The 144,179-nt window shown below is 39.7% G+C and overlaps 1 protein-coding gene and 1 long non-coding RNA gene across 3 annotated transcripts; both read left to right on the forward strand.

Moving 5' to 3' along the window:
- The first annotated feature begins 4,292 nt into the window (after positions 1 to 4,292).
- LOC134138892 (uncharacterized) lies at positions 4,293 to 19,801 on the forward strand. The gene is made up of 2 exons (XR_009958037.1): positions 4,293 to 4,400; positions 19,518 to 19,801. It is a non-coding gene; the product is annotated as an uncharacterized LOC134138892 (long non-coding RNA).
- A 24,667-nt stretch (positions 19,802 to 44,468) lies between these two features.
- Positions 44,469 to 96,763, forward strand: LPIN1 (lipin 1). 2 transcript variants are annotated; one of them, XM_062573085.1, is made up of 21 exons: positions 44,469 to 44,509; positions 53,523 to 53,723; positions 55,054 to 55,149; positions 56,373 to 56,707; positions 57,080 to 57,199; positions 58,556 to 58,663; positions 63,405 to 63,534; positions 66,295 to 66,604; positions 68,159 to 68,252; positions 69,658 to 69,845; positions 71,023 to 71,116; positions 72,538 to 72,607; positions 77,457 to 77,549; positions 78,948 to 79,021; positions 81,079 to 81,223; positions 82,770 to 82,918; positions 83,826 to 83,912; positions 86,877 to 87,029; positions 88,971 to 89,085; positions 92,251 to 92,354; positions 93,202 to 96,763. In XM_062573085.1, the coding sequence occupies exons 2-21, from the start codon at positions 53,532 to 53,534 to the stop codon at positions 93,359 to 93,361; spliced, it is 2,817 nt and encodes a 938-aa protein (XP_062429069.1). In that variant the 5' UTR covers positions 44,469 to 44,509; positions 53,523 to 53,531; the 3' UTR covers positions 93,362 to 96,763. The 2 variants fall into 2 exon arrangements, with proteins under 2 accessions (XP_062429069.1, XP_062429070.1); XM_062573086.1 differs by lacking the exon at positions 58,556 to 58,663.
- The last annotated feature ends 47,416 nt before the right edge of the window (positions 96,764 to 144,179 follow it).

Genomic DNA, 144,179 nt, shown 5'->3' on the forward strand with positions numbered 1-144,179 from the left:
CTGGAAGAGAGGCAGAAACTTATTGGAAATTATTTTGGATCAGAAGAGAGATCAATAAACATACTTCTCTTGTGAAAACAAAGAGAACACACACAGTTTATATGTAAGAGTTTTAGAAAACTTTTTGTACATTCTAGAAATAGTAAATGTAAATTTAGGAGCAGATTTTGTTTTATACAAGTCTTATTTATCTAACAGTTGGCACAAGATGACAGAAATTATTACAGTCTAGCAGTATACTGCTACTGATGGATCCCGTTGGGCTTTTTATGTGAAGGTATGTAAAGTATATTTCTTATATGATGAGAGCTGAGTTGGAACCTTAATTTTTGGAACAGGTGCCACACTGCATAATTTACCATTCAGGAATCTTGTGATGGGATTTTATTTATATGTCCAGTTTCCTTAGCATAAGGAAGAGAGTCAAGAAAGTAGACGTAAAAATGAGATCTGAACATTTAAGCCCGCAAGTGAAAATTTTGGGGACAAATAAAGAAACTAAATGGTGATACTGTCCTGCAAGTGGCCTACTACATCTAATACACTGGTGTTTTTGGCTGCTGATTAAATTGTTGCACTGGCTGCAAACCTCAAGCAGGGCCCATGCAGTCAAGACAGCAGTTGAGATGGTTCTGAAGCCCTCCCCAAATATGCCTTCTGGGGCTGTTTTCTTGCCACGATGCTTCAAAAAAGCAAGAAGTTGAGACTACAACTTTGAGGAATGTAGGTCGAAATCTAAAAACATGTTCTAGGAGTGCTCCGGGCAGCACAGTATTTTGTACAGTGAGCTGTTAAATGTAGAGTTTATCCCTGTTTAGGTTTATTGAAATATTCTCTGAGTTGCAAACTTGATACTTGTTTTATAGACTCAGTGTTACTTTCAGTCAGAGCTGGCCATGCTATCCAGGTGCAGGAGGCATGGTTCAAGATATTGCCAGAAGGCTTCTAATATACGGCAGGCCTTTCTGGCTGGATACACCAATGATAAGATCATATTTTATGCAGATAAGACACTGATAGGTGGCTGAAAGCATTACAATATTGGCTTTGTGATGGAAACGTGAATATGACTGTGCCAAAGAGCTGATTTAGGTTCATTTTCAGGGAAAAAGTAAGTTCAATAAGTATGAGAGACTTAGATTTCTATTTTCAGAATTACTTTGCTATAAATCAGTGTGCTTTTATAGTTCATTGTTCATGTTTCAGAGTGAGAATTCTCTTTGTTTAAGTTTTGGGAAGGAAGGAGGGAGCTGCCCTGTGTAAATAATATCACCTGTGCAGTTTTCAACAGCTGGTTAGCTAATTTAAGCTTTTTTAAAGGAATGTAACATTCATGTTTAATCCATCCTTTATAAATAAAGTTCATACTGCATGGACATCTGTGTTTTTGACATACAGCAAAGTTGAGCACACTTTGGTAGGGGAAAAAGTGTTGGATGAAAGGAGCGAGTATGATTAAGGAATGCCCTGAACAGATCGAGGGGAAATAACAGTACTGCTTAATAGCATAATGTATAGTGCAGTCTCAAAAATATAACACTGTTTAGAAGAATGCAGGATTAAAGACATAGGGATTAAATCTCCCTTTCTGTTACCAAATAGTCAAACAATTTTCACTAAGTATTTTAGCTTTATCTTTAAATATGCATTTTCTACAAGAATCATCCTATAAACTGAAAAAACACCAGATCTATTTGTTGCATTAAAAGCAAGAACTTGTTCAGTTCTGTTTTCATAAATGCTACCTTTGCACGGTGATATTTCTTTGATTGTTAGCCGTGATTTTTAGAATTTCCTTCAGTGGAAATATAGGGCAGACTTTTAGAAAAGGAAGTGGTAGAGAAAAGGAGTACTGTTCAGCATATTTGTAAATAATTTCATTATTTTCTATCAGTGTTTGTAAATATCTAGTTTGACTGCTGAGATACTAGCAAAGCAGACAGAAATAACCACAAGTCACAGGAAGCAATGTGTGTTTCCCAGCAATATTTCAAACACACCACTGTGTTGGGAAAATCAATTTGTCTTTTCAGCCTAAGCCCACGTATCTCCCCATAAACTCACTGACCAATATGTGTTACAGCACTTCTCCAGGCGGTACGCTGATAACATTTACCAGTGCGGCTACCAAGGTTCTTCCACCCTGCCTGATACTGTGTAGGCTTCCTACCACTTCATGGGGTTGCTCCACCATGCAGCCTCTTCTGTCCCAGGTATTGTAGTTGTGCTCAGCTCTACTAGCCCTGGCCAGATCTTTTGCAATGATCACAAGTTCGGAGCTTTCAGCTAAATATCTGTGAGATGAAAAAAAAAAAAAAAAAAAAAAAAAAAAAAGCATCTTCCTGTTGTTCCTTTTCTTTTTTTCTTTCCTTTTTTCTTTTTTTTTCTTTTTTTTTTTTTTTTTTGGAGAACAATTCACTGTACTTGATAGCATGGTTGCTGGTATTCAGGCAGTCTAGAGTCTACAGTTGGATGTGAGCAGATCATTTATTGTCAGAAACACAGAGGTAACTGTTAAACTATTCTGCAAGAAAATTCTGAAACTAATATATTAAAAATACTTATAAAAGGCTTTGACATGCTCAGGCAGAAGTATAATGAAAATGCAAAATACATAGCTTTAAAATTTCCTGGCTGGACACAATCACATCTTCTGGAATTAAATCATTACAAAATTTTGGAATTTCAGCAGCTAAAGAAAATGGCCTACTTAAAACATACAGTAACTTGAATTGCTCCATATACAGAACAAATGACCTGGGAAATACCTTAGAAGTAATTATAGCAAGACATATTTAGTTTATTGCTGCTATGAGGCTATACTTTAGCATTCTTAATCCAAAACTGTTCCCATGTGTCAAACCATATCACTATATTAGATGGAAACAATAAATCCTCATTTGAAGGATCACTAAAAGACATCTGCTTCAACATATTCATTATATCAGTTCACCTCTATGTTTCTCAGTTGTTATCCTAAAAATTGAGGCCAAAGAATATAATAATTTTAAAGAATAACTTTATACTTCCCTTGCTCACATAAAATTGTAGTTTTTCTGCAGAAGGTGTGTGGATGAGTTCTATAGCAATGCCTGATATTAATATGACTTTTTTTTTTAATGAATTGCTATTAAGTGATTGACAGTAGAACAACAAATATAATAAAAATGATTGCATAGTTATATTTAAGTAAACAAAGATAAGTTCATTTTTTGAGAACTGCCCTGCTTTTAAAGATACTTTAGTATTTATACGCCAACATCAGAGGCCTGGGAATTCATGAGTCTTTGTTCTGCTGCATTTTGGATGGGAGACAATATTTGCAACACAGAGGCCCTCTCGTGGTACTCATTTTGAGAGCAAACTTAATACCAGGTGTAGCTTATGCCTGGGTGCTGCTGCATACAGTCTGCTTGGCCTAGAACAGTCTGTTTGGAAGAGACTCCGAAGCCTGAGTAAGCAGCAGCCTGTGCTTAGCCTGCAGCCTCTGTGCTTCGGGAGTCTTCGGGATTCAGAGCATACAGGGCTCCCTGCTCCAGGAGCTGTATGCTTTGGGAGGGGATGATGTGGGATGTTCTTTGTCCTTTCTCTCTCTGAGATACAGTGGAAGATCACCACTTAAATTTAATGAAAAGGTAGAAAAGTTTACGAATGTTATTCTAAGAAAGACAAAGTTTATGTTAACTTTATAAAATCGAGTCCTATGCAGAAGGCCAATGCACCATTTATTTTGCAGAGATTTAAGATGTGTAGTAACAGACAGTAGATTTTAAGTATTGACCCCTGAAACTTTACAAAAATTATCTAAGAAAACTTCATGGAGTAAACACCGCAAGAAAACCCAGGGCATGGAAAAACCTCTAATTAAAGAGCATCTTTGTTCACTTTTTCAAAATACTCCCTTCTATAGCCTGTTTTCTCTGCAGCATTATCTTCTTGATTTTTCCCAGGGGAAATTCAGCTCTTTGATTCCCCTTAAGCTCTCAGTGTTTCTACTCTTTTCCCTCAAAATAAAATGAACTTTTTTTTTGCTATTTAAAAAGAATCAAAGAAGTCCTTAATCTCATTTTTCTTTCATGTAGGCTCTACCTTCTCTAATGCCTTCTGTGCTTGCTGATTTAGTCATCCACTATTATCACCTGCAGATAGTATTGTTAGCATGTTCTGTGTTGTATGTCAGAGGGTGAAGTATTTTATGATTCAGCTTCCACAAAAGACAGTATCCAAATATAGAGAAGGTCACTGGGAAGGTGACATTATTTCCCTTCTTACCATCTTCTCTACACTGTCAAGCCACTCCTCACAAGTACTTATGCCCTAATGTCTGGTGTTTGAATAGCATGGGGATTACAGATGATCTGAGCACTGCAGGATGAGAGGTATTTCATCCTTCTTCCCTCGTAAGTACCTCCTGTTGCAATAGGGAATGTACAGATCTTGGCTCTCACTCTCTATGCCTAAAAGCAGCTGCTGAACATTGATTTAGAGAGGGCTGCTTTTAACTCACAGTTATCTGCAATACTCTGGTGCATGATATGCACCCATACATAGAGAGGGACAGGTAGAAGTCAGATAAGCAGCCTGAAGGAAGGGTTGGGGGAGAGATACATAAGGTGGAAAACGGGCAGCAGAGGACGTGGGGGGCTATGAATGCAAACGGCAGCACAGGGGATGTCAGGAGGCAAGTGGGCTCCTGGCTGTGGTGGGAGATGTTTGCAGGAGCATGAGGCCCCTGGGCAGGGACTGTGCCAGTGTGACAGCATCAAGGTCCCTGGTGGGGAGGATGCAAGTGCTGGCACGAGTGCCCCACTGAACAGGTCCTACCCATCTGCTGCAGGGCCCTGGCTGCTGGCCCAGCTCTGCTGGCTGTGGGGCTGGGGACAGGGGCAGAAAGACTCCCCTCCTTCCCAGGGTCTGGGCATGGTGTTCCCCAACTGCTGCTGCGGGGCCTGCAGCTGAAATGACTGGGCTGGAGCTGTATCTCAGAGCAGTCGTGGACTGCAACAGCCTTAAAGACTGACCTCCTGCTTGCATCTGCATGCCATGCCACCGCTCGCCCAGTGAGCGCAATCGCAGGCACAGACACCCACTACAAAGCCTGTCTTCACTCTATGCACAACCCATGCTCGTTCTGCCACTCGAGTCATCCCCTCAGCAAAACACCCTCCTTCCTCCCACACTGCCCCCACACCCTGCCTGCATGGCTCTGGGGCCACTGGCACTGCCAATGCAGTAGAGAAAAGCAAAGACTTGCTCATGTGTTTAATCTTTTTATACCTCGTCTTACTAGTTCATCAACATCATTCTCACTGCTATGGTGGTTGTGCAACATTAAATGAAATCCATATTATTATTTCCTTTTTCCTACTTGCTTAAGGACCCAGCTCTTTGAAGAAAAGTAAAATTGGTCAAGTACATCCTCCTCCTGTTGACTTCCTTCCACCCCTTGTCCCTGATCTAGTTTTCACCTGAAGAAATACTCCACAGTCCTTGGTCATTTGCAAATGCTTTTATAACATTTCCAGTCCTGTTTTGGGAGGAAATAACCACATGTGGGTCTGAAGGACAGCACTCAGGGAGGTTTTACTGGCATTACGCCAGTTCCTGAGACTGCCCATTGCTGACATATTATTCAGGAACAGTGTGATGGTACATCGTTAGTCGTATCACTCAGATATGACAGTGGGACCTCTGCTCAGTGAGGAAAAACTTTGAAATCTGTTACCACAGTTTTAAGAAAAGCGTCATAAAGCTGCTTCATATGCTGATGCAGTGTTGATGAACATTCACAATGAAACTGAAACACTCGATTTAGATTTACATAATATACACCGAGGAGAATTTCTTTAAACATAAACTTTGAACACAGTGAGAGCAGCCTTCTGACAAAGTGTGTGCCTTTAAAATACAAATAAGTAAAAAAAGCTGAGGAGCTATAGAAAAGAATTGTTTTAGTGGCTTTGTTAACAATAATTTCTAGTGTTACTTTTGCTTAGAAACAACAGGACTGATATGAAAGTGGATTTTTATTTGTTAATACCTACTGGGATGCAGTAACAGTTTGGAGAACTGTTGTTGGATCAGAGGGTATTGCGATAACCATCGGGTTAATTCTGTACCATATGATGCCTGTGCAGGAGATCGTTTTGCTGGGTAATCAGTCACAGAGTTTAGAACCTCTCTTTGGTGATGGGGCCTTTTTTTTCCTATTTGAACTTAGATTATTGCTGTAAATACTGTTGGTTTATCAGCCATGTGGTTTATCAGCTGTGGCTGGGCAGGAACCACAGGTGTCAGTGCTGCCTGGCACCCTGGGTGCTATGGTGGGGCTCAGTGCAGTACCAGGGCTCTTCTGTTCTGTGCCCAAAGCCACCACGTGGAGATCAAAGGTGCCTCCTCCTGCTCCCTCTGGTGTGCAAGGTCTCTGAGCCAGAGGAATGCCATGACATCCACTGGCACATGAGAAACCTCCCTAGCTGAGGGGGATGATGGAGAGAAAACGAGTTTATCTGCTGGCTGTGCATTGTGTCTGCCATGACCAGCATCAGAAACACTGGTCTGGAGACTTTGTCAAGTGTTGCATCTACAGAGAGATGCAAGTTCTGTAGATGCAAAGCAAGGGGGTGGTTACAGCTTAGCAGCTGTTTAAGATAGATTTTATTCCTGCTTTCTTAACCTTGCCCTGTTTCATGTGCCAAGGTGCTATAAGTTGCTACGGGCATTTATGAGACAGAAACCTCTTTGAAAAGGAGACAGAGAGGTGCAGTTTTATGGGCTTTATCCACAGCAAGTCTGGTAATGTGAAAGCGCTGGTGAAAATTAAACTATTTTAAATGATTGACTCTATCTAAGTACAGTTGTCCGGTAATTGTATTTAAAAATATCTTAAATTAATGTTTAAGTTGAACAATTATTCTATTATTAATAAGAAAATATAATCTTACCAGATTAGAAAATAAAGTTCATATCAAGGCTACCAATGGTTTGATACCATTAGCTATCAAAATAGCTAATATTGCTATTTTTAAATATTCTGAGATGAGTACAAACATTTTTCTCCCTGTCATGACAGAGCACTTACAAATGTTGCTTGTAAAAAGAAATTGGCACCTATTTAGCCTCTGTCATTGTGCAATGAAATCATTAGGCATTATTTAGAACTGATATAACGATTTTTGTATACACTGCATAACTATCCTGTGAGACATATTACTACAAGATCTCACACAGGCTGAGCTGTGTAGGAGTCCAAAGAAAGGTGGTTAAGCTTATATGAACGGTAAGCCCCCTGGTTCAAATCATACTGATGATACTTAGAATATCTACTGTGAATTTTGGGTCAGCTCCAGTGTTCCACGTGCGTATTTGGTTAAAAACAGTAACTCTGGAAGTAGCAAAGGGAAGAGAGTGAGGGAAAAGCAGGTGGGATGCAAGGCTGAGAGGTAGCACTACAGGAGACTTTTGGGGGCTCTGCAGCAGGGGAGAGAGGAAGAGGAGCAGGTGGTGGGAATGGGACACCTGGGAAATGCTTAGGCCCTAATTATGAAAATTAGGGAGAAAGTTCTCTTTATATCTTTTTTTTATTCCATTCCTGGATGTCTTGATTGGAGGTTTCTGATGTTGGCCACCATTGGACACAGAGAGACACCAGACTGTCAGAGCAGTGGTCTGCGTATAGCAATTGTTGGCTTTATACATGGGGCAGCAGACATGCTCCTGGTTGGCAGGTGCTTCCTGGTGAAAGCAGAAAGGTCCCAAGGGTTGAAATGCAGAAATACAGTGTGCTGACAAAGATGTACAACCACTTCTTGAAGAAGTATATAGATAAATATTAGGTAAAGTATTAGATAAAGATGGTTTAACCTCATTTTCTGAAAGAATATTCTGCTTATCTATCACTATATGAAAGCAAATTTAACAGAAGAAATTGGATGGTACGATGGAAAATTACTCCAACAAACACTGGTTCTTATTTTTTAAGTTTAGTGAACTGAGCTTTCAGCAGAAGCAGGAATGCCACTGAAATGCAGTAGACGTATAATTTCCCTGTTCAACAGCAGAGGAGAATGGTATTGAATTTCTTTCTCTGCACTTCTTTCAGGAAGAAAGCACGATGTTTCAGAGAGCTAATAAATGGGTTTCTGTGCTTACAGTCTTAGCATTTTCGGTACAGCAAAAACAAGTAACTTGAGCATCTTCATCTGGGTAATGTAAGTGCTGTGCTGTTATCTCTTGGAAGTGTTAGCTTACAATTTTAAAGTGACTTGGCTCTTTGGCCATTGCAGAGCCTGAGTCTCTAATGTGAGAGTCTGAACAAGCAGCATTTTTCTGAGAACTTGGTCTCCTCCGTACGCCTTCCAAGTCAATACCCTGCGGTGAGTTATCCATCAGGTGGGAAGTCCAGCAGAGACTGGTATTAGTACGCCAAAGTAAAAAGACTTGAGGAGCCAGGAGCAGTGTGGAGCCGGCACCAGGAGCGTGCCTGCCCCAGCGGCTGGGGCGGAGGGAGCCGCTGCCCCCGTCCAGCTCTGCGACGGCGGCATCCGGGCGCTGCTGCTTGCAGCCCACGTGCTCTGGAACACGGGCTGACCCTTGCCATGCTAGAGATTTGTTTGCAAAATTTTATTTTCCATTGTTTAATTATTTTCCTACTTAATGTGCACATAAGTTAATGTTAAAAAGCAAGTTTAGTTGGGCATATGTGTTCATTTGATAATCATTATCAGTCAATAGCTAATGCTAGAAGCTTCCTGCAACAGCTTGCTATAAATAGCACTTTTCGTTATATAACTCAGTGGAAAGATTAAGCAGGCTTTGCCTGAAGCAGCAGATGTATCAGCAGGGTTCACTTTTTCTGATCACAATTTTATTTCACCAGGCTACTGTACCTGGATGCCTCACATGCAGAGAAATTAATAAAATTCAAGCCAGCCGGGTATCTCGCTTGCATAGCAAAGCATAACACAGCTGAGACTCACTGCTCAGTTCAACAGCGGAGCCTCCTCTGGGCCTGCACTGGGACACAAAACTGTCATTCATTTCAGTTGCTAGAAGTGATTTTGAAACCCTAAATTCTGCAGTCCCCCTTTAGAGAAGCAGAAGTCTCTCAGGTAGCAGCAACAAGTTTGTCTGAAGTTACATAGGATGAGATTTATAATAATTTTATTCTACCTTCTGCTACATAATTATAAGGAAACGCAAGGCCAAAAGAAACAAACAAAAGAGGAAACAGCCTTCTTTTGGGCTCTTTGCTGTAAGAGCAGAAAAGGGGTGCCGCCTTCGCGCACACAGTCCTGTGGCTGTGCAGAAAGGCAGGATTAGATTGTGGCATTAAGAACCTCTCTGAAAACAAAACAAACACATTAAAATCCATGCTTAATATGATTAGTGACAGTAATAAAATGTTGACAGAGTGAAAATTCCTTAAATTCTGTTCATAGTACTTGTAGCTAGGCAAATTGTCTGACCATAAAATCTCCTATGAAATTAAGAAGGAAACCAACTGCTTGGAAGTTAATTTGTGTTTGTCAAGCTCTAATTTTTCACTGAAGCTTATGACTTAGTGAGGATACTTGAGGAGTCAGTTGCAAGGAAAGTGTGCGCTGCTTTACTGAGCTCATGTTTCTTGCTCCAACTGTAGTTCCAAGAATTTCAGCAGGTAAAATTAGCAGGCAAACACGATCACTGGCAAATTATATTCTCTGGAGCTTTGTTGTCAACAGCTAAAACCCAAAGGCAGCATTTTTGTATATGGCCCAAGCCAAGACTGATTTTAACAGCATATGCAAAAAATGGGGGAAAATGATCAACTGAGGATGTCATCTGAGGATGAAGAACAGCCAGACACCCCTAGTGACTCCCCCTGGTCATGGGTAAGATCGCTGAGGTTGCATAAATAACATTTTAAAACTCTAGAAGAAAATAACAAGCTGTGCTGTATGATCCTAGGTAGAACTGAGTATAAACAGCTTTATAAATTCTCCTGTTGTTGTTTGCATTTTTCAATTCTATTTTTAGCTACAGACATTAAAAAAATGAATGGGGAAAACCTTCTATTGCTTCTACTCCATACATTAAGTGTTGCAGGAAAAGCATGGCTGGGTCTTTACTCTTTGCTTTGCTGTCTTACTGGCTGTGTAAAACAACATTGTTGAAAGATACCTTTTAGTTATAATGGAAGGAAAATGATTTAAACAATAGTGTAAAAGTATACTACAAAGACCTGCCTTTAGAAAGGAGCCAGTGAGACCCCCCCCAATATAAATACAGAAATGTCATAATTTTTTACTGAGACAGCCTTGATGAAAGTTGCTCAGCATCGATGGTCCACAACAGTAGGTCTCTGATCTGGTGTTTTGAGATCTGGGCTGGATTCCTAATGCTGCTAGAGGATGTGGGTGAGTATGGTTGTCTGTAATGAATGCTTTCATTCCAAGAGGGCTTCAAACAGGAATAGGAACAGTGATAATAAATTTTCTGGAAATTCTGTAAGTTTGAGAAAAATAGCCAGAGGTAGAGCCACCAGCTTCCAATAACTTTTAAAAAACATTAAAATATTAAAATAATTGCATATCTTGTTATCTGTATCCATGGTTTCACAAGAAACCTTAAATTTCTTTATCTTTTTATAAATGTCACATCTATGATCTGTCTGAAAACATCAGTGTTTGAAATGTTGAAACATTAACAGCAATGTAGTCTCTAAGTATTTGTGGGCATGGACATGTGTGTAAGTATGGAACTGGTATTTCCAGCAGGTACCCAAGCAGCTGTCAGAAACAGCTTTTTGAAGGCAAATGGCATAGAATATGTTGTTCTAGATGATGAAAGGGTTTAATATAACCTCCTCTGGAGGAATGTGCGTGGAGGATGAAAAGAAATGCCAGTTGTTCTCACTATCAGTGTACAGGATTTGTGATGAGCCAGGATTTGTGTGTTGGTAAAGATCTATTTTTGATGGGTTGGAAGACATTTTATGGATGTTTGCTTCTTAATAATTCTTATTACTTAAGTAAGTGCAAATTTTCCATTTTCAGTGAAAATCTATTACAAACTGAGCAGAATGGAGGCTGGGTGTGAAAAGGTAGTTACTGACAGTCAGTACAAAAGTAGTTAGTCAGAGCACTGAGGAACATCTCCACTATTTTCAATATAAACCAAACTCTGTGTATAAACAAAGAAGGTAGGGATGGTTTTTAAACTTTATACTTCAATGTATTTCTTACAGAAAACAACTTTATTGGTAGTACAGGACTGGGACTGGGAATCCCCTTTGAGCAAAGGCTGTGTGGTCACAGCCAGGCAGATGTCCTGTTGTGTCCCCCCACCCCAATGTGCGTGGGCAGCATGGAGGGTACTGGCCAAGGACTGCTGCGTCGACTGTCCAGGAGGCTGCTATCCCCAGCCAGCGCTGCTGAGGCTTCACCCGGAAACTGCTTTGAGGATTCGTGCAAAATGTACCGTGCTCCTCCGCCCAAAGTATGAGGAAATGGTGAAATCTCTGCAGGGAACTGATATCATGCCGCACAGTGTGCTGGTGACCATGGTGTGCTGGTGACAGCTGCTCCCTGAGCTGCTGCCTCCCTGCAGGGCCAAAGAGGTGCAAGCCAAGCCCAAGGTGGCACCATCTGGGGAAGCTCAGCTGGTAATGACTCCTCAGGGCTGGTGGCAAAGTTGGGGCATTTCCCTTCACCCAGTCCCTTTAGGGGTTGGGTGCCTGATGCCGCCTCAAAACTTTGCTATTCCCTGGCCCTGGTGGGTTGACTCCGTGTCGTGTTGCCACGCATGTGCGGCTCTGCTGGGATGATCCAACAAGATGGTGGAGCTGGTATCTCATGCCCACATAACACCAAAAATTCAAGTCAGGCCATCTAGAACAATTGCAGAACAATTGTTCTAGTGAGCAAGAAGGATGCATGCTGCACAAGGAAGCTTCATTTCTGACTTTTTGAGCAGGATGTTGGGTATGTGGTGGAGTCTAGGCTTCTATCATTTGCTCTTGTTGGCAGCAAGTCTTGAGGGTGAAGTGCAAGGCAGAGGCCTGACCTGAAGGAAGGCCCTTTATTCTGGTGATTGATTTGTTTGAATTCCAGCTTTTTTATTGTATGGCCAGTTCAGCTGAATGTTATTTATTTTGTTTTCAAGAATGTGCTTGAGACTGCTGTGTTCCAGAGCAGGCAGCTGTCCTGTCACGTGAAGGATGGCATGCAACTATTTTGGGTAAGAAATGTCAGGGATGTACTGCTGCTCACCTTCTAGCGAAAGCCACTCTAGAAACCAGGCCACCAGCCTGGGTAGATGAGTCCCAGAGTGGCTGAGGAGCTTTTCTTCCAACCAACTATTACCCTACAGGGCCATAGCTGGGCCATGTGTGGAGAATACTTCTGCTGCTCTGCCTTCAGGGAGAAAGAGGATCACATCTGGACTGGTGATGGGACAGAGATTGAATGCAGAAATGGTGCCTGGCCCTGGCATGCCTTAGCCGCCACGTCCCCAGGCATTGCTGCCCCTCCTGCCAGTTCCTCTGGTTGCCCTGGTGAGGGCTGCACCAGGCTGTGCCAAGATGAGCCCCGCTTGCCGAGTGACACTGCCTGCCTTGCCCAGTTAAGCCAGTGAAAAACTAGCCTATTAGAAAAAGAAAAAAAAAAGTTACAACTCTCTGCAAGGTTAACTGAGCTGAATCAGGAGACAAAACTGGCTGGGAAGAGGAGTGGGGGAACAGAGGGGATGGAGCAGGCCGACCACCCGCTTGGCAGCCATGAGCTGCCAGAGTGACTCAGCTGCTCAGCTAATTGCATTCTTAATGCAGCCAAAACTGCCAGTGTAATGGATTGAGTCCTGTGCTGTGTGTTTGTCTTTTTTTGCTGAAGTTTCTCAAGAAATAAATACAGGCTGTGATTTTTGGAGTTACATTTTGCAGTTTGGCATTGAAAGCCAGCAATATTTGGCAAAAAAAAAAAAAAAAAAAAAAAAAAGTAGTAGAGACGATTATTAAAATGTCCCTAGGCTCTGCTTGGTCTTGTTTCTTTCAATTTGATTTTATAAAGATTTTTTGTTTCCTGATAGTTAATTAAATAGTGCAGGGTATACATTAGCTAACAGATGCTATCACTGCTCTTCAGATTTAATTATGGAAATATCTGAGAGGGACACTGAAAGTACTCACCTACCTTCATTACCATTGAATTTTAGAGCAGGACTGGGCCTGTTAAAGCACACAAGACACAAGGAGATCTGTGCAAATTCTCAGATCAAATACAAAATTCCCATACAACCCTAAGCAAATGTTGGGTTTTATTTTTCAGTATTTCCTCTTATTGTAGGTAGTTCTGTCTGAGATCCCAGCTTGAGACCTTAATGTTCAGATTTTCTAAAAACTTCAACTTAACTGCAGACACTGAGCATCTGTGAAAACCCACTCTGTCATTACTGAGCACCCAAAATAAACGGGCCCATTTGAAAATGGTGACCTTAATTTCCCTGTGTCACTTCCTCCTACCACTTTTTTTTTTTAACTTGATGCTTGTAATGTATTTTGAGATCCTCTGGGAGAACTTTTCTAGAAATGCAAAGCATTTATGCAATTAAATTGCCATCTGCTACAAATGCAACAGCTGTAGTTGGTCCTGCCTTGGGAAAGGGTCTGTCTGACTTCTCAAGGGCAAGTTTCTCTGACTGTCTTACTACTACCCCCACACCAAGCTCCTGAGTCACTGATAAAATGCCCTCATTTCTCTAGGGCTGTCAGCACTCCTGGATGCACCAAATTCCAAGGAGGTAAAAATTCAATTATTACAGGTTCTCTTGGAAAACAAAAACATCTGTGTCTCTCACTGTGAGACTTTTAGGGCAAAAAAACTGTTAAGTCTCCATAAGTGAGAAGGAGTGGGCTAATGCTGGAGGCTACCCTCATTCCACTGTGCCACCTCAGAGCCCAAGACACTTGGAGGCGATGATGTCCCCCAGTGCTGTCCAAATGCACAGTCTTGCTCCTGGCTTCCGAGCAAGGCTGGGTGTGGAATGGTGACAGGATTTATCAGAGAGAAACAGCAATGGGAAAAGGAGAGCCTGCAAATAAGGAAATTTATTTGCTTTTCAGTATGCTAACTCCATTGCTTTTCCTGCATTGGAGCTATAGGAGATTTACTGCTTCCAAACTGCAGGGCCCTGAGTAGACCTCAGGCCCTTCAGAAGCAGGGCAATCTCTCCTCCAGGCTGTCCTTGCCCCATCCTGCCAGGCAGCTCCGCCACGGCTGCAGCCCCTTGCTCCCATCTCAGCAACGGGTGCACCCTGTGCTCCTGCTGACCTCGCAGGCCTATAGGCCTGGGGAGGATCTATTTTTGCAAGGGTAGATGAATCTCAAATGTATTCACTGCAGAGATGCTTTCTATCAGCATCAAGCACATCTGCTGTCTTCCACCAACTGAAAATCAGATGGTAAATTGAATCCAGACAGCGACACCCTTCTCTGTGGTTCATCCTGAGCTCCCAGAGCTCCTCTCTGGGAAGCTGCCTGAAGACTAAGCCCTTCTATGTTTTCTTTTGAGCTGCTTGCTAGAGGTCAGTGATCCATCTGTATCTGGAGATCAGGTCTCAGTAGACTCTGCCCTGTCTTAATATAGATTTGAAAGTTCAGCTTGATCTATCAGGAGCAAAGGATGTGAAGTAACTGGTGGGCGAATAGTATCAAGGCCATCAGCTGCCTTGCCTTCCAGTTCCTGTCACCTACACAGCGATCAGGCTTCTTTCGTTACATCATGAGTAATGTTTTAATAATATTTCTTTATCTTATATTACCATAAATGCAAATGCAGCATTAACCTCTCTGTTTCTGATTCTCCTGCTCCTTGTGCTGGTCTATGACAGGTGAATTTCACCTGGAGTCAGGAATTTATATCACGGCAAGGCCATGGCCTGAGGACCTGTCAGCCCAAGGCCAAATGTCTGTAGATGTGATAAAACACTAGAGCAAAACTTACATTGATGTCTGGATTGCAAGTACAAAACACTTCTAAAAGTGGAGCACATGAGAAAAACCCAATCCAAAGAGACAGAAATCACAAGCAAGTCTTCAAGACCCATGGCTGCCTTAAAATTGGAGATTTTTGAAAAAGCAGTGACCCATCCTTGGTTCTTATCACTGAATTTCAGACTGCTGCATTTAAGAATTGATAAGTTTTTACCACTCATAGTGAAGCCTAATACTTTTTCCATGTAAAATCACCTGTCTCTGGGAGATAAAGATTTAAGGAAAAAAAATCCTGAAAAAACCCAGTAGTTTAGCTCCTGCACTGCAGAGTCCCGAAGCGTTTCTACTCTAAATCACTGTGAAGATAAGGGTGAGCTGTCATCAGCTCAACATTTTCCATCACCACTCATCCAGGAAAGCACAAAGGAGGCATCGTGATGGGACACGTGGGGAAAAGGCCTGTCTTGTTTGCGTCACTGGAGCATGCCGGCCCTGGTTTCAGAGGCAGAAGTGGGGGAAATATCTGAGAAGGGCACTCAGGGCAAAATGGCTCAGGAAACGCAGAGCTGTCTTTTACATTGCTCTGAAGGAGACATGTATGTGTGTTTATGTGTGTGGGTGCACACATAAGGAAATGGGAGCAAATGGTCTTGCGGGTGTCAAAGCTTTTACAGAGCTACAAATAACTCAGAAATTGCAAATGGTTTGACAGAGCTGTGGAAGTGAGACTGGAGCAGAAAGCAAACCTGTGATTGCCTCTGGAAGAAAGTAGCAGAGAGAGCAGAAGGAAACGTTTTCCCACCAGGGCCTGGGAAGGTCCATCCAGAGAGGGACACTCAGTTCAAGCCCCGGCACTCTCACTATGCTCTCCAAATTCATCATCTTTTAGGGATCAGACACATCCAACCTGGGATTATAGTTCATGAAATAAGGAGGGAAGGTGACTCTCAAGCTCTCCCTCAAAATTTTTCTCTTTTTTTCCCTCTTTCTCTTCTTCTTATTTTTCTTTCACTGCCAGCCCTGACATCTGCTTGTGACTTGTGAAATTCCTGGGCTGGGAGAAGGCAAAGGCCCTGAACCTGCTGGCCTAACATTCAGAGAGTCCTGCCAATCAAAAAACAGGCAAAATGCACCATGTAGCTGAAAAACTAGCACTCAAACTAAGTGTTTCTAGGGAGAAAAGTTTATCTGGTGTCCTCTTACAAATTCATCATCTTAATTTGGACAATTTTAGAGGTAGATGGGGTCCTTTTGCAAACCAGAGTTTTAACCTGCACTATCAGCAAAATATGATCCACCTAGCCAGCTTCGGGGACAAATGAAAGGCATGAACACTCACAATATTTGATCATTTGGTTAAAAAGAGGAAACAATAAAAACTTTGATTCATCAAAGGAATTTTGGTACTAATAGCCACCCACCATAGGAAAAAAAAAACTGCTATTTTTCTGAGAAGCTATCAACATAACGTCATACATATGAGTGCAGAAAGAAGTTCCTAAAACCATTTCTCAGACATTTAGCCTGTGATCTGTAACGTTCAAATTAAAGGCAGTATCTTGCATTTCATCTTTACTGCAATCCTCAGGCTCTGTACTCCTGCACTGCCACCTGTCACTGCTGCATTTGAATGGTTTCCCTGTAAATCTAATAGTGACAGAAAACATCTGATCAACTTTGCAGTGTGTCCTTTAGGAGCTCCATACTCCCCTTTTGTGTGTGCACGCATGTGACTTTTGCTTAGATTTAGCAACTGAGTGAAAACTAAATAAGTCAAAATTTAAAAACTCTGTATTTTTTTAATGAAGCCTTTGGGGAGATGAGGTTTCAGGATCGTAAAAAATTCTACAGCACTTTCATAGCACTTAGGAGCAGAGGTCAAGAGCTTCTTTATCCTTCAACAGTGCCACTTAGAAGTTACAGCACTTTAAATCTTCAATGCAAGACAAGCTTTTTATCTTTACAGTCTCCCAGGAAGTCTATCATCAAAACCACACACCACAGCACAAAAGCACAGTCTTTTACTTGAACAGAGCAGCAGATTACAAACACTGTTACCAAGCAATAGCAATATGTCCATTCACAATAAAATCACCATCCTTCCTTCTGAGAGGCCAGGAAGAAAATGCTTGATGAAGGCATTTATTTAGTTTCTGTATTTTCTTCCCGTCTTCCTTTTTTTCCCTTTTGTCTTCTGAACTTCACTAGAAGCCTTGACCTAATCTTGGGCTCCCAGTTCTGCCCACAGGGACTTTGAGTATGCAAAAGACATAGACCCACAACTACATAAACACAATAAACCCTCCCAACCCTAAACTGGAGCTCACAGATCTGATTCACGCTGTGAATTACAGGAATCAGTATCACCATAAAAAAGGCTTTAAGAGTAAGCTATCTTCACTGCATCATTCAGACCAAATCTGAAGTCAAATCTGCTAATCATCTCAGAATGATCTCCCTCTCCCACAGGAGCAAGATTTTGCAGGATTAATCTAGTAATTAATGCAGTGCACAGCGCATTGCTACTTTACCTGTTCTTTCTTTACTTCTTTGGTGGCGACAGCCAGAAACTTGGAGCTTTTGAGATGTGTGCGATATTTGATCTGCAAATCAAGTGAACAGTTTCAGTGTTTCCTTTGTTGTTTTAAGTAGAGATCTAGTTTCATGGAATGTGCAGTAAGGGGTCTGCATAGCTACAAAGACAGAAAATACATCCTTGTTCATCCTAACCCAATCCTACAGCTACCTTTATTTATTTATGTCAGTGGCTTTCAGGCAAAATATTTGCAATGCAAATCTCTCAAATCTGGAAATCTTTTAGTGAAAGCAGCTGTTTCATGAAAGTAATTCCCTAGAAACAACACTTCCGGGCTACAAAATATCCCAAATTGAAAAATTCACTGAATTTGCAAACTTACACAAAGCAGTCAGATGCTTCTTTTTTCCTAGTTACATTTCTCCGCTTTCTTTCTGCTTACTTTCCCTGTCTACATGTTGTCTTTTACTCTTGTATTGAAGATCCTTAAATAAATGTTGAGTTAAAAAAATAAGTCCAGTTGAGCTCCTTTCTTCTTTGGCACAGGTTATATGGCTACTAAAGGTCTCCAAAGCTGAGAATTTCTAGACCAAAAGTGACCTCCAGTGGTTACACACATTATTTATGGTTGATGCCCAGTTATTTGTTTTCCTCTTGTTAGAAAAGAGGCAATGGGATCATTAACAGCCTACAATCCTGCAGCTCTGCCTCCCTGGCAAACACGGTCAATCAAACATTTCTGTACACCAGGGGACTTGCTAACTGACATGAAAGTTTTTCATTTATTTACCTCTACGTCTCAACTTTATATCTCTGGAGCAGCTTTTTGCACTTTGGGTGCATCTGCGCCAACCTCTTTTCTCACACTCTGTATGTAGCAGAAGTTTGTGCTGCTGACATTCTCCATAGAGCAACCTACCACAGGGTGAATGTGACCTTTTAGAAAGTAAATTATGAGAGATTATACTGTCAGGCATCTCGGGGTTAATTTTAGGCACTTGCACAGCAACTAGGAGTTCTGCATAGCTTTTCTAACAAAATAATATTTCCTTTTTAATCTAGAAAGCATGATGAATTTCTCTATCTTTGCATACATATTTCAGGATCCATCATTCCTTGGGTATTTGAAGGTACAGAAAAATGAGACAGAGGTATAAGTTGGGCTGGTCAAAAAGGTCTAAGTAGGATAAGGTCCTGGGTCAAACAAATCCATGGAAAAGGGAGGGGAAGATTGGAGAAAAACTCAGGAATATTAGTTAGAATTACCCACAATGTGAAGTTAAAGTGCCTTATTTTAATCTTTTTGGGGACACTGACTCTCAGAGCTTGAGTGTATAATTTGACCTGATCAGTTGGGATTGGTGCTCACTCCAGCGGCCAAAGTGCCCTGGAAATCTGTCCGTAAGTCTCTGTACATCAGTGGCAGTCACCAAAGTGAGATAATAATAATCCCCCTTCCCCCTGAGCCTCGTAGAGATGAATATGTTGAAGACTAAGCTCAGGTGATACTAGCAAGTATCTATCCCAGCAAACACCTCTGAGAAATTGCCAGAGTTCAGAGCTCTCATTTCAGTACAAATGTCTGAAGCAGCTTCACTCTGCTAGCTGTTACTAAGGTGTTTTTATCCATCAAAGACAACTGTAAGGGGGATTTTTTTATAGAGGGATGCTTAGAAAAGTCAAAATAAACATATCTTTAATAAATAAACTATAAGAAATCTTTGTCTAAGAACTATCTTGAAAAATGACAGCTTCCTTAATTTGTTTTAGCCTGGGACAAAATAAAACGGATTAAATTTGAAGGAGCATTTTCCCTTAGGAATTTCAATATGCTTCATCTTCATATTCTTAGTTTAATTGGATCCACTGACCAAGTCCCAGCAACTTTGGAAAGTCAGTAAGAATGAAACAGTCATTGCCATTTGAACTGATCTAAATAAATAAAGACATTACCTTTGGTAAAAATGTTTGGATGCTGATAAATTCCTTCCCTTGAGGGTTTTATTTTGCAGGTCAACAGAGGGAATGACTTGAATAGTCTTCATGTAAGCCTGAGAAATAAGCTGCAGCCGTGGGCCTGATCGGTACAGCGCCGGCCTGAGACAGGGGGACAAAGCTATTTTCCGTTGTGCTGATGGATGAGCTTCAACAACCCGCTGAAACTTTCCTGGTTGCTCCATCTGTTAAATGGGATTGTGCTAATAACATCTTTTGTAATATGCTTTGAGATTCATGGAGGCTGCGCTGCATATAGGCAAGGGATAATTGTTTGAATAAACAGATTATATATACTATGTATATGTATATAATAATATGTCTTTTTCCTCCTATGTAAAAGGTAGCATTATGTGAAGAGAGTTAAAAGGAGGTCAGAAGGCAGTTTGCTTTATTTTTCATATTATCTGTCCCTTCTGCTTCCTTCCAGCAGCTGTACTGGATTTGTAAAGTAGGAGCACATGGAGATGTCCAAAGAATATTTCTGCAGTGACACATATGAACATAAACTGTACCATAAAGCTCAAGTTTTATTCATAGAAAATTAAAACTCTTTCCCTCTCCCCCTTTTTTTTCCCCTAGGGTTACAGGTTGTGCATAGTCAAGCCTTAACAGTAAGGCCTAACTTAAGCAGGTTCCTGTAACTCTTGTGTATGGGACTAGGCCTCACATTTTGATATTCTTCCTGTTCTTAAGAGTGCTGCACAAATTGCAGTAGATTAGGTAATGGCATAGAAAAGAAAGCTGTGTTAGACTCAGTCCCTGGGTATCTGTGAAACACGAAGAAGGCGGTGGTAGAAGGGGAATGGCATTTTATCTTGGCATAGTCCCGCAAGAGACAGAAAGGTGGTTTATTAATAGGGGTTTGGCAGACATACTATACCAACACTTCATGACTGCAAAAACAAGGCTGAAGCAGGTTTCTAATTTCCTGCTGGTGGTTTGTGCCTAATGGGCAATAGGTTAGCGCACAGCGAGAGGGAACGGCCACATTTACCGACTCCGTTTTCTCAGCTGCTCTGGACAGCTTTGTAGGAGAGGAAGATTTTTACAACAGATGAGGTACTTTGGAAATGTTATGGACTCAAGACTAAGTATTAAGCCAGTGCTGAGTAAAGCACCTGACTGTTCAGCTTTTATTTGGGCTGGGGACTTTTCCTGCGTGTGATGTGTAGGAAAGGGCTGCTAGAGAGACGGCCGGTGGGAGAGTCCATTCAGAAGAAAGAGATGAAGAGATGGAAAGGCGAAGGCGAGCGTGGATCTGGCGCCAGTGAGGGGAGAGGGATAACAGATTTGGCGGGATGGGGCATGGGCTGGTAGGGATAGGACTTCCCTTACACACAGTACTTGCATGCCATGTACACAACGCTGGGCAGCATCCAGCCGAGGAGCGCTCTCCTTTTAAGCTTGTTTTGGCAGAAGCTGGAGAGAGTCTTAGCTCCAGAGGGCTGCCAAAAGTCAGCAGCGCCAGCCTTGCACCCAGCTCCCGCAGCGGCTCCGGGGCGGAAGAAGCCTTGCTCCCTGCTGTGAGCCCTCCCTCCGGCCTTTCCACTCACCCAGCTCAACTCCAACCGTGCCAGAGGGAGCCCGACAGGGTGCTACTGCACCCTGCGTTTGCATTCAGTGGAGAGAAAGGGATGCCCCCACAGAAGGGTTCATTTTGGCAATCTATCACGACAGTCTTGCATTGGAATAAATCACTTCCTTGAAATTGTCTGTACCTCTCGGCTGCCTACAGAGGGAACTGTAACCCAGCTTAGACTCAGGCTAAGCTAGGGAAGATGTCAACTCACGAGGAGTCTGCATGGTATTTCCATGTCTGAGAAGCAGTTTCTCATTTTAACATACTTGTGTCAGTCCATTGCTATTAAAAAACGGTGGCCCTACTTGCTTAGTAATGCTGGTGGTTTATTTTCTACCTTTTAAAGTCCTCAGATAAGTGTCACTGAAACCAGAAGCCAGCAAGTGCTGGCGTGGCCACGTCTCGTGACAGCTTCCCTGACTCACTACAGCAGGGCAGGACACTCCGTATGTTAGTGCAGGGATCAGGTGAACTTTTCAGCTTATCCTAGACTATGTACTATGAATGACTTTTTGTTCCTTATTATATTAATAAAACTGGTGACAAGCAGCAGCTAACAAACAACTGACTAGAGTCTTTTGAATGCTAATATTTGGAAATCTCCCAGTTTCTTTTTAAATTAGTGAGGGTTATATGAAAGAGAGATCCTGGGACTAACTTTTTGTTTTGTTCCTGTACAACGTGTAGCAAAGTGTCCACAATTATTGCTTCTAACTACTGCTGAATGCAAGCAAACAATCAATACAATAAATACTAAACAATAATATGAAATGTGAGCCCTAGTGCATTTCCCTTGTAAACCGTGGGATAATTTAATACTGATACAAATGAAACTAACTTTATTTTGACTAAAATTTCAACTGTTGCACTGATCTTCAGGATGCATTTGTATTCATTTTGTATTGCCCGTAAGAGATTTGCTGAAGAAAATCATGGAGCCACAACTCCTGATTGAAGGAGTATGTTTTGAGCAAGGTGCAAAAGCAGATGGATCTGTGGGGGGAAAATGATGCAAAAATATAAATAAAAAAAAGAATAGTGCGCTATTATGGGAAATGATTTTCCCAAAATAGGCCAGAGGTCACTCTATAGTAAACAGCCTGTGTTCAAGTGCTGCTGGTCATACCACCTTAAGGTAGACTTCTAAAATAGGTCATATGGATGATGCTGTAGCCATACTACTTTTTCCTGTTGAGTAGAAGGGTAATTCAGAAGTAACATCTTCTTTATGGATGGTTAAGGCAGGAGGTCTCAGGATTTGATGCCGCTCTAAGTAAGGCATCACCTTCAAGTCAGAGGAACTATTTTGTGTCTCTTTATTGACTTCTTAATCTGTGAAGCTGATTTAAGAATAGATCATATTAGCTTATTAGCATATTAGTAACAGGAGGTGTTCATTTCCCACAAAGCTCTTAATATGCTTTGATCCATCTGAGTGCAGGAGTCTCTTTAAAGTCCAAAAGATGATTTACAAAATGGAGTTTTGGATGGTCCCTTGATTTTACTTCTGGGGAAAAAACAGCCCTTTGTAGGTAGCAGAAATACCTGTCAGGATCCTCTATTAATTCTTCTTAAACTGCAAATCTTGCAAAACAGAGGGCCTAAAGCATTCCTACTGGCAGGTATTTGTTGATATTTTAATCCTATTTTAACTCAACATCAGAGCAGCAGCAGTGGCGTCTTCATGAGTGTAAACAAGGGACCTGTAATTAACCTTAGGTCCTGGTGTTTTAGTCTTGGGTCAGCCAGCCCTGCTTGGCATATCTTCTACAAGATGTACAACCAGGTCTTCTATGAAGCTTCAGTTGCACCATTGCACTGCTGGGAGAAAAATCATATGAGGCTTGACAAAATAGAGTGATAGATGCCAGCCCATTGAGACTGTCTTAGTAAAATAATGAGTGAACTAGGAGGAGAGGCAGGGAACCTCTAAAGCTCTGATTTTATCACTTGGTGGAACAATTTCAAAGCCAATCCGATTATTTTAATATTAATTAAAGCTCAGTTAAGCCCAAAGGATTATTAACATGTTTTAAAACATTTTGAAAAACGTTTAAAAGCTTTCTATATGAACAAGTACTAAACTTGTATCACAAGAGCAATATAAGCGGCAATGTTTCTGCCTAATAAGTTTAGTTAAAAACTTCCTCTTATTTTGCATGTGCTGTTTTTCTGCCGGTCGGCAAAACTGCAGTGTATTTTGATTGGGTTTTATGACCACCTCCTTCTTCCTAGAAATAGTTCTGAACAGTGCGCAGCGTCAGTGAGAAAAACAAATCACATGCAATGAAAGGCACACTTAGCTTTTCCCTCCTCCTTATTTTCTGACCTCCTGGATAAAATCCAGTAGAGAGCTGCTTCCAAGGTCTATTTATGAACATGTATTGACTCTTATATATACGTAGTCTTTACTACATGTGATCCTATGTACTGATCCAAAGAACTCGGAACATTTGTAAACATTAAGAAATACAGTTTCATAACAGTGGTTTGAAGTTAATACTATTTTTTTTCCATTTTATATTTAAAAAACAAAAGCAGATAGAGGTTAGCTGGGTAGCACTGTGAAGCACAGAAAGTCTGTGATAGTGCCAGCAGGGATGACAGTTTCCAAATTTCCTGACCTATGCCTTAACTGTGTGATTGTCTTTCATCTCCAGTTGTTTTCCCTCCAGATATCAAATCTGAGTACACAAATTCACTCCTCCCTATATTATAAACATAGCCATGTTCTAGTAAACAGCCTGAATTTACTCCCTAAAAAACTGTGTTTAGCAAACCCCTTTTAAAAACTATGAGGATTACACATAAGACAATTACACATTTTTTCTGCAGTTAGTAATGTGTATGCAAATTTTTAGGATTTGGCTCCATGAAAGGTTTGAAAGAAATCCATCCCTGGAAAGGTGATGGAACAGCTCATTATGGATGTCATCTCCAGACATATGGAGGAGAAGAAGGTGATCAGGAGTAGCCAGCATGGATTTGCCAAGGGGAAATCCTGCTTAACCAACCTGACAGCCTTCTCTGATGGCATGGCTGGCTGGGTAGATGAGGGGAGAGCAGTGGACGTTGTGCACCTTGACTTCAGCAAGGCTTTTGACACTGTCTCCAATAACAGTGTCCTAGATAAGCTCAGGAAGTGTGGGTCAGACAAGTGGACAGTGAGGTGTATTGAGAACTGGCTGAAAGGCAGAGCTCAGAGGGTTGTCATCAGTGGCATGGAGTCTAGTTGGAGGCCTGTGGCTAGTGGAGTCCCCCAGGGCTCAGTACTGGGTCCCATCCTGTTCAACTTCTTCATCAATGACCTGGATGAGGGGACAGAGTGCCTCCTCAGCAAGTTTGCTGATGATACCAAGCTGGGAGGAGTGGCTGACACACCTGAGGGCTGTGCTGCCATTCAGAGAGAGCTGGACAGGCTGGAGAGCAGGGCAGAGAGGAACCTCCTGAGGTTCAACAAGGGCAAATGCAGAGTCCTGCACCTAGGGAAAAATAACCCTAGGCACCAGTACAAGGTGGGGGCTGAGCTGCTGGAGAGCAGCTCTGCAGAGAAGGCCCTGTGAGTGCTGGTGGATGACAGGCTGACCATGAGCCAGCAATGTGCCCTTGTGGCCAAGAAAGACAATGGTCTCCTGGGGTGCATTAGGAAGAGTGTTGCCAGCAGGTCAAGGGAGGTGATCCTGCCCCTCTCCTCAGCCCTGGTGAGGCCTCATCTTGAGTACTGCGTCCGGTTCTGGGCTCCCCAGGACAAAAGAGACATGGGGCTACTGGAGAGAGTCCAGCGTAGGGCTACAAAGATGATCAGAGGGCTGGAGCATCTGCCCTATGAAGAACACCTGCGTGAGCTGGGCCTCTTTGCCTGGGGAAAAAAAGGCTGAGGGGGGATCTGATCAATGTGGACAAGTATCTGAAGGGAGGGTATCAATAGGATGGGGCTGAACTCTTTTCAGATGTGCCATGTGACAGGACAAGAGGCAATGGGCACAAACTGAAACACGGGAAGTTCTGTCTGAACTTGAGGAAAAACTTCTTCCCTGGGAGAGTGACGGAGCACTGGCACAGGTTGCCCAGAGAGGTTGTGGAATCTCCTTCTCTGGAGATCTTCAAGGCCTGCCTGGATGCAACCCTGTCTACCATGCTGTAGGTGACCCTGCTGAGCAGGGAGGTTGGACTGGATGATCTCCAGAGGTCCTTTCCAACCTTACTGATTCTATGATTCTATTATTCATAACAAACTTGGATTTTTGCCAGATGTACAGAGAAAAGTGAAAAAAAGAACAAATTAATTTTAATTGTACACTCTTTTAAACCTGTTACAAAGTCCTATCTTGAAATGTGATGTGCACATTAATCTGTTAGTATACTTACTGACTCTGTAACTTACATGTAAGTACTTACATGTAAGAACTACTGACTCTAAACCACCATCTTCTCTATCCTGTCCAGAAGAGGTTTCTCCATCCATTGCAAAATGTAGTCTGCTCTGAATAAACTGCAGTCTAATGGGACACTTACCACAAATGAATGGGCAGGGGGATGGGAAGGGTAACCTGCAGTCTAAAATAACTCTGACAGCTACTGAAAAGTTCTCTGAGTAAAAGTCTACAAGCAAGTAAAGTGAATAAACAGAATGAATAAAAAGTGCAGTCGATTTTCTAAAGATATGTCCTAGATGTGACCACCACCACCTACTTGTCTCCACAATGTTCATGCCATATTACAAAAGAAGTTGCATTAGGCAAATTGGCAAAGAGTTCAGCACATAAAATTAAAGGCTTGTTCAGCTTTTCAGTGGCACCAAGTTTTGTGCCTGACTTTTCTCTCTTCCCATATATAGCTTCAGTAAGTCCCAAAACTCATGCCCAGATTTACATGAAAAACAAATGACATCAGAGAAATGTTCCTTTTCTTACAGCCTTTCAAAAACCTCCTCACAAGCTTCTATAATGCATTTGTATGTGGTCTATGCCAAAATTTCCTAGAGTGAAAATAAAACAAAGTGTACTGTATTAGAAGCAACCTTTTATTCCTGCTTACTTCTGGGTGCTGTGGAGCCTAGAGTCAGTGTGTGTTACAAACCTAGTTTCTCAAGTTGTAAACAAGTCTTTGGGTTTAGCTCAGCTGTCTTACCAGTCGGACCAGAATACATCTGACCTAAGTTAATAGCTTAAGAACTTCTGATTTTTTTAACTGCTGAGGGTCTTATGTGTATATGACTAAACATGTATTTGGTGTCACACTACAAGAAAACAATGAGGCAGGCATAAAATTGGTCCATTTTCTATTTATCGTGTAAACGCAAAAGTTCCCAGATTCTTCCTATGTGTAAATCTCAATTCTGTGTTGATTTTCAGATCTAAATCAGAATGCTAGTGCCTTGTATTTAACAGCAAGAGCCCTGATGATTCATAGCTCACCACAAGTCTAAGACCAGAGCACACTTACATGCGAGGGCATGTATGGTGCTATCAGTTGTGCAGCTCCACCATTTGCCCTAACTGTGAGAACGGGGCAGTCATGCTTTGCTCCTGGTTACAGCCCTTCTCTGATGGAAGATATGGGCTTCCTCAGCAGTTTAGTGGTGTGCTGCACCTAGTAGCCCCATTTCCAGGTGCGAGGGTGGGGCTGTCCTGTAAATTAGAGGGTTGAGAGACTGCAGAGTCTGGAAAGACACATGGCATGAGCGAGGGTGTGACGATTGGATGATGTGGGTTAGATCTCATGAAACACTTTTCAGTAGCCTGGGGTTGTTCCTTACAGGAACACTCCTAGGTGTAGTGTTTGTAGTGATTAAAATATTGACCAAAAGCAAGCAGAAGGTGTGACAGTGGGGCCATCAGGTGAGCCAATGGTGACATGCGAGCCAATGTTTTAAAACACTCCTTAAGCAGAATGATTTGGTGAAGATGAGGAAATGGTCTTTATCATCTGTTAAGAGATGTGTCGTAAGAGTTTAGATAAACAACTGATAATTTTCTCTGCAAGTGACTAATGCAGGGTTAAGAAATGAGAAAGAGCTTGGAAGAAAGAATTCAAATCTGATGGAATACAGGAAATTCTTATTGGTGGGTATATTTCAAAGATCTGTTATTGAAATACATCGTTTTTATTCAAAGTAGGGATGTATTCAATGAGGTGCCTGGCTAAATAATTTACCTGATGTGTAGCATTCTTCTTCTAGTCCTTATTTTCACTTTTACTCAGATTCACTTTCTAATGTGGTTAGAAAACCACTATGCCTGGACTTTGCTGAATCCTCAGATGACAGCAGTCTAACAGTTCTTCCTCTCCCATTGATGCTTAGCAAGAAGATTGGAGCTCTAGGCCAGATACGTCATGATTATTCTTACTTTTTTAGTTTGAAGTGGGCTATTACAATGCATTCAGCAGAGATCTAGATTTTAAAATCATTTAGGAACTCAGTGTAGTGTAAAATGCAAGTATTCATATCTTCAGTAGTGATAGGGGCAAGAAGTACATTATACTTGTGCTGCATTAGCTGCCCTGGCTCCCACACTGCTCCAGATGCAACATAGCCCATGAGGGATAGGCAAGCAAGGATAAAAGTCCTGTGGTATCGTCCCAGCCTATCCTCATACCGCTCTGTTCATGTGATGCCTTGGGACCTGCAGCTGATGAAATGCTTGAACCCAAAGGCTCTTTTGACTTGGAAACGATAAGATAGACCAGGTTTGAGCAAGGTGACAAAATAATTTTTTTTTCTTGTTAGGCCCCCTCCACTTCATACAATAAAGTCTGACTACAACTTCCATGTTGCAAAATATTTTAATTGTGCTGAATGTGAGGGGGAATTTCTTCACCGTGAGAGTGACAGAGCACTGGCACAGGTCGCCCAGAGAGGTTGTGGAGTCTCCTTCTCTGGAGATCTTCAAGGCCCGCCTGGATGCAACCCTGTCTACCATGCTGTAGGTGACCCTGCTGAGCAGGGAGGTTGGACTGGATGATCTCCAGAGGTCCTTTCCAACCTTACTGATTCTAGGATTCTATGATTCTATATCCCCAAATGCTAGCTCCTACAGAACACTGGATATATTTTGGTAGCCTTCTTATAGAAAGGAATTCTTTGGCTTAATGGGTTGAGAAGTTATGCCATTTGAGTAGGAACTCATTATTGTAGTTCCTGAGTTTCTGACAGAACCCTCTGTAGTTACATTTCTGATATGTTTTGAAATACTAATCCATTCTTTGACATTATTTACTGATGTCCCAAGCTTCAAATGACTCTAGCTACAACACTCCAGGAAAACCTAATGCTGTCAGTCAAACTTAACTATTCCAGATACTAGGATTTTTTTTTTCAGTAGGGCATTTAGAAGGTAATTTTAGCACATGGTCATGTACTGAATTTAGAAATGTCACCTTACCTTACAAGAAGGCCTTCCTTCATCTTTGTTGCTTAAAAGATACTTTGTAGTAGAGATAGCATCCTCTTATCAAAAGGTATTGGCTCTGTATCTGTGAGAGAACAGATCACCCAACCTGCATTTTGCACCCACACTATAGAAAAAAAAATCTGTACTCCAACGTGGGTCTTATATACACACATACATACATACTTACACACATACATACATACACACATACATGCATACATACACACATACATGTATATATACAAATCTGATACCACTCAGGGTAAGAAATGTTTCTACTTGGTGCTACTAGAAAAGCAAAGAAGCATATGTACTATGTGCATTTAACTATATTAAGAAGCATTGTTTCCACAGGAATTGGATTTAAGCTACTTGAGTAATTCACAGATGAGTAAATTTGTTTACAACATCTGTTGCAATCAGCATAATGAATTAATCAATGGTCAGGTGATGTTATTCAACTGACTCCGAAATTTGAGACTGAAGAACCTCTTAGGTCATCCAGTTTGTCCAGTTTGCTAGTATGAGATGGTTCCCTAAAGCTCTTTTTTCAGTATTTTCTTAGTCAAATTCAAAACAGCTCATGTGATAGGGCTTTCACCACTGGTTTTTGAATTTGTGAGATTTTACTGATAGGAAGGGGCTCCTGAAAATGCTGCCTCATCCTACTGTTTCAAATTTCCATAGCACAAAAGAAAAAAAGACTGGAAGAGACTCAAGAGATCATCTAGCCCCCTCTTTGCCTAAGGCAAATTCAGCTATATTTAAAGCACTTCAGACAAATGTTTGTTTAGCCTGCTCTGAAAGATCTCAGAGTCTTCAGGCAATCTATTCTATATCTTCTTTACTCCTGATACTATAAATTTTCCTAATGCCTAAATGATCCCTGTTGCATTATCTGCCCAGTGTATCCCCATCTCCATCCCGAGGAGACATGAATTACAGTATGTCATCTTTCCATTTTTCTTACAGTTTTTTATGCCAGATATTTTTCACTCAAGTAAGGGTATAAAAAACAGACTGATTAACCTGTTCTCCTGCAGATACCATGTTATAGTACATGTGATCTCTGAGTCTTCTCGTATTTTACTCCATTTTCTATAAGCTATAACAAAATCTTCACCCTTTGATTCTTAAACCTGTCATATTTACCTGGGAAAAGTACAGTTTGACTTAATACTGCCACATTGCCCAAGATGGAGTTATAAAGCCTATCTTTAACTCTTAAAAAGCAAATTTTTGCTTTGTGAAACAAGTTACAATTTCCTTATGAATGTCAATCAATGTAGCCTGACAGCTGAGGAGATTAGTGTTCCTCTTAAACATAAGGAGAACTGAAAATCAGTACTTATGATATGTCTGCGCTCTTGGAAAAAAGTGCAGGTAGCTTCAGAGGAGCTTGTGGCTATATCAGCATTAGTGAATGAAACAGTGTCAGGGCCCAGCCTCTGACTTTGAAGCCACCTGGCATGATTTAGCAACCTCCATGCTGTTAAGCTCTTTCAGCCTGCAAAACAGGGCGGCCACTTTCACATTGTCTTTTGGAAAAGATCTGCACTAATTCCCAAATTCTGCTGGGAGACTGTGGGAAACTACTAGCTGGCCAGAATTGCAGCTACACCAAGTGCTGTTCTACCAGCTGAACAGTACGGATGATTGCATTCCAGTGCCTAGGCCTGTGCCTTGACTCTGTTTAGTTTGGAAGTACAGGAATAGCCCTTTGTGTCCAATTTCACTGGCTTAAGCACCAGGTCATCTTTCGCCTAAGTTAGCTTTGTTCTTTAAGGTCAATAGACTGACTACAGATACTACCATAGTTGAAGGCAAGATATGATGCATTGTATCTTCTCTAAATTAATTTTTACTCACATCATTTTTCATTTCCCAGCCTACTAAATAGGAAAGCTACATTGTGGATTTATAACAGTCACCTTGAAAAAGAGGGTGCTCAAAACAAAGAATAAAATATAATTCAATAAATACTTATTTTTCCCATTACTTGCAGGACTGAATGTGAGCTCTGTGTGATTGGTTTTCAAATGCAAGAGGGATTTGAGATTAGACACTCTAAAGATCAAATACTTAACTGCAATATTAGCTGTACTTTTAAACTGCTGGCAGGGATCCTGGAGAGCTGCATAGTTGTTACCACAGTACACAGAGAATGTTTACAAGAGCGTCTCTGGTCAGTGTTTTTCAGAGGAACTGCGTGCAAAGGCATCAGCACTATTGTACAGTTACTAACTTTATTGCAACATACTGTTGACTTCTCTGCTAATGAAACATATTGTTTTCCTGCGGCAGTTCCTATTATAGTATTCTTGATCATGGATGGGATTTATCAGGAATGTTATTTTTAAGAAATAAAGAAAGAGAGAGGGACAGAAAGAGAGAAAGAAAGGCAAAGAGAGAAAAAAAATAGAAAGACAAAAAGAAAGAACAAAAGAAAAAATACAGAAAAAGAAGGAGAAACAAAAAGGAAGGAAAAAGCAAGAAACATAAAGAAGGAAGGAAAAGAAAGAAATATAAAGGAAGGAAAAGAAAGAATAGGCAAGGAAGGAAGGAAGGAGTCAAAGGGGGAAGCGAAGGAGGGAGGACTGATCTAACCCTTCCATGAATATAGATATTTGAAAATAAATCTACTCTGCTGAACAGTGTTTTCTAGCTGAGTGGGATCCAGACTAGACTGCAAAAGTGGAGGAAGAAGGATGAATTAACAAAGAATAACCTTGATCCATGCTGCACGTCCCTGATGTTGGGAATAAGGAAAAAGGCATACTACCCACCTTCACTCCCTAGTTCCAGCACAGCCAATCATTCCAGCTCATCATCAAAGTAGCTCTTCCAGACTCAGCAGCGTACATGGGCGGCAGCTTGCTACCCCAAATATTTCTGCTTTTGCACAACTGATTTCTTTTGGGAAATCCTGAGATTACAGTCAAAATGTGGGTCAGGCATTTTCTGGGGAACGATCACAGTTGTGGTCCCCCAGACATCTAGCCTGTACTATATCTATCCTGTCCTTCTTAGGTAGCCAGGACATGGGTGGGCTGGCATCACTCCCTCGGAGATAGAAGTCTTCCTTGAAGAGTGGCAAAGTCACATGTTGAGACCCACCTTTCAGGCTGCATAAAATGGGATGAAACTTGTCCTGGCAAAATCATGGAACACACATGGAACACTAGAAATCATTAAATATATGTATAATAACTTACTGTGAATTTGATTTGATATATGATGCTCCAAATATTTAGTGCTATCACTGAGCAGTCACCTGATGTAATACTTCAAAGACATCATCTTGGTCACCAAAGAAACAAGGGGCATCTTGAACCTAAACAGACACATACAACTGGAAAATCTAATTACATTGAATCCAGCATTTGTACACAGCGCACATCTGCATTTCAATTAATAATTTAGCCTGCAAATGTATTTCTGATTATTTACTCATTGGTACAGTAATACCAGCATTTTTTGTTTTGCCCCTGAGAAGAGAAAGGTTAGTCTTGTTGTTAAAGTAATGGGCCATATGGAAAGAGATCTGTTTCTAATTCTGATGTAAACTTCCTTTGTAATCCAGAGTAAGCCATTTATTCAGGGTGTATCTCAGTTTATTCATTTGGCAAATGGAATTAATAATACTTCCTGACCCATAAGGTTGTTGAGAGAGACAGTAAATTGGTGTTTGAATAACATGGTGAAATCCTTAATGGAAGGCTCTGAGTGCAAGGTGTTATTACATACAGTGAAGGGCTACGTGTCAGACCTCTACTGTCTCCTTTGGATGGTGCCACCCCAAACTTATTTTTCCTGTCACCCACAAGAAATGGGGGTTACACTTCTTATTACATATTAATTTATTTCAGTGCATCTTACAACTGTAGCTTCTTTAGTCATCATTACTTTCATTCATTCATTACTTCAAAATTCAGTGTGTATTCAGAAAGAGGTTGTTACAGTAGCCATTTGTCATCTTAACCTTGGTGCTCTGACTCAGAAAGTATAATCACTCAATTTAGGCTTCTGTGCTGTTTGTCAGGGGAAGCCTACCTAGAGGATAAAGTCATGGATTTGCTACAGCAGTGCAGCACCTGAATCCCAAGTTGCTCCAAAGGGGTTGCCATGTGCCCTTCTTGTCCTTCATTGTGTTGGGTACTACTGATCTTCCTATACAACAAACAAATACTGGAGATAATGAAACATGTTAAGATCATTTCCCTATGTAGAAAGCCAAGCCAGGTGGAATTACAGGTCTGCCTCTGTGCTCAAAGGGATATCCTACTTCCAAGCTCTCTCCAGCAGATGTTACAGGTCCATTAAATCCTATTGTAAAACAACCCTGAAAACAGACGGTGGAAAGAGAGAGATCTGAGAACATCTCTCAGCACAGACAAAAAGTGAGGATGACACAAGGGCAGTATGGCTTACAAAAGACTCACAGGAGATGTATGCATAGTGTAGCCGGATTTCAAGGACAGTATTTGAGGACTAGATATATTAACTTCTGTGTATAGTTAATTAACTGTATTATTTCCCATTATTCTTTGTTTCTTTCAGATTCCATTGATGAAAGATCCTGGTTGGATCCGAAACGTCTGGACTTGCAATCTAAATGTAGGAAGCTAATTATTCTGTTTGTTTTTTAATTCCAGTGCCCATGGCAGGCCAGCCTTGATGCCTTGTGGGCCTCTCTAGGATAAGTAAGGCAGTGGTTAGCTCTTGTCCAACTTCCAGTACCTCAGGGCAACTTGTCCAAGTGTTGCCCTTTGGACACTGTGCTCTGTGGTCTTATCTCTCTGTAAGGTTGGAAGCCTCTGTGAAACTTGTGGCCTCCACATGTGGCTGGTAGTAACAGGATGAGGATGGAAGCAGCAAGAAAATGTGGGACTTGACATGAGCAGTAAGAAGAGAATCTGCAAAGTTGTGTGAAACATGAGATAAGAGGCATGTCCCAAGCAAGAGAAAATGTGCCCAAATGCTCTTGCTGCTATCCAGAAAGGCGTGCACATTTGTGAGGCTGTGGTCTTGAGACACATCCAAGAACTGGACAAAAGAACCACTCAGGAGAAATAATGAGAGGGAAAAATCCACTTTTCCTACCCTGGTTAGAGAACTGTCATTGCTGCAAGGTTTGTGAAGGATGGAAATGAGGCAGATCCAGGTAACAATCTGGTGATTTCCTAATGTCTCTGGACTGTATCTCTCAGCAGTAACCTAGACTCACAGTGACAGTACAGCAGAAATATTTGGAGGCAGAAATGCTTGAAATCTGCTGTAGGACCCAGCACCAAGTGATGCCACGTAGAAATATCCACCTAACTACAGTATTGGAGTCATTGTAAAGCTCTGTGTAGGTTTCACAGGAGATACATTAGGCTGGATGGAGTATCACATTGACATAGCTGTACTGCTATCTCATTTAGATCCTGCTTCGATATTTCCACACAGCCTACACTGTGCAGCGTAGGATATACTCTGTGATTTATGGTGGAAGACCCTCCTGAGCCAGGTGTCTCAGGCTGTCTCGCATGTAGCTCCTCTGTTTGCTAGCTGGTTGGTAAAATCTGGCAGCTTTTTAGTTTAGGTCTGACAACTGTAGGTCAAGATTTCCATGGAGACATGCCAATTTATACAAACTGAGAATCTAACCTATATGATGAGCTTGGTATTAGTAATGCCATGTAACCTGGACAGGTGGATAAGTCAAACAGGCAGTCTAAAATAATGGCTAAGAGGATTTGTCAAGGGTTGGTTTGGGACATTCATTTCAGTAGCTGCACTCTGTAGACATACACTAAAGTACCTGTGAATTAAAAACTCCAGTAAAATTAACAGGGAAAGAGCTCTGATTTAGCAAAGGATAGCGTAACACCTGGAAATGAGACAGGTGTACAGCAGTACTGTGGATGTGATCATTCCATGCCAAACTTGGGAAACCTTTGGATTTGCCTGCAGGTGAGATTCTGAACTTTACAACAAAATCTCCTGGGCAATAAAACTGTCACATAAATTTGTGTTGAAAGAACTGAGGTTAATGAATTCTTGAAGTAAGATCATACTTCAAGAAGTATCAACTAATGTTTTATTTGAGCAAAATTTTGAATTTATTTTTATATATCATTATTGTGCTATTTGTCCTAGATTAGTAACAAAATGTAGTGCAGAAATAACTGAGAAGGAGTAAGAATTTTGTAAGGAGAACATTCTATATTTAAAACATGCTACACAGAGGGAAGATAATGGGAAATTAGTGAACTACTAAAGATTAAAAAATCCAAAGAATATTGTAGACAAAAGATGTGTTCACACTACACTGTATCTATGTGTGCACAGAGAGGTTACCTGTTTTGCAGGCCAAAATCTGAAAGTGAGAAAACAGAATCTGCCACTAGAAACAGAATTACACAGGATGAATTGCATCTGACCTTGACAAGGTAGATAGCAAGAAGCATGATCCCATCCACACGCAAGTGGGATGCAACTCTCACACTGTGAATGAGCTGGGCAGTCACATAGGCTTGCAGGGGAGGGGCATCTGATATCACCAGGATGACTACACAGGGAGGCCTTTTTGTTTGTGCCCAATTTGCAGAGTGTGGGGGTGGTCATGGGGAAAAACAGGGTGTCTGAAGAGTTCAGCTCAGAAGCAGACATGTACCTTGACACGACTCTGAGCTACCTGTGGGTATGACTTTTTTTTATTCTATTAAATAGATTTCTTTTCTATATTTTCTGACCAGGCCTTTGTCCTCTTGTACTATGGCAGAGCTAGACACAAAGCCCTATCTGTTTATCTGTTCCTAGACTTGCTTTAATGAAAAAGTTTCACCTGCCTCAAACAACGAACAAGATCCTTTGTGTGATGTAAATCTATAGACTTCACTGATTTCAGCGAAATCGTGTTGCTTTATGTGAGCTTAGTATGTGGCCTGATTGTTTTCAGACTTTAGATTCACTGGGGTGGGAACTCTCTTTGTGCCTGATATGCTGAACACAATGTCACTAATGTGCAAATAATAATAAAACATGCTTATGTTGCTTTTGTAGGCAGAAGCTGCTAGGTTTGAGAGATTGTTCATCGTAGGTAAATTTGCAAGAGATTTTACTATAACAAACGTAGCAGGAATGGGGAAAAGTGTCTGATGAATTATCAGATTTGCATAACAGAACATGTCAAACATACAGCCTGAAGAACAATGAGTCTGTAGCCCAGAACTTGTTAGATCTAATGAACTGCATTTCACTAATTTCATTGAAGTTAATGATTTCCATGGACTTTATTCAAAACATCCGTGTGTAAGAAACACTGATGCCAAACTTACGGACCAGGGATAATTGTGGCAGTGTGGTGACTCCTGAATGCAGTCATTTTCGCAAAACAACTCTGAAATACAAATTTTAAAAAGTTCTTGTATGTATATGCAAGTACTTGTAAATTATTTTAAAATTGTCAGCTGAAGTACATGAGTTGACCTCTGCCTTTTATGTAAGAGAAGAACCTAGAGAATGATGAATAGAGCAGGCAAAGTTGACTAAAAATTCATTTACAGTATTTTAATACTGGACCAACTAAAATTGTTTCCACTTACTTAGTTCAGCATGTAACCAGATTTCCTTATAATGCATTATTGTCTCCTGAGAGCTGCTCAAATATGTCCTACTTTTGAGCCAGACTACATATCCATAATAACCCCCTGTTAAGACAGGTGTTTAATGTACCACTTGCAAAAACTTCCTGTGCATTTTAGTGGTAAAGAAATGTTTATATTTTAGACTTTTTGTTCAAATATTAATGTGAAAATACTGACATTCCTACTAGGCAAAAATTCTATTTTTTACTCAGCTTTCAGTACAATGGTAGAAATGAGAAACAGGAAACACTTTAATCCTACAGACTGTACCTCCTCCATTAAATACTGCATTTTCCAAATTCAGGTTGGTTGATCTATTTTTTGCCACAGCAAATCTAAATCTAGTTTTCCCAGTAAATATTTTCAGACTGGATGGAAACAAACTGCTTTTGAACTGCCTTTCTAAAATAACATTAATTAGCATATTCAGAGATTGTGGTGCTACAACACTTTTGGAGAGACTACACTCATTTCAACACCAAGAATATTTCGAGGGAAGGATTTACTATTGAATTATTAAGGACACTTCTCCCTTTCATAGAAATTTGAATATGAAGCTGAAATAAGAATAAAATGGTATTTTCATCATTTTGCAAAGCCAAGCACATCTATTAACTATGTAACTACTCCAGATGCAGAAATCAAAAAAAATGAATCAAGTACCTCAGTCATGCATGTCCTCACAGAGGAAATAAGAAAGATAACATGTGTAAAACTGAAATAGATTATGTTGTTCCTGCTTAAAATTTGTGACTTAGGGGCAACAGTAAGAGCTTTACCTAAGCCTTCACTCTAAATTTGGAGGGGGAATGTGCTGGACTAAACAACAGCCAGAGACCTTATTTACTGATTAATTGCTCAGAATTGATGCAAATATTTAAAGAGAATTGATTGCTGTGTGACTACATCTAAAGGATTTAGTTCTGTGCCTGAACTTGTTTCTAGGATGTCAATAAAATTTTGATCATTATCAGTAATGATGTTTTGGAAAACAAATCATCCTAGAAGCAGTAAGATTAAGTTAGTTCTGACATCAAGTAAGACTGAGAAGATTAGTTATTTAAGTCAAATATATTTTTAAGCATAATTGTGTTTCCATACAACTCAAATTTTGCCTGAAGATGTTATTATCACAAGCATTCAAAAGATGATTGTACTTTAAATCCAGAACAGGCACAGTCACTGTTACAAACTGTAATCACTAAAGTCACCAAGAATGGAATTGGAAAGGAAATGCCTCTAAGACAGGTTATCCTAAAATAACCTCACCTCTGGCTCTGAATCATCTGATACTGATTCAGAGGCTGAAGATCAGTCAGATCTATAACCTGTGCTGCCAAACAGTGCTGCCAGATTAATGCCTCCTCATAGCTCTGCAGCTGGCAATGGATGAGAAGACAGTGTGCTAAGACCTGAGGGCCAAAGGTCCTGAACAGGCTTGCATCCTAGTGAGTCTCACTGTTACAGAAAGCCTTGCGGACAGATGGCTGGGGCCCTTCAGCTGTGCAGGCTCCACACCTCCTGCACAGGTTCAGTAGGGGAAAATGAAAAAGCATCTTTTTACAATGCACAGATGTTTAAGAAAAATGCTGGATACATTCTATCTTTTCAAATATTCCAGAAGGTTCAGCCTTACCAAGAATATGAAAAACTATCAAGAAGCTGAATTACCTAACTTTTTGGGAAAAATCTGTAAGACAAGGTTGAAGAAGAGGACTCTATAAAGTCATCTTGCAGAGATCATCTGCAATCATTTCACTGGTGGGGGCGAAAGCAGCTACAATCTGTCTTTTCTCCTGAGCTGGCTCACACTGCTGGGAGTCTGCAGAAGGCCCATTGCTCTAAGTGTCTCTTCCCTGAGGGGACTAAAATCCTCTTCATCTAGTTTATATTACAGCTTTTGCTAATGACATTAGCAGAGATATTGCAGAGATTTCTGACTTTAAAGCCAAGTAAACCTGCTTCTGATAACCACAAGCAAGCAATAGGCAGAATTAAGTCCTTCTCCAGGAAGCATAAATACAGAATTAACACTTCTCTATATTGGGCTGCACAAAAGTTAAGGATTCTTCTGCCTCAGTGAGAAATATTGGTACTTTTATTACAAAACTTACTTTAGTCCTAGAGGAGTAACAGAATTAACTTCAATTTGAGGTCTCAGCACTTAATGCATAGCTTAGTATAAGAGAAGATTTTATATATTTATGTATCTCCCTTTTATCTTTAGTTGGTTATAGTTGTTATATTTTGCTAGCTACAGGAAAGAGGGACAGGTTTGCGCAGTGATGAATTAACAATACAGTGAATCATGATGTGCTGGAAAATACTTTATAGCCTCCGAGCAGTAACTTTTGAAACCTGTTAGCTAGGATAATTCAATATTGGGAGGCAGTCTGATGTACAAATTGTAGGCATGAGATCGATAAGAAAGCAATGACATTCCCAGAAGAAAGAGCTGCTTTTCAAATGTCGTTAGATCTTTAGGATTAAGATCACTATTTTAGAGTTTGCAAGAGATACAGGAATAGTAAAGAAAAGATTATACCCTGAGAAGTACTGCAGATTTGTTTACATTTCTCAAAGCATGTTTTATATTATTTCCTTTCAAATGCACACCACTGATCATCTTAACTTTGATTTGCTGTGCTTTGGAAACAATATTTGGGGTAAAAAACCTTTGCTAGTCCTGCATGGAATTATCGGATTAATGAAGAGCTAGCTTTTGGGCTGGAAAGCATTTCAGTCCAAAGCAGGATGCTTTCCATATAGGTGTGCATGATCTTGAATTTCTTAAATATGCATAGATTTAAATATCAGCATGTATTTTGTCTGAGCAGAGTGTAAGTCTGTGTTTGAACATGTCTACTCAAGAATTCTGGGCTTTGGTTGAAGAAAGAACATGCTAATGACTTCACTGCTATATCTACAATGTCATGTATTGTGATCTCTTTGACTTATCAGGACTCATTATTTTCTAAGCTTTCTAAGGTTTTAATTAGATACCTCAAGCTTGATTATTTACAGATTTGAAGCTCAGTTACTTTCTGATGAGATTCTACTGGTGGGTCTCCAACAGGGCTGCTATATTTAGCCTCTTTTCTGGTAATTTAAACATTCCTACGTTCTTCTGCTTTGGCCATGTCTGGATCACAGGAGTCAATACATCCCTCCATTTTTAGCAGCCAAATATTTTGTAGCAGAGCAAGTTGAGTTTTGGCTGTTTTGGGCTCTTAGGATATAAAGGCAGCATTAAGGATGTCATGATTTTCCGAGGCTGCATGCAGACCTAAAGGAAAAAGAAATGCTCTTTTATGGACTTTCATCTCCAAGATATGTTATATTCTGAGAAGGAAAAAACCTCTCCAGTGGTTCACTGACTAGAGATCCCCTTGTGGGGACTGTTTCTTAGTGGGCAATGGGGGAAGAAGGCAAAACTGTTACAAAACCAAGTTCAAAAGTACTCAGTACAAAACCAGGTTATGCAATACAAGCCCTGATGGTGTTGTGAGCTAATACGTGTGTTACCATCTCAGCTGTTCTGGTACATGACCAATGCCTCCTACCCGCCCCTAATTCCACCAGTAATAGCTCCTGCAAGGCTACAGTCCTGAGGTGGATCATTTGGCAAAACAAGCCTCTTTCCACTTGTCACTTCCCCACCGTGTCGATGACCTGAACTTTACAGTACTTGTGATGATGTCATAACCCCTCTGAGCATGACATCACCGCGTCACCTCTGATCAGCGGGGCTGCGGAAGGAAGAGAAGGGTGTTGTGTCACCAGGGCATTGAGTAGCACACCGGGGGCTGAAGGAGTTGGTAGCTAGCTATACTGCCAGGGAACTGGGACCATATGGCAAGTAACATCTGAAAGCTGAAGCTGGCAAAGGGCGAGGAGCTCAGACTGAGCAGACTTGACAGCTGCTACAGGCCATAAGCATCTGCTTAAATGCGACACTATCAAAACCGAGATGGTTTCATAAAGAATAACGTCACTCCTGTATTAAGAGGCTTTACTTGGGGTAAGGAGGCCATTCTTCCTTTTCTAAAGTTGTGTACTACTCAGATCTTCAAACACTGAAGACAGTGGAAACAGTCAATCCCAGGAACAGACACATAGCAAAATCAGCAGGACAGACAAAATTGGCAAAATGTTAAAAGAAAAAGGGGTCAAATGTTTTAGAAATCTGTGCAACCAAACAGCTTTTACTTCAGCTTTTTTACTTCACAGCTTACATCAAGTGAAGAACAAAAGGTATTAGACCATTCTACTTGAGGGGACAAAGAAAGGGAAATTTGACCCAGACAGAGGAATTCAGCAGATCATCAAATATACTCTATAGAAATGTTTACTGACTTGAATTAGGAGAACTATTCTTTTTTAGATGGTAGGACATGTAGTTAGGTAATTGCAAAATCAGAGCCTAATTGTTCTAAAGTTTACAGTGAAACGAAAATAGATCAACTTTTAATACCAGTTGAGCTACTCTGGGTTTCATGGGCTAACGCGAGGATATCAGCACCAAATTCTAAAGCCATCTATGCTTATGAATTCACTAGAGTCATCTTTTCTCTTTATTGAATCATTTTTATATGAGCAGTGTTCACGCATTAACAACTAAAATCATTCACAATCCAAGCACTGTGCGCCTGAGGATGAACTCCAGTTTTAGTTGGGAAAATGCCAGGCATTACTGATAATGAATTAAATAATTAACTTTTTGGTTTGAGTAGACATTTTGCTCACTGCAGAATACTTGCCAGAAAAATCTAGTGTCCTAGGTTAGAATCAAAGGGTTTCATTTTATTTTCTGTATGACTGTGTATACTGCTCTGGAGGTAGCTATGCCTGAGTTTTGATAAACTTTTCCCTTCTTTTTATTTTTTAACCTAGTTTTACTGTCAGAAAAGTACATAACTCAACTTTGTTATTACTTGCATTTTCATGATAACTATGAACCCACACCATAGACTCCACTGTACCAGAAATTGTACAAACAGAGTGAACAGGTAGACTACAAGTTCTTGGGACAAGAATCAAGAATTAGATGAGTGATAATGGTTGGGCACAAAGAGATCAGTGAATGAGTGCAAAGAAAAAAACTTTGATGACTGGATCTTTGGAAAGTTTGTGGACAGTTTTAGATTCAAACCTTAGGAAACAAGCCAGCATTGTCCAACACAATGCCTCCAGAAAGAAATCAGGCAAGGTGGGGAATATTACAGCAGCAAAACTGAACTAGTTCTGAACTTCATCATCATCGAGTGTTTTTGAGAAATGATACCACGGGCGACTGTTCTCTTGCAAAGACATGGCACACTTCATCACCACACAGTGAAGCGCTCTTAACCATCTAGTTTTGCAGGTAACTCCAAACTGTCCCTTAGGAATTGTGCCTGGCCGTGCTATCCTCCAAACTGTGCGTAGGCACTGCCGTGAGCCAAAACTGCAGCCAGGACTATGCTAAGACTTGGATGGCATGTCAGATTTTGTCCCAGTGCTTGGTACTCCAGCCAGATGTAGCTGTTGAGAGTAGTTATGAGCTAAAGCGCAGCACAGCACAGGGAATTCAGAACCCACTAGTAGAGAGATTTTTCTAAAGAAGTAATCTGAGGAGCACCACCTCTCTCTGTTGTCATCCTGTAAAAAAGAATAGAATATAAAAAAAGGATGAAAATAGTGTCCTGCTGTTAAGAGAAGCTTACAATTCTGGTGCTTGCATCTGGCATTCTTCACAGCATCTTATTTGTACTATAGCTATGCTTACGCTATAAAATACAAAAACATGATGTAGCACATGGAACCATAAAAAATGCAGTGTTATTTTGTGGTTTATTTTACGTCCAGAAGCAGATGTGTTGGACATGCTGAATAACTGAACAGAGAACTTTCTGAAGCTAAGAATCTAGTTTCTGGATTTCCTAAAGAAGCGGAGGTTAGGTGTTGTTGAGACTGTGGGAAGACAGTGGTTTTGATGAAGTTGCAGTGAGTACGTTTTTATTTAAGTATAGTAAAGACAGTAGTGGAATAGTGGATATTAGTGCAGTCCTGGACTGTTACAGCTGGAGGATTTATATGGATGCCCATTTACTAAGGGCATATAATACAGGATCTTATTCTACACTAATGCAGCAAAGCAAGCACTGGTCAGAATCCACAGCCAGTACAGGCAAAACTAACTGTATGTCAAGGTTAGCATTATTTACCAGTGCATCTCATAGCCTGGAATGACTGCCTGTTGACAAGAAATTAGATAAAATATGCCTGGGAAACGAAACTGCAAGTATTGCCAGTGATCTCTGGGCTTTGTTGCAGATTGTTTTCTCGTTGAGGTTAGGTGAACACCTTTGGTAGCTGTACCGTAGCGGAAACTATCTTCACTATTTTCTTTTTTTTTAAACTGAGATGAAATCTTTAGTGTAGCTTTGTTACTGTAAATACACGAGAAAAACAAACAGAAACTTGAGTTTGTGAAATTGCATCATGCCCAGCCAGCTAGCAGTTTTATTTTAGTTGTAAACTGTACAAAGATTAGCCCAATGCAGACACAGAGTTAACTGCAGGAAGAAAAACTGTCAGAGAAAAGAAGCTCAAAGGGTAACAGTTGGGTAAAGAAGTAGCAACTGCATAGACTTTTAAAATATAACTAAGAAGTTAACAGAAAATGGAAGAATTAATTGCTAACTACTCAGAAATGAATGCCTCTCAGGCTTCAACTGTGTGCATGTCTTGGGCACTAGCCTATGTCCCCAAAACAGCTCTGAAAACCTGTTCTTGAAGACAATCTGGCAGTCTCTAACTAATTTCTTTAACTATTTTTTCCTTATCCTCTTTTTTTCCTGCATATTCTGTCCTCTTTCTTCAGTGGCATTTTGTTTCCTGTCGATTTGTTTGGCACTTAACACAGCCCTCTTCTCCTTTCTGTAAACAGGCTTGAAGAGTGTAGGTCATTCTTCTATCAGTTTATTTTTTTCCCAGACATCCACTTCCCTAGTTAGTTGTGTAAGATACCCAGAGTAAAGGTATATTACAATATGATTTTAATGGAAGGGAAGGACTGATAGGTGGAAAACTTTTATTTCATAGCCTTTAATTACAATGATAAAACATGCAATATTCACAGTGCCTAGAGCATTATGTTTTTAACTCAGGGGCTTGACTTTAATTCTTGCCTCTTTCAAAGACTGCAAGTCCTTTAGGTAGAATGAGTCCCTCTCTCAGACTTTGATTTTCCAGTCCACAAATCCGAATAAAGATAGGTCCTTTGTTAAACGTTTCAAAATCTACTTAAAAGAGCTTGGGAGAAAGTAAAGGATATTTCTGCGATTATCATTTCAAGCTTGAAATTATGGTCTGGGTAAACCAACAAAAGATACTAGCCAAGGAACAGAAAAAAAGGGGGGGGGAGAGAAAATGTGCAACCCACCACACTGCACTTCCATTACGGAAGTTGTTTGACCCAACTGCCCTGGTTTCCCAGCCGCTGAAATACCGAAGTGAAAACCAAGACAAAGAATTGCCGCTTTCCCATTAAGGCTTTGTTTTGTGGCACGGCTAGCGCAGCTCCCTCTGATAGTTCACCCCTGAGTAACGATGCATGCGCTGCTTGTCAGGGGCTGCAGGGGCAGCGCCCGCACCAGCACCCGAGGGACGCTGGCCAAAGCGGCAGAGAAACGCTCCAGCCCTTCCTCATTTGCCCCTCCCGGTTACCCTCCCTGGGGCACGTTCCCGCTCAGGCCCCTTCCCCGCCGGCCCCAGCCCCGCCCGCTCGCGGCCGGCCCGCGACGGCGCTTCTCGCCTCAGCGCGCTGCCGCGCGGCGCTGGCCCGAGCGGCAGCCGCCTCCCCATTGGCCGCCGGGATCACCTCAGCGCGCCGCCTCCCGCGCTGAGTCACGGCGGCGGCGCCGCCCGCCCCGCCACGCGCGCCCCCTCGCGCGGGGGCTGGGGGGCACCAACGGCCGCTGCGGCGGAGCCGCCTCGTGGGGTCGGGGGGGAGGAGAGCTGCGGAGGGGAGCTCGTTTCATGGTTGCCCTCAGAGCCCCCTCCCAAGCGGAGGGAAGAGTTTCCACGCCAAGGGCTGTCTGCGGGGCGATGTGACGCAGCCCGAGTCACCCTCCCCGCCACCCCCCGCCGGGAGACGCTTCCCCGGCGGCAGCCGGCCGCGCCGCCCGGTCCCGTCCCGCGGTGGGGGCTGGGGGCTGGGGGCGAGCCCGCCTCGGCAGCGCCCCAGCCCGTCCCCGCCGCGCCGCCCCCTGGCCGCCTCCCCTGGTCCCTCCTCCGGGGCGGCCCCGGCCCGGCGGCGGGGCGCCTCGCCGTGCCCGCGGCGGGCGGCGCGCACAAAGGCGGCGGCGGCGGCGCGGCCAGAGGCGGCTTGGGCTGCGCCTGCGGCCCCAGCAGAGGTGCGTGACGGGGCCGCGGTACCGGCGGGGGTTCAGGGCTTGGGGAGGGCGACGCCGGGCTGCTTTCCGCGGCGTGCGGCAGGCCCGTCCCGCCGGGCTGTGTCAGCTGCCCGGGGCATCTTCTCGTCCTGGTGGGGCTGCGGCCTGAGCGGCTACGCCGTGCCCACCGCGCCCGCTCCCCGAGGGAGCGCGGTTTAGGAGCGAAGATCAACAGCGGCGCTGCTGGGTCCGTCTGGGGTTCGCAGCGTTTTGTTTGCCCGTGCTGCAGGGCGAGGAGGAGGGAAATCTGGTGCTTTCCTGGCTCGTATTCAGAGCGGGGCAGAGGCGCCGGGCAGCCGCGGGGAGGTGGCGGGGATGGGGTCTGCGCCCTGCTCCGCGCTCCCCTGCGCAGTCCGAGGCCCCTCTGCGGCCCGGCTGAACGCTAGCGATCGGATTTTGCCTCCCCTAGGCCGGTGACTGGTGATGCAAATTGCTGAGTTAGGACCACTTGCTCAGTAACGCGTTTCCCGAGGTGGGATAACGAAAGCAGTAATGCTCCAGAAATATTTAATGACATAGCAGATCCAGGCTGGCAGTAGTGGGATTTCTACGTGTAAAATTGGACTTCCAGATATTTTGGTCTCGTGAAATTCTCTCTCTTTTTTTTTTTTTTTTTTTTTTTTTTTTTTTTTTGGAAAACAATTGCCAGTTGTTTTATTGATTAGCCTTATCTTCTCTAAGAGATTTTTGAATTATTTTTCAGATACTTTAAGATTTTGTAGGAAGATAATTAAGACCATTTACTTTTTAAGATTTCCTGTAAAAGGCAATGTATTTTGTAGAGAGTGGGAAGGGGACAAAGCTATGCAATATTTTTGTTATCTCTGTCAAAAAGAGGAATGTATTTTATGATTGTGTAGTGGCCTCTACAAATAGTAGGATCTCAGTCATGATGATGTAGACTAACTTGCATATCATTTTTCCGTTCACATATATATTCATCAACCTCAATAGACCTGTTAACCTCTGATCTGGTTCACAGCCTGGAATGATTTTTGGGGTGGTTTGTTTGTTTTCTTGTGTAGTTTTATCTGTCATGACTGTCCCAGGAAGCAAACACTGGCAAATGTTTTGTTTGTCTAGCTAGAGTTTTGCTCTCGCTTATGTATCCAATTGGAATTCAGATGGATATGTTCCTGTTACAGTAAAATGGGCCTAATTCCCAGAAAATAACCTAAGAAAAAGGTGTGGAGAAGGTGAAAGAGATAAAATGGAAAAGAACCAATACAATTATGTTGTGATTTTAGGTGTGAAGCCCTGAAAATGGTATCTAACAGTTGTAGATACTTTGTGCTTCTCCAGTAGCTGTATTTCACGAATGCAGAGTAAAGATTACCTGATAACATCTACTTATCTGACTCAGTGTGGACTGTTCGTAAGGATGTTGGGCAAGATTTAGGCTTTGGCCCTTTTCCTATAGATAAGCGGATGTTCACATGTATGTATCTAATATCTCTGGATGAACACACATATACTCAGCAATGATAAAACCCACTCCAAATATAGTAAAAGCCTACTTTAAAATCTGAAAATGCAGAAAACATAGAGTTAAAATCTAAAGAAGAAATTTATTTTCATCTTTCTTGGATGCCAAGTCACACAGAAGTATCAGCATAGAGTTGAACTACTGTTGTGCTTCCACTCTAATTTATATTCCTTCTCTGACATCAGGACAGTAGCATAGGGCAGCACAGAACATGACCTGCAATATATTCTCCAGTTATTTCAGAAGTTCCAAGATTTCAAGCATCTTTTTTTTTTTTTTTTTTTTTTTATGTTTGTGTGGTATCAGTTCAAAGGAATGTCAGTCCTTGTATGCTTTCCCTCAAAGCACCTCTGTGAGAAGGGAAGTGGTGTACATCTGGGAAGCTCCTGAGGCACAGAGACCAAGGGAAACGTGGAAGGTCTCTCAGGAGTTCCCTGGGAAAGGAGATGAACCTTGAGATGTGATTTCATGATTGCTTGAAATGCCGAAAGAGATGTCCTTGGTCCTTCACCAACAACATTTTCTAACTGCCTCTCTTGAGTAAATACTAGCAGTTGTATGGCTAACAGTCAGATCAGCTCACTGATCCAACTGAAAACTGCTTTTTGCATGTCTGATTTTTGTGGTTTTAGTTTTCAGTTGGACCTGTGAACACTTGAAATGTGTCTGCATGAACCCAGTAGTGTTACAAGGGGATAATTTGAGATGGTTGGGAATGAATGGTTGAGAGGTTGTTATGACACCATGAACTTAGATAGACCTAAACTGACTGTGGAAGAGTACGTTTGGACTCTTCAATGCCAGTCAGATATCCTGATCATAGTACTACAGGCCAGTCTTCTCTTCTTTGAAACATAAGACTTCATTACTAGCAAGTTTTGAGTCTTCAATTTGAATCTGATTTCAGCTGCTGTCAAGAAAATATCCTTAATGAGAACTTTGTGAGGAAATGGACCAAGTAGTATTTCATGTATTTAAAAGATATTGATGGGAGCTACTGTTTTACCAGTGCTCGACTGAATTGTTACCTGAGAGTCATAGCCCATATCTGTGTGGTCTGTAAGTGAGTGTGTGAAAGGGTAAGGGAGTGTCAGTGATGAATGGGTTCTGAGAGGTATTGGCAACTTGAAAGAAAATAGGATTGACATTTGATCCATTTGATTTTCTAAAGAAGGCCAAGTTTTTGGCACTGGCCTTGGCTAAAGGGAATAGGAGTCAAATAACTCCTAACAGAATTAAGTAGTCCCAACCTAAAATATTTATGTAGGTATGCCTGGCAGGAAGCAAAATGCTTTTTTTCTTTCTTTTTTTTTTTTTTTTTTTTTTTTTTTTTTTTTCCTGGTGTTGAGCCAGCCAATGATGCATCATTGCATTCTGATTTGGGATGCAAAATGAGTTGCACTTGTTTCCCAGTTGACCAGGAGTATTTGTCAAATCACCTGCAGGAGTGTGGTCTATCTCATACCACTGTGACTATGTTGAGGTCTGGAAAAAATGTGCTTGTAACAAGGTTTGGTCTAGAGTTTGCCATTCTATTTACCAAACAGCCAGATTCACACTACTCGACACAGTGTTCTGGAGTTCTCCCCTTACAACTTCCCAAAATCGGAGACGTGGCTGTGTATGGCTGTCTTCTAGCTTATGTGTCCAGGTTTCTTTTCCCAGGAAAATAATGTACAGGCAGAATGCTTGTCATGTCTCACTCCAATGTGCTTGGCATGCTGCAGTTCAGATATAGCCAGACTGATAGAGTTCACTGGAAACCAGTAGGACTTGGGCGGTTAAACTCCCTCTATATTTAAGCTGTAGTGCCTTGACCAAGATCATGTGGAAACGCTGTAGCAACTAGGAACATAAACCAATGTCTTCTGAAGTCCTAGCGTAGTGCCTTTGTTGCTCCTCAGGAGAGAGATCAAAGGTTTGATTTTTGCTCTGGAGGTGCATGAGAACTGACTTTGGGGTTCTGATCAGGAACTCACTCAGAGAACTGTGGAGGGGGGTTCATGGCAATGACCCTGCGCTGAGCTGATCTAGGAACTAACAAACATATAAAGACTTCAGAAGTTGCTAATGATTTTTAGTGTCCAGCCTGAAAAGAATTGAAAAGTTAAGAGGTTTGAATGAGCCAGTCACACAGCATTAGTGACTTCATAAAATATTAACCACTTAATAATAAGTAGAAGTACCTCTGTTAAAAAATACAAACCAGTAATTTTTCATGAGCTTTTGTGGTTAACAAATAATCGTTACTGTAGTTGCTGTGCAGACATGCAACATTAATCTTAATTTGAAAATACCCATCTAGGGAATCTTCATCTGAAATATTTCCTTCTCTCCCCTATGTTTTTGTCATAAATCTTTCTAAAAAGTAAGCTCCAATAATGTTTTTCAAGGCAAAGAATAAGTTAATAGAAGAATGACATTAATTACTATAGAGGGAGTTGGTATTTAATAATGCAAATAAAATTGTATTTTTCTGACTCTGGGGCAATTCGTGTTTGATACATAATAAAACAGTAGCGGTAAAGTATACTCTAAGACTTTTGAAATGCCATCAGTTACTTTCTTGCGAATTAGAAATAATTCACTTGAAGGGGCCAAAATCTAATCTCCAGGTGTAGTATGGGCTCCCTCAAGCTTTGCATCTTCAAAACAGAAGCCAGGGGCAGATTTGGATACCAAATGGATCAGTTTTGTGAAATTGCTGTAGTTCCAATGTCAGCAGCAGAGCTGCAATGATTTATTATAACAGAACACTAGCCTGTCAGATTTTGGCTCTGTTCCACAATTTCACAAGTTTTATGGGAAAACTCTTATGAAAGCCTGTTTGATTTGTGCTTATGCCTGTCATTTCATGTCATGGACCAGGGTCTCATCATGATGTCAAGTATTCAAACATAATCAAAAGCCACGTCTGTACGTATTGTTTTTCTTTGTGCTAAGCATATTTGGTTTGTGTTATGTTTACCATTGCTGCAAATCTTACCCTGGTGTCCTGAAAAACTGATATAACACAGATATAACTATACAACTCTAGAAATAGGGCTGGAAGGGACATAAATCTATGTTGATAAACTAAACAGTACCAAAATTCATTCTTTGGGGCTGAGACCAGCTAGTGCAATCTGTTCACATCTATTCTTTAAAGCTCCCTAAGCCTTAAGAAGAAGGTGATTATATTCAGAGTGGCCATGGGAATTATCCCTAGCTGATCTTCACTTATGAGCTGTTCCTGGGAATTGCTTGGGAGAGTGCTAGTTGGCCTGTGCTAAAAATGCACCAGAAACAGAATTGGCAGTTTAAATAGACTCAGTATAGATGATCAGATTCTAACAGATGTATCTCTGATGTGATATGGTTTAATTCAGTGCTTTGGATATAGACAAAATGATCATCTCTGTAAGAATCACTTGTTCCTAAACTGTTCTCAACTCATGTCCTGCTCTTTGAATTTTCTGCATGTAAGATTTTACACCCTCCAGAGGAGGTCTTTTCCTGTTTTCAGTTGCCCTTGCAGTGTGGTACCTAAATCATGGCTTTTCAAAAACTGTCTGTGTTTGGAGTGTGTTGAATGAGACTTCTATCTCTAATTAACTCAGATGTTTTTTGATATCTAACCAGTTATTCATTGTATTATAGAACCTAAAAAGACACTAGGTTTTGCTGAAGCAAAAGAGGTCTTCAGCTCTCACAACTTCAGTATTTTATCATACCAAGTATAATAAATAAGGATGAAACAAGGCAGAGCTTGGATGTAAAAGGGGGCCAGGAAGAATATAATTACCAACTTTTCCAGTGGATGATGATTTAACAAGGCAATTTAAACTTATTGTGGCATGCAGTGGAGTGGGACTTCAGGAGGGACTTACAGAATTAATTGTTTGGTCAATCTAAGATATGTTAATTAATTAGATAAGTATTAAGGTAACATCTAGATATTTATATTTTTACCTGTTTTTCAACCAGATGATCAGTTCTGAAAGATGATGCTTGTCTTTAACAGTAAAAGGAGCTGCAAATTTTCAGAGCCTCCTGGCAAGGGATGCCAGTTAATCTGACATAAAAAATGATCCTAGAATATACTTCTAATTTCTTAATAGATGCATAATGCAGGGCTGTTGCCAAAACAAAATATCAGCCATTTAAGAGTTCTGACTGAAGCAGTACAGATCGTTCTCACTTGCTGTAAGCTTAGAACAAAAGGATTCTGAATTCTCTCAGCAGCAAAAAATACTCTATGCTGTGTCCAATAGGGAAGCTTGCCTCTATGGTGTGAGAAGATGACTTTTACTAAATTCAGTTTAATTAACAAACAGGTATTAGAGGTTTAACTCATTACTTAAACCCATGTTTACTGCTGAAGTTCTGCCATGTGGTCAGTAAGTGAAAGACTTCTTGGAGCAGCCAGAAAAAATGTTGCTCCAAACCACATACAATCTCTCTGAGGTTTAAGGAACATTGGTTTCCTGGAGTACTGACATAGTATGGAACTGACTCTAGGGTCAGAGTGTAAACTTAAAAACCTTAGACTCCAAACAAGCTCAGCTTTAGTTGGAATGCCCTTTCAAACTTAGGAAGAAGGGTCCACATGCATCAGAGTTCAATTTCTGAACATTCTGAATCTCTTGCTTTGTTACTACAGTGTCTTTTCTTCCTTACAGTTGAAATATAAAAACATTTTTGTCTGGTTTCCTGAGATTTTTTTTTTTTAAACCATTTCTGTGTCTGTCAGTCTGTTTTTTAATTCCCTAGTGATTTTATTCCACAGGCCAGGTTTGGCCCAATTTGAAAGAAGTGTCCATTACCAGTTGGCAGTTTGAATATGGCCTTTTCTTTTAGGACATAAGAGACTTTCACTGTATGGATGCCAGCTGTGCTGTGCCAGTTGGTCTCAGAGCTTGAGAACGATGCCTAGCCCTTTTAATTTACTAGTATGAAAGTAATCGTAGTGTCCTATGTGAAGGCGGGCAGTATGGCTAACACTTGTGAACAAGAACAGTTGTAAAATTCTGTGTTCAGGGATTTAAGAGCTCTCCTGGTATGTTGAGAGGATACATGAATCTTCATATCTGTGATCATTTTTCATCACCATCACAAACTATGGGGCGAGTGTACTGTCTTGGCAAGTCTTTCCCCTCCAAGGAAAAGAAAGTTGTTGCACCTACCAAGCATTAACTGGCGTGAACTACAATATGTAATTTTGAGACTAATTATAGCCTTTTTAAAATTTAATCTTAGCTCAGTAAGAAATTTGTTTTTTTATTATACTTTAGGTTAGAAAAATCACAAATAGAACTATTTTTCAAAACCAGAAAGATAATTTTAAAACTTTACTTGTATCTGTCACCTTTGAGGCTCATTTCTGAACTTAGTTCCATACATGTATGCTGTCTGCTTTTTAAGGAGCTCAGATAAAGACCACCAAGATAATTAGGGGCTTATAACTTAGGACTTACAAGTTATAAGGAGAGGCTGGGAGGAGAACTAGCTCTTCAATCTTAAGGGTCTTCAGCTACTGAATTGGGGGAGTGTAGCAGAAATGGAGCCAAACTCTTTCTTCCATAGAGGTGCGGTGACAGGGCAAAAGGTAATAGGCACAAGTTGCAAGAAGGGAAATTCTAGTTAGATATTAGGAAGAAAATTTTCACTGTGAGGATGGTCAAACATTAGAACAAATTCTCAGGAAATCTGAGAAATCTCTATCTTTGAAGATACTCAGAACTCAGCTAGACAAGGTCCTGGGCAAGCTGGTCTAAGTTGGCCCTGCTTTGAGCAGACTTTTGGCCAGATGGTTTATTCCAATCTAAGTTATTTTTAGGGTGATTAGGGTGTGTAATAGGTTTGAAGTGCAGTTTTCTATGAAACTATGGGGAGAGTATCATCACTTTTCAGATGCATTGTATCATAAAGTCCCCCAAAATTTAAATCATTCTTCCTTTAGAACATGAATTGTGTCTTGATGGTAGTGTACCCCAACAGAAGCAGAGAAGAAAACAATGCACTAGTCCATCCCAGAAGGTGATCGTTAATTGATTAGAAAAATTGTGCACGAAGAAGCAAGCCTTAATTATGACATTTTCTAACTTTTCAGTGTTTGGCTGCAGTGCTTTTACTGTATTCCTTTAATAGTTTTGTGTTTCTAATTATAAATCCCTGTTAAAAATTAGAGCTGTTTTTATAGTGCCTCATGGTTGCATGGTTTTGTTGTTTATGGAAGAACACAGTTGAAAAAGAGTCTGTAGTGTAGCGGATGATACTGGTTAATACATGCCGTGCAGCTTAGTGCAGTGACTGTCTCTCAGACTCTGATCTCAGTTCTGTTACCATCATCATCAAGTTTTATTATTGACTGCCCTGGGAGTATCCCTTTTACTGCTGCTGGTTTCCCATTGTCCAGGTGGTGCAGTACAGCTCAGCAGAGAGCTTTGTTTATGTAAGGGATATGCTTTACACTGAGTGAAGACAAAGAAATTCTCTGAAATGAGTGTATTAATATCTGCAAGAGGTGTGGAACAGTAATGAAAACAGTAGGTATTGAAAGTCCTTAAAATCTAGTGTTCAGTAAAGCACCCTCTTAAATACGTTCATACTTTGAGAGCACTTCAGGATTTTTTTGAATTTTAAAATATGTCTAAGTATGCATGCTGTCCTGTGTAGGGGACTAAGTGTATTAACAGAGCCTAAACAGGAAGTGTATTAACAGAAACTAAGTGTTAGAATGCTAAGTAAATCCAGGAGCAGGGGAAATAGAGCTAATCAACCAATCACTTCAACCATCAATCTCTGCCTAATTTTAAATAAACCTTCTGACACTGAAAATCTGTTTTAAAAGAATAGTAGAGTTGCATTAGGAAGCACTTCAAAGCTAGGAATTTTTGGAGTGAAGGTTGCTTGTCAAACCTTAATGCATATCTATCATACAAATGCGTTATGACAATCTTTTACCAAGAGAACTTCCTGTAAAGTAGGAGAATAGTCTTTGACTTTAATATAGTGGAAATTTAGATCTACCATTCATTTGCTTGGCCCTTAAAAGCCCTTAGAATACTATAAGAGAAGTGTTTTCAGTGTTGAGAGCACAATACGTGATAGAAGGAAAGACGTTATTTTGGAAGTAATGCTTTTCTATTCAAAGATAATTGGAAACACATTTATGAGCTGCAGAGTCTGAAAGTCTGACAATGGTTTTGAATGCAGCTAATTTTATGACCTTTTGAAACTTGTCATAATTCTCCGAGTAACAAAGTCTCTTTTGTTATTGCCTTCTAGTAGCTCTGTTCAAACATGTCAGCTGTAAATAAATTAGATGAGATATCTCAATTCTAAGTTATGTTATTAATTTGTGAAATAAGAGGATAAATGACTCCTGGAATCTAAAATGTCTTGGTCACCAGACCAAGTTTCTGGTCGAGTCTCTACAATGAGTCTCTGTGTCTGTACAATATAAAGTAGTGATCAAAAACTTGTTTGTTTTCTCTTTCTTTTCAGGTCCAAACCATGAATTACGTTGGACAGTTAGCAGGGCAAGTGTTTGTAACGGTGAAGGAGCTCTATAAGGGACTAAACCCTGCCACATTATCAGGTTGTATAGATATAATTGTTGTACGTCAGCCAGATGGAAATCTTCAGTGTTCTCCTTTCCATGTTCGTTTTGGGAAAATGGGAGTTCTGCGTTCTAGGGAGAAAGTGGTAAGAAAATCAAAACTTTTGTTTTGTTTTCTCTGTGGGTCAACTCTAACAGCATGAAAATTACTGAATATTTTGCAGTATGTTAGGGTTTTCTTTAGACACTCTTTACAAAAAGCTCAAATAGAGGCAAGGTTCAGTTAAATTGGTTACTGCTGATAATTGCATTTCAAAGCATAAATTTGTAAAACATTGACTTTATTAGCAACAAAACAAACCGTTAATTTTATAACATTTATTTTTAAGAAGAAAATTTTGAATGAGCTAATTTGCGATTATCCTAGATTTTGTTAGTGGCTAGGTACTAAGACCCGTTTGTTTAACATGTTTATTAATGGTTACAAAAAGGGAGTTAATAATGAAGTAGTATTTTCAGATAACAAATGTTTAGGTTAACTAAAGCTAGAAAAGGCAGTGAGGAACTTTAGGGAAACGTAACCAAGTTTAATGGCTTAGCAATATGTTATGAGAAGTTACCAGTGACTAATACAGGACAGATTATTTTAGGATATAATATGTAACTACACATAGTCTAGATTCTAGTGTAGCTGTAATTGTTCAGCAGAAGCACATGGGTATTATTATGGACCTTGTTCAATTCTTATCTGAATTGGAAAGGAATACCAATGTTTAGGAGGAGTTAAAGTTGAAAATATTACCATGCCTGTAGTACATCCTATAGATATGTATATCCTATAATATGCATGCAGAAATACCAGAAATATGTAGAGTTGTCTTAATCTCAAAAAAATACAGTGAAAATGGAACTGATGACAAAAATGATTAGTAGCAAAGACAGAACTCTTTATGAGAAGAAATGGAAATGGCTGAAGCTGTGTAGAGTTGAGGTAAATATGCAAAGAAATAGACATCAATTGTATAAAGACTGTAAATTAAGTTTTCTTATTTATGCTTCTCAGAGTAATAAGAGAGGTCTGTTTAATGAATTTGAAAGTCAACGTACTAAGAATTTGCATGAAGGGGTACTTTTCACACAGTGCACAATTAGGTTATGAATTAAAAGAAACCAAAGATTTATGAGGTTAATGAAGCATCTAGAATTACATTTTGAAAGATAGAGGTGTGGCTGTACCTTGCTAACTGAAGGAGCACCCAGGAATGAGCTGAACCAGTTAGGAAAACATTCTGAGAATGTGTAGGCTTGTGAGGAAGTGGGTAAATGAAAAAAAGAAAGGAGTTTGATACTTAGTGTTTGTTGTAAGGTATCTTCCTGTTTCCTGAGAAGTGTTTGGCTAGTGACAGGATAGCTGAACTGGAACTGTGTACCTAAAATAACTTTGTTTTCATTTAAGAATATATTTATTTTTTCAAGGTTGACATAGAAATTAATGGAGAAGCTGTAGATCTGCACATGAAACTAGGAGACAATGGAGAAGCCTTTTTTGTACAGGAGATGGATAATGATCAGGTAAGAACCAAAAATAATTTTAGTTTGTTAAAAATATGGTGCCTACTCTTCCAATTTAGTTTTCAATTTAGGAATTTTGTTGAAAAGTATAACTTTATCAGGTTTATAATTGCAAAAGTTTCTGGACATTTTTCTTCTATGGAAATTTGACAATTAGCAATTATTATATTTTGAGTCACTGAGATTGGAAAAAAGTCATCATAAACTCTGGTTTATTTTTTAGTTAATGTGCATGCCTGTATGTGAGCAGAGATAATATGTGCATAGTTTGCATGCTCCAGAGATGTGTACAACAGTGGCTGATATGTCCACGGACCTGTTTTTTCCAGAAATTCTTAGTCAGACATACGCACTAAGCAGATTGTGAATATAGAACTGCACATGTCCTCTAAGCATCTGTGCATACAATAATGATGGTACTCATTAAAGACATGATTTTGCAGCTATTGTTCATGTGGAATTGTAATGAAATGAGAATGCCCTTGCTGTTGAGCTGTGTGATTAAATATTGGTCAGTGTAAGTTGAGGCCACACTAATTTTGAATAGTCCACCTATTACATATCATACCAACATAAAAAACTTTTTACAGGCATTCCTTTTCAGATACCCTAATAATTTTTGTTACTGTCTAAGATGGATTGGATTTTCGAGTTCTTCTACGGAGTACCATACTATTAATTTCGGGTGAGAATTGTGCTTTTGTGCAGTTTTCATCTCTGCATTTTTGTATTTAAAATTTTTATATGGTAGCAGTTATTTGATGACTGAAAAATGCTAGAAATACTTCTGTGTGTGTCTAGAGATGTGTATATATTATTGTCTAAGAGGATGTGCGCATGACCTAGTTATAAGCAGCTAACGTACCAGAGTAGTATCTGCCATTTGACTTGCAAAGACAAATTGGATTTTACACAATTTTCAGATTATGAACTAGGATTTTGTTTCTGCTTTGTATCTAGCATCATGTGGATAGACTCAAGTCATAACCTTGCCACTACTAAAAGCTCTGAGAATCCTTTTTGGAGGGTATTTTTCCTGGCTTGTGTGAGGAGATACTGCTGTGAAAGAATTCCCGTGTGCTGTGGGATCATACTGAGCCACCAGTTCTCTAGACTATATTACTTTTCTGAGGAGCAATTGACTTGCTTGTGAGCAGCTTTAGAAACACATTTATGACTTACTGAGGAGCTAATAATGTAATGTGGTTGGATTTCTTTCTCAGGAGGTAATTCCTTATCATCTCTCTACATCCCCCATTCTGTCTGAGGGAACTTCTTTAATGGAAACTCAACTGAAAAAGAACTCGATAGACAGGATAAGAAACCTGGACTCCAGTGTATGCTCAAAAGTGTCAGCCCAAGCCCATGGATCCCAGCCTGCTGTGGAGACCTCTCTGGCCTGTAGCTCTCTGAAAAAAAGGAGGAAAAAGAGGAGGAAGTCTGCCCATAAAATGGAGAGCTTAAAACGAGAAGACAATGGAGACACATCAGAAGATGAAGATATGTTTCCTATAGAGATTAGTTCAGAAGAAGAAAAAGAGCCATTGGACAATTCAAGGTATCGCAGTGGCATAGAGATGTATTATGGAGGCCCACTACTGGGTTAGTGTTCCATTCCACATCTTCTGACAGTAAATTCTATCAAATCAGTACATGTGTTTAGGGAACATGTTTCTCTAAGTAAAAGCTAGAAAAGGCTAGAAAGCTGTCAAGAATGTTACTAACAAAAATAAGGAAAATGACACTGAAAACAAAGCAACAATCTTCGATCACTGCTGTGAACTAGAAGGTGGGAATCAAATGACACATCTGTCTGTTTAGTTCAGCTTAGACTAATTCTTATCTACATTAGTTTTTTCACTAACTGGAATATATGACAACTGGGTAATGAAATACAGTTTTTAACTTTCATATTTTTCCCTATACCTAGGATTCCTGTTCCAGAAGTGTGTATTGATGAAGTATCTGAGATAAAGACTCCTACCGTTGCTGCATTTTCCCAGTCTGCATCTTACCCTCATTCAGATGGAGAATGGTCACCTCTTCAAAGGTACTTCTTGTGGTAGTAAATTTCTAAATAATCTTTGTGTTAATTTTTTATATACAAGTGCAATATGAAGTCTTCCTTAAAGTTTTGGTATCAAGCATAGTGACTGTTAGCTACTAGGTGAATGCTTTCTATATTTGAAATCAGATAATGCACAACAATTTCAGGTTAGCTTTGCCTGTAATTCAAAGAAAGCAAGCGTACAAATACAAAATTCAAAGCATACAAATACAAATATCCAAATCCTGAAGAATATTTAGATCTATTAATGTTCGTGCATATTAATAAATACCGTAGAGAGGATGAACATTTCATTGGGGGCAGGTTTAGCTCAGCTGGTTAGAGCACGATGCTGCTAATGCCAAGCTTGTGGGTTCAGTCCCCGTATGTGCTACGCTGAGGGTTGGACTAGATGATCTCCAGAGGTCCCTTCCAACCTTACCATTCTATGATTCTATGTAAGCTGAATCTTTGCCTTAATACATACATTGTGTAAGGACTTAAATTAATTTAGACATATAAATCTTTACTATTTTGGGTATAAACTGTTTAGGAACTTGCAAGTTTGTATTTTTGTGTAAAAATAAGATTTTATTTTTTCACGACTCAAGAATATGAGCTGCTTGTGTCCATTTCCAAAGTTCATATACTGAATTGCAAAGACTGATATACATGAAATATTAAGTACAGGAAGAGAACACCTACGCTCACAATAATTTACCTGCTTTTATTTTTTTTTTTTTCTATTTGTACATTTATATGCATCTATATACCTTGATGTCAAAGCAGATAAATTTGGACCTCCTTTCTTGCTCCTGTGGAACATTAGCAAAAGGGACAATTGTTCATCTGATTGTATCGCTTTATAATTCCAATGAAGTGTGTGTGCGCGTGCACACATGTGTGTGTGACTGCCCATGAGTGCCCCTCATCTTCTGTCTATACTTTTGTGATGGGGCAGTATTTACAATACCTTATCCTAAGAATTCTAATCTCACAAGGCTGCCTCTGTATTTGGGGGAGGGAGGAAGGGACAGCAAAATGATTTCAGAGTAGGAGCTTGATTTAAATATTCAGAATTGCGTTCTGGAAGAAACTTTCTTTGCTGACTGTAGAGTCTAATGAGATTGGCTTCAGAAGTCTGGTGATAGTATGTGTGAATACCCCTTTGGTAGCTTTTTGAACTCTATATTCCATTTGTTTTTTGCAGTTACGTTTTTTTGGCAATATTTCGGATTTTGAAAACTCTAGATGGAAATTCAGAATTCATGTAGGAAATGCACAAAGAGTTTGTGTTAATAAACACTTGCAAATAATGACACCTTCTTTCTCTTTCTCCTAATGTGCTGTGCTGTCCAGTAAGCCTATAGTTTGCACAGGGCAGTCGTCTCTTCTCACTGTTCCAGCAAATGGAGGCCTGTCTAACTCTTGCCCTCATCAATCTTCTCACTTTTCTCCTCCAGACAGGTAGAACAGTTGTTCTCCCTCTTTTCTGGGCTACTTGTTAATCCTTTAACACATTAACAGTATGTGAACTTTGTTGAACTTACAGCTGCGCTTATTGCTAACCCAGACACATAAGAAGAATGTGATATTCAAAACCACTTTCTCTGCTTGTTTATTTTGTGGGCACTGCCTGCAGGTAAGTTGCCCCAAGGAATCATGCATTGAATGACCACGTCTAAAATAAAATTGGGGCAATGAAAACCTCAATTAAAACTAAAATTGATTAAGATGTTTTTTTTTTTTAAAAAAGCTAGTGAAAACATATTCCTCTGCAGACTGAAATTTCCATACATCTTTTCAGATTTAATACATATTTCAATGCATATGTGTCCCATGGTTTTCCTGAGGAGCATACTTTTGTATAGAGTGCAAAAGTGAAAACAAAGACCTCAGAGTCTTTGGAGACTGTGGAATTTATAGGAGAGTAAAATTTATAATGGGAGGAGTCCAGTGCCAAAAGCGAGCCTCTCTTTTCTTCTTCCCTGGGTAGGGGGAATGGAAGATTTAAGTTTTTATTGTAGTATAGGCTTCCTGTGACTGTGGATTCTCTTATACAGAGCTGAAAGTGAGTACAGACATTCTTTATGATAGCCTGAATTCAAGATGTCTCAATACTCTCTTGACAGGCAGATCTCCTGCAGCCAGACCCTTTCTCTCCAGTTAGTGGAGAGGAGTTGTAGCAGCTAAGTTAAATCATCTAGTGTAGATGTCTGAATATGACCTCTGTAGTTCTCCATTAATGCTTCAACAGTAGTCTAAATTGCTTGTTGCTTTTATCAGTGCAGAGGCCATACTAGATACCTAAGGCTGTATCTAAACTGAGAATCATAGGGGCTTCCCGGCTTTTAGGTCTACTTCTGAAACCTAGCCATGTTACAGCAGCAAGTCAGGATGAGGTCCTGGAGCGGTCAAGGTTGTTCCCCTCAGTGTTTTCTATGAGAAGGACAGGCAGGCACACAGTTTGGCATGAAGCTGTGATGTGATCTGGATGGCTCTAGATATTTGCTTGGGAGTGCACCTGTCCTGTAATCTAGATGTCCAGCTAAAGCACGGTAATAACTTGTCTGAATATAGTCCTCTGTGTCTCTGCAATTGTTTTTCTATGTGTTAAATAAGAAACCTTATTATGGTCACTCAGAGATGGCTCAAGGCTCTCAGCTATTGCTGTGGCATGTACATGAGATAGCTGTCTTACTTTCTGACTACGGTTCCCCCATTTATTTGGCCTCAAGGCACTCAGATGGGACTTCTGAGGTCACACTGCTGCTTACTCGAAGCTTAGCAGGAAGCACTGCCAAGATCAGTATGGTTTGCTGTTGCAGCGCTGCCAACCACAGGCCGAGTTCCTTACTCTGTAACCTCAGATTACATTCAGAGCAGTTATAGCTGCTGAAGTTAAGGAATACATAGGACCTGGACACAAATATTCAGCATTTGTGGGATGCGAATCAGATACATTAATCTGAGTGGCTGAACTGAACTTTCCCTTCATTCTTGTGCAGTGCTTGTCTTGTGTAGTCTAGTGCAGTGCAGCTCTAGTTTGATCAGCAGTATATGCAGTAATCTGTGGAAGCTGGGACAATACCAGCTGGGCTTGTTCAGTGCCAACTTCACAGAGGAATTGCGCAAAAGTGAAACATAGTTCAGCCTAGGGCACAGAGATACTGGTTGTGCAAGAAGTAAAGAACCCAGTCTGAATCTCTGATCCAAAGCTATGTTTGCAGGATACTATTGTTGAATTACAAATCCAGTACAGTCTTGGTATTAAACTCTGACCTGTGCAAGCATAAAATTAATCTAGGATTTAATTTGGCTTTATGGAGCTAAAAAAATTTTTAGAGGCAATGTGATTGTGAGCTTTATTAGTCTCCAGTCTCATTTTATTTTCGTGGCAATAGTGTGAAGCAGATAGCAATTAAAATAGTCTCAGTGCAGAAAAAGGAGAGACTGTATCTGGCATTACATAAAGAAGCAGAATTATCCAAACAGGAAGTATACAAACAGGACTGTAGCAGACATTTGCATCCATAAACTAGAGAGGTTATTTTTGCTGCTGCAGAATAATTTTATTTGGAGAGAGTAGCTACTGAGTATTCAATAACAACATGTCATATAAAGAAAAAGGAGAGGTATTTTTATGTAATGGAAGGACAAGGTGCTGCCAATCCAGTATTGATATTTGTGGCTGGCATAGAAAATTCCAGCTTATGTTACACTTGTTATAAAGAATGAGAATGCTTTAGTCTCCTTTTATACAAACAAGAAAATGATTTACCTTGTTTGCACTGGTGAGTGTTTTGACCTTTAAATTAAGATGAGATAACAGTGATAATTGTGGTCTAGCTTGAGGTTGCATTAACATTTGTATGCTAAACTATAAGGAAAAATCAACAGGAAAGAACTTAGAAGTAAAAATATACTATATCTTCAAAAACCTTACATTTTATTGTATATAAAATTGTCATTTAAAGAAACTGAGATTACAGACCTCTCCATGGTGTTTGTGTCAAGTTTAGTAGATAGTGTGTACTCTTTGTTGTACACAATCAAGTTGTACACTAGTGGATATTTCTGGGGTTAGATCCTCACCTTGTTCCTAACTTGGCATCCTTATACTTGAGCTGTATCACTCTGAACAGCTCATCTAGACTGATGTGTGAATTGTGGAGGAGCCTTTTTCAGTGAGAGCATATGCAGAGCAGAACTCTGCCTGCATTGACATGCTCTCTATTTCCAGCACTTACATGAGTGTGTCTGAGAATGTACCTCATGGTTCTTTGTGCTAGGCAATCTGGGCTTATTCTCCATACTCTTGTATGTAAAAGAAAGCAGTACTTTCAGGAAAAATTATGGGAAAGGCAAGGGTTTCTTTTTTATTTTATTTTTTCTTTGTCTGTGTTCTCACTGCAAAATGAATGAGCTTTAGCCCAAATTTAAGTTAATGCCTGCAATCTTTCATATCCTCTGCTTGGGTAAGTGAACATGGGTTGAACATACCTCAAAACCTGGATTGGAGATTTTTCTAAATAAAAAGGAAATATTTAGAAAGTTAAGATTGTGCCTAGGTTAACTGGTACAGTGATAACATTTCTTTACAGCTAGGTTTTTTGGGGGCTTAAAGTTGCATCAGAATTATTATTGCCGGCTGAGGTTTCCTCATTGCCCAAGCTCCTAATTCCCAAGGTTTCAGTGGGTTCTGGATGTATAAAAAATATTGCAAATCCTACAAACTTATCAATAAGAGGTACAGAAAATGTTGAAAATCCCACTAGACATTTCTTGAATCTTTAAGCTTGAAAATGCCTTTTATTTATTGATCCTTTCATCTGTCGAATGGTAGGTTATGTTCTAAAGACTCAAAAATATTTGAAATCCTTGGGATAAAAGTAGGATTCCACAGTGATGTCCCTTACAAACTTAGTAGTTTAATTAGATAGCTTAATTATCTTTAGCTAAAAATTCTTAATATTTGTCCATATTCAAGGTATATCTAATTGCAACACAAGATAAAACAAGCAATAATGTAGATAATTTAGCAGCTAGTTTTCAGATTCCACAGATCCACAGATTTTTAAAAGTTCCTTGTACTGATACTTGCCTATGCACAGTGAATTCCTTACTAGTGAGGTCTGCAGTACTACCTTACACTGAAAGAGTGAAGTAGGTCTGGGTATTCAGTTTATCCAGAAGAAGGTAAAGAGTAAGTACAATATGAAGAATTCAGACTAAACGTTTTCAGATTAGAAGCCTTTTTCTTTTTTGCATCAGTAAAGGTGAATCAGCCCTGAACCTTTGATCTAGAAATACCGTGGATTCTTTTCTTGCTTGTGGTTTTAAATTGTAATTTAATGAGCTTGTCAAATACATGGTATAGCTCAAACAAAAATAATGGGTTTTGTTCAGTGATTTCTGGGTGAACTCATGCGACTTGCTTTATGCAGAAAGGCAGAATGAATTTTGACCTGAAATCAATGAGTCATTTATTAATAACTGACTGTTAATAAAAACTTTTTTATTAATTTAGTTATTAAGTATGTTTATATTTCTTATATAAGAGACAAGCCATTAACTCTATTTCTACTAGGAAGGGTTAAATTCTGTGTACAGCACTCCTGCTGGTTTCCATATAAACTTCTATCCAAGGGTAGAGCTGAACAAGTCAGTAGAAGGGAGCAATCAGCTGGATTCCTTAGGTTAACTTACTACCTAATCAGGACAAAATGGCTTGTTGATGCCAGTGAATCATTACTATACTTTGCATCCATTATGACAATACTGACATCTGTTCATCTACTGCTGCTGATGCCATCTCCATTCCCCTTTTTTTTATATATATAGAAAAACAAAAATGTTCCTGAAATATTCAGTTTTACAATTTTTTTGTCACATCTCTTTCAGCTTCTCAAATCCTGCCTATGTTGTAGCAATGATCACAAAACTGTGGATGGTGTGACCTCTGAGTGCCAATTTAAGAGGATCCTAAACTGTTTAAACTGGTTTATCGTGCTTTCATACTCTCAATTGGCTGATTATTATGTAGACATTCAGTTCTTTGGATTGGTGAATATCAGTTTGGAAAGTGCTTAGTGCATTATAGTTACTTCTAAAATACAGATGAGAATGCTGTATGTCATATTCTGGGCTTCTGTCTTTGTAATATTTTTGTAATAAATACTGTTTCGTTTTGTTTGTTTTTCTCCAGCCCAGCAGGTTCACGCCCTCCTACTCCTAAAAGTGATTCAGAATTAGTTAGTAAACCTATGGATAGGGGAGGACTGAAGAATAATCCACAGATGCACTGGGCTTGGGGAGAGCTACCCCAGGCAACAAAGGTATCCGATGTAATTTGTTTAATTACTACCAACATCAGTTGTTCTTTACTGCAGCAAATGTGCTTACTCTATTGCAGACTGCTGAAAAGGGAATCAGTCTCATTTTTACATTAAAGTGTAATATTTTATATAAGAAAATTACATCAAGGTTAGGATCTGAGCGCTGGGGAAACTTGAAAAGACAGGAGAAACTAATATGTATTGCAATGAAGAACTAAGACGAGTGAAGCATTTGTGAGGGGAAGCTGATGCCAGGATGACTTAGTTCTGAAGTAGGTTGCTTGAGATGACTATCAAAGAGGAGAAACTTGTACGAACAGGAGATGAGAGGACCATGGCCTCAACAGTTAAAAATATAGGTCTCTAACAAGTCTTGTGTAATTATGGGCATGACTCTCCAGGAACAGAGGAAGAGAGGGAGATACTGAAAATGTTATGGAAGTCCTATGAAAATTTAAAGTTTTAGTTTGCTAGGGGAAAAGTTGGCACAAGGAAATATTTTTGATAAATTGAGAAGCATGTTATCAACAACTAGATGTGCTTAGTATTATTCGTATTGAATATTGATTGAAATGCTTGTGAAGTTTGTAGCCCACATTCTAAGACACAGTGAGTTATCATGGTTATTTGTCTTTTTGTCCATTAAACGAGAAAGCTAAAGTATCTTAATTTTCAAAAAACAGGCAGTGACTTCCTCAAAATCAGATCCTTTCAACTGTGGAGTCAGGCAACCCAGAGTAGTGGGAAATAACTTAATTCAAGTTATTTCATCCTGTATATTTGCTAATTAAATCTGTAAAATCTTTCTGTAAGATTAATTTTGCAAGTCTGCATTGTAGATAGGTTTGGTCACTAACGGTGCTCCTTAAGAGGTGTCGAAAGTCTGGTGTCCTGCAGATTCTCTTAGGACAGATGATATACGGTAGAAAATTCAAAAGTACTTGATACCTAGTCTTGTAAAAGTTACAAACTTAAGCAGCCTAAAATAGTCAAAATCGGTGTCCTCTGGTAAGTCATTGAAATTTGTAGAGGGCTTTAGATGGAAATCACATGCTTAGTGTTAGCAGTGTGATTCACAAAAATTAGAATTGGCTGCTTGGGTACGTAAGCATCCAGAAGCTCCTGAAGTTCTGTATCTCTGCACGCCTAGACATGCTGCTCTCTTGGCTGAGCTGACTGGCTCGGTGCCTGTCTCCTGCGTGAAGCCATTTGGCCTTTCTGGGGGCCCAGTTAGATGGCAGGATCCGTTGTGTGCCAGCAGCATTGTTGTACATGCAGTGCTGTAGCCCTGTGCAGCTGGATACATTGCAGGTCGTGTGCTGGCCAGCTCCTTTTGAGTCAAGCTTTTGAGTCAAGTGTTCATTCAGGAAAGGGGACTTAAGATGTCCACCTGCCTCAATGTGAAAGAAATGAAGTTCCAATGACATATTGTAGCTACCGGTGCAGGGATAGTGCTGCTTTTAGCCCCTTCTGTTGAAGCTTGGCTCCTCTGCAGAACTGCAGGAGTGATAGGGACAGGAACAGAATAAAAGAACAGAAGCCTGACTTTGCAGTCCAGGGAAGTGGGCTTGGAAAGAAGACTTCTGTAATCTGTTGCCAGATCTGAGGCTGTTTATATATAAATGCACTATCAGTAGCTAGTGGCTAAAGCAGGGATGGGAATACAGGTTTCTTACCTCCTTACATCTTTAGTATGTACAGGATGAACTGTCCCACATTATCCTCCTCCTCATGTATTTTAACAAGAAAATGGGAAGCCATTTTCTGTACACAGAGAACTGATTTAAGTGCAGAGGACAAGGTAGCAGTTTCAAATTGGCAAACCCAGTCTGAGATTTATGGCCTTGTGTTAGGAGATTTAGGTGTTTCATTTTTATCCCTGTCACACAGCCTGCTGTGTATTGCAAATCTTATTCCTGGATGCTTTCCCTTCTACACTCATTTTCTATATCCCTAGCCAAGCTACTCTGAGTTAATCTGATAATGCCTTAACTTGGAGTTATGCTTTGGATGTTGTTCCTGTTCTTCATAAAAGTTTGTTATGACATAAAGCTTATAGCAGCAGCTCTGAGCACAGATCCCCATGTAAGAGCACCTCATGTTCCACATTCAGAATTGTTGGCTCTAGAATTGTGCCAACAAATTGATTTAAAAGCTTAATTTGGGATATAGATGAGCCACAGTACACCACAGCCCTACTCTCTGGGAGCATCCTGATTATGTAAGGACTCTGTATTCCACTCCTTTCTCATGTGCGTAGAGGTTACCTTCCAAAGAAGGAACCAAAGTATTGGGGCAGGAAAAGAGGAGGGCAGGGAGGGAGTAGTGATGTGTTCCCGAGAAGGGCAGGGAGAGATCTGTGGTGTGCTGTGTGTGGTGTGTGTGTGTGTATGTGTGTATAGTGCATTTATATATAAACACGCTGGAACAAATCTTACCTGGACTCACGATGCAAGTGAACTGGGCATCCTGAAATATGTGTGCTGTGTGCAAAGTGGAGAGGTCTTTTGTGCACTGTAGAGTCCACTCACCTAGCTATGACTTTCTGCTGTAGTCAAGTACATTGAGAATCTGATCTCAGTGGATGGGCAAAGGAGTAATTATAAGAGCCTTAGCCAGTGCCTTGGGAAATGCTGAACGCTCTTAACTCAATGGAACTTCAAATGAAACAGGAATAGGTAGAACAGGTTAAACTATTCAGTGCTTTGCATTTTTTTTAAGAACTTTTCTTTATGCCAATCTACTTATTTTTCCTCACAGGCCAGTTCCCTGCTCAAAACAAAGGAACCCAGCATGGTAGATGTAAATCCTTCTGAAAACACTCACTTTCGGGTCATCCAGAGTGCTCCTATAGAGGAATTTAGCACTATGTCTCCTTTACCTGCCCTTGGACAAGCAGATGCAGCAACTGCTGGTGAAACTGAGCCCTTGCCAGCTGAGACAAATAAGCCAGAGATAGAGTCTCCAATAGCAGCTGTACCACCATTGCCTGGCAATGAAGAAATAAAACAAGCTGCAGCTTGCTCAGCCCAACCAGTTGGCAAGACAGATTCCCCTTCCAGAAGGAAAGGTAAAGCTGTCAATTCTGCACTTTATTATACACGTAGTTTTGCCTTTGGATTTCATAGTGATAAATCACCTCACTTTCATATAAATTAATCTGTGCCCTTAGGACATTTTCAGATGTGGAAAAGAATAAGTTTTTTAAAACAACCACCCAAACTTAAGCTGTGCAGCAAGCTCTTCATAAGAGCCGTGTAGTAAGATAGAATGTTCTCCTTGGTCTGGGATATTAGGCAGCTCTGTGCTTTTGAACAAGGCTGTATAACTTGTTCCAAATTCATCTGATTTCACAAATTCAAAGTTTTTGTTTTTTGGTACAAGCATACTGTACATCTGCAGGGTTAACTGCTCTGACTGATTTCTGAGTTGCTCTGTCTTGCTATTATTTGTGGAACCTCCATACTCCAATGCAGAATTGTAATATGCCTTTTGTACAAACAACAGATTAAACCACCTTGTTTTGTATTTTTTTAATATTTTTGTTTCACACGAGCAATTGAAATTGGGAACAGTTCTGTGTGGTACACGTATTGAATTTATGAGATATAACAAGTATCTCCGAAATATCTGTCTGCTTTTCTACTTGCTGATTTCTGGGATTTGTACCATACTGTTTTATTCTGAGTATTAGAATATTCACATGAAATTTATTCACTCACAGATGTTATATTTTAGAGTCCTAATTATTCTGTAATGACTTAAGCCTTATATGGTTTTGTTTGTGAATTTGTTCTTCATCAGCAAATATGATAATATGAACAAGTTTCTTAGCTATTGCCCATGTGTTCCATGTCTTTGTTATTCTGCTGACTTTATATATCCTTTTTCTTGTTGCTTTTCTGATGTTTCATGTTGGAAATTTAGACAATGATAAGTTGTGTATTTCTGAATGAATTCTAAGTGAGGTTTTCACATTAGAGCAGTTACTTCTCAAGATATACTAGCAGCAACAGGACAGAGATGACTGTGTTGGTAATAACCTAAGACTTAGGAAGGCTAGCTTCAGGTCCCTGCTGTCTTGCTCGTCTCTGGTAATGCTGTATGGGCTCATGCAACACATTAGTTGTGCATACTCACCAGTGAGTTGTCTCCATAATAAGGTAGTTGTATTCTATTAATGACTATAGCTTATAGTGTGTTACTGTGCTATTTCCCTTATAGAAGGGGAGACTGAAGATGAATTTTCTGGAGATTAAATGCTCTGATGACTTTAGTGCGATTTACATAGGCATTTGTAAATATTCCAGAAAGCTTTCCTTTTACTGTTTTTCTACAGTAACCACTATTTTCTAATTCCCACCAGTTTTCTTTGGAATTGTGAGGTTTCAGCATTTTGCAAAATTAGACCTCTGCTTTCTCATTTGGTGTATTCAGAATGTTAATACTGAACATCAGTGATGAGTATTGAAACTTCTGGCCTTCATGTTTTACTTAATTGCAGTTTATGCGTTGTTACAGCTTGCCTGCTTTCTTGTTCTTCTAATAAGTAGTTAAATAATAACAGCAATTCTGGCTTGTTACTCAGAAAATGTTAATTAATAGGCTTATTTGTCCCTTACAGACAAACGAAGCCGGCATCTTGGTGCTGATGGTGTCTATTTAGATGACCTCACTGACATGGATCCAGAAGTTGCTGCACTTTATTTCCCCAAAAAGTATAATTTTTTTTACTATTCAAATGACTCTTTTCTCCTTTCAGATTTAGAGCAAACTCTTCATATCAACAAGATAAAGCGTTTGTTTTATTTATTTATTTATTTATTTTTCAAATTACAAGCTGAGGTGAAGAAGGGAAAAAAATAAAACTGTGAATAGGAGTGTAAGAACTCTTGGAGAACTCTGCATTTTTGCCTAAGAAATGTGCTTGAAATCAGTTTTCCATTTTGGTTGATTAAATACTATATATTGATTGTGGATTGTTATGTAATGTACCCTGATTTTTGTGAGTGTTATTCACATGACCTGGGAGAGCCACTGGCCTTGGGAGGTACAGATATATGTATGTGTGTGTGTATGTGTATGTATGTGTATATATATGTGTGTGTATATATATATATATATATATATGTATATGTATATGAACACATACCTATGTCCTTGCTTATTACCTTGAAGAACATAGTTTACTGTTAATAGTATTAGCATGGAATTACTTCTCTGATACCATTCTACTGTAGGTAGTCACATATAAATACGTATACTGAAAGATCATTTTTGGATGAGATGCAGTAGTTGTTTATGAAAATATTGCACCCCAAACATAAAACTTCCAATTGGTTTTAATCTTTGTTAGAACCTCTGTTAACACTTACAGTCTTTCCTCACCATACCCTATAGTCATTTGATAAAAGTCACTGAACATTAACTAATTTATTTTTCTTTCTTTCTTTCTGCTTAAACTCAACTGTTGTAATATTAGCATTTCAATAAAACAGCAAAAGATTAATAGTATGTATAGACAAAGTTTAGATTACAATTCCTTTCTCAAATGCATTCGTATAAATCTAGAAATGAAGGAAGAACTTGAGTCTGCTCATTCTAGTAATGATCTTATCAGTACACAGATTTTAAGCTAGTAAAATTATTTATATAAGCATATATATTTGTAGTATATAAATATAAACACACACACAAGCATACACATCCTTTGTTCTGAGTTTAACTCTCAGTTTATATAATTAATGCAAGTCTGAGAATAAACTATTATTTTTTATTCTTTTTCCTGCATGGGAATAATTCTAGTGGTATAAACTCTGCTTATAGTAGCATTACTCTATCTACTAAATTTGTACAGTTTATTGTTTTATTTTTTCTATTTCATATGAATAAATGAAGCTATAATCCTGTCTGTCTAGTTGAGGCAAAGAATTAGAAGCAATCTAATCTTTGAGTGTACAGTGAGACCTATTCTACTCTTTTTAAATTTTATGGCAAAAATAAGTTAATTTCTTTTAGGTACTATATTATTTTTCTATGTGTGCCAGATGTAAACTCTGCTTATTGAAGGGAGAAGAAGGGAATGAAAACATGAAGTCTGAATGCCTGATTTTTATTTTCCAGTGGGGATAATGTCCAAAGTAAGAATACAAGTGACAACGGGCCACGGTCAGCCAGTCAGTCCCCTCAGTCCTTTGGGAGCTCAGGTGTTGACAGTGGTGTCGAAAGCGTCTCAGATGGACTTAGAGATTTGCCTGCCATTGCCGTTTCCCTCTGTGGAGGTCTTACTGACAACAAAGAAATAACCAAAGGTACAGAATGACCTGAATTACCGAGATGTGCTGTCAGCCAAGTTTTAGCTTCATTGACCAAGGAAACAGTGCCCTCCTGTGGCTGTATCTAGGAATTTGTTGAGAAAATAATACCAGCTCAGAAGTGAGAAATTTCCTGGAATTTCTTATACTTAAAATAGTAAACCAATATGAGATTTTGATTTTGACACACTTGAATAGCTGACGACATACTATATTTTGTGAAATTAGCTTGTTGACATTTATATTTCTTGATGGTACTAATTTTATGTTATAATAGTGTAAATGGTACTTTGCCACTTAGTATTATAGCTAGGAAATTCACAGCTGTCAATGTCAGGGATGAAAAAGGTAGTCTGTAAATGAGAACATTAGGAGTGGGAGTTAAAATATCTAAGCTGAATTCCTTTTCTACCTCTTTTTTTTTTTTTTTTTTTTTTGTATGAGTTTTTGACAAATCATTTAGCATACTCTATGCTTAATCTTCCAGCTGTGTATGTGAAGAAGAATGCATTAAGACATGCAAATTCTGTAGTAATATGGAATCATAAAACCCTGTGTGCTTGATGCTATACAGGTTGTGGTTTGGAACATAGTTATTGAAACATTTCAGAAATACTGTGATCTGACTGAGATACTTTATATTGTAGTAATTCAGTCCACTTGTAAATTATGTGTATTTTGTGGAAGGAATCACAGGTAGTGGAAACGGTGTTTGCTCACAGACTTTTATTTTACTGTAGTCCTTACAAATGCTCATTAAGTTTTTGGCTATGGGTGTGTGTATATGTTAAGCCCATCAGTTTCTGCTCCTTGTTTGGACAGAGGATCACTGGAAGGCACAACAAGGTACTTCCAGGCCTTACTTAAAACCTTGATTTTTTTTTTTAATCCTTCCTCCTCCTCCCCCCCCCCCCCCAGGTTCCATCCCCAAGCTTTCATTTAACTTCTATTGTAAAGAGGGAAGACACGCAGCAGCTTAAAAAGAAATGCTCAGGATCACCTGAGAGTCTCTGAACATGTTGCTTCCATATTATTGCTAATCTCAGCACATCAGTAATAAAGAACTGACCCTGAATATGAAGCCTAAGTGTCTGAGATGTGCTAAGAGGTTCAGATTGCTTCATCCCAAGCATTTAGAGGTGTATGTTTTACAAATGTATTTTTTCCCCAACAGAAGAGTTCTTAGAACATGCAGTAACATATCAGCAGTTCGTGGACAATCCTGCTATCATTGATGACCCTAACCTTGTGGTTAAAATTGGAAATAAGTAAGTACATTTGAAGAGAAACATACCTTACTATTGTAACAAAAACATTTATTTGGCATTTGAGTACATTAAGCCTATTTCACCATAACTGAGAAGTAAGTTTTGAATGTTCATATGTTCAATGTTCATCTAGAAGGAGTCAAATCTCCAGTGAAGTCAGCCTCTTCTAATTTGCTTCTCTAAAGTGAAAATGAAGAGCAGTTTCAGATGACTTGTCACAGCTAACCAACACAATTTGAATTTCACAAAGCTAGCATTAAATTCTAGTAATGTTCACACTCAGTTGGAAGAGTAAAAATGAAATGGAATATGAAGTTGCTAAGGTTTGCCTTGAGCCAGTTCTAGTAATTAATATTTGCAGGGACATGACAATCTACTTGCAAACGTGCTGTACCTATCAGAGTGTCTGTATATGCTGAACACCTTGCTTATGTGCCTCTGCAGAGACATCGTTTTTCAAGACTTGTCAAGCCTCACTCACTGAGTGTGAGACTTCTGTCCCTGAGAGCTAAGAAAATTTCATATGCTTATGTTTCTGGCAACAGTGCAGCACTATGGTGTATGCCAGATGCAGCTATTTAGAGGGTATTTTAACTCAACATCCCCTACACCTGGCATATTGTGTTACAGGCTACAGGACAGATCACAGCACTGTGCTGCAGTTAGAGGTTATGCTACCCATACTGGTATAGATCACTCATACGAGTTTGATGTGCCACATGTGTCCTTATGTGATAATTTTATCACATATGTGATGGCATGGGATGGCCTTGTCTTGTCTATCAGAGAAGGAGAACTCAAGAGGTGTGTAGCTGACCCTCTCAGTGGTCCTTCTGTGATGGTAGTATTTACTTGCCTTCTGATGTTTTGGGAAGACAAGAATACTTACTGAGGATCTCATTGTCATATTCCCTGGATGTCAAGTGAAATGTTAGGGAGCTTCAGGTTCCCTAGGCAGATGGCTGATACTATTATGTATTTGTTCTGCTGTCCGTAGCCAGAGTTGAGCTATGTTCAGCACACTGTAGCAGAAGCTTGACATCTCACAGATTCCAGGCTCTAACTTTTGTATTGTGCCTTGATGCAAAAAAAAAAAAAAAAAAAAAAAAAACACGCACAATGAAGCAATGAAAACAGCTTGTAAAAATGATAGCTCATGCTGTGGTAGTGAGCTAAAGTAAGGACGGGAAGAATGAATGACAAATAAAATTTTTACTTAAGGTCTTAGCTCTTCTTGCATTTCTTGAAAAGTATTTGCCAAAAATACCTGTAAAGCTACAGTGAAGTTGCTGTTGCTGATCTAGGCTAGAGTTTGGGACTAAAGGGGCTTAGTGGCTTAACCTACCAGATAATAAATACTTGGTTGTGAATTAGGACCTTGGGATTACAGAATACAGTAACTATCTCTCCTGAATGCCTAGATACTACAACTGGACAACAGCTGGTCCCCTTCTACTGGCGATGCAGGCGTTCCAGAAACCTTTGCCAAAGGTAAGATTGAACGTGACAGTTAGTCAAAGTAGGAGCTGTGACATTCTGCAGTTCATTAAGGCATATAATTCACTAAGGCAGGGAAAAGACTGTTTTACAGAGGAATTTGCACATCAGTAATATCTATCCATGAGTAATCCTGACTTATAGTAAGGACTAAATAAGCAAGACTAAATTTGTTCTATGAGGAATATTTATTCACTAGGCAAAAATCATTATGAATACTTGAAGACTTGATCTTTATCTTCTCCTTTTTTCTTTTATTAATATGGATTTTAAGCATAAATTGTGTTTACCCACATTTATGTTTGCTGTAGCTGAATACTTGATGACTGACTTCTATTTTACCTGTATACATCATATGTTATCAAATAAAAATAGAGGCCAGGAATTAACTTTAGTGAATAAACTCTAAGTACTAGATAAGAAAGGAAGCCTTTAACTTACTAGTTTTCTGTTTCTAGGCTGTTCGTTTGTAAAAAATCCATATGGGTAGTGGCAGATAATTATCACTATGTGACTGCTGTATGGTGGCTTATATTAAGTGGATTGATGAACTTAGTACAATTCCATATGACCAGATGCCACATAGATGCTCAGGACAGAAATAAACATACCGCTGTATATGTTTATAAAGAAACAGATATCACCATTGGCACTAATCTATATTTCAGTTAGCTGTGGGTTTAATGAGTCTTGGAACCTGAACCTTTCTTTTGCCATTTGCAGCACTCAACTTTTTGCTTTCCATACATACAGCATCTTTGGGTTTAAGTGAATTCACATGCCATCACTATTGCCATAAACTAGGATAAAAATTCCTTCAAAACCCGGAATCTCTACCACCATGTTATTTCTGTTTCTATATACCTGTATACCTAAGCATGAATAGCTGCACTTTATCGTCCCAATATAGAGTCAACTGATCACCAGATGTTTGGAAATTTTATGAATCTGGTCTGAATTTCAGGGATGTCATAAAACCTGATATGTTTTGCATTGTACTGCAAATACTCTACTAATAATCAAAAGTGGGATTCATCCCAAATAACTCAACAGGCTACAGCAGGAGTACGGTTGTCCTACTTTGCATTTGTATTTGCTGGCTGCTTCTACAGTGATCCAGATCTTGGTAGATGTCTGATGTGTCCCCCATGATAATAAAGAGAATGCTAGATAGCTGCATTTTTAATTAGACACTGAAAAGCCAAAACATCTTTCTCAGACATCTGTCTTTGGATAAACTGGAAAAATCAGAATGTAATTTTTATCCCATTGCAGTTAAGGGAAAAGGCAGTGCTGTCAAACTATGGTTTCATCATTTCGTGACCTATTCAAATGGGGGATCAATTAAGAAAAGTCTTTTATGAATGTGAAATCCACTGTGTTCATTTTTTGGCAGCTAAATTGATTGTGTTCTAGATTCCGATTTCTAGACTAAACAGTTTTAATTGAATGGACAAGTGTGTATAGTTGGAACAGTATATTTGGTTGGAAAGATTACTTGGCTGAACTATACCTCTGAAACTACAATTACCCATTTCTGTTACCAGTCATCCTACTTGTTTTCTTAATTACTCATTTGTTAATTAGAATTTTAATTTGCTTCAACAATGGAACTAAGGAAATGTTAAGATACTTTATCAAAATAGGTTTTAGGAAGTGATTATAAACTGGAGCTTTTGCGGAAATTCACCAATATTCAGCAAAATACATTTAAACAGTAAGCATGGGAATATACCATTAAAAGTCATTAGGGCATCTGTCCAATGCTTGCCTTTCTGCAGCTTCCTTTTGACAGTTGAAAAACAGAAGTTGTACATCTGTTTGAGAACCTGCTTAAACTGTAGCCGTTCATTCCATTCCGTTCTCAATAGCTCCATCTGCTTCTCTGCTTTTTAATATTCCTGTTAAAAAAACTTCTCAAAACTTTTTTTGCTCAGCTTTACTCCTGTATCATTTCTTGTTTTTTCTGATATACTTTAAATAGTATAGAAAAAGGGGAATTTTTGAAAAACCTGAGAGAAGGATACCTAATCGGTGGAATCTCATGGGTTAAGGGGGGATCCAGAAAAGCTGGCTAGTATTCAAACATCACTTCCTCCAAGCTCAAGAGCAATGCATCCCTATGAGTAAGAAGTGCGGCATAAGGGGCAGGCATGGGTGGGCAAGGAGCTCTTGGCCAAATTTAGACAGAAGAAGAAAATAGACAGAATGTGGAAGAGGGGAGAGGCCACCTGGGAGAATTATAGGAATGCAGCCAGAGTATGTAGAGATGCGATGAGGAAGACTAAGGCTCAGTTGGAATTGAGTCTGGCAAGGGACATTAAGGACAACAGGAAGGACTTCTTCAAATACATCAGCAGCAAGAGGAAGACTAGGGAAAATGTGGGCCTGCTACTGAATGAGGCGGGAGCCCTGGTGACAAGGGATAGAGAGAAGGCAGAATTACTGAATGTTGCCTTTGCTTCAGTCTTCACTGCTAAGGGCAGCCCTCAGGAATCCATAGGTTGGTCAGCCTCACCTTCATCCCTGGAAAGGTGATGGAACAGCTCATTCTGTATGTCCTCTCCAGGCATATGGAGGAAAAGAAGGTGATCAGGAGTAGCCAGCATGGATTCACCAAGGGGAAATCCTGCTTAACCAACCTGACAGCCTTCTCTGATGGCATGGCTGGCTGGGTAGATGAGGGGAGAGCAGTGGACGTTGTGCACCTTGACTTCAGCAAGGCTTTTGACACTGTCTCCCATAACAGTGTCCTAGAGAAGCTCAGGAAGTGTGGGTTAGACGAGTGGACAGTGAGGTGGATTGGCTGAAAGGCAGAGCTCAGAGGGTTGTCATCAGAGGCGTGGAGTCTAGTTGGAGGCCTGTGGCTAGTGGCGTCCCCCAGGGCTCAGCACTGGGTCCCATGCTGTCCAACTTCTTCATCAATGACCTGGATGAGGGGATGGAGTGCCTCCTCAGCAAGTTTGCTGATGATACCAAGCTGGGAGGAGTGGCTGACACACCTGAGGGCTGTGCTGCCATTCAGAGAGAGCTGGACAGGCTGGAGAGGTGGGCAGAGAGGAACCTGACGAGGTTCAACAAGGGCAAGTGCAGAGTCCTGCACCTCGGGAAAAATAACCCTAGGCACCAGTACAAGGTGGGGGCTGACCTTCTGGAGAGCAGCTCTGCAGACAAGGCCCTGCGAGTGCTGGTGGATGACAAGTTGACCATGAGCCAGCAATGCGCCCTTGTGGCCAAGAAGGCTAACGGTATCCTGGGGTGCATTAGGAAGAGTGTTGCCAGCAGGTTGAGGGAGGTGATCCTGCCCCTCTACTCAGCCCTGGGGAGGCCTCATCTCGAGTACTGTGTCCAGTTCTGGGCTCCCCAGTACGAGAGAGACATGGAGCTACTGGAGGAAGTGCAGCGTAGGGCTACAAAGATGATCAGAGGGCTGGAGCATCTGCCCTATGAGGAAAGGCTGTGAGAGCTGGGCCTCTTCAGCCTGGGGAAGAGAAGATTGAGGGGGGGGATCTTATCACTGTGTACAAGTGCCTGAAGGGAGGGTGTCAAGGGGACGGGGACAAACTCTTTTCAGTTGCCTCACGTGACAGGACAAGAGGCAATGGGCAGAAATTGAAGCACAGGAAGTTCCGCCTGAACGTGAGGAGGAATTTCTTCCCTGTGAGAGTGACGGAGCACTGGCACAGGCACAGGTTGCCCAGAGAGGTTGTGGAGTCTCCTTGTCTGGAGATCTTCAAGGCCCACCTAGATGCAACCCTGTCTAACATGCTTTAGGTGACCCTGCTTGAGCAGGGAGTTCGGACTGAATGATCTTCAGAGGTCCTCTCCAACCTTACTGATTCTATAATTCTATGATATTTTACTGTCTCATACGTTAGCTGAACTCAGCTTGCTCTTCCATAAGTTCTTAGCACATCTTGGATTCAGTTCTTTTTTAAATCACTGATCAGTGCCAGAATTTTATTACAGTGATTAGGTTTGCAGAGGAAAGCAATGTTAAATACTGGGAGGCTATCATCTCATAAAAACAGCTGCTAAGCAATTCTAGGGCATACCAATTGCTGTTGCTACCTTTATGTAATATTTCTCATTTGTCCTTTGCTTGCTTTCTGAGCGAAAGTATTCAGCTTTCACTGTTACAATACATAAGGCTGCAGTCATTTTGAATGTTGAAAGAAAATTTTCTCTATTGAGATCCAGTATATATATAACCAATGAAAAGTAGCCAGGGCTAAAAAGCAGTCATAAAACTGCCAGTTGAATTCATGCCATCATACTTAACTCACACATTGGTAATTTCTTCGCTTCTCCCAAACTGATGATTAAATATGAACTTTTTCATATCATATCTTTATCATAAAATATGAACATTATTGTTAAGTGAGAGTTTACAGTTATTTTTAAATGAGAGTTACCATCTTGCGTGCTAGTTCGTAACTGTCCTGCATGAGAGCTCTTTAATAAAGTGATCTGCCTTTTATTTTTGTTTTGTTTTATTTTTTTTATTTACGCTAAGCAACTTCAACTTAAAGACTGTAGGTTCTCCATTCTAGACATCATACTAATACCTGTTTATGCTTTTTTCTTCTCTGATTTTTATCTTTTTTTTCTTTTTTCTTTTTAAAAATTCCATAAGTATTCATGCTTAAGTTACTTCAGGGCAGCTCTGGATACCATTAGATTTTGCTTTAGTAGAATTTATGGTCCACAGACAGTATGTTTCCTTTTATTCTATTTATCATGAGTTAAAATTGTGTGTTTGGCATTTTTTCATTTACATATATTAGGTTGTCCTTTGTTTTGGGGTGTTTTTTTTTTTTATGTTACCATTCATTTATCACAGGCCACTGTGGAATCTATAATGAGAGATAAGATGCCCAAAAAAGGTGGAAGATGGTGGTTTTCATGGCGAGGGAGAAACAGCACTATTAAAGAGGTAAGTTTAAAGGCAGAGTTTCTTCCTGGGTGCAGTTGGAATGCTGGATACCTCCATATTCATCCCTTGAGAGCTTTGCATCTGGGGTTAGCTCAATACGCACTGACTGAAGATACTAACATTAAAAGATGTATAAAGCAGGACCCAAGTCTGACTTCTGTTGACTTCAGAAAGCCTTGATTAAATCCTTATCTGAAATATTTGACTGCAATATTTTGATTCTACATTTCTGTTCACTACAGAGACTTGAGACAGTGTTATCTAATGGGTTATATCTGTGTCTGGGACCTAGAACTGAAGAGTTGTGCCACTAATTTGATGTCCGATGCCTGCCTTTCTACAGCTTTCTTTTGACAGTTGAAAAACAGACATTTATGACTAGAGTGAGCTATAAAATTCAGAAAAACCTAAGACAGAAAAATGAATATATATTACTTTGAACATTCTTTTGAATTTCTTTTCTGGGCATTAAAAGTTTGTGGTAACAGACTTAAAACCATGGGTGAACATGAAAGCACAGTGGGGGGGAAAAAAGCAAAATTTTATATAAAGTATTGATCTTTTGACTAGACATATTTAAAGTTGGCTAATAAAATCTCTCCATAGTAATTTATAGTAATGGAGCATTAAAACTTGAGGGGAGAAGATGACTTCAAATACACTTTAATGGTTATGTTTCTGTAGATGAACTTTTCAGGTTTGCATGAAAAAACATTATAATTATCTGCAGGTATGAGCTTCAGAACATGAAATGTTAATTTTTACAATCTATTGAACTTTTCAGAATTTCTTTGAGTGAAATTATTTGCTTATATATTAGTTGTGACAGCTCAGTGGACAAAGGAAGGTGTTACTGTCATTCATTTCTCTCCAAATCATTCTGTTTCTAAAGTATTTCTCATGTGGGATGAAATTTATCAGACCTTAGCATCTATTCAAGGTAAAAGCAGTTTAGAGAGTTTTATTGGATTAAATATTTTAGTGATTCCTTGGAATATAATTCTAAAATTTTGTAGAATCATACTTTGCTTTTTTGAGTGAAATCTAGTTATTTGTGGTGCGTGAGCTGAGGTAGCTATGGGATTGTCCCAGAATGTCAACAGTGCTAGCCAGGTGAAATCTGATATTTCTGTACCTTTTCCATGCAAAACCGAATCTTAATTCTTCCTCTGAGTTTTATACTTGCAGCTTTTTAGTTCTTTGTACAGCCTTATTTCTTAACAAAATCACAAACTTTTTCTATGAGCAAAAAAAGAAAAATCTTGCTTGTTTTTTTGTGTACGTGGTTGATTTTACAAACTCCGTACTCACAGAATTTTGTTCTCAAATGTTTTTCCTAAACCTTTTACTCTTTGCCCAACAGAAGAGTTGCAGCATCTCATACTTGTATTTTTACAGGAAACAAAGCCAGAGCAAGGTATGAGTGGGAGTGGACTAACAGGAAAAGACTCTTCGCAGATGACAGCAAACAGGTACCCAAAATACTACTTGTACCTGAAGTGAACAGGAATTACTTTTTAAGAAGGAGAGCAAGCAACATTTGAACAAAGGAACACTGTAGCAATGAAATCTGTTCAATTTGCTATTCATTTCACCAAATAAGTTCAGATAGGAAGACTCCAGCCATAGCAAGAAACACTTGCAAGTGTTCTCTAGCATTTCCAGCTTACAGTTTGGCTGGCAGCTCTGTGAGAAGTATTCCAGCCTCCAGTATTGAGCAGATATTCCAGCCCCTTGAAAACAAAGAATAATGGGAACAGTTCTCTGAAATTTTCCATATCTTTCTGAGTTCCACGAGACCATCATAAATGATCCAGGTTGTTCTATCTTCCCTGTTGCTAAAATTTCTGATTTAAGCATCTTCGTGGCCTGACATCTTAATTTTTTTCCTGCATATCCTAGAACTTCAGGGGCCTAGGACTTACCAGGGCTTTTTTACTGGCAGTAGGTAGGAAAAAGTCATGGTTTCTAATATTTCTTTCAATGAATGCAAGAGTCTTTTGCTTTATGTGCTCTAAGAGAATAAACTGTATGACCAGAATCTCCCCTGTAGGAGGGTTTCATAAGGTGATCCCCAGAAGCTCTGGAGGGATGAGTTAGCCAGGGACAACTCTCTGGTCTTGCCTCTCTTGCTTCAAAGACAGCCCACATCTGTGTTGTCTATGCTTACAGCTGAAGAGGGCCACAGGACCCAGATTCAAATATGCTTTATGCTGATGAAGTTAAGTTGTTATTGAAACAAAAAGGAAGAAGAGATGCTATTTTTGCATTAGTTCTCATTCTTCCTGGAGGTAAGCAGTTGCAGTCCAGGAGAATTTGCTGGAATGAAAATTCCCTGTTCTGTAGGAGACCAGCTGTTGCCTCAGTTGCCTCTATTTTCTGAATTTGTGAGATCTACAAAATGAATCAAAAAGATTGATTTTTTTTTTAATGATGACAGATGGCATTTACGTCTGTTGTTTCTTACATGGTTGTTTAAAGATAAGCTTTGAAGTGGAGTTAGACTTAAAGCAGGCTAGATGCTGAAATCAGCATTCGTTGTTTAAATTTTAATTGACCTTTAGAAATCTGGTATTAAGAATTTATTGCTTATAAGCACAGTGAGGTGACTGAAATGCTGAGTAGCACTTTTGAGATGTGATGTTACAAAGGATTACAAAAATGGAGTTTTAAATGTTGCTAATTATGAGAAGTGGTATCTTGATGTTGAGTCAAGACTTACTAACACCAAACATAATCCAGCTGTGGTAGAAATAAGAGGCCAAATGGTGATTGTTTTAAAGATGAGATCTGTAGGATCTTAAAGGATATTTTAGCTGCCATCTGAAGTGATAGTTTTGTTTATTGTAGGAATACTTTCTGAAGAAAATATTCTTAAAATTCTGAAAAATATTTTAATATTGTTGTATATTTAAAAAGACATAGTGTAAAGCAACTCTTATTTATGGCTTTTCGTTGTCACAACCTGAACAAGGTAATCCTACAAAGTATATTGGAAAAGAATAATCCAATGAATAAAAATTCTTCACTGAAAGAGAAGAAGAGGAGGGAGTTATTTTCTGTAATAAAATTACCATCACCATAGTTTTTTTTTTTTTTTTTTTTTAATTAATTGCTAAATTGTATGGAAAAAAAGCCAATATAACAAAATCCCATTTTTCATCTGAGAATTGAGTGATTTTTTTTTGTAGTTATGATATCTAACAGGTATTTCTTAACATCTATGAGATTTTTTTTATGAGTCAACATGGCATATTAATTTACATCTGTTAAGTTAAAGTGATGAGAAATAGTGTATAGACAACTGAATGATTAGGAGAATCCAAGTATGAATAATGGGAGCATGCATGAATGAAAATTCAGCACTTCATTGATATATTTACATCCAGGTTGTGAATGACTTTTTGAGAGAGTACTTAGGAGCAAAGAATCAATGACTTATTTGGTGATTCACTGTTAATGAATTTTTAATAGCTACTGAGATGCACTTACTGAGATGGCATCGCTTTCTGTGTGTGCAATGTTGCAGAATAAAAGATGAATCTTCGTCAAGTGATGAAGACCCTAGAACTGCCAAACAAAACCTTGGGTCATTACAAACCAACTCCAGTCATCTTTCATTATTGTCTGGAATCAGTTACAAAAAAACCCTTCGACTCACTTCTGACCAGCTTGTGAGTTAATTTTACCTCCTTGTCATGAAATGCTATTTCTTATACAACAAGAACCCTGCTGTTATTCAGGCTTGCAAGGCTTAATTAGCCCTTACTGCTTGAATTTAATCATATATTTCATTACATTTTCAAAAAATGTTTTCCTTCTCTTTTCAGTATTAAGCATGAATGTTGTACCTTGCAGTAATTGTTGGGTTTCAGAGATTAGGGGACATGGGATACCACTTAGATAAATATCAAAATAAAATTCCAAAGTCTATATTCTGTGAAGTGACTAAGTGCACTGGAAACACATCCTTGCCATGTACAATGTGCGCATTTGTGTAGATGTCAACCCACAGGTCTATATTTTTTCCTTTTCCTTCTCTGTTAGGCAGAAGGCATGTTTTACACAAACACAGTCGTCTTTTAGTAGCTTCTGAAAGAGCTGTTTGTGGATTTACTCTGAGGGCAGGCTATTAATTTCTTGGGAGCCAAATCTCTCTTTCTGTGACAGAGGTGTTTTGACTATGGGTGACAAAACTTGCTGTTCTGTGTTCAGTAGGTTCCTATTTGATTTGGGAAAATTGGCTACTTTAGAGGAATCCTTTTTGTATTCTTATCTACAGCCAATTAATTTTATAAAGGAAACACATACAAGGAATACAGCATTAGGCAACCCATCACACACTAGCTCAAGAGTTTGTAAGAAATGTGGAATTTGTTGCAAGAGACAGATGGGATTTGTTTGCTATTGTCTGTAGCAAATGGAAAGCAAGGGTTACATGAACATATTGATACTTACTTTTCAGATTCGGAAAATTTACAGGACTTAGTTGAAGCCAAAACTACTTCTAGATTGATTTCTTGAGGAAATACTCTGAGAGATTCACAAGTTACCAGTCAGTTGTTCTGCATTCACACCACTATTAACCCACTGACTAATTGCAGTGAAAGATTATGGAGGAAATGGAGACACTTGCAGTATTAAACTCCTGCAACTATTGTGAAAATGAATGGGTCCACAAGTAGACACATGTTGCTAGTGTCTTGCCCAGCAAGTAACTAAGTGATGCAGGAGGCAGTGGAAGGGAAGGCCAGGGAAGTAGGTGAGTTAAGGAAACTTGGTGAGGACTAGAGGGAGATGGGTTATTATAGAAAAAAGTGCAGTACCATAGAACACAGATCCATATATAAGCACTCTTCATTGGTTTCGCTGTTCATGGAACTTTTTGTAAACCATTTTTCTTTCTCTCCTCCATATCTACATATAGATGGAGGGAAAAAAAAACATAGATAGTCTGTTGTTCACAGTTCATTGTTTATGTGAATTTTTCAGGATTGTTTTTTTCATATACATTACTGAAAAACAAGATTTTTTTGTTGTTTTCTGCTCTATAAAGATGCATCACATGGGGCAAACCTCTGCTACCATTTAGACAATAGCTCTGCTGAAAGCAGTAATATTCAGTATGATGAAAGCAATGATCACCTGTGCCTTTGTGTTTGTACTATGTCCATTTTGCATGCTCAGTTTGTTGATTATCTTGCTGGTAATGTCTTGTAGAAAAACTTAAAGCTGAAGAATGGCCCCAATGATGTGACCTTTAGTGTTACAACACAGTATCAAGGCACTTGCCGCTGCGAGGGTACCATTTACCTGTGGAACTGGGATGATAAAGTTATTATTTCTGACATTGATGGAACAATCACACGGTGAGTTCATGACAGGGAGAAGCTTTATCTGCAAGCACAAGTTGTCCTTTGGACTAAAGCAGAAAGAATAATTAACAGGGAATTAAGGCAAAGAATGATCTCATTCTCTTTTTTTTTTTTTTTTTTTTTTTTTTTTTTTTTGGATTGGATTCTTAATTTCATAAAGACACATACAATATGGGCCTGTTACTTGCCACTACTGTTTTCTTGTATTATATTTATGGTAGTGTTGGAGGACTTTCCAGAAAATCATAAACTCTTTGCCACATTGCCTTTAAGAGACATTACTGGGCAGTCCAGTGGGAGGCATTATTATTTAGAAGATAAGGTACTAAGTTCAATGTCAGGATTACTATTTGATAGAGTATTTCAAATCAGTACTTAAGGTCAAAAAAGGTGATTCTGGAGTGATCAAAATGGTTCAGTTGTTGGATGATTATTTGCATTATGGAAAATGTTTGAAACAGGGAAACACTTTTAAAAAAAAAAAAGTGTAAAAATTTGCTTTTGACCTTTTAAAATGAAACGCTTGTTTCAAAATCCATTTGTTTCAAAATCAAACTTAGCTATAACTAATTTCCAAGACCAATTTTGTGTGGATTAAAATACTTGAATTAAACTGAAACTGTTTTTTTGAACTAACACAAATTAATTCCCCACCCATACATACTTACTTCAGGAAAGCAAGGAGTGGACTGCTCTTTCGTGTGCTGTTGAGCTGACTGGACAGTTGTTGAATCACTTTATCTTATAGTACTTCTGCAAATTCATCTTAGGTGACTGCCCAATCTTTTTTCTCTTAAGATGCAAGACATTCAGGATGTGGCTTTCTTGCTATATATTTGCATAATGCTTAGTCAAATGAGATTTTTTTCAGTTAATTTTTATTGTTTTTTTGTTTATTCAGGTCAGATACTTTAGGCCATATTCTGCCTACTCTTGGCAAAGACTGGACACACCAAGGGATTGCAAAGTTGTACCATAAAGTGAGCCAGTGAGTATTTAGTAAATCATGTGTCTGTGACCCTGTGTGTGTTTATTCATTTGCACATAAAAATTAAAATTTGTAGACTTCTCTTAACCTATAAAGCTGACTATTTCATCACTATTTCATCACTTCAGTGATGTTTACACAGTGTGGACGTCTGCTCTGAGGTATCCAGAACAAAAGCTATTTTGTAGTATCAAGAGCAAATGTTCCCAGCTAATGAGTAGCGATTGTTATCCCGACCATCCCAAACAGATAGTTTAGTTCTGAGAACTCTGTTGAGTTGAATGGGTTTTGTCACTTCAGTGAAAAGAACTAACTTCTTTGCAAACTCAGAGTTGCATTTTGCAGATTAATCACGTTGCTGATATATGTTCCCATCTCTCCTTATGGAGGATGTTATGAAATGAGTAAGGACTGTTCAGCCCAGGGGGTGATTGTGGGCAGGGTTCTTCTTGCTAGATGTTACTTGTCTAGAAGTTAGTGGTCTAATCTAGGCTAGTTGCCTAGGTTGATGCAGTGGTGAGTGTAGAGAGACATAGGCATCTTCATCAGTCATGCAAGGGCGCATGGGAAGAATCAGCTTGGGGCAAGTTCCTTCCCTTTCTGCTGAGTAGAAAGGGAGTCCAGAGAAATGGCTTGGACTTAAACTATCTAAACACTAAGCTTCTAAAGCATACTCTCACCCTTAAAGCAGCAATATCTTATTTTTGAACAGAAATGGACCCCTTTTAGATACTCATTGCTTATAGACATATATTTTTGTTTGTTGTATAAATAATGATAAACTTCCAAGACAGGCATGATGGTCTTTGTTACTGGTTGTACAGTTTCTGATATTTCCTTGTATATATTTTTGTTGTTATTCCATTATTAAATTGCAAATTTATGCAGATTCAATCTTAAAATATTTTTGTGGTGCTGGTTAATTTCTAGAGCAGGTGTTGAGTAAACATTGCTTGAAATGCAATTTAAAAGCATCAAAAATCAATGAGACACATGCTGTGAAAAGCCCGTGGGCTTGTGTTACATGAAAAAATCAACTACTGAGCTATAGCTACCTAGCTCACACTGATCTGCACTAGTGTCTGTTGGTACACAGAAATAAATACTTTCTGTGCAATGGTGGGTGAAGGGATCTAGATTCATCACACTTACTTATTACTTGTATACCTGATATGAGCAGTAGAGAAAGGTAGGCACCTTCAAAAAAATGATTTGATATGCCTGAGACCTAATGGTGATTTGAAATAACTATTTTCCTCCATTGGCTATTGAGGAAATGTTCAACAACAGTAGAACAGCAGAGCTTTGGGTCAGTTAATTTCATTAGCCTGGAGAGAATCCTAGAATGACATAGTACAAGATATTCCAAAAAAACATGAGATACTTTCTCTGATGTATATGAGCAGGAGAAGAAACAGGCTGTACTAACATATGTGGGGTGTTGGTGTGGGAATGCGTCTATGTGAGTAAGGCTAGTGTTAAGAGTGCAGATGCATTGCTGGTTCTCCAGAGAGATTGTGCAATGTAGTCAAGCCGTTGTGTGCACTGGCAGATCGAAGGCTGAGAGTATGGTGAGCAATTGGGAGGTGGGAAGGAAGTGAGAAAAATAAATTGATACCAGGATAGAGTTGGATGAAGTATCCATTGTATTCTGATGTTTAGGTATTTAAATTTAAACTTCTACAAAAAGCACACCTGGTTGTTCTCCAGTTATTCAGGTTGATACTTCTGCCCTCTGCCGAGAAACTGTTTTCCTTTATTTCATTAAATTTAGCGATTCTTAAATTACCTTAAATGTTTGAAAAGCCTCTGGTACACATCACAACTCTCTTCTTAGTTAATCTAATTTGTTCTATGCACTAGGGTTTTGCTAAGATTGGTTTATTGCTTTTTGTTTGACATGAATGGTAAATTATAAATTATGGATGATGGAATCTAAATTATGCTAGAGACACTGTTCCAAGCTCTTACTCTGTATAGGTGTAAGTAATTATAAAAAAGGGCAGGACAACCTGGGAATTCACATACTGAGCAGTATTTAGTTCTGTTTTTAACCCCTACGTTATATTTCGTGAAATTGTTCGTTAATCTTTTTTTAATTGCAGTTGCTATTTCTTTGCCTGCCAGCATTGTCAATTGTTGGAACTTTTGTGACCATAAACACAGGGGAAAAAAGATTTGAGTCATGTTGTTATTTGAATTACTGAGTTAATTATGTAGCAGCTACATATTATAGCAGAATTCTATGTAAATATGTAATAGTTAGATTTAATGACCATGAATACAGTCAGTACTGTATTCCTTTATTTCATTAACAATTTCTTTATAGGACTTGCAAAATAAATTGCTATTGATTACTAAATAAAAAAATCACTAAGTTGAACTGACATCATCAGACTCTGTGGAGAGAACCAAGATACCTGAAAGAGGGTAACCTGTGACTTCTACTGAAACTTATATTTTAGCTTGAAGTCAAGAATTACTTCTAATACTATGTTTTGAAGTTCAGATTGCTCACATCTGAAGGAGCATGTTGCACATAAACTAATCTTTTTCTGCAGAGACCCAAAAAGCAAGAATACAGCACTGTTAAGACAGCAAAGATTAATACACCATTGTTTGTTTTATGGCAAGTGTTTTCCTCTTACAAGATACAATTTCAGTTAATTATAAGGAGTATGATCCCAACATATAGAGGCAGCTTGATTACCATAGTCGTGGAAAGACCAAAGATAAATGAATCCTCTTTTGGTGCAAATCAGTAACATCAGTGAGGATAGACATATTTTGATTACCCAGGGTTCTGGCATTAATATTTTTATTTCTTTTTAATAAATCTAGGTTAAACATAAGTTTGTTTAACACTCATGATTGATTTGATTCATGTAGAAGTAAACTCACAAAATTATTTAATATCAAAACACTTTATTTTTAAAATGATTTCTTTTTTTTTCCAATTCACAGAAATGGATATAAGTTTTTGTACTGTTCAGCACGTGCTATTGGGATGGCAGACATGACCAGAGGGTACTTGCACTGGGTCAATGAACGAGGAACAGTGCTGCCTCAAGGGCCAGTGTTACTGAGTCCAAGCAGCCTATTCTCAGCTTTTCACAGGTATTGTAATGTTACTTTACGCAGAAAGAAAAGAGGTTGGTGAAGATTAAAGTCTCAGCTTTTTTCTGAGTGCTAGAAATCATTCATAATGTTTTTTTTTCTTAGTATTGGAGCAAAATTTAGTTAAGAAGAAATTTGGTTAGAGAAAGACCAAAATCTAACAGACAGAGTCACATTGCTTATTCGATCTTTTGGACAGGCCTTACATCTAAGTTCACTGTTTAGCCCTAGGTATTGCTTGTTGACTTCATCACAGTGTTTTTTTTCTTGTTAATATTTACTTGTGGTAAAAAAGTGAGCAATTAGTAGCAACTGTTGTGTCTTGACTTGTAAGGTATTCTAATTTGCATAAATATTTTTTATGGAAGAATATTACCTGGTGGGTTTTGAAGAAAGTCATGAGAAAATGAAATGAATTTCTATGCTCTTGACTACATTGTGGAAATCTGTGTTGGTGGTTTGTTCTGTAATAGGTGTTGATGTGTAATAGGTGAGTCGTCATAGCACAGATCATGAATATCGTATTTTCTTCCTAATTCAGTGAAGCTTGTCAAGCAACTGCTGAAAATATTGTATGCTGTTAAAAGGTGCTGTGACAGGATTTATTTCATTAGATTTTTTTATGAAAAGTTGTTCAGATGTTCTCCTGATTGAGTAACATGCTGCAGACTGTCTTACCAGTTGTGTTCTAAGTATAAGAGACCTTGGAGATAGTTCTCAGTTCTCAGACTGATCAAATTATAGATGCAATGAACGAGTAGCTACTGTTATATTACTTGTATGCAGAAATATATTTAAAGTGATACCCATTTTGGTATCATTTAGGCTAAAGGATATTCATCTTTCAGTATATACTATTTTAACTACTGTGATGTAGTTGATGTAGATGGAGATAGTAGATGGCATTAATGTGTTGTTATATGGTGTTATGTTGTATGTTACATAACACCAATAACATTGGTGCTAAGGAGTTTTATTTCTGATTTTCGGTAACAGCAAGAAATAGCTTGATTGTTTCCCTAGATATAATTATGGGGTTTTAAGAGCTCTGAGATCAGGTGTATGTGAACTAGGGAAAGATTGTTTTATACCTCTTTTGCATGTTCTCAAACTTTACTTCATATACAGAGCTGCTGTGCCAAAGGGCTGTATTATTCCTGTGAGGCTTCTTTACTGTTCACATGTTGCTTGGCGTGTGTGCCAGGGCTAGGATCCCAGGTGGGATTCTGAGCTGCTTCAGTGCTTTTATGTCGTGCTGGTGTCTTCCCATGATATGGGAAATCCAGGATCTACCACCTGTTCAGCCTGCTTGCCAAGAGAAGTGATTGTGAGAAGGCTTTTGCCTAGATATGAGAACTCCGGCATTCATTAATGAATTCTCTATTCTGAAATGAGTAATTAAAAAGGAATAGAGAATTTCTTTATTCCTTAACTTCTTCTAGTTAGCCGTGATGAATGACCCTGACCGTAGACGTATCTTAACAGGCTGAGATGCTTCTAGCACATACGGTAATTGCAGTCCTTTTTTTTTTTCCCTTAAATAAATAAAAAAAGCTATATACAAAAAAAGCTAAAATAATCTGTGAATCATTCATCAGTTCTCAAGAAGCAGTTTAATGACAATGTATTTCTCATAAGCTCTTATTTAGCAGCTACTCCTTGTAATCAACTGTCCTTGCTCAGTAGCCATCTTTACCTTTAGATTTTAGTAGAAGTCGTTTTGTTTCAGAGGTTTATTTACTATGTACTTTTACATAAGCTTGGGAATGTTACTTTGTTTCCAAAAGCACTTTTACTTCCAAATGAAGATTTACTGGAAGAAGGGTGTGAGACCAATAGGAAAATCCACATAAGTGAAAAATGGCGAGTAAAGAAAATAAAATGGATTATGCTGTATTTCATATGCAGTTACTTAACATTATTTATTTTTCACCATTTCAGGGAGGTGATAGAAAAGAAGCCAGAAAAATTTAAAGTTCAGTGTTTGACAGACATCAAAAACTTGTTTTATCCTAACACTGAACCCTTTTATGCTGCTTTTGGAAACAGACCTGCCGTAAGTAATAACTAAAATGGAGTGGAAAGGTTGCTGTTATTTCATGGTTCCATTACATTAGAGCCTGGAAGTCTTAAATGGGAGTTAGACTTGCATTTTTTTTTTTCTTTTTTTAGGGCTTTCTCAAAGATCTCATGATTTAGGATGCAAGGAGGCAAACAGAGAAGGAATAGGAGACAAAATATAACATCTGCATAAGTCAGCAAATACTGGTTGAAACCCTAACTATATAAAAAAAAATCCCTGTGAAAACACTGATCTCAATCTGGTTCATAGTGCTATAGTCCCAGTGAGCTACCTGTGGACGAACACACAAAATCCTTCAGATGTGTGTCAGTGGGATGTAGACTTCAAACTCTAAGTACATTTAAAAGACCTACTGAAATCAAATGATTGTGCTTTGCAGGAATAGTTACAGATTCCTTGATACAGGGATGGAAACTCAGGTCTCCCTTACCCAGATGAGGGCTATAGAATTTGGCTATAGGCTTTCCTTAATCCTATCCTGACCCCAAAAATACTTAAAGGCATCCACAAAAGGAAACAGTCTAGTGAATGCGTTGAGACTGCATCTAATCTAAGCAGAGGTAGGAACCCTGATATGTGATCTTCCCTCCTTTTAAATTGTTAATTAGCATGGTCCTGGTGATGGTTTTGGCATGTATCACCACCACTCTCCCAGACAATTCCAACCTCAACAATTCTGTGGTTCTGTAAATTCTTAGCTATGATTCAAGCGTTAGCTTGACAGGTATTTTGGATATAGTCATGGTGTGTTTTTGTGGAGGGGAGGAGTATAGAGTGTTAATAATACTGACAAGACAGTATCACTTTACTTCAAAGTCAGAGAAGGTAGATATTACCACAGGTGCCTAAGGAAGGGCAGAGGTTTGTCTCTATCTCTGAATGTCTTTGAAAGTATCTAGCGCTCAGTAGTTAGGAAACTTGCTTGCTTTTTCTAGATATTCACTGTTTTGTTAGACATCTAAGTTTAAAAGTTAACTAAATTAGACAGATGTACCCAATGTTAGTGCCCAGGAGCCTCACAGAACTTTTGGTATTTCCTCCATTTCATTATTGGCAAGTAGTATTTCCAGTAGAAACTCATATGTCATATGTGTAACTCGTGTCATTTGTAATGTGCAACATAGTGATGTCAGTGTGTTTATTATGGCTAGGGATCATTGACGTGCAACTTGGATGAATCCACCCTGTTTTGGAAGCTAAACCAGTTTAATAGCCTGCTCATTTTCTGGCCATGCCATTGGACCTTAAAAGAAAGGTCCTTGACTCTTCTTATTTCTTAGTATTTCTTAGTTTGAGAAATAGCTCTCTAGTTAATTACCTCTTGCTTTTTCTCTAGTTGGTAGAGAGAGAAATAGACTCTTCTGCAGAGTGCCAGCTGTCCACCTTTCTCCACTGACTACAGAAGAATTAAAGGCTCTTAACTGAATTGCCTGCAATAGGGCTGAAATTCATTCCACATAACTGCTTTGTGCTCTGGCAGCTCAGATGCGTTCAATAGCTGAAACATTGATAGCTGGGGGAAATTACCGCCATAAATGTGGACACTGGACATTATCAGCATGAATGTGGATGCAGGAGATTGAGAGTTCTAGATGCCTAAATATTGGACGTGGGGGCCTGGTGTGATATTTTGGCATTTGAAACAACAGATGTTGTGGCTACACTTAAGAGGATTTAGCATGTCTTTCAATTGGGAATTCGTTTCTACAGTTGTCATCTATTTTTGTTAAGGTTACTGACATTAGTGAGCAGTGATAATTTTCTGCCAGCTTCATATCATAGCAAATGATATAATTTAAAAGCAGTGTATCAGTGAGGATGGGAAGAATGTCCAAATACTGTATATATTTGATCTGCTATATCATACACATTAATTTCTGTGATCAAGCTACCTTCAGACATATGGTACTGAAATGACTTTGTGGTTTCATATTATAGACAGTGTCTACCCCTATCTCCAGTTTTTGAACCTCATCATTGTCATATATGTTTCAATAAAAATTCAAAGTAAATCAGTAAGCTAATTAAATGGTTCTAAATTAATTATTTTTAACTCCCTTGATCTCTTTTGCAATATAGTCTCCAGATGTACCACTATGTCCATGAACATCAGGATCATGTGTTTTCAATTTTCTGTAGTATTTTTTCAGAATATACTCTGAAATTTCAGTACTCATGGACATTCCAGGCACAGATAGTGCATGGACTGCCGGGACACTGGGTTCCTGAAGTGACTGCTGTTCACTTCTGTATAGTTGTTATTTCAGTTTTCTGGAACAGTCTTTACAATAGAGATTAAAATATTTTTCATACCTTCTTTAATATTCCATCTTTCACCACTTGAACCTTTAAAACCATATCTGATAGTTTACATTAGTAAAACGGAAACTTGCTTCTGATCAAATTCTTTTGGGGATATTTTCATCTTTGTTTTTGTCAGGCTTTTCTTCAGAACCATACAAAAGTTGTACATTACATTCCTCAACAATTTATATTTCTTATAAGACATTCTTAGTTTTTACTTCTAACTGTACTCCATATAATACTCCCTATTGTTTTGTCTGTGTACTTTGACATGTAGTCAATCTATGGGTATGTTACTAACTCAAACTAAGAGATGTTTGCAGGAGTATTAATGTAGGCACAGTTGGAATGACCTCCTTTTGTGACCATGTTCTTACAAGCTAATCACTGTTTTAGGGGTCAGTTATGTATTAACCACTGTACAGTGTTACAAGATACTCAGTACAATACTCTCAGGAAAACAAATATTCTCTGAAAGAAAAAAAAAGTACAATTACCTTACCACCCAAATATCATTAGCTTTTCTTTTTATCAAATGTTATTTTTGTGTCAAGGGAAATTATTGAAAAAACGAAACAAAACATGATTTCAATCAATAGATTAAATTAAAGTAGCAGATTCAAAACCTAGCCGCAAGCTTTTTCTATCAGAGTTTTGTTAGGCTGAGTTCAAGTTTGTAATATTCTAGGATAATTTCAGATGCACAATACTTATATAAATTTAATACCAGTACTGTGAAAGTATGTTCTTCTGTATAGTGTATTGAAGCAAGAATAAAAGCTACCATGCAAAGGCAGAATCATGATTTTTTTTTTCCCTCCCACTTCTGTTCAGGATGTTTATTCATACAAACAGGTGGGAGTTTCTTTAAACAGAATATTTACGGTTAACCCCAAAGGAGAACTTATACAGGAGCATGCAAAGACAAACATTTCTTCGTAAGTAATCTTTTATCCCTATTATCTTGTATGCTAAATTCATTTCCTGTTATAATTTCTGATGCAATTTGCCCAAGGATGACTATGATTTTCCCTAACGAAAGTTTCTTTAGAGTATTTCAAATAAAATATAAAAAACTTAAAATCATATATCAACTTTCCACTTCTTTTCAGTTAAATTGAAGAACTTGTTTAAAGAACTTTAATATTTAGTTTAAAGATATTCCATCAACTTTAATCACGTAAAGGAATAATCTCTGTATAATTTAGTCTGTTTAAAAATGAGATAATTAAGTTTCCGAAAGTCATTTGCATTTTCATGGCCTTTAAACATATGCTTTTCAAAATTTCCCTTTCCTGGAGCTCCAATGTAGAGGAGTCAGAAAACAAAATCTGAAGATAAAACAGGGCTTCCAACAAGACACTTAGACATTGTAGCACCTAACACTGAAGGGAAACTGCTTTTAGTAAGGTTAATACTGCACTCAATGAAAGGGAAGGTATAGGTCCATAAAATATGAATACTCAATTGAGCAGGGAGCTGCTTGAGCAAATTTAGACAGAAATAGAGAAGCAAAATGTGAGGCCTGGATATTTTAGTGGCTGATCTGGGCAGAAAATGTTTCGTATTAGGCAAGTATCTTCTTTGCTTAGAATGAAATGATTTCTGATTATCTGTATTGTAAATCCTCTCTGGAAGATAGGCACTGAAATCAAGGTTCATTTCATTCATAAGGAGGATGACTTGTCCTTTTAAGAGTAGCCATGTCTTGGTGGTTGGGGACTCATCTTAATTCAAAGTAAGAAGATTTGAAATGATCTAGAATCCTTTTTATTTATTTTTCAGTTATGTCAGACTATGCGAAGTGGTTGATCACATTTTCCCTTTGCTGAAAAGAAGCCATTCTTCAGACTTCCCTTGTTCTGATACCTTCAGTCAGTTTACCTACTGGAGAGAACCTCTACCACCTTTTGAAACTCAGGATGTACATCCAGTCTCATCTTAATTGCATCTCCAAATTCTTGGCTTCATTTCAAAGAATGAATTGAATTGTACTGAAAGTACATCACTTGGCTTTGCAGTTGACAGTTCAGCTGGAATCTGTGATGTTGTGAGCATTGTATTCATTTGCTGTGAGCAAACTTAGAAATACTTTTTCATACTAAAAGTCACATTTCCAGATGACAAGGGTGAGTGTTACTAGGAATGGGATTTTGATTCCTAGCTGTTCACCTAATTGCCCAGATTGTGCCATACGTTTTCATTACCTAAGGTCAAATTCAAGTGTAGTGATGTTGGAGCTGCAGTTAAGTATGCCATAAGGATTAGTTCTGTGTCTTTTCTGCATCAGAGAAGTCTTCCTCATCTCATTAGAACCCCCTGCTAGCAAGGGAGCTGAAGGCGCTGACCATTCCTAACATCATTTGGCAACATGGGCGGAAGTTGCAATCCATGTAAAGTCAAAATTCCTTTCTCTGAAAGATCATATGATTCTTCCTCTTCACCTCTTTTCTTGACCAACAGATATTTTTGTAAGGGTTAGATAGTGGTCACATCCTCAACTATTGTAAATCAATGTAGCCATCAAAGCCAATGGAATTGTTTTGATTTATTCCAACTTGTTATTTTCACATGATAACGTTTTTCTGAGGAAAGAAATAATGCAGAATCTAAATGGAAAGCAAATGAAATTAGATGGCCAGGTTCTGCTACCATCACTCTAATTGAGAAGTACCATGCTTCAAGAGGAGCTAAGTGTGAAAGTGAAAAATTCAAGTCGGTATGTAAAGTGCCCACAGGAGTCAATGGTTTTACTCCAGTGGTTTTCAGTAAAGTCACACACTGAATTTCCCAAATTTGAAGACCATTGCTGAGCTAAGAGCCTTGAGGGTTTTATCAGTGGAGCAGTTTTATCTGAAACATTATTTTGGGCTAAAATGTGAACTTTGATGCTGGTGAATGATGCATCTCAGGTTTTTTTTACCACGTGGGATTTTTGAGTCTTTTATTATAAAGAATGGATGTTTTCAGTGTAATTTACTATCTTATGAGAAAATGAAATCTCCTCTATCACCTTCTGTCCTATCCCTGCAAGTTTTTCCTGTTTTTTCAGACACAAGCTGTAGATACTGTTTTTGCTACTTACTTTTTGACTGCCTTAAGATTTAACCATGTGTTAGAAGCAATATTGCAGATCAGCTGAAAATGTTTTCCAAATGGTCTGCCTTTTTGCAATGTAGTACTTTAAATTAAAACGTAGACATCAAGTAACCATATGCCAAATGATCCTCAAATGTGCTTGTAGTTACAGAAATGACTTTTTTTTCCTTTTAAAATATGTAAGTCTAATGGTTCTTTGAAAGACTGAAAATAGCATTGTGGGATTCCGTGTATGTTGTATTTCAGTACAGCTAAAACAGTGGTTCCCAGGCTGTAGTCTCTGCCTGGTCGTAATCTGTGAGGTAATGGTAGGTGTTTCACAGCTACTTTGTAGTGTTTTCAGTTAAGAGTTTAATAATAAGAAGGCAATGTGGTCCAGGAGAAACTTTTTAAGATGTGATTGTGGTCTGTTACCACCCAAAGTTTTGGAAACAGCTGCTCTGTGTCCGCTTGCTCCATATCAATGAATTCTTGTTTTGCAAGCCAGAAGAGTGATAGCAATGAAATTAGGATGGCAATTCTAAAATAGAGATTTTTCTAATTCTTAGTGATGCAGACTTTATCTGGAATGTCAGGAGGCCAATAACGTCAGTTCAATCCTTTGTACAGCCACAGTGGGCAGTAGTGAGCCCAGCCCCAAGTTTTCCTTTTCAAGTGAACTTTACCAGTTTGGGTGAGGTGTATCCTGCTTTGGAGAAGTTGGAATTAGCAGACAAGCTCAAAGAGGAAGAAATGTGTGTTTAACAACCCAAGCTGAATATATTCTCTTGAAAGTTTAAAGAAAATGCAAAAACCTTACCTACAGACTGAAGACATTTAATGTGAATTCTCTGAAAGACAGTCAGAGGGGATGTCAGGTTGCCAAACTGAATAGGCTGCATCTCTAAATATAGCCACACTTCCTTTGTAGGTATTTTTTAATACCTGTCATTAATGATTGAATTAATGAGTGAACACACTAACCACATCCTATCTTAATCTATTTATGGTAAAGGCCTGTTTCAGTCCATTCATTTTGCAAAATAAAACCCAAACCAACCCTTTTCCCCAAGCATTTGCTAAGAGACTGCCAGTTTTGTTATCTTTCATATAAGTTAAGATTTATTTTCCTAAGTTACTGCACACTGCAGCTTCTGTCAGAAGAGGTTTCTGAAAGTTCTTCAGAACTTAAGCCTATGATGTATGTATTTATGACATAATAAACAGCAAATCCAGGGTTTGTTGTCACCATTAGTATTTCAGACCAAATAGTAGTGTAAATGAGTGGCCATTTTAATTCTGTCCAATTTCTACGCGTAGTGTAGCACTGGTATAGGTTACCTAGAGACACTGTGAAATATCCATTGTGGAGTTTTTTAAGACTTGGCTAAACAAAGCTGTGACTGACTTGATCTAGAGTTGGTGATTGTCAGCTTCAAGCATGAAGTTGGACTAGATGACCTCCAGGGGTCCCTTCTGACCAACATTTCTATGATTCTGTGAAATTGAATGCCTTACTTCAGACATACTGTATATCCCTTTGTATCTGAAGGTTTATAGTTATATAAACAGATATTTGTTGATACAATATTTATCAAATTTGTTCACAGGAAAGACAGGTATGAAAATCAAAGTTTTGACTTGGCCTGCTAGAAATATTGGTTTGTTGTAAGTACACTTTCAAAAAAGAGAAATTGATTCGGTGGCTGAGCATTTTTATGCAGTATATTTAGATTACTTTGTTAATTTGTAAAGAACAAAAATGGAATGGTTAAATTCCTACTCTTTCTGTGAAAGAAAAAACTAAACTTTGCTTTCAATGTAATGCTGGTTTCTGTTACAGAAAGAATATTTGGCTAACGTAGTATAAATATGCAGACACATTAAGTAACTGTATGTTCTATTTATACAATACACAAACTAGAATATGCAACAGTGAGGAGTGACTAATGTTTATTTTAATGAATCTGATGACCATACCACTCCAGTTGTGTCATGTGAGGGACAGAATACCATACTTGTTGCATTAGTTACGTTGAAGATAAGATGTTATTGCTATAATTTTGGGAAGGGAGGGAAAGAGGAGATTGAGTATTTTTATGTATAGGTATGAATTATTATTTCAAACTCTATTTATATGCAGTATTTACCCTATAAATGTATGTGCTATTGCAATGATGAAAATCATTTTAACACCTCATTTTGATCTGCTGAATGCAAACAGGATAGAAATATATATTGTAATAAAGGCAAACAGATCAAAAAAAAACCTTCTGACTTTCTTTCCTTTTCTCTGTGCTTTTGATACTGGCAGAATACTTTTGCAGAACTGTTGAATTGCTGTGTTGTGTGACATTTATGGGTTCACTTTTAATTGCTTGTCCCTTATCAGGGCTATCCAGTGTAACTTCCAGCGCTTGCAAATTTTTTGCCATTCAATTGGAGTTTGATACAGAGCCTCAAACAGAGGGAGTTTGGTCTGTGATGTACTTGGGCTCTGACTGTGGGGGGTATCAGGACACCACTTTGAAACTGAGAGCAATCAGGCAGAAGGTGGAGCAAATTGAACCAATCGGGGATCTTACCTGATCACAGAGGGTTTTTTAATCTTCCTATTGTCTGCTTCATGGTGTGACCAGAGAGAAGGTAGAGATTTGCTTTGAACCTGTGTTGTCTTTCACTGTAATGAGACCATATAACTATTTTTTTTTTTAGCATCAGTCATTGCTGCTAATGAGAGGCAAATAACACTTCTATGAGAATACAGAGATGCCTTTTGCTCCCTCTGCTGGGTTTGCTGAACAAACTGCAGCCTGAGTGATACTACCAAGCTGGTGTTGGTTGGTGTGAAGCTGAAGATGTTTGGGGTTGATAAGGCTACAGCAACTACAGTTCTATGTTAAAAATACAAGAGCTATATTTACGCAGCCTGCAGTGACTACTTCTTTAGTCTGCTCTATTTTCTGTATGTCTCTGGCTTGTATAAACATTTACACTAGAGCTCTGGAGGCAAGCTTAGAAATGAAGGTGCTTTATTTAATTAAAAGTCAGAGAAATGATGCTTTTGCCTCAGCAAAACAGACTTTATAAGGACATATTCATTGCTCCTGGAATGTCGTATTAACACTAAAGGTATAAAAGTCTGAGGGGAAAAACTTTCCAAGGAGCTAAGCCCTTTAAATAATTTCTTAATGCCATAGAGAAGGCAGGAATCACTCCCAGAATACTACATTAATTGCTTCCTTTAAAATAAATAGTCTTAATTCAGTGTGCATCCCAGATGCCAGTAAGTACCATGTGATAGATTACTGCAAGAGGCAGAAGACCTTTCATGCTAGTGCTTAAAAATACAACTTTTAACTCTTTTATTAATGCTCAAAAAGGAGGAGGAGCCTGGATCTGGGGGATGGAGGGGAGGGTACCATTTTTCTTTTTTTCATGAATATCTGGAGACATGCAGTTTTGAGGAAGCGCACTCAGTGCCACAAGCTAAGGTAGTCCTAACATGTATGCTTGGAGCAAAATCTAGCCCTTCATTTCTTTCTGCAACGTGTTTGAGTTATGCATGGAAAGAACTGGTTGTGAATGAGTACCTGAGACACGAGAAATCATCTCTAAAGAAAACCGGGCAGTGGCACAAAGGCAGTACTGTTTCTGGATGTTTTTGAGAAGAGACCTTTTCAGCCATTGGGATGTGAGGGAGAAAAATAGAGGCAGAACAAAAAATGAGCTTTTTTATAGGAGGGAACTAGAGAAGGGGAACAAAAGCACAGTAATTCGTTTCTAGCAGGATAACTGATCTGTGGCCAGAAAAGCAGCTTCTTGTTTCCATCCTCATGCTGAACCTAGGTGGTACTGAGTCAGGCACTGAGCTCTGTCTTTGGTCTCATAAACAATCTTGACTGAAATCCCGCATGTCTGCACTGAACAGAAGAGGTGAGAAGTTCATTCTGTCTTCCTTTGCCAAACAGGAGAGAGTAACATTGACCAAAAGGAAATGTATTTTTAAGTGTCCAAGTAATATTGCGAACATCAAAACAAAGTTGCACTTACAGTTAAATTTTAAGTAAATACTGGGGCCTCTTTATTTTTTTTCATGGATTTGGGAAACAATGCTGTTACCTTGAGATATATACACCTCTATAATACATGCATGTATCATTTTAATAAAGCTTGCCTCAGAAAATAAAAACATATAATTTATCAGGACATTTAAGAATTTGCTCAAGTCCCCACTCACTTCACTGAAATTCATACATATTCTTAAGCACTTTGCTGAATTAAGCCAACTAATGTCAAGAAATCAAGTTGTGTACTGGAGAGAGACAGTTTGCAAGCTAAAGAATTGATCTCACTTTTCTAATGGCTACTCTGGACTGATTTTTAGCCTCTAGCAATGTCAGGTGTTCTGACTGCCGCCAGAAATCTATTTATTGATACAGGAAATCCATTTTGCCTTGCCTTGCTTTTAATGAGTTTTGCAAGCAAGTGGCCCCTTCCTGTGACTCATTCTGTGTTTTCTGAGCAGGAGATTGTGGTTTTAAGTTTCACATTGGAAAGTAACCGCTGTGTCTGCTTTCCTTGTCTGCTGGAATCTCAACAAGAGGAATACATTTTGGAACAAAGAAATGTAAATGGAGTAGAACAGTTCATGTTTCTTTGCAAAATTGTATAAACATCCTTCTTTTCAGCACAGTTGAAAGACCAGTGCAAAGTGAAAGTAGGTCATGTTTTAAAATAACAGCTTTATCTTAGAATTGCTGTTAACACAGACAAGAAAGACATTCTCACTTATATCTCACTGTTGGCCCTTTGATTTATAACCAATAACTATCAAAAAATTAAACACTGGAGTCCTTTCTCTGATCTTACTGACACAAGAGCAGTGCCATTAGCATGTAGGTGACTTCAGATTTCCACAGCTATAACTGTAATCCGAAGTGTGAACTATCTGACAGATGTTTAGGTTCCTGATCCTTCTCATCGCTTTAGGATATTGGGGGCTGAGACCTAGGAGAAGCTGATATGTCTGCTTCTGAATTTTGCAAAAGGTCTGGTGGAGGAAGGAGAGAATCCTTTGTGAGCTTGCACTGCTACCACCAAAAACATTGCTATTTGCATTAATTAAAACTTAACTATTTCTGTTAAAAGTTGACTGAAGCACAGCCCTAAATATATCAAATCCAATGACCAGCAGAATTTCCATTCCCCATCTCTAGATATACGCAGTTATATTTCAGGCTCAGTGGCTATGTCTCTACAAATAAATTGCTGCCCAGTAAAGGGCAGGGACCATTCTTTGGCTCTCAGACCAACTGGCACGTGTTGGCTAGTGTCTAAATACCTAACCACCAAATAGAGAAAATTGCAGGCCCATGCTGATCTCACTGTGCCTGGGTGTTTTTTGGAAGAGCGCTGGCTGGCCAGGCCAAGGCCCTGCCAGCGATGATGTTAAGGACATACAGGATAGGCAATTGTGTGCCCAGGCCTGGGCCTGTATTCTACCATTTTTCTGGGAGAGATGTGGTTGATATGTCTATACTGTACCTGGGAAGAGCTGAGTGTGGATCTGAGATCCAGGCAGTAGCTTATTCCCCCCCCCCACTCCCTGCCATATCCCAGATGGCCAGAGAACAAGAGTGAGAAATCATCCCTTTTGATCCCAATGATCCCCCATCATTGGATCATCCCTTCCAGAGTGTGTGAGCTGAGTCAGGCTCTTGATGGGGGCTTGAGGAGGAACTTTGGTTCTTTAGTAGTCAAATCTGATCTCAAGAGTAGGCCCTACTTTTTCCTGAACTGCCATTGTAGATGAAGCCTCTGTCTTACATGGTTCTGTGCAATATTAAAGCTCTTAAGGGAAGCTAAGATCATCTTAGCAGTTATGCAAAAAGACCAGTAAATTCCGAAAGCTCTGCTAACATCAGATTGTTAAAGACAAAGTGAAGCTAGGGAGGTACAGAAAATCATACTTGAAAGCATATAAAGATGATTGGAAAGCAGTAATTGAACCTTTTTGTTACTTAAGTCAACTATCAAGTTCAAGGTGATAACAATTGGAAGAAAAAATGTTAATGTTCAGGAACTTAGGAAACTGTTAATGTTCAGGAAAGTGCTGAGATGAAATTGGGATATGTGATATTATCATAGTATAGGATCCACGTATCAAATAAATACGCAATGCTTTGTATTGTGGACTTCATTTCTAATCCACGTATTGCATGAAGGGAAATAACATGAGAAATCTCCTAATTTCTCAAAGTAAGATGGACTGGAGTTTTTGTTTGTTTTGTGTGAGAAATAGATTGTATAGAGGTACAATGACTCAGAGAACACTTCAGCTTTCCACACCCAGATTGCTTTCTAATGCGTTCTCTGCACAACCTTAGAGTCAGCACAAGTATTACGCTATTACACTTCCCTGCAAGGCTTATTTCATCTCTCATTCTGGGCTGTTCCTCTGCACATATCATTGGCATGGAATCACTTCCATTTTCTTTTGACCTAGTAAATTCTTGTAAACCAAGGCTGTGGTTTCATGCATGGTCAGCAGATGTGATCTACTGGTTTGTTACTGCCTAAAGGAAAAAAAGTTGTTTTCTTTTGTCTCCTTCTTTGCTCCTCCTGATTCTCTTCCTCCATTCCCCTACTCCGTATGCCTGGAATAGGTTTCTTCTGGAGCAGGAAGTTAAATGGACTGATGGAGGGATCTAGCATATGCCATATTCACAAAAACTATGTGGGGAAGTACATGAATAGGTAAAGAAAGAGGTGAGTAAGACGTACACTTTCATCTGTCTCCCATAAAACTGCAACTTCAGTTTTCCTATGTGCATCTCTGTCTTATACCTGACCCCTTCATTTTTACAGTGATCCTTATAAAATTGAGGGCAGACCTTATCAAGTGATATGCCTGATGCCTATCAGTGAATTTGAGAGCATAGGTATAACCACATGCAGATGAGATCAGAAATGATACACAACAAGTAGAGAAATCCCAGGATCAACTCTACCTTCCCAAGAAAGGAAGGTCCATGGGGTTAGGAAGTAGGAAGCACATTCCAAGGCAGGAGCCACATTCCAAGTCACCCTGATACAGATGTCCTGTGTCAGCCTGGGTGAATCTTGTAGTTCATCCTGTACCTCAATTCTCCTCACATAAAATGGGGACAATGGCAGTTTCTTATGTCTCAGGCATGCTCTGAGTATGAGACATTAATGCCTATGAGATTCGGAGATACAATACTGAGAGGTTATGAAAGAAAAATATTTGAACCACCATCAATGGATCAGCTTGTGAACACCCAACAGTAATGTTAAGTGTTATCCTCACTGGCCTATGGGAAATGGAGAAATATTGTCTTGATTTAATACCAGGAAACAAAAGGTCTTGGTAGCCTCAGCTACTTTGACCTCAATTTTCTGAGTCCAGTGTCAGGGTTTCCACTACTGTATCAACCTTTGGTATGGTCAGAACAAGGACTGAGAGGGAGTGGGGAGATCAGGGTAGACCCTAATTTGTCAAGTAAAAAGCCTCTGGGCTTTAAACTCCTGAAGCTGCTTTGCTTTGCTTATGACCATTAGAACTGTGGTAGCATCTAGGATCTAGCTTGAGCCCTGCAGTAAGATGCCTAAAGAGAACTACCTCCTAAAAGAACCAGTAAATTGGAATTGCAGGTTTAAAGCAATCTGGATTCACTACAAACAAGCAGAAAGTTAGGGTGGTGCATAGAAATACCAAGTTAGTATCAATCATTATGATAGAAAGCAGTATATGCCAGGGCAGCCTGGCTTTTGTGGACTAAGTCCAAATGGCTAGGTGATATGCTCTTGGGATCACTGCGAAGTATTTTGTTTGTTTGCTTGCTGGTTATGTCTCCAGCTAATTTTGTAACGTGATTCTAAATCCTTCAACAGCACATCCAATTTGTAATTTAAGCCTGCATAATTTTATCTCTGGTTGCTTACACCCACTGTCTCCTAGTTTACATAGACCTTTACTGGTTTCTGTAAGAACTGCTGCATTGATTGATATACGAAACAGGAAGGTAGGATGTTTTAATGTGGAACGGTATTTAGAGAGATGCAGCATCTGTGTCTAAAGTGAGAGATAGTTACAGGGTTAGACAAGTAGGCCATCAATTACAGGAGACTGAGGTTAGGACCATCTGGCTGTTTGAAACAACACCAGGTGTTAGTAAAAGCAAATTTCCTGTGTTGCAACATAGGAGGAGGGTGGCAGGCAAGAAGCAGCCCTCCAGAATGAATCTCAGTGAGGAAGGAAGCAGCTTCTCATTTCCATTTTTAGCACTGCCTTGTGGGAAAAAAAATCACTTGAAGAGCCTGACACACCTGTGCTGCCTGTTTGGTGCTTACTGGGCCTGCCGATGTACAAGCTCTTAGTGTAGTTTAAATCAAGGATAGAACCCTTTCCCCTAATGAGAGACAAGCAGAACTTACAAGCCCTTCTGGTGGGCCATGTCCTGCCACATGTTGTTCTCTCCTTCGCTCCTCTCTCCTGCAGACCTGTGCCATATGCCATGCCCCAAAGCCCAGTCCTGCACAGCTCATCCTGTGCTCAATGACATCAGGCTTTTCCAAGCACCTCCATCTTTCACATGTCCCTGCTGCACAACATAGCCCAAACTCCCATCTTTCCTGGCCTTCCCAGCACCCTGAGTCATCCTGATCCCCTTGGTCAGCTCCTGCCAGGGTCTACCATTGCAACCGCAGCCAGCTTATCAGGCACATGGAGGGCTGCAACACAGAGCTCACAGAATCGGTAAGGCTGGAGAGGACCTCTGGAGATCATCTAGTCCAATTACCCTCCTGCTCAAGCAGGGTCAGCTAGAGCATGGTAGACAGGGTTGCATCCAGGTGGACCTTGAAGATCTTCAGACAAGGAGACTCCACAACCTCTCCAGGCAACCTGTGCCTGTGCCAGTGCTCGATCACTCTCACAGGGAAGAAATTCCCCCTCACGCTCAGACAGAACTTCCTGTGCTTCAATTTCTGCCCATTGCCTCTTGTCCTGTCATGTGGGGCAACTGAAAAGAGTTTGTCCCTGTCCCCCTGACACCCTCCCTTCAGGTACTTATACACATTGATAAGATCCCCCCTCAGTCTTCTTTTCCCCAGGCTGAAGAGGCCCAGCTCTCACAGCCGTTCCTCCTAGGGCAGATGCTCCAGCCCTCTGATCATCTTCGTAGCCCTGCGCTGCACTTCCTCCAGTAGCTCCATGTCTCTCTCGTACTGGGGAGCCCAGAACTGGAGACAGTACTCGAGATGAGGCCTCAGCAGGGCTGAGTAGAGGGGCAGGATCACCTCTCTCGACCTGCTGGTAGCATTCTTCCCAACACACCCCAGGAGACCATTGGCTTTCTTGACCACAAGGGCACATTGCTCACTTGCCAGTCTCTGTACAGATATATGTAAGCTATACCTGGGCCTCTGCCTGACGGGTGCTTGTGTTGCCCATCTCATAAGCAAGGGATGTCTGGTTGAGGTAATCTAGACAATTTCATGTGCTTCTCAGCTGCAATCATACCTGCAGTCATTGCTGCCGTTGTCTCTGTTGCATGTCCTGGTTGCTCAGCATGGCTGCTGGGCTTTCATTCTTATAGTTGTTGCAGGTGTGTCTGAACTCTGTGTGATGGACACCACTGCTTTTTTTTGTGACTTTCAGCTCAACTTCTGGCCACACTTTACTTTGTCCTAGGAAATGCCACATCCTTTCCTTTTTCTTGATTCCTGGCCTTGGTGTTCCTTGGCCACAACAGCTGGCTTAACCAGCTCTTGCCTTTCTCTCCTGACTGTAGCCTGGTGGACCTGAGCACAACCATCCTAGTTTGAATCCCTCAGTATCAATCAGCCACAGTCTTCCTGGTGCTATGCCACAGGCTTCCTGGGCTGGGGGTAGCAGCTTGCTGGTGGAGATGGTCCAGCAGACAGGGATGGGTACAAAAAGAAGAGGGCTGTGAGGAGGCTAGAAATGGGGATGGAGGGTGGTGAGACACCAGAGAGGGCAGCAGGAGGTAGGCTGGTGAAAGGGAAAGCGGGAGGGGCAAAGGACGGACAGCAGGGGGACTTCTGGTGATGCTGCGGATTATCAAATTCCTTCTTACAATGCTATGCCATGTGGAGGATACCATTAGCCTTCATCTGCTTATCACAGAAGTGTGGTCTTTTGATCGCTCAGGGCTCCTAGGGCATATTTACTAAAAACCAATGGGCTTGAGCTACACAGAAAATGTTGCTGCCTTGCCCATATGTGTTTTGTTAAATTTGAACAAGTCTCCTATGCTGTTATGCTGGTTCAAAAATTTTTCATATATACTTGGTAATACTTATTATTATTTATTTGAAAAGGATGAATAAATTATAATGAAAGAAATAATTCAAGATAAAAACTATACTGATATAAATAAATCAGGAATCAGTCACGTCTCCCACTAAGATTGTTCTTACTGTACTATAGTGTAGCTAAGACTTTACTGAGACTCTGTCAGGAGATGATATCCTCACCAATCATTCCAGGAAGCCTCTTGCTCAGGCATTTCCTTTTGCAACAAGCAGACATGAGGTTAAAAATTAGGTAAATGCAATCTCAGTAACTGGCAATAGAACCTGAGTTCACTTTTTCCTAGTTTCTATTTCTATCAGTGAGAAATAGCCCTCATGGGCTTATTTTAAACTTTAATTATTATATTTTAATTATCTAGTTACAGAGGGAAAAACCTTTGGTTTGTTATAAATTCCTAGCTTATATGAATTCCTCAATAAAACAGTTCATTCAGGAAGTACAGCAAATGTTGCTAAGTGACAACAATGCAGTGATGTATCACGGCACTTCCAAACCACTATCACTGGGGAGAAAATGAATAGCTGGGGGCCCTGACATATAAGCAGGGAGGCTGGATGGTTACAGGCTCATAAGCAAGCCTGTGCCTATGTATTTTTAGCCCCCTATTAAATGCAGGATAATTTTCAGAAGCTCAGAGAACTTATAGCAGCCACTGAGTAGTGGAAACTGTGAGGTGTCCTGATCACCGCTATGCAGGTGCTTTTGTGCAAGGGTGTAGTATGGTGTTAGCTCCATCCGGATTTGAAAACATTGGCCATTATGCAAATAGGAGGGGCTCCCACCGTTCATTAAAATGCAACAGTAAGAGTATTGACCCGGGGATAACATTTTCCAGATGTAATGGTGACAGACTCAGAGGTAGTTTTGGCTGATCTGAATTTCTAAACATTCCCTTTGAAGAGAGAGTGTTCAGCAGGGAATACTGCCAGATAATATCAATAATTAGGCCTGAAAACAATGCTGCAACTACAATCCACTATAAAAACCGTGAAATTCTAGGTGTCTGGGCAAATTATCTACCTTCTGATCGACCAGTGAAACTGATTCATATGTATCAATAACCACAAGCATGGCCTTGCCGTCACAGTAAACAAATATTCTTTAAATTCAGGAGGTCTAAGCACGTAAGTCAGATAAAACTGTGGTCTATTTTCAGTTATTAATTTTATGTCCCTTTTTCAGAAATATTTTGTTGTGTGTGAATATTTCATGTTTTGTGGTTAGTGATGAAAACATAGTATTTATTTTAATGATGGCCTATACAAGTATATTGTTTCTTATTCTCCTTAACTCTTAAATTTTTTTAAAAGTTTTATGTGACAATTTTTCAGATGTGGGCTTGGGTTTTTATTTGCAATCATTTTGTATTAAGGGAAAGACTTATTTGCAAAGCAAATGAAACAGCTTCTAAAACTAGTTATAAATGAATTAGATGTTTGGTCTGACCGTTGAATGAATGCTTAAAACTCATATAACCACATAAGTTCTGAGACTGGGCTACAGAGAAAACTTCCAAAAATGTATGGAATGCATCTATCCAGGGTATTTACTTTGCTGTTTTGGATGGATTGTTACATTTCTATTTCTTCCTGCTTTTGGATTCACCTTTCCCTCCTTTCCCAGAGAATTGTGCCTGATTTTCAAATTACGCTATCTTCCTCAATGTTTTATTTTTGGCTTCCTTAAGGTCCTCCTGCTTTGTGTACCACTGTCAGAATCCATTTCTATTTGAATTGACTGTGAGATGGGGTTTCATAGGGCCTCATCCTTCCTATACTCATAGCCTTCTCTTTTGTCAGTGAGTTAGGCTGTAAGGTTGTGGCAAGAATAAGGTGATAGCTGCTCAGAGGATCTAATTTTTCTGCAAAGATTTTACAACAACTTATTTTATTTAATTGCAAGAGCTGCCACCCCTAAATCAACACTCAGCCTTCCTAATCCAGCATCCTATCTTAGCTAGCAGTAAGGATGCAGTGGGTTTGTGCAGCATCTCTGTTACAAAAATTCTGTGAGTGATCTCCTTAAGCAACCAGATGACTGGCTCCATTTGCAGCTCAGTCCTGGCTTTGTACATGCTTTAAACCTTATGTAACACTGTTCAGGAAACTTGGCCCCAGATAGCAAAAATTCTGTGGTGAGAGATGTGGAGTTCAATGTGGCTTCGGCTTAGTTTGGAGGCTTATCTAAGCCATGGGGTGATGGACCTGGGCCAGAACTGCTGCACTGGATGCAATGTGGCCCTTCTCAGACAACTGCCAATGCTTTGGCTTTTTTGCTTCATAGCCCAACACTGATGCTTGCTGGCCATGCAAGGCTGAAAGTTTTGAATTCCAAAAAACCAAACTCATCTACTGACTAGGTAGCACTGTACTTGATGAGTGCGCCTGTGTGCACAGTAGCTCTGTTGGCAATGTGCAGCCATAGTCAAGCTGGACAGGCCATGGAATACCATGTTGGCCTGTTCCTAATGAGTCTGTTCCTGTAACCAAACCAACAGTGTCCTGTGATACTTCAGCGCTCCAGGTTGAGGGGTGCTAAGGGTGATCTGGGCCCCTCAGCAGTTGAGTCAAGTGCTGTGGCTTATGGGCTAGATGATTCCTTGGGGCACAGCTTAAATAACTGCTCTGCAAACAGTCCTAGGAGATGTGGAGCGATCATGCACTTCCTACCATCTTTTTTGCTCCAAAGGATAGGATAGAAAACCTGATGTTGGGATCTGTGATAAAACCTTCCCATTGAGGAAGCTTGGAAGGAGAAGCTAAACAAAAGTGAGAATGAAATCATGATGCAACTGTTTTTGAACTTACTAAGAAATACTTTCTCAGGAATAATAAGTGAGGAAGGCATCATAATTTTGGCCTGTTTAAAATTTCCTATTGTCTTCTAAGGAGCAAATACTTTAGTGTATATTTTGTTTAGCTGGATTCTTTTGCTATGATGGTCTGTCTACACTGGCTAAATTTTTGTGCTAATGGCTCCATGATGCTGCTTTTAAAGATTATAATGTATTTTTAGCTCAATGATAGAAAGAGCTGTATAAAAGCCAGGTATTAGTTATTATTAAATAAAAATAATTTACAGCTTACCACAGTCACAATGAGTGAGTTTGACTCACTCGTGGGCTTTAAGACATTTTTTCTTTTCTAGTTTTTGTTTTACGAGGCTGTACATGAAGGATGTTAGCTCAGTTGGAGATTTTCTCTTTTACTCTATGCCAAGGTTTTCAAAAGTGACTAATGACTTTGGGTGCCTAACTGGAAACATTGTAATAAGGCCTGAATTTCAGAAAGGCTGAGCACCCATCATCTGAAATTTAAGTCCTTTTATGGTTGTTTAAATTCAGCTCTCAAGACTGAGATCTTCTCATTCATTAGTAACTCTTGAAAAGCTTGGAAGTTATGGAAATATATTAAAGTCTTCAAGATGCAATTTCCTATTCAAAAGCCTCCCCATACCCAATTTTTCCACTTGTGTGAAAATAGAAAAAAGAAATCAGCAATTATTGGAAGAAATACACTTTGAGTTTATGTTGAAGAAAACATTGGGTTCATTATGTTCACACTATGGTGTGGTATCTCTGCTTTTTGATAAACCTTAATATCCATAATCTTGGCTCTGAAGTGTGTTATTCTAGTTTGCTAGATCCTCAACATAAATGGGTGAAGCTGTTGTTGCTGTATCTATCAGCTGGGGATTCAGCCTCTTTTTTTGGCAAGGCAGGGACAAATTGCTTACCTTTAATAATAGGGGAATTGTTCTCATGGTAATTGTAGTAAGGAGAAAAGCCTGAGAATACCTGGGGGTGAAAGTCCCATATAAGTTTATGATACTCTTTATTCCATAGACTTCCTGGTGCTGTGCTACCACAGCCCACAGTTATGTAATGGATGGACATTACATTTCACTATCATAGCCTTTGCAGATACCAAGCCATATCTTTCTTTAATGTCCACTGATGCAGACTGATACCAGTTAATTTAAATGATTTGACATCAGATCAAATCTAGTATTTCATTGCCCACAGGGAGGTGAAGTCTTCCCTTAGATAACTGGAGAGCTGCGGCTGATTATCTCATAAAAATCAGCTATTGCATCAGGAATAGAATGGAAGGAAGTTAGTCTCTTAAATGAATTGTAAATGGAAGTTTTAACTCTGTCTAGCCAGGCTGTTACCCACAGCTTAGATTAGATCTGATCTTTTTTTATGTTTCCCTACAGGTTTACTTTGATAGTCTCCCCATTTTCCAATAAACACTTTAAGATACAACTGGGCAATTATTGAGCACTGGGCAATTATTGAGCAAGTCCCTGGGAACTGTTCCCAGCAAGTCTGATATGAGACATGAAGGGTATAAAGCACTTGGTTGGGATCACATGCTCCAAAATACATTGGGCACATGGACGACCGTTCCCAGAAGGGGTTGCCAAGAAGCGAGTTAGTGAGGGGCATGGGAACAACCTTGTGACCGCAGTGAATGGCAGGGGCGGGAGACTGAAGATTACAGCTCCACTGTGAGAAATGAATAAGTATGTTTGGTTTTGTGAGAGTCAAAGTGAGAAACCCAAATGCAAATTAAATGTTACTGAGCACCAGCTATGTGGTAACAGAGGTACAGTGAATCTTTTTTCTAGTCCATTTTGTCATCTGGATGGCCCTGAAAATTTGGCTCCAGGTAAAGACAAAAGGGTGAGTTTCTCTTTTGCCATCTATTTTATTAAAAAGCTAAAGTGTCTGTTATTTCCTGCTATAACTTCCCCTTGTCCTGCCTCTCTGAACCTGGACCTTAATCCCACACTCATTCCTGTACCAGAGCTCCTTACCTTTCCCTTCTCTGCCTTCATATCACCCAATGATGTCCTCTCCGTGGCTTTGACTGGGTGACCTCCCGGTTCTGTGTTGCCCGCAGTGTGGCCAGCAGCCCTTTGCATGTTTTATTTTACCTGTTTATTTTATCTCTTTTTGTTCAGGTGAGCCTGTTCTAGGTTGCAGTAACAAAATCCAGACAGACACATGGGGATTTGCAGTAGGCAACCAAAGTCATGGCTGGGATCTCAAGGACCTTGGTACCTACCTCTGTCACTCCTGCAGGCAACCTGTGAGCTCAGCTCCTCTCTTCCTGATTGTGCAGGCTGCTGAGCCCCAGGACCACACAGGTGCAAAGCTTGGTCAAGAGCAGCCAGACATGTTGTACAGTGAGGGCTACACTGTCCATACTCCCAGCATAGCAGCTTCTCTCCTTTTCTGCTGTCCTGTGTGGCGGCGGCTTCATCCACCTCTGAATTGCCAGTCCTGAGTTAGGGAGACCCCACAGCACCAAGGGCAGTTTAACAACATGAGTGTGCTCCCCCTGAATTTTACACTGTTCTCCTTTTCACTTCTTGAGATGTGATGTGCTGGAAGGGTTTTAGGAAACAAAATAGAAGAGAAGGCTGGGGAAAGCTACTGGCTGCCCAGCCATCATTGCCATTGATGGAGAGCAGCTATCTTGCCAGCTTGTCCTCCTAAACATACCCAGCTATTCAGAGACTTCTGTTCATTTTACCTATGGCATCTTCCTCAGGCTAACGGTGTCTTCTGTTCTCCTCAGAGTAGAATAGCAAGACATGTATCTTTCAAATAACTTGGGTCCTAGGGTCTGCATATAGAAAATGGAAAGGAAGTGATTCTCCTAGGTGAATCCAAGAACTTGAACAGCAGCATTGTGAAGGGGAGAATAAAATTAATTCTACTTGTGCTCAGGCATATACATATTGGAACCGCGTAGAAAACGGAAGGCAGCAGACTCTACAAAGAGGATCTGAGAGACAACATTGGAGGCGTAACCAAACTAGCAATCTATTGCCTGACTCATCATCAGGGAAAAAAGCTTATTCTACTTATAAGGAAATGAATGGGGCCCTGGAGGTATTTCTGAAAAATGAGACACTGTCATCTGTACTAAGCATGACTTGATATGACCTCTAAATCTCCAAGGCCACATACCTCACTCACAAGGATGCCGTCAACTCTGGCAGTGCAACATTTCTGAACACAACACAGACCTGTTATAGCCATGCTGGCAAAATCCAGGTCAGCAAGGTCCCCTAGCAGAGTTGCAGCTGGAGGGAAGATGCCACCCTAGCTGTGTTCCCTTCCATACCACTTTCGCTGACAGAGTGCTTATAGTAGCATTTCTGAGTTTTTATGCTCCTACCAAATACAGCTCTGTGAGCTGAAATTTGCGGTGTGGACTGACAGTCACAAAACTTGTTTTCATATTTACTTGGCTACTGGTTTTATAGGAGTGCCTGCATCTTTCAATACTGTGTATATTGTTGATTCTAGCTTTAAGGTGCACCCCTATTTGAATCACTCTAAGGGTCCTCCTTCAAGAATTTATGCTAAGAAAATGCGAGTTACTCTGTCTGTATCTTCCCTGAGTCCACAGCTGTCTTTTTCATCAGTGTGAAAAATGGCTGCAAAGCTCTGCCGTGCACCATGAGGAAGTGGCTGCTCATGGAGCTGGCCCTGTGAGTGGTACTGCTTCTCCTCCTGGTCATTCTGCAACACCAGGGGAAACAGGAGCCTGCATGGGCCATCCCTGATGCTGTAGCCTTTTGCCTCATAGCTCTGTGGGATGATACAGCAGGGAGAGATGGCTCCCAGTTTTCCTTTTTCTCTTTAGATCGTGTTAGTGGGGAGCAAGATGTACAACTGGGCTTTTTTTTCCCCATAAAATACTCTTAAAATAAAGGTTTATTTTACTCTGAAATAACCTAGGAAGAACTGAGATCAGGTCATGGTGGCTTTGTGAGACACTAGGCTACTGCTGTGAGTACCACAAGAACAGTAGTGGCGGTGAAGGCAGGAAACTTGGAGGTGGTGGGTGGAAGAGCTTCTGCTCTGGACCGTGTGACACATGGATGTCTCAGTCCCTGAGACAATATGGTAAAGCACAAGGAAGGCCAGAAATGTCCCTGGTTCTCTTTGCAGTACATTCTTTTCTTTTCTTTTCTTTTTTTTTTTTCTTTTCTTCTCTTTGTCTGTCCACCAGTGGCTGTGCCTGTGAGCAACACACTAGGATCCAGCATCCACTGAGCTCTCCCCACCAATATGACATTTCTTGAAACTTGTCTTCCAGCTCCATCTTGCTCCAGCTCAACACCGCCACCCCCTTCCTTCAATAACACCTTCTCTGACACTCAGGCGCCTCTGTTTAATTGAGACAGAGGCTGGTTTTAATTTGAGGTTTGAACACTATATATATACATATGTATATATATACATATACATATATATATTAGACCTTAAATTACTTTCAAAGGGGGGGGAGGTGCATCATTCTACCCCACTCCTGCCCAGCCTTTGCTGCTCATGAAGTGCCTGGGACAGTCTTTGCAGCCTCCAGAAGATGGTGCCCTGCTGTTAGGAAACAATGCTGCGAGCAGCAGTCATTCCAGTTCACTGGCACAATGTCATACAAAATGCTTTGTGTCTGTCAGCACATTCCTGGAAGGTCACAGTGAATGATGAATGCTCCTGTGTAGGAGCTGAAGAGTTTCTTTTTTTTTTTCTTTCTTCCCCCCCTCCTTTTTTTTTTTCCATGAATTGCATCACTTGGCGGCCTCTTGGCTTCATTCATTTGACTCCTGTGGTTACAAACCTTTCCCAATTGTTGTGAGCCTGCTTCCTCCACAACCCCTCTGTGGCCAAGGCAGGATATTCATGACTGACTGGCCCGGGGAAGCTGGATAACTTCCAGTTACTTTCCACAGCAGAGTTGCTCACTTCCCTCCCCCCGAGGTCTGAAATGTCCTGTGGTTCTGGTTAGCTTTCTCTCCGGATGCACATCAACTAAAGCATATGCATCATCATGTGATACCCAAGGTTGTTTCAGCTTAGCTAATTATGACAGAGGCTTTATTTAGATGCCATGTATAAAAAAGATGAGTAAAACAGTCCGATGTGAAGTCAGAAGGTTATCTGACTTGATCCTGAATGAAAGCTGATTTTCACTGTGCATGTAGCACTGAAGTTCTCCATCGAGCTTTGCACATACGTCTGAGATGTTTAAATAATTCCAGTAAACTATGATGTCATCTTTGCAGCTCTGTTGCCATTTCCTATGGTTTGGTTCATGACTTTTTTCCTCTTTAAGTAACAAATTATTCATGAAGCTTGTGCAATTGATTGGGGCTCTTTTATGTTTTCACTCTTCCTCCCCGTGCCCATACAGAAAGCACAGGCCAGATAGTTTTAATCGGGGAAAAACACCTACAGCCAATTCTGAATTTTTTCTCAATGGGAGAGTATCACTTGACATAGGGTATTTAACTGGTGTGGGAGTGTTTGGATGGGGGGGAGGGGAGGGCTCAGAACATCCCTGGCTAGAGAAAGGAAAGCAAAGGAGGAACACCCACACTTGCAAATAGTAACCCCAGGCCCTGGCACAAGCCCAGTGGTCAGCATTCGCAGGCCTCTTGCCTCGGCCCTCAGTCAGCTCATATGGACACACATGGCCTTCAGAAAGACGGGGACACATTCAGTGGTCAGAACAGACTAACAGCTTCCAGTATGTGCCCTTTTTTCTAGTGTTGGTTGCACAAACACCGCCAGGCAGAGGTTCTGAAACAGGAGTGCTGGGACCCTGCGTGCACGACTATGCTGAATCGTGCCAGGTCCCTGCTTCTGGAACCATCTGGCAATATCCATCCAAACTTGCTTCACCTTCACCACAAGGCTGTTGCATCTAAGCTGGTTAGTGAGTAGTCCTCTATGCTAGTCCTCACGCTATGCTATGCTGGCCATGCTCAGCAACTAGCTGCAGGATGCTGGCTGGGCCAGAAATGGTCCTGGGATGGCTCTTATCATTGACTGGTCTTATCATTGGAGGGGATGTGGGCTTGTTTCCTGGCTCTGCTTAATTTACCAGTGTGGACATGGATGGACAGACTGCCGTGGGCTATAGCAGGTTTCACCTGTACAACTGGGAATATTGATTTCAGACACAAGAAAAACATCCTTGGGGAGGAGAAACTGGACTGGAACCTCATGGAAAAAGGAAGATGGAAAGTGAATCCTCAATGGGAAAGAGAAAATCACCTAGAATTCAGTACAAGATGAAATAAAGCCATGGAAGAAAAAAATCCAAAGCCAAATGGGTCCTTAGGAGTCTAAGCTTATGAAATAGGGTCGGAGGTATTTTCCAGAATGCTCCAAGGAAGTACATGTTGCGGCTGGTTCATTACAGTGTAGGGATAAACTGCTGAAACTTCAAGAGGGATTTTCAACAGCAACAAACAAGGACATTTTGCAAAAGCTTTGGTGAAGGCAAGCAAATTGCAAACTGCTATCCAATAATGGCTACATGTTGCAAAATATGGAATGAAAGGAAAAGATCTGTGAAATATGAGGACATTTCACACTTTACATATTTCCTGAAATTTCACCAGATTTTTCAAGTTGTCGAAGAAATGCCAGGATGTGGAAAACCAAGGGGTTTGCGCAACTTATGGGGTCTTTTTAAAGAAGAAATTCGGAAGAAATAATTGCTACTTGGTTGGTTTCAGGCAATTCCTTTGGTGTTATATTTTTTCTTAGATCCAGTTCTGCATCTGCAGGCTCAGAGGTCTTTGTTGTTTCCCATTGGACAGTTCAAGGGCTGTTCCACGTACAGGCACACAAATAATATCAAAACCTTCTTTGAGCAAAGGTCACTTAAGGTCAAGTAAGCTCTTTGTCAGCATCTCCAACAGATGGATAACAATACATAGAAACAGATTTGCCAAGAGGCCTAACAGGATTGTATATACCTTTTTTCTTTCCCTGCAGTGCTGTGTGCTGCTGCCAAAGGGAGCTGCTGGCAGCACCCTTATCATGTGTGTCGCTGTATCCTATCACAGTGGGTTGCCTTGTGTGGGACTTTTGAAAAACACAGGGAAACAGTGACGTCTATAGGATTTTAAATCAGGAGCTGGAGACAGGAGTGATGATGCCCATCTCTGCAGCAGCAGCTGTGCTTGATCTGCAGTTAGGTCTGCAGTGCATGGTGGAGTTCCTCTCAGCAGGAAACTTCACAGAGGCTTGCTATGCAGCCACCAATAAGAAGGGAAATGGTGTTGTCCCCTCTTTGGATTTTTCCTTTCTCCAAGGTCTCTTACAAGGAAATTTGTGTATACTTACAGATGGAAAGGACTGCTATAGCTCTGCTTACTGCACAGGAGAAGAAAGTTTCCCAAGTCCTACCTTTTGCATCTGTCCAAGAGGAAACCTTTATGTGTGCTGATGCAACCAGAGGAGCCTCTATCATTTAAACATATTAGTCCTAATTTTCAGTGCAGAATAGCCTGAGTCCTTGCAAGTAATAGTAATTCGCTCTCAGTACTGACTCAGGGAAAATGCCTGCTGGCATGTCTAAGGAACTTGGGTGAAGTAAGTGAGCCCTCTAGGAATCTCCTCAAAGTATGCTGGTACGTACACTGCATCTTTTGAACCTGAAGGACAGCAAAACTCTTACCCAGCATTTGCACAGTGACACTACTATGCATTTATCATTGGGATGGATGGAAGGAAGGGACATGCTCAGGCATGAAAAATTAGTACTTCTAAAGTTCTTCAAAAAGGTAGTTTGCTTTGAACTTGAGATCTGACTGATGCAAATAAACCTTTCCTGTATACTTTATTCCAAGAAACTGGAGCTTATGTATCAAGGTGCTAAGTGCTTAAAGTTATTAGAGATGGAGGCCTCAGCTGGTGTTTGCTTGGGCTATCATGACGAACAGTGGCAGCACAACTACCTCAGCTGGACAGGATGGCTTTTTCCATCATGGCCCATAACCAGTGCTGGCTCAGAGGAAGGCAGTGCCATGGCTGTGTCCTCGGCCTCTCTCCCTGCAGCCCCATGAGGGTGCCAAGGTGAGCAAGGCCAAGGCTTGCCTGTGTGTTCAGCAGGTCATTCCTGAGCAGTCCTGGCTCCTTCATGTGTGTGCCAGGAGACAAACCCAGACCTCATATCAGTATTGTTCTTCTGAGGCCTGTGAGAGGGAAAAGCCAGGACCACAAGGGATACATGTGAAAATTATCAAATGCAATTGTCCATTACCAGGACCCTAAATCAGAGCAAATACAGGACTGAAGTCAATACGGATCCTTGTAACAACTTTAGTTGGGTTTGGATTCGTGCTCTAATCGTGTGCCTGCATATGGTGTGAAGACTGGGATTCTTCCATCTAAATGTAGGCATTTGTTTAAGGTGTCTATGGCAGGTCAGTACAGAGAGAGAGAGAGACCTGGTCAGAGGATAGGTCAGGCTATGTGAGCCCACCCCATTCAGTTAAATGTTAAGAGTGCTCAGAGAGATTACTCTTCTAATTTAGTGCTTTGAAGTAGTGCCTAAAGTTAGTGGGAAGAATGGGTTGAAGCACCTAAGTACCCAATTGAAACAATGTGCATATTACTGCATAATTTCCCTGTGCAATGCTTTATTAAGATTAGGGTGGAAATGCGCACGTTATTGGGTCTGATGGAGGGGTGAGGAAAGAATATAATAAATTATAAAACTAAAATTAAAATAAACTTTTATTTTTATGCTTTATCTTAATGTATCTAGAATGTTAAGAATTTATCACCTGAGATAAAAGACTTAATCATTACTAAACCCTTTGGCAATTGTTTTAATAACATTAATCAAGATGAGCTCATTTAGTGTTAATAGGGGTGTTTTAAGTACTTTTATAGGATTTTCACTGAAATTCAGAATTAAATAATAGGGCTATTATTCTAAAGTGTTTTCGTCATTCCTCAGGGAAGTCCCAGTTTCTTGGTTTTCATCTGCTCAGTTTTATTTCCTCTCAAGCATTAATTCTGATTGCCCTTGACAATTTTGGAGCATCCCCTCCCAGTTATTAATTTGACCTTCTTCTGGGCAGTCTGAGGTTGGTTGCCCTTGATAATCTATTTTGTCAATGCCATCATGGGCAGGAAAGATTTAAAAACCACTAAATGAGTGCAGTGATGGATGATGAAACAGGAACTATAGTGATTGCCATAGGCTAGAGGCTTTAGTGAGTTGAGTTTTCACAGTGCAGACTGGATAAGTAGTTGGTTAATTAATTGCCCAATTCTGCATTTAACATTATCTTAAGCATGCTTAAATCTTATTAAAGGCCATGTTTTTTGCAATCTGAAATGCAAGGGGCATTTACTGAAGGCATTCTGGTGAAAATGTTGCAGGGAATCATCCTCCAAAATGGTCATTTGAACTGTTCACAGTGCTAATGACTATGTTGTAGCACAGCTTTGGCCAGTGCCATGTGCACTGGTCTCCTTCTCAGATAGAAGTGGGAGATACGAATTAGAAATCTCTGCAATTTTTCTCTTGTGACTGAAAGCAAAGTATTATGGGCTTTATTCAGCTGCCTGAACTTACATTCTTAGTGTCATCTGAAATTCTACAGTGTGTCGGAGGCAGGCATTCCTGTGGCAACATCAGATATAAAACTTTTGCTTTTCTTGAAAAGTAGTTAGATGCCAGGAATGCTGCCCCCGGGTATCTCAAATTGCACTAAATATTTAGGCAGCTGAATTGAGCCTTACAACTGGGAATCATTTCGAGACTGAGATACTCCACATGTCCATGTAAACCTGCCTACATATGAGCTAGGTATCTACACTCTCATTTAGTCAGGAGACATCTAGCTAATGCAGTCACTGTACCCCACTGAGCATCTTGCCCGATTAGCCACTAACTGTCTACTTTAGGATGAGCTGAATCACCCTCTAAACTCTGTGTAGATCTCTACTAATACAGTGGGAATGTAGACTCCTCAGACTTAATTCAGTTGACTAAATATTGATGCCATGGTAGATGCTCAGATGGCTGGCCTCCAGCTATATCTTCAGAAGAAGGCAGGTCATGTCTGCCAGCCCGATGTGGATATCTCAGATGTCCTATGACACCTAAAAAAATCATAAGAAGTATGTGGGCACCAAAGCACTGCCTTTGTCACACATAATAGGACACAATCACTTCAATACAAATGCTAAAATTCTCTGATTCATCCATATAATGATATGTTCATACTGATAATAGTCATATTAGAAAGGTTTTATTTAATCTGTTGGGAAGCCTGCATCAATCATCCTTAGTTTTGATAATCACAGGAGACATTGCCATTTTAAACTCACCCCAGTGAATTTTCATGTCATACTCTACTGGCATATGTGGTACAGTATGCCCAAACCTGAAGAATGAGAGCAAAAATGAACTGTAATACATTTAATTATGAAATAGAACACATTGTTCATATTCAAATAAATTCCTATACTGCTATTTTCTGATTTTTTTCATAGTAACTTAAAGTTTCTAGTCTCTTACTCTACTATGGTAATTCAGAATAGTATAGGCTGGGAGATTTCTAAATCTGGGAGGGGAGAAAAAGAAGGAAGACTATATTTCCATTTTATATCTTATCTGGGAAATGAACTCTGATAATTTCTTTGTTTAAAGAAATTATTCTCAGTGGAAAGGTCTTTGCCTAAATCAAGCACATTAAAAAAACCCTACATTATATAAAGTCAAACTTCAGCTGCATAAGTCTCATTATTCAGGGGCATTATACTATAATGAAAATCATATTTTATAACCAAAGTGTGCATATATTGCAGCTTGTACATTTATTTGGTTTTAACTACTGCTAAACTGCTCAGTATCTCATATAGACTTAATAGTTCTGGTTTTTTTTGTTCACAGAAAGAAATAAAACTATTACACAGAGCAAATAATGTAACTGAGGATAGATATTTTCAGGATGGCTTAATCATTGGGTAGGGTAGTTAAGATGTCATTTTTTATTGTGCAACAGAAGCATCTCTATTTTTGTGTGCTTCTTGTTCCCACAGATGGGTCTCAAGTTTTACAGCATGTATTGGACATGGCTCCTGGCCATGCCAAATATAATGAGTGCAGGACCCAAGTAAAACGTATGACATGTATCCTGTTTACACTTGCACAATTACAATAATTTAATCTTCTACACAAGAATGATGCAACAGGGTTTCCATTTTAGGACTTTAAACTCTGCCCACACACATGATGCATGTCCTTTGTTATTATTCTGAGTTTCACTGTTGCAGGCTATGGCTGACAGATACCATTTCTCCACTACAGCCGTCTGTTAACAGCGTAGCAACACTTACTGGATCCAGTCCCTGAAAGTCCTTTCTCACCTTTTCTGTAGGCCTCTTGTGATTAGAGCCCCATCTGACCTAGATCTTAGCAAATATTTCAGGATTGCAGTTATATAACCAATGCAAAAACGGGGCTGAAGGATCGACACCTCTGTCTTTAATTCATGGCAGTATTACACAAACAACAGTCAAAAACACCATAAAGAACCATGTCTTGAGAGGCCAATTTTTCATGACTAACCCTGTGGGTTAGAGCAGAGGAAAAGCAGCTTGATTAATTGTAACATTTGTTTTCATTTAATAGATTCATAGATTTTGAGGCCAAAAGGGAGCACTCTGATTATCTAGTCTGACCTCATGCAGAACGCAGGCCGCCGAGTTTCACCCGGCAATTCCTGCATGGGCTGAGTGATTCTTCTCTGTTATGTAAGGAAACTCTCAAGCCAACTGCATGCATCAGCATTACCTCATGGCATGTACTGGGCCATATCCTGAGCTCTTTTTACTACCTTGTAAATCCTGAAGTGTTTCATTTGCCAGCTCTGGGTTTACATGGATAAAACTGAAATCAGAATTTGGCTCACTCTGCCTCACAAAATGATAGCTGGTAGAAAGATTTATTTACTCCACTGAATAAGTAAGTATAAGGAATATTTATATGGGTTTGTGGTACATTGCTTTATCCTGAAGTATAACGTTCAGACTGAATCTCTGAAGTTGTGGCAACTGTTGTCTTTGTTCCAGTGATGAATCTGGATTTCTTTAGCTAACAAGGAAGAGCCTTCAACATTTCTGCTACAGTTTGTAGATGTGTTTGTCGTCTGCCTTGTCCACATCAGCTGTCATCCCTAAAATCTGCATTGAATCCAGCACTTCTGATGGTACTAAAGCATATCCTCCAAGTGACTTAAGAATCCACCACATCCTTAAGCAGCTTCTTTCATCACATTTGGTAGTTAGGTACCTACCTCCAAAGAGGAAAAAAATGAACAGAATGACATTTTAGACTGAAAATCACTGGGTGTAGTCAAATTATATATTTACCCTCATTGTTAAAAGCAAAAGCAGCATATTTAAAACACAGCTCAATCTAATGTGACAAGAAATGAAACAATTCAAGCACAGTTGCTATTCAAGGTAATATTCTGCTGCTCGAAAATATTCTGCATCTGTTCATCTAATTATAGCAAAATAGCACACAAATACTTTTATACCATAGTCAATGAAGAAAGAAGGGGCTAAGATAGCTACACCTGTCAATCAAGCTTTTAGGTTGCTAAATATGGGTTTCTGTCAGCCAAAATTTTCAAGGTCTGTATTTGACTGTTTCTTTTGTATTTCCAATTTTTGCACTTATAGCCTGTATGTTGTGCATTATATCATAAGCTTTTTTCAGAAGAAAAGGACACGGTGCACTTAAGCATCAAGTCTAAAGTGAATATATGAAAATGATCCACGATACTATTATAGTAACCACACTTCCCAAATGATACTTTTGAACATCAGAAAAATTCGTTATTGTGGTGACTGGCCTGAAACAGTTCAGATGATGCTGAGCTTCCTTTCCTCTTCCCCCAAAATGAACCAAATAAAACGCTTTGGAGACGAAATTCTTCTTCTGGCTAGGCAACAACAATCTCCCATGACCCACTGCTGAGGCCATATTGGCTTACTAACATTCTTGATTAGACAAAATGAACAGAAAAGTCAGCTTGAAAGTGGGCTTTAGCTGAAAATTGTCTATGTAAAATGAAGTCGTGCCCACCCATCTAACATCATCTAATCTAGCATCTGCTGAATAGGAGTGGAAAGTTCAAATGTGCCATTCAAAAATGCAAGTACTCCAGTAGCAAGACGATGAATTTGGCATTATTTGCTGACAGATAAGGTAGACAGTGACACATTAAGACTTCCTTTGCTCCTTAGCAACGTAGTTATTTGGCCTCATTATTAATATGTATCTTATTTTAATCCTCCAATGGATTAAGAGGTGATCTTCTTATGATCCTAAAACAACGAAAATTTGTGCTGAAAATTTTGTCTTCTTTGAGAGGGATGATAGGAAGAAGGAAATGTCAAAGAGTGACATCCCTCATGCTTCTCCATCTAATGAAATCCACAAAAGGTCATAGACACCTACAAAAGAACTCAGATGGATTACTGGTGCTTAAGATCCAGAAATGCAAATCACAAGGCCCATATTCAGCATGAGCAGTTTCTATGCTTCACCAGTTAAGTTTTTAAGTATCTAGGGAAGACTTCAACTGTTCTGCCTAATCTACCTACCTAAGGTTTGTGCCTAGGCTTCCTTGCCCAGCCAGGGGAGTTAAAGAGCAGTGAAAGGTGGTGAAGGAAGCCCCGTGCTGAGCTGGATTCATCTAGAACCAAAAGGTCAGTCCTGGGCGCAGTAGTAAAAGACTACGTATGAAACCTATAGTTGAGGGCAGCCTGTCTGGAAAAATACATCACACTCCTACATTCTGGATACTGCTGTATTTTTAATAACCTCAGTCCATGGATGTTGAGTTGTAGTTCCAGAGCGGAGTTTGGAAGCTTAGGAGCTTCATTGCAAGCTCCTCCAGAATGAAGCATCACTGCCCATGATAAATCAGCAAGGATATTCATCACTTTCCCCTTCCCTTACAGTAATAATTCAGTCTTCCTCTACTGGAATACATCCTACTTCTTCCGCTACTTCAGTGCTGCAGCCACCATGGTCCAGACTCAGACTTCCTCTTGCTTCTTTTTCTTGTGGGCCCAGGGCTTTTGCAGGTCTTCTGTGCTTAAGGTTCAAATTAAATTCATATCCTGATAGGATTTCAAGCTGTGAATCTTGGTCTCCCACAGGGCCTGTGTTTTGGAGATAGACACAATTCCTAGTGACAGTTATTAGTGACCATTTTAGGCAACCATTCCTCCAGTGGGTGTTCTCAAGTGTTAGGGCCCTCCAGATTTGAACAGGGAAATTAGGGACTGAATGCAACATGGTGAGCTTTGCTTTGGGGATAGGAGGTACCCAAGTGTTGCTATGTGTCTTTGTGGATATGGGATAAACTAAGGGCAGGAGAAACAGCTAACTTGCTTTATATTCTTGACAAACCATTTTATTTTTTTAAGCTCTCCTTTCACCAGGAATGAGAGGAGGTGATTCATTAAGGGCTGCTCAGAATATTTCCATTGATTCCTGAGTAAAAATTATGCTCTGAACTAGTCAAAGAAGAAATTCATGATGAACTTCTACATTTCTCTAAATGTTACCCTTTTTGGTTGAAAAAATGTAAATTAGAATCATTTGGCTTTTCACCATCCTTATCTTCCAGTACTTTTGTTTTGCTAGATCTTTTTTGAGGAAAATAACATTCTGAGCATCACTATTTATACAAGGCTCTTCAGAAACTGTCAATGAAAAAGATGATCTTGAAGTGCTACAAGCACTAGTGTTATAACTGGGGATACTGATAAGGCAAGATTTTTAGGGAGAGTGATGTCGTTCAGTCTATCAGCTTATAAAACTGGGAAAAACATTTGGACATGCAAGCCTTTCCTCAGACCTATTTAACTTATTTAAGCCCTCACTAGTAGTAAAGGACAACAATGTATGTCTTCAACTTTTACAGAATTGCTCTCCAGAGTCTGTAATTGCTTTCTTTCACACACACGTATGTGTGTGAAATCATCAGCAGCGTGTAGTCTAGTTGGAGGTCTGTGGCTAGTGGAGTCCCCCAGGGCTCAGCACTGGGTCCCATCATGTCCAGCTTTTTCATCAATGACCTGGATGAGGGGACAGAGTGCCTCCTCAGAAAGTTTGCTGATGATACCAAGCTGGAAGGAGTGGCTGATACACTTGAGGGCTGTGCTGCCATTCAGAGAGAGCTGGACAGGCTGGAGAGGTGGGCAGAGAGGAACCTCCTGAGGTTCAACAAGGGCAAGTGCAGGGTCCTGCACTTCGGGAAAAATAACCCTAGGCACCAGTACAAGGTGGGGGCTGACCTTCTGGAAAGCAGCTCTGCAGAAAAGGCCCTGCGAGTGCTGGTGGATGACAAGTTGACCATGAGCCAGCAATGCGCCCTTGTGGCCAAGAAGGCTAACGGTATCCTGGTGTGCATTAGGAAGAGTGTTGCCAGCAGGTCGAGGGAGGTGATCCTGCCCCTCTACTCAGCCCTGGGGAGGCCTCATCTCAAGTACTGTATCCAGTTCTGGGATCCCTAGGACAAAAGAGACATGGGGCTACTGGAGAGAGTCCAGCGTAGGGCTACAAAGATGATCAGAGGGCTGGAGCACCTGCCCTAGGAGGAACGGCTGCGAGAGCTGGGCCTCTTCAGCCTGAGGAAGAGAAGACTGAGGGGGGATCTTCTGAATGTGTATAAGTGCCTGAAGGGAGGGTGTCAAGGGGACGAGGACAAACTCTTCAGTTGCCCCACGTGACAGGACAAGAGGCAATGGGCAGAAATTGAAGCACAGCAAGTTTCACCTGAACGTGAGGGGGTATTTCTTCCCCGTGAGAGTGATGGAGCACTGGCACAGGTTGCCCAGAGAGGTTGTGGAGTCTTCTTGTCTCGAGATCTTCAAGGCCTGCCTGGATGCAACCCTGTCTAACATGCTGTAGGTGGCCCTGCTGAGCAGGGAGGTTGGATTAGATGATCTCCAGAGGTCCCTTCCAACCTTACTGATTCTATGATTCAATGATTATACACAAACACCTTTAAAAAAATCACTTATCCTGCATAGGTATGCATCTGCCAAATACCATGTTCTCTGAAAGGTTATGAAGAAACATGGGATTCATCTTACTTCAACAAACTAACTGATTTTGACAGCTAAATTTCCCCTTAAATATGTTTAGAACTTTATATAGAAGTGTGAGTCATTCTGACAGTCTTAATTTGTACAGAAAAATGATTGTGTTAAACTTATTAGCCATTCAGGTTAGAAAGACTGTAAACAGTAGATTGATGACATTTGCACTGCATGTACTATATACACTATATGCCTACAAAGTAAAAAGAGTCAGTGAAAGGCATGCTTTAGATTTGATAGAAATGGTACTCTAATTCATTTCTGCTCTTGACTTAATGTTTCCTTGTTATTTCATTTTCTCTAATGAGGAGAATATGTATGCAAAGATGGCCTTTTAATTGCATCATATTTATAACAAATTTATGAATATTTGTACCAAAACTAAGGATAAAAAAAGGCAGTTCGGTGGATTTGTTATAACACTGCTCAACAGACCAAAAAAATCAGTGAAGTTTGAAGATCCATTGATTGATTCTTAAGGAGATATTGAGGTCCAAGTATCTGTTTAGCAGCCTGGAGAATATCTGTGTGTAAACTACTTTGGCTCAGTGTGTGTGCTAAAAGCACACCTGACCTGTAAGCAGGAGTGAGAGTGGAAGGAATAATGTAGTCACAAAGTCAAAAATCTGATTTGCCTGAGAAATTTCCCCAGTCTATTATCTACCTAGAAAGGTCTAGTCTCAATGATAAGAAAAGCTGTCCAGAAGTTGATTCAAGTAAAGCCTAACTTAGATGTTCACCTTGTTGTACAAGCTCAGGGCTCGAGCGGTCACCTGAGCTTAAGTCTGCATACTGCTCTGTTGACTATTGTGAATACATAAACCTGGCAAATTAAATTAGATGCTTTAGATATCAATAATAGATATTAAGAATAATAACTCCTTTGTCTCTTTGACAATTGAACAGTGGACAAAGTCATTTGGAGTGGAGAAAACTCATTTGCTCATTGTGCTATGATCTTGGCTCTGTTTATGAACTGATGGGACTTTGGATCAAATTCAGCCCTCATTTTAGCAGGTCATGACCAGGGTGGGAGACACTAGCTAAATTTGAAGCTAACCTTGTTAGTATGATCCTTTACCTGTCTCCAATTCCTAGAGATTAATTAGAGGGTCAAGGAGCTTCAGGAAGCCTAGCCATATTAGGTAGGGCACAATATTTCAAAAAGTCCTTTATTTTTATTCTATGGGGAATTTTCTACAGCCAAATACATGAAGATTCAATGGTAGTATGGACACAGAGTCTCGAATTTAAGAAATTTTAAGGGTTTCCTCAGAAATTAGAATCTTATCATTAACACTTGAGAAATCTTTGTAACTCATCAAATCCAGTAAGCTATCTGTAGTCAGGACGATGTCCTGACTGTCTGCTGGGGATATTTCTACTGCTATCCAGACCCTCCGCATCTCTCCGAAGTGTATTGTGAATGTGAAAGAGGGGATAATGAGAATACAGAATCTCTAATCAAATAACTCATGAGAACAAAAGTGGATTAGAGGTGTATGAAACTAAACACTCATCTGATCTGAATGTGCCAGCTCTACGAACTATGCACAGCTGAGAGCTTGGGGTGATGTACTTTGCAGAGAACTTTGTTTTTCTTTCTTTGCAGAGAACTTAACTGTTGGGAATCTATTGCATTATTATCTTTCATGAAAAATATTTCCAGCCCAGTGGAATGGATGATGAAAACATGTGACTCATTTTGGGCACTGCAGTCCATATGTGTGTGTGTGTGCGTGCATGTGTGTGTTTTTGTGTATGCTTTGCATAACAAACCTACCATGTTTTGTACAGTCATAAGATATTACCAAATCTATAGATACTGCCATGAGGCCAGACTGCAGATCACCAAAGTACTTAAGACTGCTATAAAAGCACACATCAGTAAAGGCTGTACAGAGTAACAAAAGTACAAGTTATAGATAATCCAGGTCTTTTAGGTATTTTTGGAAGGGATTGACGTAAATGATTGATTTCACATCTTTTACTATAGTGAATCCAAAAAGAGAAGTCCAAGTGAATTTCTTTATGCTACCTCTTGATGCCCTGGGATTATAAAGTTGATTCTATTAGGTATAGTCTAAGCTAGACTGTACTAAAAAACAAAATAAAGCAAAACTAAACTAAACAAAACACTTGACAGTAGCTCTTAGAAGAACATTTTTAGATGCAAAGATTTAAAAGTTAACAAAAAACCAGAATAAATGTTGTCTGTGACTTTTCATTCAGTTCCTTAGGTTACAGTCTTGAATTAAATAATCACATATGATTTTTCCACTTTGCCAGGGGGATGAATCAGAATTGTGCTGTGAAGGCATCTGTTGTCTGTTAAGTCCCCTGACTCATTTGTTGCACAAGTTGGAAGATGTGAAATGAATGAGGCAGGGGACAGCAGGAGGAAAGTGGATTGTCTCATGCCTGAGGTAGATGAATGTCACTCAGGAGAACTGGATTTCATCCCTCTCTCTAACACAAAGATCATATGAAAAGCTGTGCAAATTATGTAAACCAGAGTTGTTATTTCCAGTAACAAAGTAGTAGAAATTGCACTCTAATCTTCATATTGCCTGGATATGAATTTAAATTCCTTCACTGATCTTCTAATTACAAACACACACATATGTTCTGATCCTCCTGCTTTGTCTTTGGTTTGGGTAGCCCAGGGGAAATTTGAGTCTCCTTGTCCTGAAAGGACCATAGCTGGACCTTAGCAATTACCTTGTAGGCACTGTGGTGCCTCCAACACTCTTGAGCCCTAAAAATAACCCAGGGTAGGGCTGCAGTGTCCTAGGAAGGATGTGGGTAGAGATCATGCCTTACAACTGGTGGAGCACCATCTGCCACACTACATTCTCTCCACCCTCATGTTGTTTTCCCCTGGCTGCTTTTGAGGAACAAATGATATCAGATCTTTTTAATATTGAATTGGTTGGAGCAGATCTCCTCCCTCTGTGAATTCCCTTGAGGTGTTGCACACTGTTATCCCACTGCTCATCAGCAGTGCTGTTGCCCTGTCAAGCTTGGCTACTTGATCTAATGTCAACACTGCAGAACTCACGGTGGTGCACTAGGGGGGCATGAGATATGTAGCCAGGATATGGATTGAACTGCAAAGATTTTTGACTTAGTTTCTAACTCTGAGGAGAGTTTTGTTCAGATATTCTATACTTTAAACATAACTGCTTTAGATGCCTACCTGTTCTTGTTCCAGTCCTGTCCCAGTCCCATATCTAGCTCTTCATCTCAGTGCTGTTCTTCTCTCTTAACCATCATGGAAATCTGTCCCTTCACAAAAAATACAGGTATGTCTCATTTATGGACTCTTACCCAATTTTCATTCTTTCTCTTGCCCAGAATTCCTTTTACTTCACCAGATCTTCTGCTCATGTCACTCTTGGTCAACCCTCAAGTTTCTTCCTGTTGGTATTATTCATCTCCACGAGCACTCAGTCTCCTTCCATGGAGTTCTCATCTAGTTCTTCATGCACTTCTGAACTTAGCTTTTTGTCCACACACAGTTTTACTTCCTCCCTCAGTATGGCTGTGCCTCACTGCTTGGGCCTATACTTCACCTTGCTATTTCCAATCTCTACCTCTCTTTTCCTCATCCAGGTTTTCTCCAGCTTGCTTGTCCCCTCCCCTGTTTCTGTCCCAGTTTCTATTCCTCAGTCAACATCCAGACCCAATCTTTTCCTTCAGGAAATCCATCTTTCTCCATACAGTTCCTTTTCCTCAGAGCCTTTGATCTACCTCTTGTCCTCCCCTGAAAGGAGGTAAAACCTCATCCCTTGTGACAGGCTCCCCGGTGTCACATCCAGTGCCCAGAACTGCCTAGAGCATGTGAGTACAGCCACTACAGAGAAAATACGATTTCATTCCTGTAACCTTTTATATACCATATATAAAAATACCTTTTTTGTTTTTCTCCCAGTGGCTGTGGAGCATGTACAATGCAGCTACATACTGAGCTTGCAAGGAGCTGGTGCATGCTCAGTGAAGAGAGACTGCCCGAAGAGTTCAACTATTAAACTCTGGCAAGTTGTTATGATGCATATGAAAACTGCTGCTTGTCAAAGTCTTGAATATTTTTAGGTTGGAAATATATTTCTATGGGAATAAAAATGAGTAAATAATGTTTATTCTTAATACAAGCCCACCTATTCCTTCACACAGGGTTCCTGGAAAACATGGAGTTCAAAATCTTTACAACTACAAATTTTTTAACACTACAAAGCAATTATTTTTCTCTTTTCTTCTATTTTTTTTTGTTTCTGAAAAAGGTCTTACTCATTTTTAAAAAAATAATGTAGTGTGTGGCAGATGACAAGCGTAGGAAATTTCAGCCCTCTCTTTCTCTCCTCTTCGCCCCCCCCGAATACTGAATGTTTCTTCAACTTGCAAATGAAAATACGATGATACAATAAGAAATGTCAGAGAACCCTAGCTATGACAAAAGGGTAGACTCCAAGGTGAAGCACAAAAGCACAGATAGACCTGCTATGTGTGTACATAGTCACATTTTATTTGTTCAAAGATTTCCTTAGACCGGAAATAAATTAGTTGTAGTCTCTGTATTTAAGTACCCTTGAGAAAAATGTCAAGTGACTAGGATCATACAGGCAGGTGGATAAAAGCGTCTATCCTCATCCTTTGTCTCTTCTTCAAGCGTCAGATCCAAATAACTCCATTCAATGAGATGTAACCATCTTAAAAGGTACAGAAGAAGTGAATATGTTGGTTCCTGCCAGGCTCATCATGCTACAGCAGTAGGTCTGAGCCTCTCAAACTCCCTGCTGAGGTGTGGGGCTCTGCCTTGCTCCCATGTGCAGCTGTGTGCTGAAAAGCCACAAATGGAGCTGTTAGCGTCTATCCCGGATGTAGAGCTCATTTGAGACGAGGGAGAGAAGGAGAGACGGAGATCTCACAGCTCTACCACTAAGTAATTTTTGTTATGGAAACTTATTTTTAATTTGTTCCATATGAATCTTGGGAAAATGAACCATTTGAAAAGTTTATCATAATTCTAGTCTAGATAAACAGTTCAATAAAGAATGGAAAATATGTATTTTCTCAGAAGGCACCGCAGAAAAATGTTCACATATGGCAATGATTTCCTCAGGATTCAACAAAGGATTGGCTCAGGAGTCTTCTCCTGCAGACACGGATCAGATTTATCACTGCAGTAATGTCACCTGACTTGTACAATGTTTAAGCTGTGAGTCAGCAGAGCAGAGAGATGTAATTCTCCAGCATGTACAGTATTTATCCTGTCCTTTTCCAATCTCTGGCTCTGATTTTGTTTTTAACATTATTGAGGAGTGATTCTTCATAGTTAAGGTTACAAATGAGCCTGTCTTAAAAGTTTGTTTTGGCTTCTCTCTACAAACTACCCTACCACACCTCTGCATCATGACCGCAGAGCTGGTAATCGGAGCTGAGAACAAGATAATGTTTTGTTTCAGAATGTGAAATGAGTGAAAGGTTTGCTGGATTATGGCACTCTGAAAAGGAAAATGCACCCACGGCAAAAAAAAAGGTCCTTTCTATTTTGTTGCTTTACTCACTTTTTCAAGAAATTAGCAGAGAAATGCTTTGTTTATTTGTGGTGGATTCTAAATATTTCCCCATCATCCTGGAAAGATAGCTTCTGTTTTACTCATCAGAAGTTAAGGACAGGCAGTGGTTAGGAAGAGAAAAAAAGCAATAAAAGATATGTATGCCAGCTTTAGTCCTTTGTAATCAGCTGAGCAAAGCCGTTTGTACACAATCCTCAGAAAAATGCTCTAGGTAACCCTGCCTGAGCAGGGGCTTGGACTGGCTGATCTCCAGAGGTCCCTTCCAACCTCAGCTCTTCTGTAATTCTGTTATTCTGTGAGCAGAATGTGCGTTTGGGCAGTCGACATTTACACGGCAGTGATGTAAGTTTAGATTAATAATTTTTAAGATTGAAGTGAAAATTAAGTGCCTAAAAAAAAGCCCCCCCCAAAAAAAACCCTAAAAATGTGACCAAGCCATGAGGTCACCTAAGTTGTAGGCATCTCTGTTCAGCCCCTGGGGACCTTTGCCTGTTGCGCTGCACCATGCTCTGGGAAGTCCCTGCTTGCAGCAGCCAGGTTTCTGGCATCCTAGGGGAGCCCTGGGCACCTGATTCTGCAGACTGAGGATGTCCACTACACCCCATCAGGATTAGGGATATTCTGAAATGTACTTGTAATGGCACAGTTGTGGTGTCTCCTCTAAAATATACTATCGAGAGATCGAGAGTATGTTGCAGTCTTTCCCATCCCCATCCTTCTCCTCCCTCCTTACCATTGGGAGAAGAAAAAGCAGATTTTGTCTGAGGTCTTGAGCTGCCTCAGTGCTGAGGAAGGTCTGGAGTTTAAACTTTCTCTTTTTCTTCTTCTTTTTTTTTTTTTTTTTTTTTTAGTGGTATTTACTTTCAGCTAGCTCCCCACTAAAGGACTGTTTGGGGAGAATATTTCTTTTCTGATGTTCCTAATTTTGTATAAGTACTTTATAGGAATCCTGGGAGCCTAATGCAAGGACATGAATTCAATTGTGTGTGTAATGTACCTAAAAATTGGGTGTTGTGGTACGTGATACATGGGTATCTTTTGTTGGATTTATCCCAGGATTCCTCTCCCTGAACAGCAGTGCAGAGCATCAAAGTCCAGCTCAATGTTTAAATAAAGTAACTCTCACTTTTAGTTTAATTTAGCATATTATTGTTACTAGCTGCAGCAATTTCAGTTTAGGGTTGCAAAGAGTATAGTTCTCATATCCTCGCAGAGGGCTGCTCGGTGAGCACAATTCTCCTGTGCACTCGCTGCACGTGCTCCGTCAGTCCAGTGGGTCTGGGATATGTCTCACTTGCCAGGCACACATTCCACAGGCAGCTGTGCATAAAATCATAGAGAAATAGGGATGAAAGGATCTCAGGAAATCATATATTCCAACCCTTACCCCACTATAGATCAGTGATGTCTGTTCGACTTCTGTGAGTTATTAGGGTAGCCTGTTGCTCGAGACGCCTCACAGAGTGCCTAGTGAATCTGTTCTACTATACTCACCACTTTTTCCTTGCTTCTTTCGTGCTATTATTTAAGTTCATTATGTTTTTTTTTGATGTGTCCGTAGACACAGAGAACAGAATACTCCTCACGTCTCTGCAGCTGTTTTTTTCATATCTGAAAACTGTTATTCTGAGTCTCCTCATTCTTCTCTTTTCTAGACTAAACAACTCCTGTTCTTTCCATCTTTCCTGGTAGGCCACTTAGGCTAGGTCTGCAACAACTAGATTGCTAAAGATAGTAGGTCCGATGAAAGGATTTGGAAGGTGGTTAAAAAGAAAATGGCAACATTATTATGATGGGATCAGCTGGACACTACTGAACCAGAAAATTCCACTTTTTGTATGGAATTGGCAGACTTATTCCATGTACAAGATTAGGAGGTAAGAGAAGATTTAAGGGCACAGGTCTTAGCTGGGAAGAAAATCAGCAGGGTTGTATAAATCTTAGATATCTAAAAGTTAGCTGACTAAATTAAGTTGATTACCTGAGCCTTCTGTACTGACAAATGAGAAAAACTAGACTGCTCTCCAGGTACTTTGAGGTGCTTGTCTTAACTATCTGTCTTAAGATGAGACAAATTGTCCTCTGGAAATATGTTCCTCTCCTTCAACAGCACAGAGAGTTTAAGTGATGAATTGATTTCTAACTAGGCAGCACTACAAATTTTGTACCTAGCAGATCTCACAATACAAAGGTTCTCATTGCAGATGTGGGAAGTGGATATTTACATCAACTGTAGCAATGAAGCCAGTAAAGCCCAAACCTCATCATGAGACAAGACATCTGAATGCATGTGACTTGCTTAAAATAGTCAGCTTTAGAAATGAGGAAGCATCATTAACTATTTTTATTCGCCTCTGGTTTATGATCCTGTAGGGGTAGCATGTTATAACACTTCCAACTTTCTCCTGTAAGTCTCTGTGAAAGAGATTAAAAAGCTGAGATACTTGGCTAATCACTTGGCTCTGGAAATACAGGCTTTGGGTGAACACCAAATGTTGAAATTACATTACTAGAATAGGTGTCACAACATTTTGTTTCTTCTTGTGTGGAAAGGGAGAGAATCGCAGTTGTTGAAGAGTTTTTGGATAAGGAAAAGGTGAATCATGCAGGAGCCCGTAGAACTTTTTCTTAAATATCAAGCTTGTTTCTCCCATACTGATGATTGGGAGGGATTCCAGACTGTTATGACAATTGTTTGACATGAAGAGAATTTGAACAGTCACACCGTGACTCCCTGTGCGTAACATAGGGTGTCTAGGGATGCCTTAAAGATTCGTCCAAACATCAGGTCAGCATAATCTGAGTTTAGCTGACACATCAGATGGAAATGAATTGTCTGATGTATGCACAAGCCTATCACTGACTTTTACTAGGTTCACTGTCAAATGTAGGAAACATCAATAGCCGATATGTAGAATATTAGATAACCCTTAGGGAGAACTCATGGGTGTGTACACTGACATATCAGATTGCAGTAGCACTAACTCTGAAAGATGTTTTGCTTTTTACTGATTAGAACTTGGAGGAGGGAGAAATATTTGAACTCAAGATAAAGTTACAATTATGCATAATGGATCTCAAAGTGGTTCAAATATTTACTTAATACATAATAGTTTAACTGAATTAGACTTTAGCTTACAATTGCAATCAAAATGTGTTTTCCCTAAGACTTTAGCTGTTCTAATGATTCTTTAAGTGTAAAGAACAGCCTGCTGCTTGATTGAAACATGTCCAAAAGGCATCACAGCTGACAGGAACTTGAATTGGTCTTCTGCATTCATTTCTGATAGCAGAGGCAACATAATCTGACAGCAGATGTTAAGCAGGCAACATTTCTCTTTTGCTCCTAAGAGCAGCTGACAAGGAGCTGTAGACTTAACTTAAAAAAAAAAATCAAACAAACAAAAACACCACCAACAAAGTTGTCTAATTAAAACTGGATTACCTCCTCAGAGATACCATTTAAATAACAATGGGACAATTAACAGATCCTGATTATTTGTAGTCAGTTCATGGATTTTGCATTGTTTGCCAGATTTTAACATTTATGAGCTCCCAATTCCAATTTTCTTGCTGATAGTTCTGTTTTACTCTGTCAGACTGATCTACGTTTCATGCAAGTCAGGAATACTGACAGTGTTTTTGCCTGTTAGGCAGGAATATATGATCATTATTTACTTCAAGAGCCTCCTGAACTGTTCTTTGGGTTTGAGTACAACTTTCTTATTTATGTCTCAGTTGTGCAATGATTTCTTATCTATCGCCTGTAAAACATGTCAGCTTCTAATGAGGGATTAAGACCTTTACCTTACTTACTCCCATAATCAGAACAGTCTACAGCCTAGCAGTTAAAGTTTTCACTCCTTAGTAGAAGATTCACCTTCATCTTAAGACATCTAAGTATCTACTCCGAGGTGTCTGCTTGTATTGCAAGAATCTAAACTCTAATGATAGTCAAAGGAAAGACAGTGGAGCTAGTGGAGCCTAAACAGCAATTTAGCTGACCAGTAGCTAACCACCATGAGACCGTCTCATCATGAGATGAATCACTCTCTAGGTTCCATTGACTTTATTAAGTAGCTCTCCAGTGACTACAAAGGAAGCTTAGACTCTTCCAGCAGAGAGCTACTTTTATTTGTGTGTCCTAATCTTTAGTGTAATCCCACCTATAAGGCTCCAGAAGGTCGTTGAACTGAAGGCACCTTCTACCAGATGAGATGCTCTAGGACACATAAAACATTCATATAGGTTTGCCAGACATCATGCAGGACCTCCCCTAGGAGAGAACTGCACCTTTTTAGAGCAGCAGCAGCAGCAGATCAGGTGAGAGTCTGAGGAGGTTCCTGTTAAGAGAAAGCCTTAGAGACTTTTCTTCAATGTAATCTCTACAGCAGTAGTATAGAGCACAGAGGAATCTGAACACTGGACCCTTCCACGCTGAGGGTTATGACAAATAAGGTTTTGTTTTAGATTTTGTTTTGTTTTACTTTATTTGATTTTAATTTTATTTATTTTTATTTTTATTTGTTTGTTTGTTTTGTTTTGGATATAGCTTGACCTTTCTAGCATCCCAAGTACAGGCACAGAATGTGCTTTAGTAAGGAAGATTCTGCATAAGAAATTACTTTCAGGCCTGTGTGCAGTGAACCCCACTATTAATTATTATGAATCACAGCAAACAAAGGACATGAGACATGAGCTTGCATATAAAATGGAGAATTCTTCAAGGACCAGAAGAGAGATCAAAACCAGTTGTTGAGTCCATATCGACAGTGACACCGATTTCATTTACATTAGATTAAATGTCTCGCTTTGGTTAATGTTCCATTATTAGAAAGACCTATTCACGGAACCCTGGGTATCTTTGGATCTAACTGCAAAGAAGTCATTAGGAATTAGTTCGCTAGTCAAACTCAGATTAGGTAACATTGACTACAATGTATGGGAAACTTTCTTTATATTTTTCTTGGCTGTGATATTTTTCCATATCTTATAAAGGACAATGACATAAGCAAAAGGGGAAAGCTTTTGGGGCCTCTTTCAACATTTTCAGAATACAAGATTTCTCTTGCAGCTAAAAATGAATCTTTTCCTTACCTAGAAGTATTTGAAGAAGCTTGAAAACTTGTAACTAAAAATATATATATATTTATTCAGTAAAAATCAAATAAAATCAATTTTTATTCACTAAAAATCAAACACAAGCAATTCAAAACAGATTTATCCCAGATTTTTGGTTCATTTCAAAATTTGTTTTATGTATGTTCTAAAATCTTGAAATCACTAGTACTCTTACTCCCATCTCATTCTCCCTAAGGAAAAAAAAAATCAAGCTTTGTTTTAGCTCTCCCTACACCTTTTCAAAATGTCTGCTCTTCCTCTTTCCCTTCCACAGCAGTAAATGACTACTGGAGTCTCTGAGCAACAGTGAATCAGGTCTAGGGTCCTTAATGATGCTGACCTTGCTAGAAATCTTCTCTGTGCACTGGATAGAGTAACGACAAAGAGCAGAGTAGCCAGGGGGGAGTACACGCTGCAGTTTGCAAAATCCTTCTCTGATGTGTTTGTGCTCCTGTCCTCGGTGACGCCTCGAGGTACAGCGCCACTGCGAGCTGCTCCTGCGACGCTGGACCATTACTCTTCCTCTTAGCAGAACCTGTGTCTCAGAGCCACAATTTACACTCCATAATGTGTGCACTTTGGTAATGGAATGACACTGACGTGTTAAATATTATTTCTGTAGAGTGCATGACCACACAGACTCAAAAACCACTATGTTAATTTTATAGTGATGCACTACGCATTTTTTGGTATTTTCTAGATCCTAGAAATCATTGTCTATATAAAAATTTTGATAGTCGTGTTGATCAAAAGTCATTCAGTTAGCTATTCATTAAAATACCCTGCTTCATTACTCCATTTCATGCTTTCAAGAAAGTTCACTCAAAAAAACCCTCAAACCACCCAAACAAGGGTTACATCCAAATCATCAAAGCCTATTTCAATTCTATGTTTCAGAATACACACTCGGTGCAATTTCTGGATGGCATTCATGCTTCATTTAGCTCAGCCTTTTGTTTTCCATCACCCTATAAAAAAAAAATCATGATTTAACTGTTTCCTTTCTGAAAAAGGAGCAATTTCAAGAAAGAAAATATTATCATTCACTTTGTAAGCAGAAGCCTCGGGTTGCTCTTTTGACAAAGTCAATGTTCTTGAAGCAAAGGGACCAATCAGTCTGCAGTATTTGGACTTTGACTGTAAGATAGGTGATTGTGAACAATCTCTTTGTTTCCCAAACTCGTAACTGTTTGGCTCTAGGATACCAGCACATGCTACCACAATTGTAAGCCGTAATTATGAAATTCTGATTACGATTCTGATCTGATAAACCATTTCTTTCCATTGTTCCATATGCCTTTCTTTGCCTGTAAAGACTTCATACTGGCCAGTGGTTTACTTCATTAAACCTGTTTGAAACATTACAGTTTAGAAATAACAAAGTTACACACATTTTAATCTTTGTGTACGTGCAAAGAATAAAATATTTTCCACTACATATAATGTTCAGCTCTGCTCATTAGATGCAGTGAGTGTTGTCAGCCCTCATTCACTTGGAAGGTCCTCACAAAACAGACAGAAATTCACCTATTGTGGGGGTGATTTACCTTAGTCAAACAAATATGTGTGCATGTATGCAAATGAGTAATCCTCTCCTTTTGATATTAGCCACCTAAACAAAGTGTTAAGGATCATCACTAAAGGAAAAAAAAAAACCCTTCTCCTTTAACTATCACTGTGGGATTTTTAGGGAGAAGCCTAATTCAGTGCTTTCAAGAAAGAATACATTTTTGTATTTTAAATGACTAAAATTCAAACCTACTACCTGCTTTTCCTTCAGATATAAATCTAGGGGACTGTGATTAGATCTTCAAATGAAATTTAGGTAAGAAAACAGGTCAAAGCCTATGCAAAAAGTACAAATAACTCTTCAGTGTCTTTATTCTGATCAACTGAATTTGGTGAAAAGCTGGTTTAGGGCATATTAGACTACCTTAAGGATATATAAGACTACCTTTTTTTCTTTACCTGGGTTAAAAAAAAAATCACAGTAATTAAAAGCCTCATTTAAACAACATTCTTAAACTAAATGTCAATATTAATAATTCTGAGCCTAAGGTTATACATATGTTCATGTGTCTAGTTGAATCAGGACTTTGAGTTTATATTTATAGGACTGAACAATTTTTTCTCCTTAAGTTTCTGTACTGAGTACCCATATTCTCAAACCCATATTCTCTCCCTACATATGCCCTACTATATTTCTTGCAGACTTCAGGCAACTTGTGGATATTAAGAAGTCACCCAACTCTTAATGATATTATAAGCCAAACGCCAGTGAAACGACAATCAGGCACCTAATTGCATTTATTGTTGTGGTCCATACAGTCAGCCTTTGTGGCATATCACTTGCATGCTTGGTTTGCTAAGAACTAATGTCTGCGTACCCCTAATGAGATCACCATCTGATACTAATTACTGTTCAGCTTAGGTAAATGGATCTTGAATGCTCAGATTATAGCACTGTGCAAGCACAGATGATAATACTCAAAAACAGTACAGACAGTGACAGAATAATTTTATAAAATGTTCTCCTTTGGCAAGGCAAATACATTTTTGGGGGTTTATTTTTGATACTGTTCACATCCATCATCTCAGTAGCCAAAGAAATATTCTCATTCATTTGATTTCTGAGGTATAATATTTGACCACGACTCCTTGGCTATTTCCTAAAGCAAGCGATCCCCAGTTAGACTCTCAGCAAAGGCCAATACTATTTAGTTCTTGTGATGGGACCAGGCAGGGTGCACTCAATCTGGCATTGCCAAAGGTAAGCTAATATGAAGAACAAGAGAATAATAACCAAATTTTGGAAAATGACGAACCAAAGGAACACTTGGACAGTACAAATAGTCAAGTCCCCATGACTTAGTGCATTCACAAAGATGCTCAAGCCTTCATGCTACCACAGAACACTTTTCCTAATGCAAGACTGCTGCAGCCTATCTGTTGGATTTAGTGTAATTCCTGTTTTCTCATCAGGTCAACCACTTGAACTTCATCTGGAAAATCCCTCCTGCAGAAAATCACCAACTTCATCTGGCATTTAGATATACTTCCCACCTCCAGTTCTCCAGCTGCATGGAGTTTTCAGAACTTCAGGCTTTTCATGATTGATTCATTTAATTCTAGTTTAGGTGTACTCCTGGCCAGTGTATACATACTACTAACCTGTTGCTGGAGAAGCATAACTTCCATTAGTAACAAAAGCAAAAGTACAAAAGTAAAGCATCAGCAGTGCAGTAGGACACCAGAAGTTAAGGACCTGTGTTATTTAGTAATGTCCTAGCTCATTTGAAGCTAGAACTTGCATGGATTTCAGCAGTGCCAATCAGTTCATAGATCATCACTGCCCAGGAAAGACAGAATGTGTTCAAGTCCAAATTACTAGTGACCAAAGCCTCACAAAATGAGGTCATTCAGAAAACATATTTATATCAGAGGCAGTAAACAGTGGCATCCTTCCTGGCAGAAAGGCAAAGGACTGGATAGACATGCAATAGAATTATTCCTTGTTAATATAGGAATATTCTCCGACAGGAGAAACTGGGATTATCAAGGCATCTCTGTCTTTTGACACATCCAAGTGTGTCTTTGATACACTCCATCTTGGAATAAAGCTGTGAGGTGAAGAAAAACAACAACTGGTTCAAAACATTGCATGCATCTTACCTCTATCAGAAATGGAGATTTTCTGCACTGGATCTCTCACCTAGAAAAGACTGGAATGACCAAAACCAGATCAAAATGAGAACATAACTGTAACTCTACTTATGTGGTCTAGCTTCTTGCCCATAATTTGAAAAAAATAATTTATTTAAGAACAACAGTGTAACAGCAGCCAATCAACAAAAATAGATCTCCGCAGAATGTGGGATGAAGTGAGGAAAGGATGGAGGAGAGGAGGTACTGACAGTAAAAGAAAGAGATTCTTCTTGTGATTATTTTGTAAAGTCCTGATATGCTTAGTAATGTGATGAGCACACTTTATAAATAAAGATAGACAGTTCAGATGATCAGAAGATGATCAGAAGTATGGTATGAGGGAGAGACAATATGGAGTAATTTTCTGATCATGATGCATCTTTCTTGTTGATGAAAAGGGAATTTGGCTATTGACAGTAATTAGACCTATCTCTGGATAAACAGTTAGCACCAGCACATTTCACTAATATTAAACTGACATATTATCTGGCATTCTTTCTATATTTCTCTCTCTGCTGCTAGGGATAAGTCTCCTTGAAAATAATTTCTGTTTTTCCTAATGGTACTTTTTAAAGTAGGGGAAAGGCAAGTCACTTGGCACTTTAACCTTTTCCAATTACATGAACAGCTCAGACTTCCCGTTCAATCAACGAGTTAGAGGAGGAGCAAGAGAAGGAAAGTTATGAGACAGAAAGAGGAAAATCAGTAAGAGGTGGAAAAAATGACTTAGCTTAGCTGATGTGGTAGGAAAGAGAAAGGGAAGCATTTTTCCAAGAAAAGGGAGAGAGCAAAAGGTTTGAAACAATCTGAAGCTACATTTTTCTATTACAATTTTTGTAAGTTATTCAGATACCATGGTGATGAGCACAGCTGAAACATCTAAGCACTCTGGGACAGAATATATTCAAACAAAAAGGATAATTAAAATAGTGCTTATTTAGATGAGGGATAATGTCTCAGTTCCTATGCAAATGAGCATAGTTAAAGGATCACTTGCCTTTTTATGAAAATGAATATTGAAAGTTTGATGAGAAACTCGGGAGAGAGCAACATTCTTGAAGTCAAAGCAAATGCAATCTCTATATGCAAATGAAATCAATTAATTTTAGCAGCCATGTATGAGTGTAAATGAGAAAATCAATGTTTTTCAAAATCTGGTAATTTGATAGCCATTAGTCTCATTAGACTTTTTTTAAAAGCTTAATTATTCAAAAATACAACCCGATTGAAGTGTAGTTTAGAGAGAACACATTCTTAAATTAATTACAGCAGTGACTTTCCCTATAGAATGAAGATACAGTGCCAGTACAATGCCTTGTAGATAGGCACATGACATCTAGCTGGACTTGGCATTTTATTATGGTGAAAAAACCTACCAACACCATACAGATCTAACTGTTTATCTGGAAGAATACAAGTAGCCGCACTGAAGGCCCGCTGAGGCTGTATTGTTTGTGCCTTTTAAAGAGCCATCCCTTGATTTTCAAGGACACGCATAGTGGGAGGCCAGGACTATCCCAATATCTCTTCCAGGCTTCATGTCTGAATGAAAAGTTCAAGACCAACAGTGGGGAGACTGAGCAGAGAGCAGGGCAAGCAACACATTGCAGCCAGGGCTGTTAGTCCTTTGCTGGACTAACCTGGGAGGACTCACCTTTCCTGAACCATCACTGGCAAAAGAATCTCCGATCTTTGTCTTCAAAACAACCTCCTGGCTACAGCCCAGGAAAACATGGACTAGGATTTGAGATAGTTCTCAGTCTGAGGAGAGTTAAACTGATTATGACTGTAAACTTGGTTTATCCGAGAGATGTCTGTGAACTTGGTGAGCTACCAGGACATTTCTATTCCTAAAAAGCACAGTATCCATCAAGATGGAACCACTAGTTGCATAATTTACAACTACAAATGAAATAAAACCTCTTTTACAACCATGAGGTCCTGGTGTGGTTTATCTGTGTTCATACTCTTGACCTCTGCTATCATCTGAACCAGGTGGCTGCATCCAGACTGCCTATTGTGAACGGCTCTGAGCCTTGCAAACTCCAAGAAAGTACTAATTTCTAACTGTGAATTGTCAGGATGAAGTCTAGATTGTACAGGCCAAAACTTTGCCAGTGGTCATTCTTCCAGTTTATCAGCATAGACAGTCAGGTTCATATGCTTGGAACTTGCCATACACTGTTTCATTTATTAGTATGGATGATCTTTATTAAATAAATTATTCCAAAACATTTTAAATCCACTTCTTGTAAGAAGAAGTGGAATTACCTGGATTCATAGCTATTTTTTTTTACATCATCTGAGAATCTGCCTTACAGTGTCTTTGATGACCATGTTGAGACAACTCACTACACTGTTGTAAAACTTCCCTATTGCCACTCCTCCTTCCTCCTCTTTCACTTCTCACAGATGCCCCCCACACTTCTTTCCTTGTCTCCTTCCCTCTCCCCTCCTTTTCAAAATAATCAAGATACAAGGAAGATGTACTTTCAGAGGATCAATTAAGCACAGCAGGACACCAGCTGAGATGAGGAGCTGCAGTGAGTGAATTTAAATCAAGCTGCAATTTTTTGAGAAATATTCTACTATCACTAGAATATTTGTTAACAGTGGCAAGGGCTTCAAGCAGATTGGCATATTGCCAGGGGAAGTAAGGTCTTAGCTTTGTAGGATGGTGTGAGCCAAAAATGTAAAAACAAAAGAAATTAAAAAAGGTTAAATTATTGTCTGTGAATCACAAACACGGCTGCAAAATTTTTACTAAATCCTTCTAGGTGATGGGCAAATGAGGAGCAGAAAAGAAAGAGGCAGAGTCTGGTAATATGCATTATTAGCATACATTTAGATAATGTGATTGTAATAGCTCAGGATTGCGGAGCATTTCAAAAATTAATTCTCTTTTATGCAAGGAGGCTACTTTTCAGCTGTGGCATTACCATCTCATCTGTGTATTCTCTGCTTGGCAGAGAGATATTTTAGACACTGCTCCACTGAAATACAGCCACTTAAAAAGGGAAGAATCAGTGCAGCCCAATGGAATTTAGGCTGCCCAAAATTCCTAAGACAATCCAAAATCTCAGACCCCCTGTGGAACATCCCCTCAGGCCCCACTTTGTCATTCTTCTGCTGTAAAGTCCTTGATCTCCCACCACATGAGCCAAACTCAACCCCCCTCAGCAGATGGTGAGCACTGAGCAATTATGTGTGTGCTGAGCTGCTGCCTGCTGTGCTGCCTCTGACTCAGCCCCAATCCCCTCTGACCACATGGCCCCTCTCCAAAAATCCTGCTCTAATCTGCCCATGACATTTGGGGTGAAAGCAGCAGCTGCGTGGTGGCATACAGCAGCACCATAGGATGGTTTAGGACAGGAAGTAAATAATTCACCCAGCTGTCTCTGTAGAATGAAGTTAGGAAAAAAGGGGTCTCCAAATAGCACGAGGGCAGGCCACAAGGTCAGCTAGCCAGGTGAAAGCACTTTAAGGTTGCTCATGGTGCCTTCTACCATTGAAAGCAGTAGGAATTTTGTTTTCTGCTGTGCAAGTGAGCTGAGAGATAGGACAGAAGGGGTGTTCTCAGAGTTAGTATGTCAGTTTACATTTTGTTTGACTCTATCTCCTAGGGAAGGATGTGTCCTATGTTACATGTCCTGGATTGTTCATATAGAGAAGGATTAGTACAGCATAGAGCAACAGAGACAACGTCTCTTCAGTACAAGAGAAAATGCAATCAGAGTGAAATTTCTTTTCATATTTTCCATCATGCTTACAGGGACAAGGGCCCAGGCAGATAGTTCTGGAGTACGGACTGTCTCTGAGCTCCATGTATACATGCCATTAGGAGGCTCTACAGAAGCAGGAGAGGAACCATGGTTGGACTTCCTTGATCAGCCATAGGAGACCAAAAGAGCACTTCCAAAATGCCCTGAAGACTGAGCATGTGCCCCTGTCTCCCTAGCAGCAACAGCAGCAGAGAGATCTCAGTGATCAGCCTGTTTCCACAACTCTGTCCTTAAAAGATTAAATGCTGTACTTTATAGTAAGTGCTGGCAGAATTTAAACAGAGTGCATTAACCCTGCTTGATTTCTGTTCTCCCTTTTGGAAGTACTGTTTGAGACAGGCTCACAAAAACTAAAGAAAGGCGGCTGTGACTAACTCCTGGCTGGAGTCTAATTCCTGGGGAAGAGAGAGGGGAGGCATAAAGGGCAAAAAGGGTTTTCTTGAGCATTCAGGCTGGTGTCTGCTTGGCCTGTTGAGACTAGACAAAGTGACTGCATGGCTCATTTGGACTAAGTCTATACAGAGCCCCAGGTACATGGCCTGATAGTTATATAAACTAATAATGTAGATCGTAAAATTAAATAGTATGATTTCATTCTGCAAATGATTTGGGCACATAGTTTACAGGAAAGACACAATACAAAGGAAAATTGTATTGCATGGTATTATTCTTTATGAGTTTCTTGTACCTTAATATGATATAAAATTCATATTAATAGGTGCCATTTTTATGGAGAAATTTATAGCCAAAGCATGGCAACTTCTCCGCTGCAAGAGCTACACAGAGAAAATTAAATTTGACTATTGCTCTATTTTTTATATTCATGAATATTCTGGTGTGAAGCAGCAAATTGTTTAAACTTGAGAGCTTTTATATTGTGTGCTTTTTTTATTAGCCGCTTTGTTCATGATCGGCGTTTCTGTGGCATCAGTAAAAAAATATGGGAACTGTCCATGGGCCAAAATGACATCTGTACTTTTTCATTTGCATCAGCTGAAGAATGTGTAGCCTAGAGACACAATTAATGTGAAGCTGGCCTCTTCCCCAAATTAGTGGTCTCCTACACATAGGTTTATATGCCATATGTGAAGGGCCAAATTAGTCCCACTTGGGTCACTTTTTCCTTGATCACTTCGAGAACTAACCCCACAACAGTGGCTGTCTGTATAGATGTAATTTTCCATGGCTGAACCGACATTTACCTGCATAGGAATTTTTCTATAAATCATTCTGTCTCAGATATATTTATTAGATGAATTCTATCAAGATCAAATGACTCTTCTAAGGTAAAAAGTCTAGGTGTAAAAGCTATTACGTTTTTCATTCTTTGGCTGGCGCTGTAAAAAGATCCCTAAACTGTGCACACAGATGTGGTAAATTGCCAGGTTTCCTCAACGTGGCTTCAACAGCGGTTCTCTAAGCCAACAAGACCACAGGTCCGTGGCCTGGCCCAAAGGGCCAGTCCAGGACATGATAACCAAATGTGTGGGATGTTATGTACGCAAAAGTGGAGGGGAATGTGGTGAATAGTGATGGCCGGATAAGGGACTCTCTTCATTCCTGGCACCAGTGCCCCGGCCAAGCATGCTTTCGGACTGAGAAATCTTCCATCTTGTAGAAAGCAGAGGACTGTATTGTCTTGGCCTGTTAGATAAGATCATGGGTATGTTACATATCAGCAAAGCAGAAAAGGATGGTGGGATATAGAGGAAAGGAGGAGTCAGAAGTTTTCTAACTCATGTGATAAAACTTAATTTATGCTGCCCTTTTTCTCCACTTTGCCTCTGAGTCAGTATTCACGCCCTTCCGTCATCTACGTTGATTTGGAGGGACTGGCATTGTAATAATAGAGCAGACTGGTACTAATAACTCTGGGCTGCACGCTCTTGTAGGGGAACTGGGGTACATAGCCTCGCCCACTGTGTACATAGGAATGCCAGCACAATGCTTTGTTGAAGCAATTAGGTACATTATTCTGACTGCATATTTTAGAGAAGATAACTAGAAAATATTTAGAAAAAAATACAAAAGGGGCAAGAAATGTTTCTGTCTTCTGCCTTTAAAAGCAGGTAATCTAGCTTATGCATTATACATGACATTAAGATAGTGAAATTGCACTGCAAAATAAATATATTTAAAAATGTGAATCTATCTATAAAACGATTTAATCA

Source organism: Rhea pennata, chromosome 3 (assembly GCF_028389875.1).
Source record: "Rhea pennata isolate bPtePen1 chromosome 3, bPtePen1.pri, whole genome shotgun sequence".
Lineage (NCBI taxonomy): Eukaryota > Metazoa > Chordata > Aves > Rheiformes > Rheidae > Rhea > Rhea pennata.

Coding starts and splice junctions, on each gene's coding strand:
- LPIN1 (XM_062573085.1), top strand. CDS start 53,532: ATGAATTACGTTGGACAGTTAGCAGGGCAAGTGTTTGTAACGGTGAAG. Junction 69,846..71,022: donor CAACAAAGAAATAACCAAAG/GTACAGAATGAC, acceptor TTTCCCCAACAG/AAGAGTTCTTAGAACATGCA. Junction 92,355..93,201: donor GCAAAGACAAACATTTCTTC/GTAAGTAATCTT, acceptor TTTATTTTTCAG/TTATGTCAGACTATGCGAAG.